General features: G+C 41.1%; 2 protein-coding genes and 1 long non-coding RNA gene across 4 annotated transcripts; 1 reads left to right on the top strand and 2 right to left on the bottom strand.

Moving 5' to 3' along the window:
• Positions 1 to 17,591: 17,591 nt before the first annotated feature.
• On the bottom strand, positions 17,592 to 38,635 carry LOC105015663 (adhesion G-protein coupled receptor G2). 2 transcript variants are annotated; one of them, XM_010878965.3, is made up of 17 exons: positions 38,590 to 38,635; positions 38,336 to 38,428; positions 29,090 to 29,176; positions 28,932 to 29,003; positions 28,688 to 28,843; positions 26,275 to 26,340; positions 25,998 to 26,142; positions 25,458 to 25,614; positions 25,210 to 25,341; positions 21,011 to 21,121; positions 20,882 to 20,921; positions 20,687 to 20,787; positions 20,456 to 20,577; positions 20,060 to 20,325; positions 19,836 to 19,926; positions 19,454 to 19,737; positions 17,592 to 17,780 (listed from the first exon to the last, which is right to left on the bottom strand). In XM_010878965.3, exons 2-17 carry the CDS (start codon positions 38,409 to 38,411, stop codon positions 17,623 to 17,625), a joined length of 2,064 nt encoding a protein of 687 aa, XP_010877267.2. In that variant the 5' UTR covers positions 38,412 to 38,428; positions 38,590 to 38,635; the 3' UTR covers positions 17,592 to 17,622. The 2 variants fall into 2 exon arrangements, with proteins under 2 accessions (XP_010877267.2, XP_034153152.1); XM_034297261.1 differs by lacking the exons at positions 38,336 to 38,428; positions 38,590 to 38,635 and adding an exon at positions 32,539 to 32,600 and having other exon boundaries at positions 17,593 to 17,780.
• An 18,541-nt stretch (positions 38,636 to 57,176) lies between these two features.
• On the bottom strand, positions 57,177 to 114,557 carry LOC117595614. Its single transcript, XR_004576867.1, has 3 exons — positions 114,474 to 114,557; positions 73,118 to 73,386; positions 57,177 to 57,519 (listed from the first exon to the last, which is right to left on the bottom strand). It is a non-coding gene; the product is annotated as an uncharacterized LOC117595614 (long non-coding RNA).
• Positions 69,979 to 80,639, top strand: bmf1 (BCL2 modifying factor 1). Its single transcript, XM_010878967.3, has 4 exons — positions 69,979 to 70,146; positions 72,523 to 72,715; positions 73,155 to 73,348; positions 78,158 to 80,639. The coding sequence occupies exons 2-4, from the start codon at positions 72,544 to 72,546 to the stop codon at positions 78,272 to 78,274; spliced, it is 483 nt and encodes a 160-aa protein (XP_010877269.1). The 5' UTR covers positions 69,979 to 70,146; positions 72,523 to 72,543; the 3' UTR covers positions 78,275 to 80,639.
• Positions 114,558 to 121,896: the final 7,339 nt, after the last annotated feature.

The following is a 121,896-nucleotide window of genomic DNA, read 5'->3' on the forward strand; positions in this document are numbered from 1 at the left end:
TGATACTTAGGTTATTTTATGGCACCAGTGGAGCATCACATCGCTGTGTCAGTCAGAGCGTTTAGCGACTGCAGGTTTCTCTGGTCGCAGTGGCTCCAGGTGACGGACTGGAATCATTGCTGATGAGAGCCTCACTGAGCAGCTCTCAGGATCAGAAATGACTTGAAAGACAAAGGTTAACAACTGCTAATGAGTAATCCGCTTAAGGAGTATGAATAGTAAACACTGTCATTTCTAGACACGCCTCCTTCACGCTGTGGGCAAATCACAAACAACATTAAATACTGCCAAGGGATTTGTCTCCTCAAAAGGCACGGACGAAATTCTTCTAGGGCTGAGGTCATTGGTAAAGTAATGTAAACACACATAACGGATTATCCTTTTGGTGGTTCTGTTTTCATTGTTTGTGTGGAACCACGTTTAAGACAGAAATAGAGGATTTTGGCTTGTTACAGTAATTTTGAGGAATCTTTGATGTAATGTGGAACACTTGTAGACTTAAAGTATAAGAAAATGCATGTTAAAGCAATGCGTGCAGATAACACAAGATCCAGCTTCACAGAATGAGATTTCACACAGCATGTTTTGGAACAACAGATCGTCTTAACTGTTCACTTTTCACTTCATGTCCTCCTAAATCTTCTCTGCACATCATATTCTTTCCTTCATTTTTACGGTGTGTCTGCTTGTGTGTGTGTGTGTGTTTGTGCCCGTCCCCCACTCACCCGTCCCCCATTGAGATAGGGGGTGTCACGGGGTGCTCTAAGGAGTCCTGTTAATTTAACAAAACCAAATAAATCCGTGTTAGTTGAGAACAATGGAGCCTGGTTCCTCCTGGCTGTTTGAAGGTGCTTAATAAAAGTAATTTGACAAAGTCATTCGTAAGCCACACCTAACTTGTAGCAGAACCATGTATGCAAGGAACTTACTTTCTACTCCAGATGAAAGCTGAGATTCTGATGAAAAGAATCACATAGGACGCATCTTCATATGTTAATGACAACACCTGACCCCCCCCCCCCCCCCCCACCTGCCCCTACTGTACCTCCCACTGCTCCACATCCTCAACAGAGGAAATCTGATGAAAGTCACAGAGGCAACATTTCGGTCACGGAAACTGGTAACGGCTTCAACATCTCAGGAATGAGGTAGGATCTGTCACTGGAAGGAAACAGGTCACTTTTGGACGGTTATGCTTCGTGTTTTTGAAAGAACACGTGGTAAATAATAACTAATATCTATGACCCCCTAACACAGTTCCACTGGTTATCATGACCTGGGGGAATTCCCATGTGATGTTCACACTAGAATTGTATATTTCATATTTTTATGAATTAATAGATTAAAAAAATTATTTAATTAAAGCAAAAAAATTTAACATGTTTTTTTATTTGTCATTATGTCACATTGTATCTGAAATAGGTAGTTTGTACTTCATTGTGCTTATAGCTGAGAGTCTGCATAATCCACAGGTATGAAGCATTTCATTCTATTATAAAGGACTACCATTTCATAAGCCAAAATGTCCCAAATGCCATAAAAGAATAAAAATCTTCTATGTTTAAGGGCTTAACAGGCATGTCAAATAAATTCAGATGTTGGCCATCTATTTCATAGAGGTTCATATGCCTTTAATCTGTTTTTGATATGCTTAGGGTATTTATGTGAGTCCAACTTTTGGATATCCATTGGAGCTCCGTTTATGGATGTGGAAGGTTGGTCACTCTGTAAACACTGACACTAATTACAGCTAAATTATAAAACAGTTGGTTCAAATCCTGAATGCTTACTGGCACACTGCTTTTAGCCGTGGTATACTGACCATACACAGAGTATATGCTAGTCTATGGCCATCAGCCAATCATCATTCAGGATTCAAACCACACATTCTTTATGACCTTATACCATGGGTATGACATCACATACATTTTACTGCTCTATTGTCATGTATAACTGTTTTTTAATAGCAATAACCCATATTGGGGGTTTGTGGCATATTGCCAAAATACCAAGACTAAGCTGTGCCCAGACAATTTGTAATGCATCGTGTCTAAATACAGCTCTTGTGGTATACAGTATTAGCCATATTTTGTGCCGCACCCCTTGGTGCTTTATTGCTTAATTATCCCCCTGAAGATATGTACAGGCAACAGTAGAAAATTGAAGTTAAAGATAAATAAACAGAGAGCTTGTCACTCTAAACCCTGGGCCAGGTCAGTCATGGAACAGGGCCCACTGTGGGTCAAAAGGCACAGCCTCCCTATGGAGAGAGAACCAGACAGGAAGCCAGCCTTTAAATAGAATCCTCCCTCCTTCACCAAAAGTGATACATTTCTCAATCCTATGGCTTCCAGGGAGAAGAGGGTTGCTCAGGCTCAGAGGAGACCCTCAGCACACCATGTATTCCATATGGCACTGTGGAGGAAGAGAGACACATCTGGCTCAGACCACCTAGACAACACGCTGCTCAGTTCTTTCTCGTCAAGGATGTTCGTCTTCTCTCAGCTCCCTTTAGTGTGTTCAGCTTTGTTGTCCAATACAAATTGGATGACAAATCATGTAACAAAGAAATTGCATATTTCGATTGCCTAACGTTTTCAATTTAAAGGGACATTTCACCGTTATTACATGTTCGCCTAGGTTTATGCCACTTTACCCAGTGAGTAGAGATCCTTTTTTAAGTCCGATATTGCACGGTAGTTACCCAGGCAGAAGCCCTGCCTGGCACGATGATGAGGTCACAGGGCCGTTGGCTGAGATCTCTTTGCCCTCAGCCAAGGCTCAGGAACGGGTGAATTCTCACTTTTATTCTCTGAAGTGAATAAACGAAAGAGTGAGCCTGATCACTCGTCCCTCCCCTCCTTCCTCTCCTTCCTCGCTTTATTACCTCCGTCAGCCCTAATTTGGGTTGATGGGGTGGCTGTTGCATGACAAGACACACGTCTCGGCCCCTGCGTGAGAAGGCTGCCTGCCTCTGGCTGAGCTTGTTTTCTTTGCGTGACCACGTCCCTCCCTCTGTCACACCCGGCACCTCCCAGCCAACCCCCTCTGACCCCTTTCACGCCCTCGTTAGCTGGCGCGCCGCTGGTTTATTTGCTTTGGCCAGCCGCCCATGTGAAAGGCACATTCTGACCAGGCATTGAGAGGAGTCAGGGGAGTATGGGGTAGTAATGAGGAGACAAGGACTGAGGTGGCGTTCATGTTTACTCAGTGGGGGTGGGGGGTGGTGGGGGGGTGGGGGAAACGAAACGGAACGGGCTGGATGAGCGTGTTGTACTCCTGTCCCGCTGCCTGCCCGGGCTCTGTGTCCTGATGTGTGGGAGCACCATGTGCGTGCTAATATGTGACTGTGCGTGCTCTCGCGTGTGTGTGGCTACGTTATCTGAGTGTGTGACCTGCCTGCCTGGTCAAAGGGAAACGCGCCCCCACTGTAGCTGCTTTTGAGGAATGACATGCACATGCAGGTCACCCAGAGTTTAGGGATCCAGCCCACATCCACAGAAGCCGCAGGGGAAAAGGAATACACTTTGTGGATTTGTATCTATGGACATTTGGCTGGATCCCACTGACAAGATAAAACAGATGCTCATGCTAACACACACTACTTGGCCTTATACACACTGACAGTTGTGTTGCCATTTGGAATTTAAAGAAAAGAGGTTGCACTGGAAATTTATTAATTGCACTTGAGGTTGAAATGACCCAGAGAAATCAGTTTGAATTAGATCTCGTAAAGGAATCTGTCACACAGTTACACAATTGTCAAATTTGCCTATAATAACAGCCTTCTGTGTCTGGAATATTTCCTCCAAAAGTGTGATTGTTGAAAAATGGTTCCAGAGTCAACAATCCTAAAAGAATCAGAAGTGAGCTGGGTCAGCTATACCACAAGAACCCCTTCCTAATGGACACATTATGTATTACAACAAGACCACTCTCAGCCTGTTAAGTTCTCTACATTTAATAACTCAATCCAGGGCCGGCGCCAGGACCACATGACTGAGGGTGCATTTTGTATAAATGAGGGGGCGTGTCTAATCACTGCGCACCACTGCGGACCATTCATATACGATTGGCTATGTACAGTGGGGAGAACAAGTATTTGATACACTGCCCATTTTTGCAGGTTTTCCAACTTACAAAGCATATAGAGGTCTGTAATTTTTATCTTAGGTGCACTTCAACTGTGAGAGACGGAATCACATTTTATGATTTTTAAATAATGAATTTGCATTTTAATACATGACATAAGTATTTGATCACCTACCAACCAGTAAGAATTACGGCTCTCACAGACCTGTTGGTTTTTCTTTAAGAAGCCCTGTTCTCCACTCATTACCTGTATTAACTGCACCTGTTTGAACTAGTTACCTGTTTAAAAGACACCTGTCCACACACTCAATCAAACAGACTCCCACCTCTCCACAATGGCCAAGACCAGAGAGCTGTGTAAGGACATCAGGGATAAAATTGTAGACCTGCACAAGGCTGGGATGGGCTACAGGACAATAGGCAAGCAGCTTGGTGAGAAGGCAACAACTGTTGGCGCAATTATTAGAAAATGGAAGAAGTTCAAGATGATGCTCAGTCTCCCTCGGTCTGGGGCTCCATGCAAGATCTCACCTCGTGGGGCATCAATGATCATGAGGAAGGTGAGAGATCAGCCCAGAACTACATGGCAGGACCTGGTCAATGACCTGAAGAGAGCTGGGACCACAGTCTCAAAGAAAACCATTAGTAACACACTGCGCCGTCATGGATTAAAATCCTGCAGCGCACGCAAGATCCCCCTGCTCAAGCCAGCGCATGTCCTTAAAAATCATACAATGTGATTTTCTGGATTTTTGTTTTAGATTCCGTCACTCACAGTTGAAGAGTACCTATGATAGAAATTACTGACTTCTACATGCTTTGTACGTGGGAAACCCTGCAAAATCGGCAGTGTATCAAATACTTGTTCTCCCCACTGTATGTGGGGACAGAAAACTGAGGGGGCACCACTTTCCATCTGAGGGAGCAATGCACCCCTGGAACCAGGCCTGACTCAATCCCCCATGAATTTCCCGCCCACTGGCTACTTGCTCTGTAGGCCCTGAAATCATAGTTCCATTGTCCAATTCATGAAACACTGCTATATAAGATACAAGTACATCACATATGAAATCTACAGTGTACTATTCTTTCCAATGATCTGCTACAGCAATGAGAATATAGGAAGAATACAGCTCCGGAGAAAAAATTCTAATTTGCAGTGGTCTCTTAATTTTCAGCCTTCTGTTCCTCACTCAAAACCTTCCTTTTAGACTTTTTTGGAAAGGAAAGAAAAATGTTCAGTGGTCTCTTAATATTTTGCCGGAGCTGTAAATAAAAAACTAAAATGTTCTATAATATAAGACATTGCTGTGTACTTTTCATGGTTCTCACATGAAGACAGGAATCATATGGCCATTCACTTAAAATCAACCTGCTAGAGGCCAAGCTAGCTGGCTAACATTTGTTTTTTGTTTTTACTTTTGACACAAATGTAATGACCGTAATAGATCATGTCCACCAACTATTGTACAAGGGTGCCAAGCATCTAAACATTCCTGGCATTCCTGGTGATGGCCAGCGAGCAGGGAGACTGTCTGGACCCTAGAAAAAACATAAATACTGGCAAATGTGATGTAATACCCACCAACCACAAAAAGAAACATCCGAAACACAGAAAATCTGTACAAATGACCGTCTGAAATTGCTACAATATTACGTCAGATCTTTGTTTTCCTTTTCAGAAAATTGTCAGTGAGTCAGGAAAAGCAGCAAGCAAAATGTGGTTGTAATTCTCTTGATTCATACTGGCAGTGTCAAGTCCATTCTCTGCAGTGATTAGTGGACTATCATCAGCTCAGTACGACAGCAGAAAGAGATTGGACCATCGGTGAACAGACAGCATAGTGGAGACGTGAACATACCCACGCATATATGCATGCACATGAACACACACACACAGGGAATCCCAGGTGATGTACTGTAAGGTCCAGCAATCTAAGAGAAACTGCAAGAGAGACTATATGACAGACAGCAACAGTGAGGATAACAATTCAGCCAGGAGTGGCCGCACCAGGATAATAGGCCGATATAGTCCCCAGAATGTTCAAGATGAACCTCTACCACTGCCTCACCTCTACCTCTGCTGGCTGTCGTACCTGGAAGTCAAGCTGTTACTCAGACTGTAAACACGTTCTCAGTACCTGTCTTGGCTGTAGTACTTCTGAAGACCCCAGAGCTGAAAACACACTCTCACTGCCTGTCCTAGCTGTAGTACTACCGAAGACCCCAGAGCTGAAAACACACTCACTGCCTGTCCTGGCTGTAGTACTACTGAAAACCCCAGAGCTGAAAACACACTCTCACTGCCTGTCCTGGCTGTAGTACTACTAAACACCATAGAACAGTAAACACAATCTCACTGCCTGCCCTGGCAGTAAAACTGAACACCACAGAACAGTAAACACTCTCACTGCCTGTCCAGGCAGTAAAACTGAACACCATAGTACAGTAAACACATTCAGATATGATGAAACATTTCATGAGAATGTATATATGTAGCCAGGTGGTAAACTGGGATATAGTGGTATCACTATCCTTTAATGAAATTATATTAATTGCTGTATAAATATTCTAAAACTACAGTTTGAATGTTGAATTTCTCAGGTAGTGGAAATGTAAGGGTTAACAGTTTGTTAATACCGAAATGACGTCGCCGTACTTCCGTTCAACAAACCGAACAGTTAGGAGACGTCTACTGCCTTCCATTCGTTTTTGCACTTGACGAAGGAAGCATGCTATATACACTCACCTAAAGGATTATTAGGAACACCATACTAATACTGTGTTTGATCCCCTTTCGCCTTCAGAACTGCCTTAATTCTACGTGGCATTGATTCAACAAGGTGCTGAAAGCATTCTTTAGAAATGTTGGCCCATCTTGCAGTTGATGGAGATTTGTGGGATGCACATCCAGGGCACGAAGCTCCCGTTCCACCACGTCCCAAAGATGCTCTATTGGGTTGAGATCTGGTGACTGTGGGGGCCATTTCAGTACAGTGAACTCATTGTCATGTTCAAGAAACCAATTTGAAATGATTCGAGCTTTGTGACATGGTGCATTATCCTGCTGGAAGTAGCCATCAAAGGATGGGTACATGGTGGTCATAAAGGGATGGACATGGTCAGAAACAATGCTCAGGTAGGCCGTGGCATTTAAACGATGCCCAATTGGCATTAAGGGGCCTAAAGTGTGCCAAGAAAACATCCCCCACACCATTACACCACCACCACCAGCCTGCACAGTGGTAACAAGGCATGATGGATCCATGTTCTCATTCTGTTTACGCCAAATTCTGACTCTACCATCTGAATGTCTCAACAGAAATCGATACTCATCAGACCAGGCAACATTCTTTCAGTCTTCAACTGTCCAATTTTGGTGAGCTCGTGCAAATTGTAGCCTCTTTTTCCTATTTGTAGTGGAGATGAGTGGTACCTTTGTAAACCCTAGAAATGGTTGTGCGTGAAAATCCCAGTAACTGAGCAGATTGTGAAATACTCAGACCGGCCCGTCTGGCACCAACAACCATGCCACGCTCAAAATTGCTTAAATCACCTTTCTTTCCCATTCTCACATTCAGTTTGGAGTTCAGGAGATTGTCTTGACCAGGACCACACCCCTAAATGCATTGAAGCAACTGCCATGTGATTGGTTGATTTGATAATTGCATTAATGAGAAATTGAACAGGTGTTCCTAATAATCTTTTAGGTGAGTGTATACAGCTATGTTTCATTTTTATGCAAGTCTATATTAACCAGAATATAGCATAACAACTAAAATAGACAACAATAATATTGGCTGCTATATATCTGATGAGTGATTTCATATTTTTGAAATAACATGCTAATAGGGCTATGTTAAGAATAAATATATTGCTTATATATTTGGGTTGATATTAGGGAGGACATTGCAGCTTGCATTAGCTGCTCACATGGACATGGACAACAGGGCAGATTTAACACAAGGCAGATTTAATAGTTGTCTTTTTCAAGTGTGTAGCCACATATAAAGTATTTCGGTAGAGTGCAAGGGTTTGGGTACCAACTTTGCAAAATTTTGAGCCAGGAAAGCCCTTGTGTGTGGGTGGGTGTGTGTGTGTATATAAATATATATACACAATTTTTTTTTGTGTATATATTGCAATGAGAGTGACATTACAATCTAACACTAACGAGTCACATGACACCGGGGAGGGAAAATGGCTAATTGGGCCCAATTTGGACATTTTCAATTAGAGGTGTACTCACTTTTGTTGCCAGCGGTTTAGACATGAATGGCTGTGTGTTGAGTTATTTTGAGAGGACAGCAAATGTACACTATTATACAAGCTGTATACTTACTATTTTACATTGTAGCTAAGTGTCATTTCTTCAGTGTTGTCACATGAAAAGATATAATCCAATATTTGCAAAAATGTGAGGGGTGTACTCACTTTTGTGAGATACTGTACATCCATTACATCCAAAGACATTATGGATGATATCATAAAGATACGTTAAAATGTATTGTGACCTTAACAGAGTTTCCGTGATTAAAGAGTACAGTGCTGCCTTGGAACAGCCTACATGAAACACTTGTCTTCGTTGACCGCGAGGACAGAACATCCGGCGGCGTGCTGCCCTTTTGTCCGATCACCCTCAGCAGTCTGGGTGATTCATGGGTGCGAGGATGAGTTACGGGGCTACAGTGCAGTGGGGTCAGAGGGTGAGGGGCTAACGCTTTCCCGTGGCCTCAGGAACACAGTCACCCCGAGTACATGACATGAAGAGAAACTGCACCCCGCCACACCCCCACATGACGAGCGAAGGGGAGGCATGAAATCAGAGGTCAAGCGTCCCCCCCTAGTCTGAACGCTTTTACAGGTTCAACCCCCCACCGCCGTCCTCCCCTCGCCAGCCTCTTCTGCGCTCCCCTGTCGAGGAGAGCGGTGAGACGGATGACGCTGTAAGCCGTAACCACTGGGGACCTGGGCTAGGCGCGCATGACACTTTGTCTCGGCCAGGTATACACTCCAGTCTGCACACACTCTCTCCCAGAACCGCCGTTCTGCCAAGCTGATTGGTTGTTCGGCACTGTTTTCCAGCCGCAGTCTGTAACCTGAAGCACCTTTGTTGGTTTTTTTTTTCCTTGAGGAAGGGGCCTAATTCCGTGCTCATTGCAGCAGTAACTCTGCCTCTCTGACATCCCGTGACCGGCCACCATAAATCTGCACACCATAAAGCAAGACCCTCTAATCTATCAGCTTGAATGCTTCTTTTGTGTTGTTGTGGTGACATATGAAGGCGTTCAGCCCTCACAGGTTCCCCCGCTCTGCAGTCACGCAAGCCCTGCCTCACCATTGCACCTCGGTCTGCTTTTACTGCAACCGTGGGGGAAACCCGACGCTACCAAGGGCCTGGGTCCTCATCAATTTCACAAGCAAATTTACTGGACAATAAATCAATTCAAGGACTCGAGAAAGACGCAAAAGAGGGAATGGGGGGCATGTCAGTGAAGTTAGTGCTTCCTGGTGCTGAGAACTGTTGTGTGTAAAACAAAATCAGCTGGTTTGGCACGACCGCATTTCTGTCAATGAGATTGGGATGTGTAATGCTTTGTATGATAACAAGATTGTTTCCTTCTCAGTTTGATTCCAGGTAGAGATATAATGATGAATGAAGATGAATTGTCATTGTAAATGAATGTATCCACTCTGAAAATAACAGTTAGTATACAGCTCTACTGCTCAAATGAGTCTATTAGACTGATCATATTTTCTCCAGATGTCCAGCTTCCAGCGTCCGGTTTAAATTTAAAGGTCATTTGAGATAGGCAATTTGTTTTTTTACAAGGCAGGTTTTGCACAGGTTTCATTACCTAACTGTGAAGCTGAGACCTTTTCCCCTCACCTGAAATATGGGCATCATAAAACCAACCTTGTTCAAACATTTCAGCTGCTATTGATAACTTCTCAACAGAGGACTGTGTTGAAAAAAAAGTTATCTTTGAGTCTCCATAAAGTCAGGTAGTTTGTATATTTGCAGAAGGCCTCCACTGAGTTCCGTACGGGGTAAGGTCACAGAGGCAGACATATGCAGGGCCAGGCTCACCTGAATGTCAGTCAGTGCTGTAGTCGTGTACACAGTAAAAAGGCCTTTCAGGGTAATGCAAATCTAATGCTTTTGACCGTAATTACCTTTTTTGGCCGGCACACTGACTTATTTGCAAAATGAATCTGTAATGGATAAATAAACAAGGTTGCTAAATGTCAGTCAACAAACTCCTGTTTGTTCCCTTCAGCTCATGAACCACATCCACTGAGGATACCACCAACATTTTTGTAACTACACCAAGATAGCCCCAAAGCTATCCTTTCCAATGAGAGGCTTGTGTAGCCAAGAGGGCAGAACCTAAGAAAGAAGGTGGGCAGAGCCATGCAAATCTATGGAGTTGCTGTTGGATAATATAGGCACGTTCTACCATGTTTCTGTAAGGAGAGCATAACAAGTAAAGTGTGCATGAGCGAAAGCCAAATCACAATATTTAAAAATATTGTAACGGGTAAAGTTTATAAAAAGTGTTTTACTCTCTTTGTAATATATTCAGCTTTTGGGAACAGAACATTTACTGAGATCCAATGTTTCATTAATGACAACGTTAGCCCAGAACGTCAGCCCAATTCCATCCTGCAGCATAGGCTTCCACTGGCTAGCCACCAGTTACAATCTGATGCTTCAGATTTATACATCCTGTGGGCTATGAGTCTCCTTGTTTGTAATACGACCATGACTAAAGAGTAACTCTACAAGTGGTTGCACAACAGGAACGTCCACAGACTGCTCTTTCCCAACTACTTCCGAAAGTGATTCATTGCAAGCCGCATCAAATGTTTCGTGGCAACAGTTCACGTCCGTACGATAGACCACGTTATTTGTCCTGGTCCACATATTCCAGGAAAAAATGCCTATAAATGCTGGTTTCACAGAACCCGGCCACACATAAAACACACATTGTCATCAGGCAGATGAAAGTCAAGTGGTCCTCTATGTTTAAAGACTACCTCTCAGGAGCCTAATGTCTCCCAGTCTGAAAACGTTGAAATTCGGAAAATAGATTGAGATCTAATTGTCTTGTACAATTACAGCAGTCCCTTACATTTTAGTTTGTAGTACTTCAGCAGGTTTTTTCTATTTTTACTCGTAGACAAGATATAACATATTTGTAAATATGGGACCCTCAACCAGAGGTTGGTCCATTTTTCTGAACACTTTAATCTTACAGTAATGCAGAAACACTGAAGAGGGAAAAAACGACAATATAGTAGTCTGCCTACAGGCTGATAATCACTATAGGAAGCCATGAGATCATTACTGGTAAGCCTGTTATGACCCCGTCCACTGGATACAGGTCTCTAGGTACTGGGTAATCATCTGCAGGCACGCAAATTGCAAGTGCTGCCCCTAGGCTAGAGGTACACAATCTCTGCTCCATGAGTTAAAGAAAGATTTCCGCCTCTAGGAGACTGAATGTTCGGCCTCTCGCTGCAGAATTCCTGCATACTATGGGTCAACCACATCATTCATAAAAGGGTCTGGTTTTTTGTGATGACCATATGGTTGTTTAATTAAATAGGTGATTGAAACATGCCTTGATATTTGATGTCAGTATGACCCGTGGACTTCATGGAATAACTGAAATACTATTCCCCCACTGAGATTAAAAACCACTGTATATCAGAATGCTAATTCAGAATTCAAGAATAGTTAGCACTTTTAGATTCAGAGAAAATGAGAGATAAGAGAGAGGAAGTAAGAAAGGGAGAGGCTTACCACAACTGATTATCTTTCACATACCCTGGGTTGGTTTCACAGACAGAGATTAAGCCTTGTCTATGACAAAAAAAAAACAAGCTCAATTAACTTTTCTATTGAACTTGATTGTTTTGTCCTAGACTAGGTTTAATTTGTGTCTGTGAAACTGGCCCAATATGATCTAAATAAAAAAATGAAGAAACATTGCCCCCTTGTGTCAAACTGATTAAGTAAATAGTCATGTACAAGCTGGGATTCATGTTTTACTCAGTGTCATTATTCACAAAATAAATCCTTTAGTCCAATGATTGTGATTCTGAAAAGTTTAAGCATACAGGTGAGGGGGTCACCCTAGTAGTGGCTGTCATTTCTATACAGTACCTTTCACCAGTCTGTGCACTGAAGATTCTCTCTAGAGGTATTGGTACCTTTAGTAAAGATGAGGAATACAAGCATTTGAAAAAAACTGAGAAGTTAAACTTTTCATTGATGTAAAATAATTTGAAGAACATACTAAGATTGATCAAGAAATACATATTTGATTATTGGCAGCCCTACAAGATATCTTTAACATAGCCAGTTCAGACAGGAAACCTGAGCTGTCATTGGTCAGCGATGTATCAGCTGATGCGAGGAATCACTCCTATCACCACATCAGATTTCAGACTGACTATGTCAGGTTACTCACTCAGTACGATGTCTCATTTGCATGTGGGCGCAAACCCACCCACCATCCCGGCCTCCACCTGTTTGGTTCTGTGTGGGGGGGATTGGTACTCCGTACCTTGCCTGTCGGGGTTGCTATTAATGATATTATGTTGTTGATATCATTATTAGTAGTATCGTATACACAATCATGTGATGGCAGTGAGTTACCAAATAGGAGCAGAGCCTGACGCCAACACTTGTAAATTATTGTTATGCATTTCTCCAATAAATGGTAAATATGTGACGTTTTCTGTCCGAACTTGTTTCACTGGGGTATAATTATGAGGTGACACGTTTCACGGTTGAGAAGGCAGGACACAGGCGCATAGAGGTAGCAGGACACAGGCGCATAGAGGTAGCAGGACACAGGAGCATAGAGGTAGCAGGACACAGGAGCATAGAGGTAGCAGGACACAGGCGCATAGAGGTAGCAGGACACAGGAGCATAGAGGTAGCAGGACACAGGCGCATAGAGGTAGCAGGACACAGGCGCATAGAGGTAGCAGGACACAGGCGCATAGAGGTAGCAGGACACAGGCGCATAGAGGTAGCAGGACACAGGAGCATAGAGGTAGCAGGACACAGGAGCATAGAGGTAGCAGGACACGCTTGGTGGCTTGGAAACAACAACTTAAACTGCACAAATGGCAAAAAAAAAGAGATCCACACAGTAAAATGTGGACAACTCAACAAAAAATGTATAGCTGCCTCTAACTGTGGAAAAAAACGAAAAACAACTGCACAGAGATGCCTAGAGGCCTCTCCTCTGCCAGGTCCTCACTATGGCCCCCAGACCAGCGCAGAGATGGCTAGGGGCATCCTCATAGCCAGGACCTGACAACACACATGCCAAACTCTTAGTCAGCTATTAACATCAGGAAGGTCAGAGAATATACAAATCACGTGAGGCAAAGGTTTGTTGATCAAAAATGTTTGGACCATAAATGCCAGAGGTGGGGTTTGTGTAAAAAAGGGATGGTCATGCAGAAAAACACTAACTTCCAGCGGTTAAGAGTAGAAATGGAAAAGTGATGCTGTGGGGCTGCGTTACATCCCTGGGAGCCTTGTTAAAATACATGGCATTAGGGACTCTTTAAAGTACCAGGGGCCTCATTTATTAATATCATGTAGAAACTACCCAAACATTTTACTAAAAATGAACATGATGTGCACTGCGGTATGTAGCCGGACAAGCACTGGCAAATACCAAAGCCAGAATGACTCATAAAAGCCTTGATGAAGGCCATGTTCAATATACCTACAACATATAGCCCAAACAAACAGAATGACAAAGGCTATGATGCACAATGTATGAAAAAATATATATAAAATCCCCAGATACAGTCCAAACAGCCTCCAATCATCCCATACATCAGATCCTCAATAGATCTACAATTATTCAATAAAAATAATACTATGTGCAATAATATCACATGTATGTACATGTATATGACAGACTGGTGACATTCAAGATGGCGCCAGTGTGTGAGGCGGGCCGTCAGCTACTCCGACTGTTGTGTGCGTTTCTGCTGCTTGTGACACTTTGTTGCACATACTGCCAACACTCTGCTGGTGTATGATCGCCAAACGCTGCTAGATCTGAGAACCGCCAAAAACCTTGTCAACTTTTACAATTATGGATATAAAACTCTGCCTGCTTTCCTATCGGACATCCCGACATACCTCTGCCGCGCTGCAGCGCCACTCCCGCGGCTCCGCCTCCGGGGTAAGCGTGGTGGTTGTCTCGTGAGGCTGAGGGCCGGGTTGGTACGCCCTGATCGGGGTGGATGTGGAGCGGCACCTCGCCTTTGTATCTCTCGACGTTCGCTGGACCCTGTCGCTGCCTGGTTGGTGTCGACGGCGGGCCCGGGTGTGGTGTTCCGGCCCCGCCGACTCTGCTCTCCTCGTCTTCACTGGCGCGGAGTCAATCTGGGGAACCGTCGGCCTCTGTGTCGGGCCTCCTTGTCGGCTGTTCGCCCTGTCCCGCCAGCTCTTGCCAGGTTTGGCCTGGTAAACGCCAGATCGCTTGTGAATAAATCATTTATCCTTAAGGATTTCTTTGTATGCCGGGAACTGGATTTCCTTTTTATGTCCGAGACCTGGCTGAGTGTTGGTGAGTCCAGTGTTATTGCCAACCTTTTACCAGATGAGTGCTGCTTTTTTAATTCTCCTCGGACGTCTGGCCGTGGAGGAGGAATTGCGACTGTTTTTAAGAGTGACTTTAAATGTAAACAGTTATCACCTTCATCCTTCACCAACTCTGAACTCAGTTTGTTTGAGCTGGGGCATTCTAACTCGGTTCTGTGTGCTGTGGTCTACCGGCCACCCAAATACAACAGAGACTTTTTACCAGAATTGTCTGTGTTTTTGGCTGATACTATGCCTAAATATGACCGGGTCCTTATTGTTGGAGATTGTAATATTCATGTGTGTTGCCCTGAAAACCCTTTGGCGTGAGACTTTTTAAACCTCATTGATTCTTTTAATCTTGTGCAGTTTGTACTTGGGCCTACACATGAACGTGGTCACACACTTGATCTTGTTTTATCTTATGGTTTGCCTGTTCTTAACCTAGTGGTCTGTTTTTTTCTCTGATCATATGCCTGTACTTTTTGAAGCTGCTGTCTGCTGTCAGACAGTTAAACCTTGCGCTGCTGCTCGCAGATGTCAAGTTATTAACCCCTCCACTACTGCTCAGTTCTCAGTTTTCAGCCAAATCTGCGTCATTGCGGCTCCATTAAAAACTAGGTAGCAGAAAGCCAAATCAGAGCCTTGGCTGAATGAAGCTACCCGCATTGCCACACAGGATTGTCAAAGAGCTGAACAAAAGTGGAAAAAGGACAAATTGCAAATGTCTTTTCAAATATTGAGGGATTGCTGGCGTTATTACCAATCCACAGTTAAAGAGGCTAAAAGAAAATAATTCTCTGACATTGTTCTTCTAAACTGTTGTAAACCTCCTGTGTTGTTTAAAGTTATTAACTCTGCTTTAAATGCACCACAGAATGTCATTGAGGCCTCTCGTTGAGGCCTCTGCTGCTGTGTGTAATTCAATTCAAGAACCAACCACAGTTTATCCACAAAAATAAATAAAATCAAAAATAAATAAAATAATGGGACTTTGCAGGATTGGCTATGGATAACAATGCATAACTGGATTATATATTAATTATACATTCATTTCAGACAATTTTATTTCAGACTGTTTCAGTGATAATTCAATAATTTACAATGTTTGGAAAATTATGATACCCAAAGCACCACCCAACTATATTAACTTAAATTAATGCCAACTGCTGAAAATGCGTAGGATTAGTTAATCTCAGAATTCACAAAAGTGCGGAATAACTGTCCCTCCTCTCAACAAAAATAACATCCCCCCCAAAAAAATTTGTCTGGCCTGATAGTTATAAGGAACCAAATAAAGATGATAAAACATAGCGCAGTGGGAAGAGATTGTTTCTCATTTATGGATACATACAGCCAGATAGTATAAGCTTTTCTCATCCTTTCTCCTATATCGGAGGAGCAGGCAAGGCCCACAAGATCTGTCTGAAAAGAGAGGAGGGCGCAATCATTCTATTCTACGCATGGTCGTGCAGCTCTCAATGTCGTGTTTGTATCACACATATGCCTCATCACTGTGTCCTGACTCCACCGCCGACCTTGCTCAACCACAACAATTTTATCTTATCTCTTAACATATCTTCTTCCTGGAAATTGGACCCAAATAACTATAGGCCTATATAATAGAATACATATCTGAAAGATTAATACATTTCCAAATATATCAGTACCTATACATTTAATTAAAATTCACCATTGAAATGGTGAATCAGGTGTCAGCAAATCATTATTTTGTAAGTCCAAGTAAGTCCCAAGTCTGTGTTAAGCAAGTCTCAAGTCATTTAATTCAAGTCAAATCAAGTCTGAAGTCTTATAAACTAGTATTAGCGCCACTTTCATCTGTGGTCTGCTGTGCACAAGAATTTTACAACATTACAAAGAGAATAATCCTGCCAAGTCAAACACCCCGCACCTCAGGTCAAGTGTCAAGCCAGTGATTGCCAAGTCTAAGTCAAGTCTAAGTCACTTCTGATTTTTGAAGTCATGAAAATTGAGTAAACTCAAGTCCAAGTCACGTGACTCACCTCTGTTGATGATATTGTCTACAATTCAGGTTTAAATATTTTGGAGGTACATTTAAATCTCAAAGAGGATTTCAACAGATTACATAAATGGTTTCTTGCTAATGATTAGCTTTTAAATCAAACAAAGTCCTATATCAGTTTGTTTGATGTCAGAGATGTCAGAGAATACGCTCCATAGTGAATAATTTAAGTGATGGGACAATGTCGGAAAGTGTTAATTGTTTGAAATATCTTCGTTTGAGAATAAATTCTTTATTATATTTTTGCAAAGCATATGGATTACATCAGGATAGCAATTAACTATAAGCTTTACTTAAACAATAGATATCTAAGAATTATTTTACTATATCCATCTAAAAGACCTTGGTGATATAACTGTTTGTTCCTATCCTAGACTATGGTGACATCATCTATCAAAACACAAGCAAGACATTACTTTGCAAATTAGATGTAATTTATAACAATCTTTGCAGACTCATTCTTGCATGACAAGAATACTGTAAGAGTATTAGCATAAGTACAATGTATGAATCACTAAATGGGCTGACACACCCGAACAGAAGAGAACTACATTGGAACAAATCTATTTTAAATGCACCAACTAACATTTCCCAGTATACAAGACTCACACTACACCTTTAAACAATAGCAATATTTACAAATTCTAAGAGTACTTCTTGAGGTTGGAGTCAAATCATTTAAATTTAAGGCCCCAACTGACTGGAATAGTTTGCCATTACAAGGCAGGGCATTAAAGTACATTTAAAAAAGGCTGTTTTATTTTGTTTGTATAACATATAATTTCAAAAATTAACAAATAGAAATACATTATATGCTATATAGATTTTTATATATGAAATAAAAAAATTGTGTTTATTGCTATTTTTTCAAGTGTAGGTTCTGATCTACATACGTAAAATTAACAGGTCTGTTATCGTAGATGTTTGATGAAGTAGAGGTAGTCTCATTGGTGAAAGATGTCCTGTCATCACCAATTATCTTGTTTGAGTTGTAGTAGTAGAGGAAAAGAAAAAATCCTGGAGGACGATGTATTATCAGTAGTGGAATAACTTTAGACAAACTAGGGGTTTCGGTCAGTCATTTAGCACAACACACACTGAGCATGTACTCTCATACAGTCCACACCTGAACAAATTCTATAATCCTGCCTTTTAGGTGATTGCTCTTCGCTTACCTTTCCGCTTGGTTAAAGCGACAGCGCCTCCAAGAGGCTCGGCTAAGCGGATGTCCCACAGTTCAGAATTCTGTTTCCATTCAAGGTCCCACAGTCATGAATGTCCCTTCCCAAAGCCACGAATACACATGAAAAAGGAACAGCACACAAGAGGGTGGACAGTTGGCCAGTATTTCTGCACGCGGCTTGTTTTTGTTTTCCATTGCTGCATGTAGTCCCAATAACTTCAACCACGTTATTAACCACAGGGCTTCCCACTGAATTATGGACCATAACATACTTGATTCTGGACGAACCAGGACTGAGAAGGCTCTCCACATCCACCTGTCACTTCCGGCTCGGAATTAACGGTCACGACACAACTGGCAGACCGAGCCAGCTAACAGAGATCCTGAAGTGCAGCAGCAATATCGGCCCTAAGGCAAATTACAGCACACACTAGACCAGTGGGCTGAAGCTTATGACCTGGGCCAAAATAACCAGGTTCCATTTTCAAAAAAGCATTGGTCTGTGGGGCACGATGTGCAACCTACTGGACAGTGGACGATCTAGGAGTACAAATCACATTTTGGTGCTATTTTGCATATACAGCTACGGAAAACATTATGAGACCACTGTACATTTTCCTTTCGAAAAGGAAGGTTTTGAGTGACGAACAGAAGGGTTAAAATTAACGCTTCTGTTCCTCACTGAAAACTTTACTTTTCAACATTTTTGGAAAGGAAAGAAACAGGTGCAGTGGCCTCTTCATTTTTTCCGGAGCTGTATATATTTTTTTTTAACCATGAGAATTATAACTACACTAGCCTCTGCCTCATCCTGACATGATGACACTGCTCTCCCTCTCAACCAAACCACCTTTTGTCCAATTGTAATATTATCCGGGATAGCACAGGGATAGTTAGGCCAAATTATTCTCTCAGCAAAAGAAACAGCTGGTAGTTCCAGGACCACAAAAGGAGCAGGGGCGTTACATCCTCTTTCATCCATGCCCCCAATCAGTATCAGCGTGTCAGCATGAAAACTGTGAGATGTAGACTTTGAGTTTCCAGTCATCCCCTTCGGTCTCTCCCTATCAAACCTTTTCAAAGGTGGTTGAAAAAACCTGGCACCAATAAGTTGCCTTTCTGGATGTTTGACTGATGGTGGCAGAGTCAAGAGGACAGGTGGCACTTCACACTCCGTACTCCTTCCTCAAGTTTAGTCACTGGGTTCCAGTGCAAACCGACTTAGTCTCAGCCAGTTCCGTGCCTGGCTCTTGAGCTAGACTCATTAGGCAAACACATTAGGCAGACTCATTAGGCAACCAAGCACAGGGTGGATTGTAGAGTGTGTTCAGGTGTGGAACTGATAACAATACATTCTGCACCTACGGTTTTCCTTGACCATGTGACTGATGAGGAACGATCTCCCGGGTTTATCCTCATCAGGTGACATGGTTACGGGAAAAGTTCTGACCCGCTGATACAGGACCAACCACACACTAAAGCACCGTCGTTACTGAGCAATGCCTACCTTGGAATGAGTTGAGGATACTGAAGATGTAATAGGATGGTATGGTCAGGGGTCCAAAGCTGAAGAAGGCAAAGCCCCAGGTTATGCCCAGCAGGAAGAGGAGTCCCACGATGGTCAGGGTGTTGTTAGACGCTGAGTCCTGCCGGCCTACAGAGGCCTTGGTCTTCGTCATCATGAAGATGTGTCTCATCACAATGATGAATATGGTCATAGTACAGACAAACACACAAGCGTAGTAGCCAATGTTGACTCCGTAAACAATGTTAACATCATTGATCCAGCACCTGAAAAGTAGCGGGACAATGTACTGGGTTTTACCGGTCGATGATGGGATATCTGATTATCATATAAAGACAATTTCAAAAGTCATATTTCCACTCACATGTTCACTGGGTTCCCATCGTTGGTGTTTATGGATATTAGTTTGTATTTACTCAGTCCCAGAAGGACGATGACCACTACAGCTGGAAGGACTAGGGAGAAGCACAATTTACACAGGGTTGAAGACAAATGCCGGACCCTATTTGTAGTATTTGTACAATCAGAGTTAATCAATTGTGTACAATTAGGAGAATCCAGTACGCCAAAACATTATGGTGTTCTCACCCCATCCCTCAATGTAGATTTTTATCATACAATGTTTGGTATCAGCGTTGGGTTTTTTCAGTTGCAGGAACAAGTGGATTGCTTCAATGAGGAACCAGGTGAACGTGGACAACATGGAATAGTGCATTACCGCCGCTACGATCACACATGGAACATAGCTCCCTAGGTTTGCAATGGTCTGGTTGATCAGAAAGGTCAGATTCAGGATGAACAAAGCCACAAAGAGGTTGATAAGGATTTTCGTGGCTTGGCTAGATTTGGTATGGCTGTGAAGTCAGAGAAGAACATTATCAGCTATTTCAGTGTCAGTTAGCTTGTCATGGCCAGACTGCTATATAGCTCAACTGATCAACAACATCATATTGTAAATGTTCCACTGAAATACAAAACAAATACCTCATTGCACAGTGCATGAAGAGAGCCACTCCCAGGAAGAACATGGACAATCCACAGCCAATGTAGGAAATGTAGGTAAGAGACGTTACATCTGAGGAGCTGATGTTTTTCGGTGCAGGTGACTGTGTGACCACAATAAGAGCAAGGAAACACGTAAAGGCTTATAAATAACACAAAAAGGGACACAGAAAAGTGAACTTAAAATAGGAGATGATGTAGAGGACATCTCACCAATAGAATTGCAAAAAATGATAAATGAGTACACTGGCAGGTTATGCTGTTCTCGCCCTCCACTGTTTGACAGCCATCTATGGTCCAATTGGGTAGATTCCCTGAAAGAAAACAATATTCCAAAGGCTTTCTGTTGGAAGTTGATGAAAGTTTGTTTTGTAAATTAAAATGAAAAAATACAAAAAAGTGAAATACCTTTTCCATTCCAAGAATTACAATATGCATTAAATCCCTCCTGTGTAAAAAAAACATTTGTGCATAACTCTTCTTAAAAGCATACTGTTCCATAGATGACCCAGTAATGTAATGCAATGTCTCATTCACCTTGTTGACATTCTCATACTGAATTAGAATGGGGTCTGTGAGATTAGCTATGGGAACTCCCATCTCGATTCCAAATACCTCACCATTTAGAACATTGCTCTTCTTTTCATCCTAGGAAGAGTGTTGAAAGGATTAAAAAAAGTCCCCAACAATTAATCAATTGTAAGATGATTACCTATTATTACCTATAACTGTATAATACAATATTATGCTAAAATTATACTATTACTATTCTGTTCAAAGCATAGATCTGAGATATTGACCATCAGTGATCACATCAAGATAGAATACAACTACACTATACCCTTAAAATACACTATAAATGTACACAAACACACTACAAATACACTATATCCAACTTAACATAAGACTTTAAATAATATGCCGTGTATATTATACAACATAACATAAGACTTTAAATAATATGCCGTGTATATTATACAACATAACATAAGACTTTGGGTAATATGCTGTGTATATTATACATGACATAAAACCTTAGGTAATACGCCATGTATATTATATAACGTAACATTAGACTTTGGGAAATACGCTGTGTATATTATACAACATAACATAAGACTCTGGGTAATACGCCGTGTATATTATACATCATGATATAAAACTTTGGGTAATATGCTGTGTATATTATACATCATGATATAAAACTTTGGGTAATATGCTGTGTATATTATACAACATGACATGAAACCTTAGATAATACACCATACATATTATACAACATAAGAGTCTTCATGGCTGGGATACCCCCGCAGCCACAGCAAAGCAGGGGGTCCCAGACCCCAAGAGCACCGCACAACATAGAAAAAAAAGGCCTATCTAAACAAATGCAAAAAGCAAAACACTTTGAGGGTGAGAAAACTCTGCTCGTTGAAAGCCCCTGAGTTTCGACTGCCACGTAAAGGAATCCCGTGAATCAGAACCTTTTCCACTTTTAATGAGACCTATAATGTGAACAATTCAATTGAAAAACAAACTGAAATGTTCGAGTTCAGATGATCACCGCGGCTGCTAAGGTCTAAAGATTATGTCTTGCTTGATGTATATTGGAGTGGAATGAACAGTGATGTATGAAGTCTGGTTCTGTTAGTTCCTCTGGCTTCATAAATATAATCCGAGGAAATAAGCATTGTTGGAACACCTTCTAGCAATCTCTACACACTATTTGTTGTGAGTCCCGTCCCGTCCCCCCGTCCCCCAGCTCAGCGGTGCAGGAATGTACACTCCCTTACAGTTGACCTCCTTTACGGAGCCCTTCCTGTACTGCCTCTTCACCCACGACTGCGTTCCTGTACATAGTTCCAACACCATCGTTGAGTTCGCAGATGACAACACATTGGAAGGCCTGATCAGTGACAATGATGAGTAAGTTGCTCCGTAGCTGACCAGAAGGCTCTGCAACAGGTGATGAAAACATCCCCAGCACATCACTGGTGCCCAGCTTCCTTCCAGCCATCGTAGACCTCCAGTGCAAGTGGTGTCTGCGCAGGGAGTGTGGGATCATCAGGGACACTTCACATCCATCCCACAAACTATTTGCCCCCCAACCATCAGGCAGGTAGTTCTGGACTCTTCATTCCTGCACCAGCAGGGTTAGGAACAATCTCTTTCTATCTCCTGTAATTCTGTGACCCATCACTAATCATACCCCCCTAACTCTTAGGGACCTTGTTGCACGACTCCCTTTGTACTACTCTGACACTACTGCCTTGCAAAGTCTGATATTGGAAGTTTTCAGTTGTTACAGGTACGTGTCTAACTCGGGAACCTCATTGCTGCTATACTGGCATTTCAGTTGCGCATGGATCTTGCACATTAAATTTGCCTCTTTGAACATTTAGAATTGCCATCGTACTTGCATTTTTACAGTTGTTACATGTACAATGACAATAAAGTTGAATGTAATCTAATAGGCCTCCCTGACTTGTGCCTTTCTCGCCCAGATACCTGTTCTACACAGTTGTACCATATTCTCTCAATTTCTTAACATTGGACTTCACTGTGTTTTTATAACCTAAACCCTGGTTGGTGATTTTGAAGAACCTTATTCTGGATTTGCTTAGAATTTTCCTTCATGTTGTGACTTTTGTTAGGATGTACAGTTAAGTCTGGAATTAATTGGACACTGACACAAGTCTTTGTAATTTTGTCTGTTTACCAAAATATATTCAAGTTACAGTTAATTAATGAATATGGGCTTAAAGTGTTGTCTCTCAGCTTTAATTTAAGGGTATACAATTTGGAAGAATTACAGCTCTTTAATATGTAGCGCCCTCTTTTTCAAGGGACCAAAAGTAATTGGACAACTGACTCAAAGGTGTGGGCTATTCCTTCATTATTTCTTCATCAATTAAGCAGGTAAAACGTCTGGAGTTGATTCCAGGTGTGGCATTCACATTTGGAAGTTGTTGTTGTGAACCCCCAACATTTGCTCAAAGAAGCTCTTAATGCAAGTGAAACAGGCCATCCTTAGGCTGCAAAACAAAATCCATCAGAGAGATAGCAGGAACATTAGGAGTGACCAAATCAACAGTTTGGTACATTCTGAGAAAGAAATTATGCACTGGTAAGCTCTGCAACACAAAATGGCCTGGACATCCATGGAAGAGAAAAGTGGTTGATGATCGTAGGATCTTTTCAATGGTAAAGGACAACCCCTTGACAACATCCAGCCAAGTGAAGAACACTCTCCAGGAGGTAGGCTTATCATTGTCCAACCCAACCATAAAGAGTAGACTTCACGAGGGCAAATACAAAGGTGCAAACAATTCATAAGCCTCAAGAATCGAAAAGGCCAGATTACAATTTGCCAAAAAACATCTAAAAATGCCAAACGAGTTCTGGAACAGCATTCTTTGTACAGATGAAATTAAGATCAACTGGAGAAGGCTCATCATCTGAAGCATACCACATCATCTGTAAAACACGGTGGAGGCAGTGTGATAGAATGGCCATGCATGGCTTCCAATGGCACTGAGTCACTTGTGTTTATGATGATGTGACAGAAGACAGAAGCAGCCGGATGAATTCTGAAGTGTATAGGGATATATTGTCTGCTCAGATTCAGCTAAATTAAGCAAAGTTTAGTGGATGGCGCATCACTTTACAGATGGACACTTGACCCAAAACATACAGCAAAAGCAATTCAGGAGTTTTTAAAAGGCAAACAAGTGGAATATTCTGCAATGGCTGAGTCAATCATCTGATCTCAACTCGATCGAGCATGCATTTCACTTGCTGAAGACAGAACCTAAGGCAGAAAGATCCATGAACAAACAACAACTGAAGACAGCTGCAGTAAAGGCCTGGGAAAGCATCACAAAGACAGAAACACAGTGTTTGGTGATGTCCATGTGTTCCAGACTTCAAGCCGTCATTGCCTGCAAAGGATTCTCAACAAAGTAGTAGAAATGAACATTTTATTTATGATTGTGTTAATTTGCCCAATTACATTTGAGTCCCTGAAGTAAGGGGACTGTGTATGAAAATGGTTGCAATTCCTAAATGTTTCATACAATATTTTTGTTCAACCCCTTGCTCAAGTCTTCATTTGCATCTCGGTTGCTTATTTTCAAATCCATTGCGGTGTGGCGTACATAGTCAAAATTATGAAAATTGTGTCAGTGTCCAAATATTTCCGGACAACTGTATACAAACCAACTGTGGGACCTCCAAGAAACAGGTGTATTCAACCTCAAATCATGTAAAACACCTTTACTGAACACTGGTGGACCCATTCAACTAATTCTGGGACGTCTAAAGACACTTGGTTACACCACAGGTGTAACATTCAGGTGTAGTAGCAAAGGGGTTAATAATCATGCCATCAATTATTTTCTGTTTTATCTTTTGTAAATAATTTAGAATAATTTACAGATTTTATTTCCATTTTCACATTATGGACTTTTTTTGTTGTTGAAAACTCTAAATTGTTATAGCAGCATAAAATGTTGAAAGCTCCAAGTGTACTATATTATACTTTATTGATATCCCAGCACTGAGTGATAGAACTATACAAAGAAATATCTAACAGAAAATTGACGCATTGCACAGGTAAAGGGCAACCACCAAAAGAGCAACTTGAATAAAGTTTTATCAAAATGACAGATAGAGACATTTAGCCCCAAGACCTTCACTTGTTAAAAGTACATTTTAGCCAAAGTAATGTTCCTGTTTACCTGGGACATTGAAGGGAAGACAAGAACTCCAACAAAAGTGCCATTCTTCTGAACTGCCTGGTCAGAGGACTCTTTCGGCATAGTCACAGATCGATTGAAATTTGTAGTCAGAGCACCCTGGTTTGCAACAATCTAAAATGAGAACAATCTTTATCAGAGTACATATCTTCACATTTCATTCAACAAAAAAAACATCATAATAAGCTAACTAAACAATATGCCTGTAATATGCAAGTCATTGTACTTACACTCAACCCATTAGTTGAAGAAAGGCCAAAGCTGAGGTTCTTGGTGTTTCCTTTATCCAGTTTACTAATGATTCCTTTAACATCACCCAAAGAAACGGCTGCACTACTGGCGTTTCCCATCAGATTAAGCAGGGAGGATAAATTTTTCATAGCAACACTGAGAACATTGAAAGGGAATTTAAGTTTGCCATGGTGTAGACCTAGCTTTGATCAACCTATATCGTATCCTCTAAATCAGTGGTTCCCAACCACGGGTACTAGGACATCTTGGTATACTTGGCTTATCAACAAGTGGTACTTGAGTACATTCATTAAACCACAGGCTTACTTGTAAAATTAATATGAGGCGGAACTTCAGGGGTACTTAAGGGAAAGCCAAATTCTGTTGGTGGTGCAGTAACAGAAAAAGGTTGGGAACCATGGTTATTACTACCACTATTAAACAACATCTGTTCCTCTAGAAGATCATGTATGTTGTCAGTGGCAATACTATTGTATTGCGGTATTATTAGTTATGCTACTTAAAGTGTAAATACTTACGATGCCGATGCAGCATTTATCATCCCATTTGAAATTTGCAGATGGGAACTCGGTAAAGATATGTTTACATCTGGCATCCTCACAGGGTTGACACATGTCCAACATAATGCTTGGTTTGGATCGATAACAAATCTATCTGTGGTATCTTACAATCAATCAAAAGAGAAAACCGTGAATACCACTCAGACCACATTTGAATGCTCAGTAAGGAACCACAAAACAGTATAGGATTCTACTTTTTTATTGACAATATATCAATATTTGGCATGCACTGTACCTTTGCAATTTACTTGATTATAGGGTGAACCTACTCCACATGTGGTTTCATTCATATTGGAACAGCCTTTAAGATAATTAAAAAAGCACAGTTAAATGTTACTCAAATGACAATAGTAGCCACAATATATAATGGTATGCAGTTAGTTCTCTCCTGATTACAACTATAGTTCCTAGAAATGTCAGTACATTCTAAAAACATTTGTAAACTTAGAAAATGTAGTAAAATTTGTATTGGCCTAGGAACAATTCAAATATGACTTACTCTTTCAGCAAAATCTCTATCTTACACCACTTTCCTGTCCAATAAATTATAAAATGGCTGAAATAATAATATTATTCTAAATTATTGTAACTCTAGTTTTTTATTCAGTAGGATAAGACCTTGAAATGCACAATTCATACTGAAGCACATAGCACTATGCTGTAATGTTTTACTCAGTAAGGTTATTCATGTAAATGTAGATGTATTACTTTTTATATTTGTAAGTTTATTGTTTTGTTTGGTATAGACTAAAATAGTCATAATCCCCATTAAACCTTAAGGCACAACTGGAAATGTGTCTCTTTCAGTTCTTAAACAATTCATTTCTTTTATGGGGAATTTTTAGATCCACTTCAAAAGAGGTCTGTGTTTGCCATTTCCATAATCAAGTAAATATCTGTAGGACAAGTAGATTTTTATCAATACTGGCTAAATATAAGCAAATCAATTTTGATTAGAGCTAACTGAAGCAAACACATTGACAAATGTCACCGTATCCTGATGTGATTTACATAAGTTATCAAATGACTTTGAGCCACTTCTATAGATAATGCTATGAAATGCCATACTTAAACACTGTATTTACAAATGGCTTTTTAAATAAAATTATGTATTTAATAATACAATGGCTTAATTAGCTAATTAGACAACTTTCTTGCTCTGATACATAATTATATTATGCAGTCTAATTGGTGGTAACTATCTGGATGAGTGTCTGTATGTTAGTGCAGAAAATATCAAGACAAAGCAATGTACAGCTGGCTGCAGCATCTACCCTGTTGCTTTAGCACCCCTGATGTGATTCTGGAAGTCATTTTTTAATTTGTATTCTCCAAAAAGCCCTGGGTTTGAAGCCCCAGAAACCCTGGCCTAACGATGCCAATTGCAGTGACTATCTGCATTTATGTTTGTTTTAGCATTTCTATTGCCATTAACTAGATTGTGGACTAAATAATTGCCTGAACTTTGTTACATACTTGCTAAATTGTTATCCTCAACCACAACCGTAAAATCTAAATCCTGTTTGCCTATACCCAAAAGCAAGAAATATTAGGTGAAACTAGTGTCTGGATTAGCCAATCAGCGGCAAAACACCCCCAACACACACACACACACAAACACACTAGCATTGGTCGACAGATCCCTTGTGATCATGGAAAGCAAAATGATACTATGAAATGGACCATGAAACTATGTAAAGGCCTATGATTTTTGGAAAGACAATTTATTATGAAATACCATACCATTATTTAAAAAAGGCACTTTGTAACGATTTCATAATGATATGACACTTAAATTAATATATTCACTAATTTATTATTTAAGTATTTCTATTTTTATTTCACTTTGGTTCTACATTGACCACTGTATTGCAATCAAGCACAGCTTTGTTTGATATAGATTATACAGAGTTAAACCAGTAGAGGCCACTATACAACAGCTATCGAAAGCCAACCATGAAACAGCAACCAAAAGAACAGTTGTCCAAACTTTCTCAAACCCAGGTGCCAATCTGTGGATGAATGGAAATTCCCATTGCAATGCATGTTATCTTTTCTACACTCAGTTATGTTTGATGTGTTATTACTGATTTGTTAAGGTAGTTGAAATCATAGAAGCATTTTTGCTACACTGTATTTGAATTAGAGTCCTAATTCACATCTGAAGATGTTCTATAGAGAGTAATACTATCAACAAATATTGAAAACTATAAATTGATAAGCAACTCCTTGCTAAGTTTAAGGTTAGGTTTAGAAATATATATAGGGTAAGGGTTAAGTTTAGGGTAAAGGTTAAAGTTAGGGTAAGATTTATGGTCCGTAGATAGTAGGTTACAATTTTGATGAAAGTAAGTTGAGCATCTACAGACACACATTTACTTTCAAAGTAGAGTGTTATCAAAATTGTTAAAGAAAATGTATTACAAATTGATGGTCAGTATTTATTTATGCAAGCAGTCTTCTCCCCATAGGAAGAAGGTCATACTTTGCCATTCCCTGGCACAAATGGGCACGAAAGCTTTGAGAAACTGCAGTAGCACATTCTTCAATAGTAGCAGTCGCATGGTTACTTAAACATTTCTAACTAACTAATTAACTCATACTATTTATGCCAACAACATGCAAAAAAATTATAACATCAACTATACCTGTGGAACAACCTGTTGGTGGATAATATGTTGCCTTTTGCCTTGGAAAACACAATTTGACATCTTGCTTGTGATTTATATCAGTTTTGTTCAGAGTAATCAGGCTTGAATTGGTCTTTTTCCTCAACGTGATGTTGAATTGTAGATTACATTTTTCTGAAAATACGTACAGCATTAAAACAAAGTATTCTGAAAATGGATTTGAATGAAGATCTACATCAAGTTTTATATAAAGTGAGACAACCTGAAGTTGTTCTGTTCTCTCCAACAGATAAAATGCATACGTTTTCCATGTCATACTGTGATGCACAGCTCCCTATAGAAATAAAAAAAAGGTTTATCACCTGAGTAAAACTTAGGAATATTTCAACTCTCTACTAAAAGTTATTTATCATACTGTACCTGTACAGTTAGTCTGAGATTGACAAACTTTTCCATTTCGAATGACTCCTGAATAGGTGTCATTGTCCACTATCAGTACTGCATCACCTGGACAGAAAATGGCGGTAAATACACCAAAAAGATCTGACTGAAATTGGTTACAAAGAAATATACATTATATATAGTTCACATTCATTGTTAAAATGCACAAACATTTTTTTTGCTATCCCAGTCAGTTGAGCTAGTTGATAATACATTTAGAAAGAGAAACACTTTTTCACTGAGCACAGAATATTTACACAATGTACTAATGTATACTTCAGAGGGATTTCAAGTGTTAGACAACACATAGAGACATAACACACAAAATCTACTGTCTCTAGTATTTGACTCTGAATCTAATTTGTAAGAGGTTGTGATCAATTTCATACGAATGAACCCCCACATTGAGCCTACAGCACTGGCATTACAAATACTGTACCATAGTCATACCATCTGAGCTACAGTGGAGTGTTGTTCTGGGAAGGTCAAACTGCATTTATTATATTGTAACTGTGATTTAAACATTTTGTTAATCATAGTAAAACACAGACAAACAGCAAGGATGACATCTCAATATCCAGAAATTTCCAAAAAGCTCAAATGAAGATTAAATTCTTCCAACAGAAACAACATGCATTTATTCCGCTCTATGGGAAATGTATCCTGTTAACAGCACACTGTTATTATTTAATTTCATTGTATGTAGCTTATGGTCTTAGGGAAAATGAACAGAACATAGATACAGAGCATGTGGCCATGTCTAACTGATTATTGGTTCTATTGACTGGCTGAGGAACAGAACATTAGATTTGATTATGATTGGCAAGCATTTTCTACCGATGGCCCGGAAAAACTGAAAATTATATCAGCGATTCTATTACCCACAGCATTTTAGACTAGAGAATCAGCCGGCGATCGCACACTGTTTACCAGGGGGCAGAGCCTCCGTCGTAGCCGCAAATCTGGGGTTGTTGCTGGCGAAGACTACAACTGGCAAAGATATTGTTATTCACGTTGCCATCAACGACTTTAGGATGTAAGGAAGTTACGAATTCAGAACATAGCATAAGCGTGTCAAGTAGCTAGAAAGATGTTTTGGCATCGAGTAATTATTTCTGGCCTCCTTTCAGCTAGGGGTAGTGACGAGCTCTACAGCAGACATGTGCAACTCGATCGCTAGCTGACAACGGAGTTCTGCCCGTCACAGCAGGTAGTTTGTAATTGTCCCAGAAATAGGGCAGAGCCTGGTATGCTGAAGAGCGACGGATTCCATTCTAGCTGGAGTGGTTCTCTCCTTTTATCTAGGAACAGTTATCCAGCCTGCTAGTATAGTGGAGTCCGTCGATAGCATAGCCAGAGCAGTTAGCATAGTTCTGCCTATTGAGATTGTGATCGTTCCAGTCCGTTATTGTACTGGTTACGTAACTATCTGACGTTGCAGCAACCGGAAAAGTGAAGTTCCTATTTTGGTTGTCATTTGGTCACCTGTACGTCATGACAATGGTCATTTCTGACCTTTGGCAGGTTTGCAGTATTTGGTTATGCAATGCTTATTTTTGCACTAGCAAAATCAATTTGGTCTAGGTACAGCTACTGTAGCTAGCCAACCTGCTACCTACTACTCCTGGTCCTCTGCAGCATCAACCATGTCCCATTAACATGGTGGTTTCATTTAAAAAAAAATAAGACTGAGTTAACTCAGTTTGTTTTTTGCCTAATATTCCTACATTCCACAATGTTCCTATTAATTTTTCAAGTACATGCCAATATAATCTGCTCTTTTTAAAGCACAAACCACATAGTCAACCCTACTAGATATTTTGTTCATGTAGTCATTTCCCAGCAAACAATACGGCATACTGACAAGGTAACTTACATTTGGAACCAGTTAGATAATGATCTTACATAAATACAACCTGAAATGCAATTTATTTTAAGTAACCCATTTGTAATTTGTGAAACAATATTTTGTACCAGGTATTTTAACATGCCATAACAATTCTTTGTACTTAAGAAATATTATATTCATACCTACAGCTAGAATAGGTACAGTTAATTTCTGTCCAGTCAACATATCTCCCATGACACTCCTCTCAAACTTGTGTTTATCCACTCCAACTGTCCCATGCCCTCTGAAAGGTGCACAACACAATTCAACAGGGCTCTAAATAGACTTCAGTTTTACAGTGAGCATGTGAGGTATTATGTATACATTTATTCGATCAACCCCTTTCCAGATATAATTATGTCAATGCTGTCCAGGTATTTTATCCTAACAAAGTACATGTCATAATATAGAAGAGCCCCAAAAACAATATAACATTTACAAACAATCAAGAAAATGTATGTAATTAAAAACTCATTTTATTGATCCCCCACCTCACACTCTCCCAAGTTGGTCAACGGTACAGAAATCAGAACTGTGTGGGACTTCAAAACAAACAGGAAGGATAAAGTAGGAAATCCCATCTAGTTCACTACAATTAAATTGCAGGTCTTCAATGGCAATAACCAGGCTAAACAATTACTCTTTCCACTAATAGAGTTATTTCCTTCTCGAATCACTGAAATTGAAATCCAACTATCAACTGATCACATAAGAGATATTATCAAACTGGCCATTTTTACAAATAATTAAAATACAAGAACATAAGCCAATATTAATGCCTTACTCTTCATTGGGTTCTTCTAATGGTGAGAAATTGTGAAAAATCATGAGTTATTTTTTTAACTATAAACTGATCAAACAAGAAGAAATATTATCCAACCGTCAAAATACAATAACACAAGCAAAAATAGAAGCTTTACTCTTCCTCATTGTCAGAAATGAGTACGAGTGGTCATTAATTCTATCTTCACTTTGTTGTTGGGACCAAGAACTGCACCGGATCATGGACAATGAAAACAAGTTCAAAAAGAGAATAAAAGTGTCCACAATCTGATTCAGTCATTTAATAATAATTTTATTATATCACTTTTACATTTTTGTCAAATGTCTTGTTGAATCATGCTTTGTGTGAACTAAGTAAATATATTTACATTTGAGTACTTATGAGGTGACTCAATGGTTAAACAGCTCTGGAAAAGAGATCACTCCTAATTTTCCTTAAATCAACATCTCTACATGTATGGCAGCCATTCCATTCCAGTGTCTGTTAAATTCCAACACAGGCACACCCTATTTTACCTAATGAGTTACTGATTAGGTGATTGCTTGAACAAATTTTTTATGAATCACATATTGGTAACCTAATGACTAGAGAAAGTGGAATATTACTTGATATTAAAGAACACACAAGCCAATTATATCAATAAGCTATAAATACATTTTGCTTACCCTAAAGCTGCATAAATAAAACATTAACAAGCGCATTGCACAAGACTCTAGTTACAGCTTTGTTCTATTGATCATCTGTGTTTACAATCACTTCACAGTTGCTTGCTCTGTGGTTATTCTTACAGTCAGGGAAAGCTGCAATGATAAATAAGAATGCATATTAAGGATGTCAACGTTTGTTAAATTATGACTACAAAATTATGTACTTCCTCGAATCTGCTTAGCAGATTTTCCGTGTCAAAATGATCTTGCGCAGGAAATTAATATTTTAATGTTCCACTTGGTAGCCTAGTGCACATACAGCAATAAAGTAAACAACGGAGATACTTATTAACACGATGATTACCGCGTGCTTAGTCACGCCTTGAAATCTCAACTTAGACTTCAGTATTAATTTCTGTACCAGCAAGTGAAACACTTCTTGCACTGAGCTCAGCCTGGCTGGATAAAAAAACAACCAATCAATCAAGCTAGCTAGAGTAGTAGTTGACTTACAGTACTGTAGCTTGCTAACGCTAGTTGGCTTGCTCTACAGCACAGGTGTCAAACCGGTTCCACAAAGGGCCGAGTGTCTGCAGGTTTTTGGTTTTTCCTATAAATTGGTTCCTAGTTCATACCTACACAACCAGGTGAGGGTAGAAACTAACCAATCAGTGACCTAATTAACCAATCAAGTACAAGGAGAGAGCAAAAACCTGCAGACACTCGGCCCTCCGTGGAACCGGTTTGACACCTCTGCTCTACAGAGTTAATGTTATTCGATGATTACTACCAAATTGATTTAAGCTAATTTGTCAGATAGATAAGATAGCGATCTGCTTTGTAAAGAAGTTAAATAAGCTTACCTGAGATTCATTGTCCAGAAATGATGACACGGTGATCCAGAATTAATGTCGGCTTAACGAGCTAAGCAGATATTTGATAAGTAGTCGTACAGTAGTGTTACTATAGCTGCAGTAGCTAGTTAGCCCGGTACGTTACTGTAACAGAAAACTTGCTCTACCTGCAGTTGCTAGCAAGGTATAATGTGTAGGCTATACAACCAAATAAGAACATTTCTAAATTTGCTAGATTAGAAAGACCGAAAGTACCTTGCTGTAGTTTGAAAGGTTAACATAAACGGATGTGCGAACACAGTTAATTGGTTTATGCCTTCCATCTGGTATTGAGAGAGATTAAGTTACACGGCATTTGAATTGAGCAATTGCGTGTATTGGAGTATTATTGTTTCTTCAGCTGAACTCAGAAATATTTGGAATATGGTTTCCGATGTAGTGGCAATGACATCGTAAGCAAAGTACGTTGTAGCAACGAAAATAGGAGTTTATCTTTTCCAGTTGTAGTTACATAAGATCGTTACCAAACGGGTACATATACGTTTTTACATTGTCAGTACGTCATTTAATTACGTTTCTGCGTTGTCCTGAGCAGGTGAGGAAGATGTGGTCATGCAATTGCCTTCGGACAACGTTGCCACGAGTTAGATCCCTTGCTTCAAAATCAATTGCAGTAAATTAATTAATTACTGATCATAAACTGGATGTTATTGGCCTGTGTGAAACATGTCTAAAGCCTGATTAATTTACTTCCCTAAATGAGGCCTCTCCTGGCTACACTAGTGATCATATCCCCAGTGCATCCTGAAAAGGGGGGAGGAGTGTTGCTAGTATGTTGCTAATATTTATGACACTAAATATACATTTACTCTTAAACAGATCACTGGTTTTCAATCATTTGAAGATTTACTAATGAAAGCAAACCAGGCTGATAAATTGCTTTTCATAGCTACTATTTACAGGCCCGCAGGCCATACACAATGTTCCTCAATGAGTTTCCAGAATTATTGTCTAACCTTGTAATCATGCCAGATACGATTCTTATTTTTGGCGAAGTGTTACCCTTTATTCATCTCAATTTGATTAATTAACAGTGACATAGGATGGGTAATGGGAAGCTTGTATAGACGTTTAATCAAGAGAGATTGTGATAATATTTACCAGGTGAGCTGACTGTACTGTAGGCTACATTCTGACAAAATCACCTCAGTTTAAAGCTTTAATGCTCGTTTTATATAAGAACATTCATTGACTAGCACACTACAGTTCATGTAACATCCACCTAGTTACAATGTAACTACTAGCTGTTACACAGCATTTACCTAATTAAAATGATGTGCACCTTGAGGGATACTTGGTTGTAACTAATGTGTACTTGCACATTAAATTACTCAGTCTGACAACTTGACACTCTTTTAAAAGCTTTTTGAGCGAAATCAAGGTGGGGGAATTAACACAATAGTACACTCAACATAGCAGAGATTTGGACTCAAGTCACATTACTTGGACCCGGGTATGACTCAAGTCACGTGTTTTGCGACTTGACTTTGTAAAAAGAGAAAACACTTGCAACTAGACTTTGACTTAAAGCATCCTCTGTTTGAGACTTTGTTTGTACTTCAGCTGTATGACTCGAGAGACCTGTTTAGATTTCCCAAATTCTTCCCAGCATCCTCTCTCACCTCATTCTGTTTGTGCTGCCTGCAGTCACAGACCCAGTGTTCAGTGTTCTCAACACACATCCAGTGGGTGGGGAGGGGGGATAACACCACAACACTCTACTCTAACATGGCATCTGACAGACCACCGTTCTTAAATAGCCTAGTGGTTAGAAACACAGTCTGACACACAATAGACCGGGTATTGACTCTGGCCACGGACAAATCAAATTAGGATTAGTTGAGGATAAGCTAAAACTTCACTGGCTACAAACTTCAGCAGCTACATACACTCACCTAAAGGATTTTTAGGAACACCTGTTCAATTTCTCATTAATGCAATTATCTAATCAACCAATCACATGGCAGTTGCTTCAATGCATTTAGGGGTGTGGTCCTGGTCATGACAATCTCCTGAACTCCAAACTGAATGTCAGAATGGGAAAGAAAGGTTATTTAAGCAATTTTGAGCGTAGCATGGTTGTTGGTGCCAGACGGGCCGGTCTGAGTATTTCACAATCTGCTCAGTTACTGGGATTTTCACGCACTAACATTTCTAGGGTTTACAAAGAATGGTGTGAAAAGGGAAAAACATCCAGTATGCGGCAGTCCTGTGGGCGAAAATGCCTTGTTGATACTAGAGGTCAGAGGAGAATGGGCCGACTGATTCAAGCTGATAGAAGAGCAACTTTGACTGAAATAACCACTCGTTACAACCGAGGTATGCAGCAAAGCATTTGTGAAGCCACAACACGCACAACCTTGAGGCGGATGGGCTACAACAGCAGAAGAACCCACCGGGTACCACTCATCTCCACTACAAATAGGGAAAAAACGCTACAATATGCACGAGCTCCCCAAAATTGGACAGTTGAAGACTGGAAGAATGTTGCCTGGTCTGATGAGTCTCGATTTCTGTTGAGACATTCAGATGGTAGAGTCAGGATTTGGCGTAAACAGAATGAGAACATGGATCCATCATGCCTTGTTACCACTGTGCAGGCTGGTGGTGGTGGTGTAATGGTGTGGGGGATGTTTTCTTGGCACACTTTAGGCCCCTTAATGCCAATTGGGCATCGTTTAAATGCCACGGCCTACCTGATCATTGTTTCTGACCATGTCCATTCCTTTATGACCGCCATGTACCCATCTTCTGATGGCTACTTCCAGCAGGATTATGCACCATGTCACAAAGCTCGAATCATTTCAAATTGGTTTCTTGAACATGACAATGAATTCACTGTACTGAAATGGCCCCCACAGTCACCAGATCTCAACCCAATAGAGCATCTTTGGGTTGTGGTGGAATGGGAGCTTCGTGCCCTGGATGTGCATCCCACAAATCTCCATCAACTGCAAGATGCTATCCTATCAATATGGGCCAACATTTCTGAAGAATGCTTTCAGCACCTTGTTGAATCAATGCCATGTATAATTAAGGCAGTTCTGAAGGCGAAAAGGGGTCAAACACAATATTAGTATGGTGTTCCTAATAATCCTTTAGGTGAGTGTATAGGGAGCCAAAAGTAATTGTGAATTTGTATTATACTGTCATAATGGCTACTACGCATTTTCTCTTAAAATGCCCATCCGTTGCAGTCGTGTTAGATGAGGTACATTTATCACATTTGTGTTTGTTTGTATATATGCACTATCCAGGCATCATGTAGGAGTGTAGGTGTGTAAAGAGATTGCGAGGGAGGATTGATAAATGTTGTCTTAGTGCAGACCTTCATGTCTCTGTATGTGCGTTCTGTTGCCACTTGTAGGACAGACAGGCTAACACGGCTGTGAAGGTCCTTGAGCAGCTCAACATGTATCTGCTTATTCAGAAAGAAGGACCTCAACTTCCACCAGAGGACATTGGTGTAGTCATCAAAGATGTGGAGATAGTGAATGAACTGATTGCAGTGCTTTGTGCAATACTTCTAAAATATGCATTTGACTTCAGATACCTAAAGACGATCCGTTGAACTTTTAAAAGTGTTACAGAGAATACAAATTCTTGATCTTGACCAACACTTGGTTTTGTAGTATAAAGGGTTGGGAAGGGGTTATTCTTCACTTTGGTTTTGTAGCATAAAGGGTTGGGAAGGGGTTATTCTTAGCTTTGGTTCTCACATAAATAATTTGGTAGTTTTAAAATCTAATCTTTATTTTCCTCTTCCTGACGGTGTTAGCAAAATCTGTCAAGGTACAGAAATAATGTGAAACTGACAGTATAACTGACTATAGGAAAAAAATAGTTTAAAGTAACCCTCAAGATACAGTTCATTTTAACTTGGTAAATCCTGTGTAACAACTAGAAATTGCATTGTACCTAGGTGGGTGTTATGCACTATGTGGTGTAATATTGTTTTAATACTCTTAATCTAAAATGAGTTTCAAAAACCATTAAAATGAAGGCAGGGATTTCAGAATGAGTAATTTACTGTGTAAGTACGCATACCTAGGTTGTTACTGTAAATAAGAATGCATTCTCAATAAACTCACCAGGTAAAATAAAATATAAAACATTTTCACTCCTGATTATCTTATGTACTAGCTTCCTTCATCCGGAGTAACAGCTAGTACTTGAGTTGTACTGACCTACCATTCACCAATTTAATTAAACCAAACCAATTCAAACCAGATGGTACACTTTATTTTGGGGGGAAGTACTGGCAGCAATGTTGACCTGGGCTATTTTCAACTATTTATAATCAGGCTATTAAGACTGGCCTATCGTCTCTCACACACCTGGTGCATCCATACGGGATCATATTATTCACTGATGTTAAGAAATCAATTAAAAAAAACTTAATTTAGTGGATATCGGTCTGTTTGGAAAAAGCATGGTAACAAGCGTTTATTGTTACAAGTGTAATTAAATAGTGCAATTACTACCAGTTACATGATGTAATTACACTTCTAACAAGGGGCTGTTTCACTTAGTTGGTCCTTGGTATAGTGTTATTACACTGTAACAAGGACCCTTTAAAATGGACCTTTACCGTGCTGCAGTAAACTGGTGAAATTCCACATTAATTAGCTTAAACTGTTAGTCCTACAACCATCTGAAAGTGAGAAACTGCCAAAAACTAGTTTATATCAAAGGTGTGCCATTGATTTAACGGAAAATGAGCTGTTATTGGCAGAGGATAAAACAAATTCTGCCTATTTATCTCCCCTCACTGCACTTACACAAGAACTCTTACATAAAAGACCACTATCACAATTTAAGAGTGTTTTTTCCCCCAATTATTTCCTCTGTGGAATTGTTTTTCAGAAAACAGGAAAACCAAACTACAATGGGATGTTAAGGTCTTGGAGTGAATCTTTACAACTGAACACAGAGCTATTTAAATTGTATTCACAAATTCAGCTTAATCTGTAAAAGTAGATAAAGACTCACATGTAATGCATTTACAGCTACTGCGAGAAAACAGAATGGCTGTGGTCAGACAAAATCCCAAAAGTTTCCCTTCCATTGATACTGTAGCTTAATCTGTGAAGCCAAGAAAACATATTGTTAGTCAGTCGAATATAGAAATATTTTCCTCTCAAAATATGTTTTGATTGAGTTGTCCTCTCTGGTAAAAAGTGTTATTACAATTATCAGCAAAGTGGTATTACAAAAATAATGAAACAAAGAGTAAGGATTTTTACCCATCAGATGAGCATGGCAGACTGCTGATAGCTTCCTCACCTCCTGTTACAGTTAGCTTTAAGTCACAAATAGCATACTGTTGCAATTATGACCCTGTAGATTTACATTGCAAATGAGACATATAAAGATACTCTGCACAGTCATTCGATGTTAATTCCTAGGTTCTGACCTATTTTTCCCAGCCACTGTTTTTCAACATCTTTCCACTTGTTTTTTTGGGGTTAAGCCTGTATATCTGTAAAAACATTAAATGTTATATTTGATGCATTCACTGAACATTATTCAGTAGGAGATGTGTTGCCCTGCGTGAGGCAAATGGTGGTCACACCAGATACTGACTGGTTTTCGGAACCAGGTATTAAGTGAAAAATATTTAGTGTTCCAAAATAATGCACTGTTAGTATACAGCTTTTTTGGTTTGGGATATTACTTACTTGAAAGGATTGATGTGATTGCACAATTTGAGAGGAAGTGTCTGGAAACAAGATTGCTTTATTATTACTTTATTATTCTACCTCTGCTGTAAATCACGTCTGCAGCCCACTTGACATGATGCAACCTACACAGTTTTGTATGCTAGATATTTAGTGCATGTTTGTGCATATTTATTCAAGACTGTTTCCATGTTTATTCAGCAAATAAATTAATACATGATATGCAAACTCTAGTATATCTTTTAAAAGAAAGTGAGAAAAGCTGCTATATGAATACATGTTTTGATATGGTATTTCCTGAAGATGGGAGAGATACAACTTGAGAAAGGAGATGTGGAAGTGGGAGAGATTGTGGGGGGGGGGGGATGTTCATATAGGATTTTAGAATTGCCTCAAGGTAGGAAAGAGCAGTTTTTCTTGTTGCTTTGCAGGCAAGCACCATGGTTTTGTAGGGCCTGCAAACTAAGCAGAGGAGCAAAGTGCATGGAAGTACTTAGGATGGGTCTGGATAAGTAGCAGGTATTTGATGGCACATTCACAGAGCTCTAAGAACTGCAAGTCACAGTATTTTACACTTAAGATGACCAGTGCTTGGATCAGTACTTGTGCCACGTCCAGGTTGTACTCTAACTACTTTGGATCATGAAATTACTGCTTTGATGTTTGTGAAAGAAAGATAGAACATTGTCCAGGGCCATGCATTCTGGGAGGTGGACAACTTGAAGTCATAATGGAAAGGTGATGGAGCGGACATGGCCTTGCACTGGAGGAAGAGCAGCTCTTTCTTATTGAGGAGGAGCTTATGGTGGTTGGCGTCACCTAAGAGATGCGTCTCCACCTGTCAGAAGGCAGGACGGAGGACATAGCAATGATAGGAGAGACCATGTGAAGATATTACAGAGCCAAATTACTTATAGAGGTGAATAGAGAGAAGAGGAAGGAGTGCAGACCATGCACTAGGGGGCACCAGTAGTATGAGCCCATTGGGACAGATACATCCTCTCCATGTCACCTGGAAGGAGAGGCCTGTAAGACAAGATGTAGTCCACGAGTGTGCTGAGCTTGAGATCCTCAGTCCTGAGAAGTGGCAGACGAGGATCTGATGGTTCACAGTGTTAAAGGCAGCAGATCTATGAGAATAAGAACAGTGGAGAGAGGCAGCTTGGGCAGTGTGAAGAGTCTCTGTAAACAAATGGGAATAGTCTTGGTTAAGTGATCCAATTGCTTAGGATTGAAGAGAGTGTCCCGAGAAACATAACAGGAGAGTTGGTCAGAGACAGCACAGTCAAGTGTGTTGGAAAGTACAGACCGACGGGAAACAGGTTTGCAGGATTAGACGTCAGAGGTATCAAATGTCCGTTACTTGTGTATGGGAGCAATTCTGGCCTTCTTGAAGTCAGAGGGGTTGCGGTTAGTGGTCAGAGATGTGTTGGTGAGGGAGGTAAGGAATTTGAGGTCTTTAGAGATGTTCTAGAGGAGGGTATGGGATTAAGGAGGAGGTTGTTGGTCAACCCAGCATCCCTAGTGGCAAGATTTAACATGCAAGGGTCAGGGGGAATTGAGTTTAATGTATTTACAAGTTTTGTGTGTAAGGAACGAGTGTACCCATTTTTCTACATCTACTGTCTAGTACTCTCCTGCTATAAATGGTATTTAAACGGTGGCCAGTTGAATTAGCGTGACTTCCATGACTGTTGACAGATTAAACTGGTTTAAAGGCCACAATAATTGAATGTGAGTGGTTTCACTTCTGCAAGGCTGTCATAATCATTTTAGTTAGTGTTTTTTAACAGCACTGAAATTTCCTTTGAGGTGCAATGTTTAGGAATGCAAAATAAAATAAATCTGTCGTTGACCCTGACATAGTTGCTGATCAGAGAGATCTGAATGTTGTTAATCAAGAGATAGTGAGTAAAAAGCCCACCTTACATTCTGAAAGTTTTCAATAAACATGCATTATTAAACATAATGTATTCATGTGAAAGTGTGTCAAACGTGTGAATTGAATACACTATGTTGAAAGCACTGTTTATTCAGTTCCAGTGCCTTAACATCGCCAGAAGCTTGCATAGGTTCTACTCTCAAGCCAAGAGACTGACAAACTTTTATGACCACCTAGCTACCACCATCTAATGACCACCCAGCTACCACCATCTAATGACCACCCAGCTACCACCATCTAATGACCACCCAGCTACCACCATCTAATGACCACACAGCTACCACCATCTAATGACCACCCAGCTACCACCATCTAATAACCACCCAGTAACCACCATCTAATAACCACCCAGCTACCACCATCTAATAACCACCCAGCTACCACCATCTAATGACCACCCAGCTACCACCATCTAATGACCACCCAGCTACCACCATCTAATGACCACCCAGCTACCACCATCTAATGACCACCCAGCTACCACCATCTAATGACCACACAGCTACCACCATCTAATGACCACCCAGCTACCACCATCTAATAACCACCCAGTAACCACCATCTAATAACCACCCAGCTACCACCATCTAATGACCACCCAGCTACCACCATCTGACAAATGTTTTGCTCCATCATATTCTCAACTACATGCACATTCACTAGTCTCTAACCACACACATTCACTCATACCCACACACACTTAATACTTATTCATTGCTACCCCAGCCTATATGTATATAAACCTAAATGACTCCAAAGCCCAGACTTCACTCCGTATTTGTGTTCAATGTTAACAGCCAATAACTTTGCATTCATTTAGTTCAAATAGCATCTTTAGAAAAGGGCCCATCTGTGATTTACTAATTAGGGAATTGATGTGTACGGAAACATTACCCAGAGGTGATGTGAGATGAAAAAGGGGTTTGCTTGTCCTGGGCAGAACGTTTGTTTTGAGGGGACCACACATAAACAACCAGGATACCAAGGCACAACATCTCAAAACATCCTCAAAATGACTTTGTGTGCCACCATGGGACAAAGCAGAACTAGAAATAAAATCCTTTGAATTTCCTAAAAATGTGCTATTCACACTCGAGTAATGTCTCTCCACCCTGTCCAACTGAACGTGAAAATGTTTTCTTGTTTCTCAATATTCAAAATATTATGGTTAGTTTGGTTGTTATGGAAATGTAGTTTTGCTTGAGTATGCTGAGAACATTAGGTCCAATGAGAAAGATGCCCTTGTGCACAGAAGCTTGCAAACCATTATTTCAATACCTAGTGTGCATGCAAATAGTTCCTTTTGTTGAGCCACAGGAGATACTTGGATGGACCTTTTACTGAAATGCAAATATGCCATGCAAACGATGTATATGCTGCAGATGGAAGTATTTGCTTCCTTACAGTTCTTGACATGCCACTGACAGTAGTTGGTGATATTTGGGAGCGTGTCACAACCAAAGGAAACCAGTCAGCTATGCCAGCGTTCTGGGGGGGGGGCAGGACAAAAAAAAAAAAACGCACTCACTACTGTCAACCTGGTGTCCTACGTTCATACATGCGTAAATCACTCAAATGTTGAAGTATTGCGCATTGACATTGAAGCGCAAAAATTATTTCCAGAGCAAGTGCTTTCGCTGTTTTTTCTTTCTTTCACCGTAACATAATTTCAAAATTGTAGTAACCCAACTATGTTCAGTTTGGACCATGTGTGTGCGTGCAAATGTAGGCCAACGTGTGACAGAGAGGTTCATCTGCACGTTGTGGGGATACAGGGGGTGCTCCCCTGTAGCTGGGGCCTCTCGAGGTTTTCCGGAGGGCCAGCGGCTCAGGTTTCTGTCGGGCGTGTGTGTGAGGCGTGTGTGTGTTGTGTGAGGCGTGTGTGTGAGGCGTGTGTGTGTTGTGCCTACTCTCCACGGCTACAATAGCTCCCTTGTCCCTAAATCAAACTGTAAAATACCTCAGCTAAAGTTGGAAGAGTACGCATTCATGTGAGGAAATGTGTTTAGATTTGGGTTGCTAAGCTACTGGCAATTTACTAAAGTTACCGGAATGTTCTGTAATTATGGTAATTAACAGATAATTCATGTTAATGTATGGTATCTTTTATAATTGATACTTGAGTAACTTCCATATTGTCCATGAGTTTGTAGTGGATAGTCAGTATGGTAAAAATAAATGCTACTGGAAATCCTTTGAAGGAATTCCCCCCAAAACACTCCTGAAGTTTTACTAGAAAACTTCAGGAGTGTCCAATAAGGTAAGACTGTCTTTGCAACCCTAGTTTAGTGTGCGTGTAGAGTGCCGAAATCGTTTTTCCCAATCACCGTATTATTTTGGTGGATGTGCTGCTGTTTGTGTGTATTTGTGCGTGCAGAGGAATGATGATTCAATTCTATCTGTAACAGCTGTTATCAGGCAGTAAACTGATGATATAATCTGTCCATATAAATGTGTGTTGCCATAAGAGCTGACTCTCCTCGCAAAGATAACAATAGTCTGTACCACGAAAACAGCCTCTGTCACACCAGAGTGAACTGAACAATATGTACTGGAGATGTAGAGAATGTAAAGCGTAAGACTGCCCTCCAGTGTCAATGACATTTTCACTGCACCCCCCCCCCCCTCCCGTGGTTCATGCTACAGCCACATAAACATGCAGCATTAACAAATACAAGCTGTCCTGTGGCTTTACATTCCTGTATGTGATGCTACTGTATTATTCTCATCCAATCAGAATGTCAAGAAAAACTGCCCCTGTAGTGACAACTAATGACCCCACTAGAGAACTGTGACTGTGGGTTTTAAATATGTTGGTTTTATTGCAAATAATTTAAGGCATAAACCCCAAACGGAGCACACAGTATATTATTTACCCTAAACTTACCAATGCATGGGTTTGTGGCCCCAGGGAGCAGGAGAAGAGCCAACAGTGGTGGTTAACATGTTACTAATGTCGTTAGAGCCAGCCGGCCAAGGAGCTAAGATGATTAGTGGCCTGGCAACAACACTAAACACATTTAATAGCTTCTTATGGGATGGATATGGATGGGCCTGTCTGAAGGGACTTATTGATTGTGCCGTTATTGACAGTCACTGGCACGCTCCAAGTTAACTCAGCAGATCAATCCACGTGGCCGCACACCAGGTGATGTCACTGGCTTCTTTGTCAACGGACACCATGTCCATTAGTTCCTTAGTACTGAAGAACATGTAGCCAGGTCAGATGTTAAACACACCCTCCATTAAAAATATTCATTTAAAGGCATTAAGCTTCTTAGAGTTCTTAGAGAATAGTTTCTAACTTAACTATCATTAAACTAATGCTACATGCAATACAGTTGTTAGCCTGTGTTATTAACAGCCTTTTATACCACACAGAAGAACCTAGTGTTGCTGATAGATGTAACTCTAGATACGGTTGTCATATTTGCCAGCATTGACCAGTAGAACAAATCTTAACAAAAATCAGACGGCATCGCAGGGCAATGATGGCTATTATCATGACGTTGTCGTTGTGACCAGTGAGCTCCGCTCCGTCTTCTGTGTGGTTCGCTTCTGTGTGGTTAGCTTCTGTGTGGTTAGCTTCTGTGTGGTTAGCTTCTGTGTGGTTAGCATCTGTGTGGTTAGCTTCTGTGTGGTTAGCTTCTGTGTGGTTAGCTTCTGTGTGGTTAGCTGGAGGGACAGGGCCTATCGGCTCCCTGCCGTATGGGAGATGAATATTTGATGGCAAATAATGGAGCCTCTGACCGCCCACTGAGGCGTTCAGTTTCCCAGCCTAGGCAACAAGAGGCGGCCGGGCCGTGAAACTGGGATGCACAGCACCAATGGTAAATCTGGCAATCATTTTAGCCTTGCCAACAAAAACAACAGCTGCTGTGATTTCATCATGCCATTTGTGGCTGGCCCCCAAACTACCAGGCAACTGGTGGGGGTTTCTTGGTTCTATTGGAGGACTGGGCGTCCCATGAGCAGTCCTTCTACAACAGCCCCAGATATCCCCCTATCCCTGTCCCAGTCACCTGTCCATGAACCCTTCGGAGGATGGAGGAACTAGTGGCCACGTTGCTACATACATACATACATACCATTGTGGGAAGCAGAGCAGGAGCGATTGAGTTCATCAGCAGCCATCTGTGTTCTGAGGATAGGCTGGGGTCGTGTGTCTGTATCGCACGTAATCGTGTGTCTGTTCTGTCACAGTAAATGTACACAGCCGAACAACATGGTCGTGTCGAATTTGGTTGAGGAGATAGAGATCTTGACCAAACTCAGATATTATTCTCTCTGCCATTCCAATTAAGAAAGTGACATTGAACAGCATACCTTAGCCGGGATGACCTCACCACCAGCAGTGGACAGCACCGAATCTATACATCTCCAGCACATTCCCAATAGGGGCTGTTATAATACAGGACATCAAATGCATGTGACTTGTCTGAGGGACTAGAGAGCCATTGATATGATTCAGGCGCTATTGTGAAGGAGGCTTTCATCCTACCTGTTAGACTGCTCCTACCAGATGATGTAGAGAGGATTTGTATGCTTCTCAGTCTCTCATCCCAGGGCTTAGTTATAGGCCCCCTCTTATTCACTCTATACACCAAGTCTACTGGCTTGTCATGTCCTCTTTATACCCTCAAGCTTCACCTCTCAATCACAGTTGACAAATCCACTGTGTACCACTCCCAGAGTGCAATTATCCTTCTCTAGATCTTCCGTGCCACCTCACTCCTCTACATACTCCACTGGCTTCCGGTTGAAGCGTGTGTTCATTATAAAACCATGGTGCTTTGCTTGCAGGCCATAATCTGCTGTCACACAGCAAGGGAACTGTCCCTCCCTACCTTCAGGCAATCATCAAACCCTGTCTCCCTACAAAGGCTCTATGTTCTGTCCCCTCTGGTCTGTTGGGTTGTCCCTAGGGCGGGGCGATATGGACCAGAACATACATCACGATGTATCTAAGATTTTACGTTGTTACCATATTAATGACAGTTTATTGATTTTACTATGTCATCATTATACTCTTCAAATATGCTTTTAAATGTACTTTGTAAGCTTAAAGTTAAATCCAAGAGATCAATTAGTAATAAGGGCATTCTCTAAAACAAACAAAAAACAGGAATAGTGAAAAAACAAAATAACACTGGTGTGCAGCATAATAACTACATCCCAAATTAAATTGTATTTATTCAGAAATTTTATTCTGAATAAATAATTAGCAAAATCGATTAAGATATTTACATGAACTTGATATCACCCAAACTTAGTTGTCCCTACCTTTTTAAAGTGTGCCTTTTGAGGCTACTTTATTGAGTAAATTGTACTCTATTACTAGCTTGTTTTGTTGTCCCACAAAGTCTCTAATAATGAACGCAAGAACTGGAAGTCGCTTTAGGGAAGAGTGACTGTTTAGTGAAAAGGTAAAATGTGAATAAAATGTGACCAGGCATGTGGGACATTAGAGGGAGAAGATGGTGATCTGAAGGGAGAGAGTGCATTGCTGACCCCTCGGTCCCCCACAGCTTCTGGCTGACTTTGTGGGTTAGAAATAGCTGTGCGATGTGAGGGGCAGCTGAGTCTAATAGGCTACAGGCTCTAACATGCCTCACCAGGACAAGAGAACTCTAGAATAAAACAGGTGTCCTAAAGACACACCACACATACACACACACACTCGCATAAAAAAAGACATATCAAACCTTACTGTTTAAAAGAATCAATGTTTACGCTTACGCCAACATACATGCGTAAAAATGCCTGTCAGACCATATTGTTAACGCTATCAATTGCTATTGCTTAATAGGATTGTGTAATGAAGTTGCTTGATGTAGACTCTGAGATAAATGAATTATTGGCCTATTATAAGGAATGTCATTAAGTGGATAGTGAAGGTCATTATGTGACGAACCTTCAGGAGCTAACGATTTCTCCCCTGGCTGGTTCTTGCGTTACTACGATGTGTTTCCCATCTAAGGTTGCAAGGGGAGGGTATATTACTAGAAATGTTCACAATTCACCAACAAACCAGCAGAATGTTTATTGCTTACCTTTTTATTTTATTTTGCCTGATGACATCTAGTGTCCTTTTTGGGTACTTCAGATTGTCACAGGTGTTTGTGACAATCTGTCTGGTCTGATTAAAATATCCACGATAATAAAGTATGATATTACTTAGTGAATACCCTCGGTGATTGAAGTATTTTATACAATGTAAATTGTCTTAATTGTAAAACTGTTGGCAGTTGTAATGCAATTGTTGATTTTGCTTTTTTCTATAAATTAGTAGATTTGTTTTATCACGTGATCTTTTTACTACAAACCCACAGACAATATAGTCTATAACATATTGTAATGGCATAACTGCAAAACATATGCATATTTTGTTTGAATAAAATTTGAAAATGTTATTAGCAAAATTACTAATGATTCTGGTAACTTTGGTGAATTATCATTAGCTTTGCAACCCAATCGTCTCCCCACCTTGTGTGTGTGTGTGTCTCAGTAATGATTGATGTGGCAGTGTGGTGAGCTCACTGATTGCTTTACTGCCCACTGTAAAACCTGATAGGCATCTCATTGAAATATTCTGCATGGCAAATATAAATCAAATTGCTGTAAACTGGAGCTCCCTCTCTTTTTACATTGCACTAAATGACCAGAGAGCCTATCCCCTTGTCCGTGTATGATCTCTTCACGTCAGGGAGAAAGCAAAAAAAATAACAGAGGAATGGAGAAAAAAACAAGTAAACATAATTTATGACCCCTGGAGCATTTAAATGGCGGTCGTATTTCTCGCATTCATATTTCATGAGTTCTCATTTACAAGGTCACTGGATGGCACCCTACATTGGTCAGTGCTGCATCTCCATGACCTCCACAAAACATAAAAATATATACAGTGTTCATACTAATCCTAAAATCCACCATGATATGCCAAAGGTATCTCCAATTGTAACATTAAAGGTTAACATTAAAGTTTAGCTTTTTTGGGAACCAGCATAACTCAATGTTCCTCATGATTGCATAGCTACATGCTGTAAAGTTTAGCGAAGTTAGTAGCAAAGTACAACTAAGCCAATGCAACATGGCTGTAGTCACTATTATCTGATAGTCTGTGCTCTGGCACAAATCAATGACAATAACACTGGCTAGCCATTACGTTTTTACAATAATAACAACTATTAATATATATTTTTTTAACTTGTTATTAATAAAATATAGTCAACCCCTTTTAAATATGAAAAATGTATTCCTGTTTACCGCAATGGCTATATATAAGTTAATGCCAACATAAATGGGATGAGCATGCGTATGTATGAAATGGAACAATAAAAACATTGACAACATGCAGAAAACATTCTCAGAATGGCTTCATAAATCTGTAACCATGTTTTGTAGACCAGGGCAATTGGTGAGATTGCAGTCATTGATTTTGCTGTACAATGATTTTACAGCAGTAATCTTTTGAGAATTCGAGAGATTGGATAAGAAATAAAAGATGTATAAATATCAGATTCTAGTGTTTATTGATACTGATATTTGATCCGGCGGAATGCAGGTTGTTTATTCCTATGCATGATATGGGAGACGAGGAATGCGAGAGCATGCCAGCATAAGAAACTAGACCTACGGTGGCCAGTGCCGAATACATGACGAAGTTTAACATTGGATCATTGCTTGCCATTCTTTCACTAAAAACATACTACAATGGTATAAGAACATGTGTTAAAGTATTTTGATACTTTAAACTGAACTGAGCTCTTACTCAAAACAGCACAATAATAGTAAACAACAACAGGAATTTGACATAATACATTTTGTTTTGGTTAATAATTTAAGTGCACTTAAACGTAGGCCGATTTCATTACCTTTTACGCATTTATTGGTGCATTTGTAAAATAAATGTTAGCTAAACTTTCTATCTCTTAAAGTTGAATCTAGGTTTGTACATAATCAGATTGTCTGCTAAATGACTACTGTAAAGCTCTAACACTGTTTTGTTATTAAAACCCCAAATCCCACATCGACAACTTTGATGCTGAGCAAAAATATGCTGCCATAATGTAAGGTTGTCATATGTAAGTTACATACAGCTTCGGAAAGCTTTCCTTTCCAAAAAAGTCGAAAGGGAAGGTTTTTACTGAAAAGTAGGTTTAAATTTGTGTACATAGAGTGGATATAAAAAGTATACACACCCCTGTTAAAACGCCAGGTTCTTGTGATGTAAAAGAATGAGACAAAGATAAATCATGTCAGAACTTTTTTCATTTTTAATGTGACCTATAACGTGAACAATTCAATTGAAAAACAAACTGAAATCTTTGAGAGGGAAACATCTAAAATTAAAAACTCACAATAACCTGGTTGCATAAGTGTGCACAACCTTAAACTAATACTTTGTTGAAGTACCTTTTGATTTCATTGCAGTACTGAGTCTTTTTGGGTAGGAGTCTGTTAGCATGGGACATCTTGACGTTGTAATATTTGTCCACTCTTCTTTGCAAAATCGCTCCAAATCTGTCAGATTGAGAGGACATCTCCTGTGCACAGCTCTCTTCAGATCACCCCACAAATGTTCAATTGGATTCAGGTCTGGGCTCTGGCTGGGCCATTCGAAAACGTTAATCTTCTTCAGGTGAAGCCATGCTTTTGTGGATTTGGATGTGTGCTTTGGGTCTTTGTCGTGCTAAAAGGTAAACCTCCCCTTCATCTTTAGCTTTCTATCAGACACCTGAAGGTTTTGTGCCCAAATTGCCTGGTATTTCGAACTGTTCATAATTCCCTCCACCCTGACTAAGGCTCCGGTTCCAGTTGAAGAAAAACAGCCCCAAAGCATGATGCTGCCACCACCATGATTCACTGTGGGTATGGTGTTCTTTGGGTGATGTGCAGTGTTGTTTTTGCACCAAACATACCTTTTGGAATTATGGCCAAAAAGTTCAACCTTAGTTTCATCAGACCATAACACATTTTCCCACATTCTTCTGGGAGACTTGAGGCTTGGATGTTTTTCTTTGTAAGAAAAAGCTTCCGTCTTGCCACCCTACCCCATAGCCCATTCATATGAAGAATATGATTGTTGTCACATGTAGCACACAGCCAGTACTTGCCAGAAATTCCTGCAGTTCCTTTAATGTTGCTGTAGGGCTCTTAGAAGCCTCCAGTTTTCTTCTCGTCTTTTCATAAAATTTGGAGGGAAGTCTGGTTCTTGGTAATGTCCCTGTTGTGCCATATTTTCTCCACTTGATGATGACTGTCTTCACTGTGTTCCATGGTATATCTAATGCTTTGGAAATTCTTTTGTACCCTTCTCCTGACGGATATCTTACAACAATGAGATCCCTCTGATGATTCGGAAGCTTTCTGCGGACCATATGGCTTTTGCTCTGAGATGCAACTAAGAAAATGTCAGGAAAATCCTACTAAAACACCTGAACTTTATTTGTTATTAATCAAAGTCACTTCTTTCTGACTTCTTTTTAACATGATTTTGAATGAGATTATTTTTAATTTTTCCCTTTGAAGATTTCATTTTTTTTTTTCAATTGAATTGTTCAAATTATAGGTCCCATTAAAAGTGGAAAAAGTTCTGACATTATTTATCTTTGTCTCATTCTTTTACAACACAAAAACCTGGCATTTTCACAGGGGTGTGTAGACTTTTTATATCCACTGTACATTTCCATGAACACAGTCCAATGTCCAGGGCTGTCCATTATCTTTTTTGCACACATGGAACTCTTGAATGGCGAAAATATTGACCAATGGTTGAAGATTTTGTGGAACAATGGTAATGCTGACACTTCATGGGTGACATTCATCTTTAAGTTGGTGCTGTGTCACTACTATCAAAGCAGTGTTGTCAGGTTAAGCAAACATTTTCAGCACAACAACTACTCAAAACCAGGCCAAAATGCCTGAAAACTAGCCCAACTTTTGTTGGTGCGCAATATTGACTGTTTGAGTAACCCCTGAGTTGGGCTAGTTTTCAGCCCCTGACACATGACAGCCATGGAGTGCCTCCGACCATACACTGGGAAGTCTCTGAGTTTTTATAGAAATATAAAGTATGGCAGTGTGAACCGCCTCCAGCGTAAAGTTACCCAACAATTCAGATGAAAAGAGATACTTTCTTGCCTGGGCATGCAATAATTTTTTTGAGTGCATGGTGATGCAGGGACAGTTACAGAGTGGATCAAATAGATTTATGATAGGCTTTTTTACAACCAGATTTTTTATAGGCTACTGAAAATAATTTGCACAGGCCTTGGGTTCACTCAGAGTTGATCAAATGAAAATGTATTAACCCGAGAATCTTGAACACGAATATTTCAGTTGATCCAAAGATCCTGCAAAGGTTGCTCCATGTGGCGCTGCGCACCCCTCACACACACACACACACACACACACACACACACACACACACACACACACACACACACACGTTTTAAATTAGTCATTTTAGTTCCTGGTTTTCACCCGCACCTCACTGGTTTATTGCTGATTAGCTAGTTAATACCACACTGAATTAAAATAAGCCAAGGAATGATAGGCCACATCACCAGCCTGTCACGAAAGCTGAGTCGTCCAAGCACGGTCACAACTCTGGGACAATAATGTAATATCATTGTTTTCAAAAAGCATAATTACCAACAAATGTTTGCATAAAAACCCTGCAATAATTCATGTTTCAGTCCTGTTGCTAGTTCTTAAGCCAGTGCTTCAGACACTTGCTTAGGCCTACAAGTGGAGCCTGCTGTTCTTTGGCAGGAACGAGTCTCCAAATGTAAGTAAACATATTATGCACTCGCAAAGCATAGACTAGCTAGTTAAGACCAAAAAGAAAAACGGTGTACATACTTTTAGCAAGCTAATACATGTTAGCCGACACTAGCTGCTAACGCTGGACTAAGTCCTTGAATGGACAGTAGTAAATGTACCTCTCAGATTTGTTGTCTATTACAAGGTCTGTATAAAACTCTCATGGCACAAACATTTGTGTAACCCTTTCCTTGTATAAACAGTGACCATGTAAATATTACAGAATTGTTTTTGGAAACCTACAGAAACAATCCAGCAATTCCTATCTAAAAGGATTGACTTTTTCCACACACCAGAATGTTCATGCCATGATATGACATCACCAGACTGTAGCCATCCCTTGGGTTTGTGTCTTAACATGACATCACCCAGTCTATAACAACACTGGGGGGTCTTGCTCCCGTCCCCTCCATAGCTTCTGGTAAACCAAACCAGAGAACCATGGTTGACGGACAAAAAGACAGACTGCCCTAAGTGGGTCAGTGGAAAAGGGGAGTGGCGCATTGGAGATGAGTGGTGACACTGGAATGGTGAAGACAGAGCGGAGGGCCGTGGGAGGCCATAGGGGCCACTGGTCAGTTAATCCCCTCTCAGGGGCAGACCAGAGGGGCCATACAGAGGTGTGAAAAGCCCTGGACAGGACCAGGATTAAAAAGTGTTGACCAGTATTACACTAGAGGTGTGAAGTGTAGGATATACTCACAGATATGTGAGAAAAAACTGTGAAACAATGCTAAGGAATGTGGACTTAATGGTGATGAAAAGTCACTATGGGAAAAAAAACTGCCGAGAGGTGATTTATGGAAGGGTCTATAACTTTCAAAATCTTCTGCCATATGTTTTCCATCATTATTCTAAATATATATTAAAATAGAGAGACTTTTATGTCTCTGTTGAACCATACCTTTTTTAAGCTTAACTATCTCATCTCTGGTGATGTATTCATTCTCTAATTTACATATTGCATTGTCAACATGGTTATAAAATAATTCCATTCTAATAATAGTCCATATTGATCAGCACACCCCTATGTTTGATTTTTTAAGAAATGGCTGACCCCTGTATGTAAAGCAATTTGATCTATTCAGCTACCTTTGTTACTCAACTGAGGCAATAAAAACATTTAGACTGATTGGTAATGTGTTTGTTTGTGTTTTGAATTTCAGTGATTTTGCAGACTCTTATCCAGGGCAACTTACATTAAGTGCAAACATTTTAAAAGAGCTATGTCACAAAATCATTCAGATTAGTAGTATGTGCATTCTAATCAATTAATTAGTTATTGCCAAAGGTCAGTGCTGTAAAGAAGAAAAACACTAAAATTTTAAACTAATGGAATTAGGAAGTAATATTCTAAATGCATTAAGGGAGAATAAGCAAGAATTGTGAACAATTTGTCAAGAAAATAAAATTATCATTGATGAGGTTCAAACCCAGTGTGATTTACTGCCTTGTTCTTTTCACTCTGTGATAAAAGGTTCTGAAGGAAACAGAAAAAAAACACAAACGTTCCTGAGAGTGTTATATTTCTTGAATTGGGTTATACTATGTTGTACCTAAAACTAGAAAGAATTGAGCCACAAATATATAAAAATACAATACAACCACATACAAACATATTTCACAATTGGAGGTAAATTGTGTAACCCCAGTTCTGTGTGCCAAATGAGATAGACCCAGCTTGGGAAATGCTGGATTCATGGATCAGTTCTTAAGTGTTTTACACTACAATGCATTTATTTAGATTAACAAGAATATTTGCCAGATTTGAGTGAGCGATAAAAAATGTTATAGTGTAAAGTAAAAGTGTCAATAGTCAGACGTCACCTCCAAAAGTAACGTGGGGTCGCTTTCCCGACAGATAACATCTACGGATGTTGTCGCGCTCAATATGGGTTGGAGTAGAAGGAGAGGTTCTGGAGGAAGTCTGATTATCTATGTCCTTCCAGCACCATAAACAGAATCAGAAAAAAAAAAATTTGGTTGTTAAGAAGCAACTAAAAACCTCTCACACTGGCACCAAAACAATTCTACTATAACCAGCAAACACATTTGTTCGACAGGGAGCATGATGTTAGTAACCAGGTTAAAACATTTTCAGTGTGTCTTCTGCCTTTCAGGTAACTGGTCTGGCCAAAGTGCTGCGTGTGCATGTGTTGCAACTACTGTTGCAGCAAGAGTTTCTCGTTGTTAGTGTGAATAGACAATTGTGTTTACATATAATGTGATCGCAATAAAAAAAAAAATCATGACAATTGTTGTTTGAATAATCTCTAAGAGGTTTTTAATGGGGTTCTTTATTAAAAATGTTATGACATTCCTTCCTGGCATATGACACTGTATAGTGTTCAGCCGACCCTTGTGTTTATTTACCATGACCAAAGCCTCACCGCTTGAGTTCAGAAGGGTCCTTTTGTCAATTGTGATGTCCTCATCCCTGGCCCTGGCCCAGCTGCAGGTGGCCAGAGGCTCCTGTTGAATCCCACTGTCAGCACATTAGCCTGTGAAAGGACCCGCTTACTCATAAGCCTGCAGCAGGGAGATCCCCTACATAGCCTCGTGCTTTTACATCCTGCTTTACATACCCGAGTAGCTGCGGATCTAACTTTTTCTTACATGGGGAACACACTACTTACAGATGTTAGAGGGTTTCCTTTTGTTTTACTGAGCACTATTAGCATACCCTGTTGGCACACTGATTAGTCAAGTAATATGTAAGATAGAACAATATTTACATATTTGACTGTGATTTCTGAATACAGGATGGGTAAGTTGTGGGTTTTACAGCCCAGTTGGTATCTTTATATAGTATATTAATGCTGACACGTCTGGGTAAATGGTTCAGCCCCACGGAGGGATGTGAATTAATCTACCAGGAGAAAGGTTACAGCTATCCTGTTAAGGATCAACACAGAATGAGATAAAACAAAGTTCATTTGTCCCATAAAACTAATTGATTTGACATGTGAAATAAAAATAAATTAATAAATGTTGCTACGTTTGAATTTGGGACAGCTCTGATTAGCTTGATTCTTGCCTGAAAATAATGACCAGAAACAAGTCGTTTTTAATATTCTTAGCATTGATCTAGTTATCCATGTGACTATAATTGCTTGTTATTCTATTTAAATAACATTTCAGATCATAAAAATAACAAAATGGATGGCAAACTAAACAAGCAAGCTAGCCAACTATCTAGCTCTGTTACCCAACAACAACATTTTGAGCAAGGCAAATGGAACTCCTTTGTGAACTGTAAGACAATCTGATTCAATTCCATCAATTACAATTGACTGAATTCTATCGCTGAGGTAATTTTGAAACCTGAGGCAAGTATCCTTGGTCAGGCCCAATGAAGACAACTTTTTCAGTAAGATTGAGTGATCTATATTACTGTTTCAAATGCCATCGACTGGTCACCCTTTAACAATATCATTGTCAGCAACAACCAATTTAGTTGTTTTTACCATGCTGTGGCTAGATGGGTATTCCAAAAAACTGTATTTGTCACTAATTGAGCTTGGTCAAACCAACTCAATGTTTTCGGCTACAGCAAGAGAAACCATCAGAAACCATAGCAACCAATGCTCTGAACCAAACCTGTTATCTACTATGTTAAGTGGATCTTATCTAGTGAAAGTCAATAAACAAGGAGCTCATCCACCAATCAGATTCTATTCCATCACAATGGCCTGTCCCTTTTCAGAGAATCCAGTTGACTTCGAAGCATGCATCATAGAGAGAACAAATTATTGGACCACAAATTGATCTTTTAGATCATTCCGAATAATTTATGTTATAATTTTTCAATAATTTATCTGACCAAAATACTCAACCCGTACTGGGTTTCTCTTTGACAAAACAAACTTCATTGCTTTCTGATTACTCCAAAGTAATAATTCAGTAACATCACTGCTTCCGCAAAAACACTGAACACTGGCAAAAATAACTGGCTAAATTCGGTTCCATGATTTATTTATCAAACATGCCTACACATATATGGGTGATTATTAATATTCATGTTTTCATTTATGGTGCACTTTTTTGAAACACTAATATATTTGTTAAGCCTATAACATAAATTGTAGTAGCCTATAGTATGACACAATTACAATGGTACAGTAGGCCCATTGCATAGCCAATATAGGAAATATGTTTAATTCAGTCCACACAATCCATGATATTCTGTAGTTGTAACCTTATGGTACTGTCACAAAAAGATCCTGGCCGCAGATGAAAAATAAATATAAGAACATAATTCAAATTCTCTCTGTAGAAAACCTCTACATCATTGTAGCATGCAGTCAATATTTTTTTCCAAAACACCAAAATATTGTCCTCTATATTTTTTACTCCACAATGACCATCTGGGATGTTCAGGGAAGCCTGAATTATTTCAGCCATATTCTCGAAACACCCCTCAGGTCTAAAACTAGACTGAAATCCTTTCAAAATGCAATTTCCTGATAAAAAGGAACACAACTGTTTAATTTTTAACGACTCCCCAATTTTAACAAGCATTGACATTTATCAAGGATGCTAGAGTCCCTACTGTCACGCAGTGGGAGCACGAGGGACTTTCCAAACTTTAGACATCGACCCTAAAATGAATGTTAGATTAAATATGTGTTAGAGCTCCAGAGTTGAGTGGTGCAGCACCAGCCAACATGCCCGAATCAAGTTTATCAGTAAACGTTATTTAAATCAAAATGTTGTCAGTGTGAATAGGCCTTTCGATTCAAATGTATCTGCCTGGTTGGATGAATATAAAAACAAAGCTGTCCACCGCCAAGCATGCAGCTGAAAACCAGTCAAGGAAGGGGGTGGGGGTGAGGAAAGTGGAGACACAGGAAACCCGTCAGAGAATACTTACTTGGTTTGAGAAATCAATAAAACTGCTTCAGTGTGGACTTCTCATGGATTTGTGACAGTAGGAAACGGTCTAGCTCATTAGCAGCAGTTCTGCTACGGCTGTTTTCACGTGTCTCTGCTGCAGCGGAGTGCCAGGGTGATGGGGTGAGTGGACTGGAAGGGTTTTATTGTTGTAAAGGTAACCGGCAGAGTAAAGATCTGTTCAGGTTGCTATATGGCCTCCCATCATCAAATATGTATGTTAATGCATATGTTAGATAGGTTTAACGCATTAATATTTAACATTCCAGCAGCAGAGAGGCATGTGATGTGTATTCTGTACGTTCCCTTTCGACGCCTATGCCCTTCCGAGGTTCGAAGCACACTCCCAACCTCTCTACTCCGCTTGACTGTCACATACATTGATAATAATGTAATACTCTATTAAATCAGTGCCAGTGGTGAAGGGGTTCCATTAATAAATTACATGTTTTGATAAATCAAAAGACATACATTTCAAAACTGAGCAAGTCCTACATGAATCAAAACAGACCAGTTGGCCACGCATCACAATGGAATCCAGAGATCAAAAGCAAAGCAGGTTTTCTTTGAGGGAGCTTTTGATTCATAGGCCTGGGGAGAGGTGTTCACAGTTCAGGTACACAGTGGGGGATCCATAGTTCCACAGCTGTATGTGACAGATGTGGAGAGCATCCATGGGTGAGGGTCACAGTGTCAACCCCAAGATTCCCTTTCCATAGAAACAAACCAAATATTCAAGGCACTTGTGGACGGGTTGGTTCCTCAGGGGATGTTACAAGTCCTGTGGTTCTTATCACTGCTGCATCGTGGGGCTTTTATTGGGCCAGGTCTGTCTGCAAAGAGAATACCAATTAGCAACTGTTTCTGTGGGATATCATTTCAGTTGGTCACATTTTCTCAACTAAGTGTTTACAAACTTCTTAGAAAAGATAACGGACATGAATTGCTGATCTGGATATTTTTTGGGCTGGCTCAGGAAAATCAATCAACCAGCGATTGTGTTGCAGATAGAACTGTTATCAAAGGGATTTCTCTCAGGGCAGTCGACACCCGGCCGCCCCACACCCCAGGAGTGTGAAAAAGCACTGGTCAAATATTCCCTTTCTTTCCTCTTTAGACATCGATCTCTTCACTCCCTCCTGTTTTCCAGTGCCGCTGGCGGGCACAAAAAGATCACAAGAATAAACAAAGAATCCACAAGCATGAAAATGATATCCAGTCATAGGAAACAGCAAGGCAAGCTTCTAAAGGGGATTCAGCAGAAATAAGCAATTACATACTGTATACAGTATTAGAGTTGCTTGGAACTATGAAGGATTTATCATTATAGGATTACGCGCTTTACAGTAAACATCATGATATCACAACTCTTTGTGACAGCCAAAGGTTAACCCAAGCCAAAAGAAGTGTAATTCAGGGTATAATTTTCGAACCTCTTATATTTTTGAAGTATATGTTTTAAGTGTCCTAACAATGTATTTCCAACCATGTATTGTACATATACTAAAGTTGGAAATAAGTGGGTCCATTTTAACTCACTTAAGTGTACTTATTACCATGTAAATATTGCTTAATACTATAATAATATTGTTTATTGTACAAATTAAGAAGCTCCAAAATAATACACTTAAGTGTGCTTCTTTTTTTGGCTTAGAAATATTTATGTTGGCTACAATAAACATGAGGAGTAGGATAAATATAAGACAAAAAAAAAAATATATATATCTTTAATCTATAAGTGACATATTAAATTAAATTCATGTAGTTGCTGATTTGATGACAGGATTTTTATTTTGTTATTATTCAAAAACAGGCAATTAATGAAGCAGAGTGTGTTCGAAGGAATTCTGTTGTGCTTATCCAGTTGAATCTGTAGACATAATTGTACTTAAGTACCAGTGTAAAAACACACTTGGCAATTTACAGACCATCTTCATATGTCAACACTTAATGCCATTAACAATACAGAAAAAGCCATGAATTTTTCTATTATTAATATGACATAAGTGCTGACTTGGAGCCATGCAGAGAGCGTTCCTGGCCATGTGGAATTATCCTATGTGTTGCTGTTGTTGATTTCTAGTCCAGACTGACTGACAGCACTTCTGTTTTCCGTCTATTAGTAAATCTGACTTCATCTCTGCCCATGAGGGAGTTCACGTAACCCAGGCTAGAGGTCACTTCATCCATGTTATGCCTCTCTCCGAGACCAGGCCTCTGGACCTAGTGCAGACCGTGGACAGATTGAACCCACCCAGGCAAACACAAACATGCACACGCAAGCACACAGCAGAGTATGGGGTCAGTGTACCCAGAGAACTGATCTTGGGACAGCCTACGAAATAGGGGGTGTTGGGGGGCAGCTCTTCTTGGCCTTGATGTAAATTTTTAATGGAATATACATTAGGAGGCATTCATGGGCTGATATATGATGTTGTCCCGCAGCTAATATTTCAGTTGGCTGTGTATCAGGATTGAATGATTGATTTTCTATCGCGGGGGCTACTTATGAATTAATAATTCAGTGTTATACCTTGTGACACCTAAAACATATTCCATTACAGTACCTCACCATGTTTTCATCACCAGCTCATTTGGATTTTGGCCACGATAATATGACCATTATTTGAAACTGATAGAGATTAATAATGAAGAGGCTAAGATCACATTGAAGATCACACAGTATTTTATATCGTGTGTTTGTGGTAGTCAGTGTGTGAGGTCACTGATTACCTGCCCCTATCAAGTGTCAAATTAGTCTTTGTTTTGTTCACACTTCTAGTGTTATCTTTGGGCTGAGAACTACTACTCTGAAAGGTTACTTTAGGCAGCGTACAATGACTATGTAGATTATTTATTTATTCAACTGGAAACACCATGACTAGAAAAAACTGTAAAATTGTTAAAAAAAAAATGTAATGCTATACTTATTGCATTACCTTAAAATTACATAAAATATTGTTATTGTTTTTCTATAAAATTATTTCCATTACAGAAAAAAAAACATACAGAAATGCCTTGCATTACAATGGGTGAAACATTTTTTTTTTTATTGAAATAACTTTCTGAAAGCATGTTTAGATAATTTAGTGTTCATTAAAATGTTTTCTCTTAAGTGGACAGATTCATTCATTTACAGATAAACAAGCCTTGTGAGATTCACAGCTTAAAGAAAGGAGATATTACAGAGTTTTTTTTTTTGGTTGCTTTGTTTATTAGCTCCTGCATTTTTCAGGAGTATCTAAAGTTACTGCTGGCTGGAGTCCTAGAGCTGGACTGACAAGCCGAGGATAATTATCCAGACTGGTGTAAGTACAAATTGCTGGGACCAGGCTTTGAAAGGGCCTGCTGAAGCATGTCACTGAGGTTCTGGCAGAGTACTGGAGCTCTCCAGCTGGCCCTCAGCTAACTCTCACTGATCCCTCTGTATGTGAGCAAACGCACACACATATACACACATATACACCCATACTGTACACACAAACATGCGCTGAAATCCATTGCATTGACTTTACCATATGGCCAAAACAAGCAGAATGTTGCCTGGCCAAAGTCATTTTTGATATCCAATATTAGGCTACTTATTGACATTGAATGACATCATGCAGACTCAGCTGATAATCCACCGCCAACAAAACCGGTCACTCTCTGTTGTTGTGTGGATAAAGGATTACCCTCCAATTGCTTATAATCTTTTGCTCTTTGAACCAGAAACAGTGAGGATAAAAGAGATATCTTGATGAGAAAGCAAAAACTTTGTGGATTTGTACACCATAAATGCTTGAGTCTCTTTTGGCTGGCCCTTTGAGAGTTCTGTCTGGAATAGTTGAAAGACGTGCGAGTGTGCATGTTTGTGTTAGTTTTATTTCTGTTGGCAGGTGATGGTGTGCGTGATTTTCTTTTTTTATGTGTATGCGTTGATCGTGTTTGGTGTCACATAATGGTCTGTCTGCTTCCTACATTGTGTGAGATAATGAAGTGGGATTAAATATGAATGTTAAGCGTTTAGTAGCAGAAACTAGATCCACATGGCCCAGGCAGTATAATTAGTAGCTGATGAGAGAACCCCTCAATGGTGCTTTTCCACCCAGACATTAGGCTCTTTACCTGGACCCTCACCTGGGCCCACTTAGATATGGGTAATCAGTTACGGGTCGTTGTGAACTACAGTACATGTAGTTCAATTAGTCATTTAATAAAACATTTCCATCGCTTTTTCAATTAAACAAAACCAAAAGTAATTGTGCCATAGCAGTAAATACCAATTTATACCAATTATTAAAATACCAGCAAATACCAATTATTAGGCATTTTTGCAAAGCAAAGCACACCTCTTAACCAACATTAATATGTTTACACTGGCCCAACTTAGATTACTTGTGAAAAAAGAATGTATACTATATGTAGGCCTAACTTTTGATTTATAAGCATTATTCAGTTGCATAACTGAACATATATTGACAATGAGACCAGCAGTAATCCAGCAGTAATCCTGCTATTCAAAATGGTCATCATTGGCCAGTTAATCTACAAGCTAAACTTTTAAATGACCAGGATATCCTAACATAAAATTCTCTGAAACCTTTATAAAACAATTTGAATACACACACACACTATAGCTCTCCATAATTATTGACCATACAACCTGGTTCCAGATGATCAGCACACTTCAGGCACTGATATTTTGTTATGTTGAGAATAGAAGCATTCCACTGGCATAACATTCAGGTAGTTTGTTGCCATGGAGGTTTATGGAGATTTGGTGACCCAATCATTTTGGGAAGCCACTTTTGAGAATCAGTGGATAGTGAGGGTCGCTATTGGCCTCCACAAATTCAATATCCAACCTGTACATCTACCTATCTCAATATAATAATAATTATACTTTTTTTTTTAAAACATCTGCACATTTCAAGAGTTAAGTTCCAAAACAACTTTATTTTCTGTAATATTTAGTTTTCAGCATCTCATATTTTAATACTAAACCTGGTCCAGTTATCAAAGTCCAACTTTTGGTATGGTGACAACACTACTCTGTAAACCAATGGCAGTCAGGGCCTCATTATTGTCAGGTACACAGGGCCCCCAACCCAGTTATTGTTCTTTCAGGCAGCAGGTCAGCAGGCCCCCAACCAAAATGTACTTAGGGGCCATGAAAGGCTATGGCCGGCCCTGCTCGGATATCATATTAACATGGCGTAAGCCATTACAGATCATGTAGAAAAGTAAGACATTTTATCTAAAAGCTTTTCTTTAAGCTTAATGACAAAATGAATAAGATAGGAGAATTAGTCACTACAGAGCAAGTATGGTTTTGTTTTGTTTGTTTGTTTTGTTTAGGGGCTCACAACATGTGAGTGTCCTTGATATAAATAATCTTAAAAACCACTTGTCTATGAAATTTTATATCACAACATAGTTTGGATGTAGTGAACTATTTTTTCTAAGTAACTTTTGTCAAGTAATTTATTTAAAAATGAAGTAATGTCTTTTTTATTTTCATGGTTGCTTCTCTACTTACAAGATCATTGTAATCTATCTCTACTTAAACTATCATGGTAATCGATCTCTACTTAAACTATCAGGGTAATCTATCTCTACTTAAATTATTATGGTCTCTATCTCTGCTGTGAGATGGCCTAATAATTGTCTGTCAAATGATGTTGGATACATAGTGCATATTTCAACAAATGCATCAGACACCTGATGTTACTGTATGAATGAGATAATAAATCTTGAAAAAAACATCCAAATATCAAAGGTTTTTAGAGCAGTGTGACGCCTTATTATTGGTGGGGATTTGTGAGAGAAAAGCCCTCTGAGTACGGAAGAAGTGCTTGGTTGATTGGAAGGCCCTTTGTATTGTCATAACCCCAGTGTGAGATTGACTCATTCGCTGGGGGAGGTCTCCGTGCTGCTCAACCTCTGTTCTTTTTCTTTCCACCATGGCCACCGTTGCGCCGTCTTCCCTGTTCTCCCTCACTTTCGGGAGACAGTCATTTTCTCAGCTGTTTGGACATGCCTGCCTTGTGGCGGCATCACTTTAATGTGTGTCTCACATCAGACAAGTTGTCTTTGTTAAGAGAAGGTGACAGTTCAACTCTCCCAAAATCATTCTGTGTGTGTGTGTGTGTGTATGTACGTGTATGTATGTGTGATTGTGTGTGTGTGTGTGTGTGTGAGAGAGAGAGACAGAGAGAGAGAATGCAGAACTAGATAAGCATGTGTGTATATGTCTCAGACCTTCACTGGAATGAGCAGATCACAACAGCTTCACATACCATCCAGGATCTCATTAAGCCATGTCTTTTCTTCAATCTCTCTCCTCCCCCTGGGTAGTCAGTGGCCCCAATATCTGAGAAAACTCTTTGAACTTAGGGAGACAGAAAAGGCATTTCAATTCCAATGGTGTCTTATATCACCTGATGTAGAGGTATCTTTCTGAAAATACCATGTAGCTGCAGTCACATTGTTGGGTAGGGTTACCATCCGTTCAATAGTCGAAGTCAGTACTTAAAATGTTATTAATCTTGTATTCCCCCAGTCAAAGCTATGGACATACACTCACCTAAAGGATTATTAGGAACACCATACTAATACTGTGTTTGACCCCCTTTCGCCTTCAGAACTGCCTTAATTCTACTTGGCATTGATTCAACAAGGTGCTGAAAGCATTCTTTAGAAATGTTGGCCCATATTGATAGGATAGCATCTTGCAGTTGATGGAGATTTGTGGGATGCACATCCAGGGCACGAAGCTCCCGTTCCACCACATCCCAAAGATGCTCTATTGGGTTGAGATCTGGTGACTGTGGGGGCCATTTCAGTACAGTGAACTCATTGTCACGTTCAAGAAACCAATTTGAAATGAATCGAGCTTTGTGACATGGTGCATTATCCTGCTGGAAGTAGCCATCAGAGGATGGGTACATGGTGGTCATAAAGAGATGGACATGGTCAGAAACAATGCTCAGGTAGCCCGTGGCATTTAAACGATGCCCAATTGGCACTAAGGGGCCTAAAGTGGGCCAAGAAAACCTCCCTCGCACCATTACACCACCACCACCAGCCTGCACAGTGGTAACAAGGCATGATGGATCCATGTTCTCATTCTGTTTATGCCAAATTCTGACTCTACCATCTGAATGTCTCAACAGAAATTGAGACTCATCAGACCAGGCAACATTCTTTCAGTCTTCAACGGTCCAATTTTGGTGAGCTTGTGCAAATTGTAGCCTCTTTTTCCTATTTGTAGTGGAGATGAGTGGTACCCGGTGGGGTCTTCTGCTGTTGTAGCCCATCCGCCTCAAGGTTGTGCGTTTTGTGGCTTCACAAATGCTTTGCTGCATACCTCGGTTGTAACGAGTGGTTATTTCAGTCAAAGTTGCTCTTCTATCAGCTTGAATCAGTCGGCCCATTCTCCTCCGACCTCTAGCATCAACAAGGCATTTTCGCCCACAGGACTGCCGCATACTGGATGTTTTTCCCTTTTCACACCATTCTTTGTAAACCCTAGAAATGGTTGTGCGTGAAAATCCCAGTAACTGAGCAGATTGTGAAATACTCAGACCGGCCCGTCTGGCACAAATAACCATGCCACGCTCAAAATTGCTTAAATCACTTTTCTTTACCATTCTGACATTCAGTTTGAAGTTCAGGAGATTGTCTTGACCAGGACCACACCCCTAAATGCATTGAAGCAACTGCCATGTGATTGGTTGATTAGATAATTGCATTAATGAGAAATTGAACAGGTGTTCCTGATAATCCTTTAGGTGAGTGTATGTAATAGCTGAGAAAGACTAAATGCAAATTGTGTCTTTGTATCAAACTAACATAGATACAATGAGATACAACATTGTCCTCTGATCTCTAACAAGTTCTTTTTGGCCACAAAACTGCCACACACTCTATGTTTTTTGTTTATCACACCTACAGTCTCTTGAGATAAGAGAAAATGTGTGAAGCACCCCGCCTGGCTCAAAGTTTCAACTTTTATTTGTCAAATGCACCAAACAACACAGCGTCATCCTGCACAATGAAATACTTACGACATGTTACCCAACCACTATGTAGTGAGAGTTATGAAGAAAAACATATAAGCAAATAAATAGTCAAACAAAAAAACTAAGGCATAATATACGTAACGCTGTACACTAGCAGCAGATTAAACTAGCAGCAATCTGGGTAGAATTATTGAACATTATAGATATGGCAAGTATGGCAATAATTTACATAACAATGTAAACTAGCAGCAATCTGGTAAAATGTATGAATATTATAGCTACATATGAGTGTAATAGGCTTATTAATGGTGGCATAGCACATTATAATTATGTAGTGAGAACTAAGAAGAAAAATATATATACAGCAAAAAACGCAAAATAAATAAAGCAATAATATACATAACACTGTACATAGCCAGCAGCCGTTTAAAAAGAGTTCTGTAAACTAGCAGCAATATTGGTAGTAGTATTGAATATTATAGATGGCAGTAATATACATAAGAATGTCAACTAGCTGCAATTTGACGGTCAAAGAGACAAGGCTCAAAATTGGAAAACAATGACCTCTAAAGTAGAACATTGTCCTTACTCTGACACAACTTGTATACTAAGTATAACAGGCCACACATTTCCTCTTTAACCTAGAATAAATGCTTCTCCAACTGATACTCCCATATTTGAGTGGAATGAGCGGTGACGTAGCACAAAACCGTCCTTCCGGGTCTTTCCAAGTCCTTCCAGGTCCTACCAAGTCCATCAACTGAATCAGAAAAAACAAAGTGGTTGTTGGGAAGCTGCTGCAAACATCTCACAGTGGCCCTGAACCAATTCTACTATCACCAGCCCTAGCACTCATTTGACAGAGAGCGCCATGTTCGTTACCAGGTTAACAACATTGACAATATTCAGAATTTCACCTTACGGTGTAGCGAGAGTAACTAGTGTGAATAGTTTTATTTATGTTAACTAGCTATTCAAATGAAATTGTGTTCATGACAATGGATGTTGTCTATATAGGCCCTAGGTTATGACATTGGACAGAAGGGCTATGGGGTCATACCAGACTTGGCTAGACGGTGCGACGGGCCAGGGATGGACGTATGTTTACCAGACAGAGTGAAAAGCTGGCCGTTTGCGTCTGGCCTCTCGGTTACCATGCTGGATCAGGTGTCATTACTTCATAAACAGGTCACCCGTCCTCCTTACCTTCACCATGTCTGTGTCTCTGTTGAATAGGCTGTGGTCAGACACACATTGGCCCATATACCACCAGCTGCCTGTTGCATTATTCACACTGTCTTCACCTGAGAACGCCTGCAAGGGGCTGCACTGCAGACAGACAAGCACCTTGTCATTTCTCTCCGTCTGTCCCGTTTCACTCTAGCTGGCGATACGCTAAAGCAAACCAATCTGCAGATAACATGGGGTTATCACACATTTTGCTGGGTTGTAACATTTCATATCCAATTTTGTGATATGTCTGATATACGATGGGATGTGCCGAAATGCATCATTTTGAAAATGCTCAATAACTTTTGAAAATACTTACTGCAGGTTTTCTTCAAACCCGTGGCATAAGAAATCCCAGTAACTGTTATAAACATTTAGATGTTGCGTCTAAATGTTGCCAGACCATTGTGCAGTTAACAACAACAACCTAACACTTTGACGGTTTGACAACAGACTTAAAGCTAATCAAGCAGAGTCCCAGCTAGACCTCGATCACAGGGCGCATTGAAACATTTGTGTGCTTTTGTACTTCTTATTTTTGGCTTCGAAATTAAAAAGGGGAAAGAGGGGGGAAGAGTTCTAATATTACCCTTCTGACCAATCACAACATGCAAACTACTAGAAAAATGAAGGAAAGCTAGAAAATAAATAATGTCCGCCGACTGTCGAAATCCCCCCGTTGAAGCCCAAAACCTCCCACAACATACCATATTTATGCAATCCATGCACAAGTGGAGACCACATTCAAGTGGAACTATAAATTAAGTTCGTAAATTGTTGACATTCAGTTTCTGATCTTGCAAATAGAAAAAATTATTTCTTTTGATTAATTGTTAGTAGTTAAATGTTAAAGCAAAAGGTGTTGGCTGAACAAATGACTAAAAGTGTTAAAAGAAAAACAAATGTGTGGAGTGCCACCTCCCCACAAACACACTCAAAACTGGCAACCATGCCAGTTGCTATGGACCACGTCCAATTGGAGCACGTGGAATCCTCTTTCCAGTTTCTAGGCAGGATGCACTTGGGAGAAAGAACGAGAGAGTGAGTGAGTGAGTGAGTGAGTGACAGATTCAAAGAGAAAGGGGAGTGAGATCTCAGTTGCTGAGGAAGTGGAGCATGTGAATTTGTGTGTGTCTGCAAGCCCACTCAGCCTTTTACAGACAGCTGTCTGATGCAACAGAAAGTGAAGCTGACTGTGGTATCACCAGACCCGGGCTTTCTAAATGTTTTTTTTAGTATTTTTCTTTAGCTCGGAATGTTTCATGGGCTTGACGTTAGTGAAGGTGGGACGGTGTCAATGAAATGTGTGTGAACCGCCAGGGCTCAGTTTTATTGACGTGCACTTTATTTCAATTGCGCTGGTTAGCATGAAACAGCAGTTGTGCACCCCCAAGTAGATGATTTACAGGATGGGAAAAACAAAAAGGAGTTGCAATTGAAGACTTGGACGTCTGTAGGGCAGTGACTCCACCAGAACCTTTAAAACACTCAGGGATCAGTCCAATCAACTTGGGGGACAAGTTTTCCATTCTTCCAAGTAAAAACTGTAGACCAATGATAGCCTTGAAAGGCATCAATCTGTCACCATTTAATGCCACACTCATTCACAGTTTCCTTGGAGATCTGTTAAAAAGCTACAGTAAGCGAATGTCAGTTTTCTCCATTATCATTTGTAGAAAGTCTAAAAAGAGTGCAATAGATTGTGAAGGAAATATGCCTGAAAACAGGCACTTCAAGTGAATTTCTTACGAAATGCAACATTTACAGTCACCTCAAGAAGTATTGGCACCCTTCATGAAACAATGCAAAGGTTTAATGAAGGGTGACAATACTTTTTAAGTTGGCTATATTTTCTTAGAAGTCCGAGCCAGAGAGGTGCATTTTATTAAAATAAATTTTGTCCAATAAATCACTCTAGATGGCATACACCCATTTGTTGCTTGTTTGATCATCCAAAATGTTATTTTACTTTTTGTGAAAGCTGATACTTCAGACGCTGTATTTTTCCATTACCTCATTGAGGAGATAAATATTGGTGGCCGTCTGGTGAACCTGGAGTTAGCCTGATGAATTGGCTGAAGGCCAGCAAACTCAGCTTGAACTCTGTATGAAGTTGTGCCCTACCTCTGGGGTTCAAGATAAAGATTCAGGTTCAGCTCAGGCCTTCTGTGAACCAATAGGATCATAGGAATAATATAACATTTTTAGCTTGAAAAAAAATTATTCAAGTTCAAAATATGAAAACTTGACCTGGCAATAGAAGTCTACAGAAGTGTTTTTCGGGCTGGAAAATGTAAAGGAACTAGTCACTACTTTGGAAAATAACATGGTGTTTCAGACAAAAACTACATTTAAGAAACTGACTTAATACAGTACTGCTATGAAAACCATTATAGGTGTGATGCTTGTACAGATCCACAGGATAATGAGGCTTTCAAAAATGCAAATACAGACCATCTTTTTTTAACATGTTTAGGATATCCAAACTTAAAACAATTCACAAACTCAAATGTATCATTAATAACATAATCTTAATTTGCATGTGTTGCATAATTAGAGTTAATTACTTTCTAACAGTATATTTTGAACTGTTTAAGCTAGAAATGCCTAACTACCTCCCAAAAATAGTTAAATGTTAACTTGTAAAGTTAAAATGTTCCTCTTCCTTCCAGCACTGATCATGCTGATAGCTACATACCTCATAGTGTACTTACTACCACTGATTTGTGTAGTTGTTTCAACAAGATATCTTAAAATGTATCCACTAACTGGATAAGAGCATCTGCTAAATTATTAAACTGGAAATGTAACTAATTGAAAGTTCTATTTTGGTCAGTGCACAACGCATGTTGACATATCAAAGGTTCCTCTCCACTCAACTTTGTTTTTGGGGTTTTCTCCAGTGGTCAAATTATCAAATGTCCAATATCACACTGGGAGACAAACCAATCCTATTTTTCATGGAACATCTCCACCTCTTTGGATACACTTTTTTTGGGACAAAGACCGGGCAGAATGTCCTACCCATTCAAAGTGCACAGAGAAATCAGGGAACCGCGACTTCTCACACAGCTCACTCCTGGGACATCATGGTTGATAGGGGTGGGAGCTTGAGGAGTTGGGGGCAGGGTAATTGTCTTCTCTGAGAGAATGCAGGGTAACCATCCATCCCAGCTGTCCAAGTGTTTATTGATCAGCAATACCCCTGAGGGAAGGCAGATCATAACAACCAGCACCTGCCCTGGTCAGCCCTGCTCTGCAAACTGAGCTGAGCCAAGGACTCAATGCTCACTGCATTCAAATTGGCCATAATATTGGTTGTCAAACAAAGGTAACATGATAAGCTGGGCTGATATATTTTGTCAGGTTCCCAGTTCCAGTTAGCTGGGTTGGACAGACTGGAACTTTCAACACATTACCAAATTAAATAGCAGGCCTCTATGGGTAATGTGATAATAGCCAATGCATTAGAAGGTTAAGTGTTGGGGGTGTATGATCTTCTCAAATATTCTTGTCTCATTCTGGTAGCGCCAGAACAAACCCAACAATGTCATCCTAAACCTAAATATAATTTTTCCACAGACTGTTGGTAATGCATCTGATTGAAAAATTCTCTGGTAACAGGAAAAAACATTAGATGGGCATAATGTAAAACACCTTTGTTACATTTTCTGGTTTTGCCATGCGTAAAATTACTGACATTATTATTAATATTATTATTACTATCCCTACGTACTGTATAGGCAATAACCCCCATTGTGCTAATTTCCATTGGTATAGCAGGCTGCTCAGCCTGCCAGCAAGAGTAGCCTAGCCTACAAACGGAAGATGTCCGGTGCAGGGAATTTCCCATCCACGTGTCTGAATACACGATTTGGAAGGCGGGTTCAAAACAAACCATTTGATTGGTTATGAGAAGTAGACGCTACAGAAGTCTTAAAGGGACATATACTTCTCCAATTTAACACATGTTTATATCGCCTTACCTTCCGCTGTTTCTTTAAGACCGTTTTACTTATTTTTGTGTTCACGCCCAGCGTTTTGAGGGCGGGGTGATTTTGTGGCCTGACGTCTGTAAAATGAAATCAGCTTGTTGCCATTTGTTTCACAGAATGAAAGTTGCCGTGGAGTGATACGGACTAAATCCTCTTGTGTTTACAGTGAACAGATTAAGTTGTAATTGGTTTTATACATCGGTAATATCTTCGAAGGACATATCTTGTGGTGAGTTCCGAGTCATAATGTATTAATAAGATCGAACACTTGAAGTCACTTGCTGTTTACGGTGCTGCTTTGTTTAGCTAGTCGGCATAATTTTTAAGTTCTGGACATCAAGACTGAGTTTCGTCTCCCAGCGTATCCCCGCCGGTATAGATAAAGCATAGTTTGGATACCCTGAAAATACCGACCCATTTTGTCACCGATATTGTACATTATGTATTTTTGACAAACGTTTGGTTTCTGAAAGTAGTCTATTTGTGGGGTGTTGTATTTCGGCAAGGCAGACTATTTTCTTTTGTGTTTGAGTTAAATTGGCATTCCGTCACAGCTACTCTTCGTCGGCGCGGGTGTCGGCTTTTCCAGCCGATTCCAATGGTTTACTCAAACAAGCGAGTTGCCCAGATAACCTACTCAAATTGGAAAATAAAACATATGTGTTGTATCATATGTAATTCGTTTTAGTGTTCATTTTAACTTATAAACATACGAATAAGCAGGTGTAATAAGACAGTTATTGGTTGTTCCGCGTGTCACGATGAAAAAACCCAATAAAGAATAGGCTACGGCTGCACCAACTAAACGATGTAATAGCCTATGCTTGGCAACTGTGAAAAAGACAGTTGTCGTTTTCATAACTCACCACTTAGTGTCTCTGTTATTTATTATAACCATGTACTGTGGATGACCTGTGTAGCGTATTTTTATCACAAGCCCTGATGACTACTGGCTTCGATGTCATACTTCCAGATAGTGTATTGGTTTTGGTGAATATTACGGGGTGCATGTTTCTCTCCGGTTTTATACTGTGTGTATGTTTTTGTTATGTGTGCGTGATGACTACAATTGAGTATTTATTATGACTTGCGTATTTTTTGTTTCCCATGTTTTTTGGTCACCTGCTTATGAAATCAGTGCTGTTCTCTAGAGATGTTTGGGTTTGAGGGATTAATAGGTTTGTTGGTTAAGCTCTTCTGCTAGGAGTGTGTTGTCACTAACTGTGGCTCTGATGTTAAAAGTTGTGTAAATGATAAGCAGTTAGTGAATCCGTGAGCCAGTACAGCAGGGGGAGCCACTGGCTGACACGCAAAATGAGGTGACAGTGGTCTGTGGGTAAAGACAGAATGGTAGTTGCAAGAAAATACCACCAGAATATATATTTTTTTAGCAGTTTCCATGTTGTCTTGTGTTTGTCAAAACAGATCTTCAAGTGGTTTTCTACATAGAAGGTACTATAGCAAACTCCATTACATAAATGTAAAGACATTAAAGGGACTGAGGCAAATATGTTTGGGTGAAGACATTTTAAGCTCCCTCAGAAACTGGCGTCTTGACAAATCCAGGGAGAGAAGAGGAGAGTGGCTCCGTCTCGTTCCCTCCAAGGCTGTCATTACCCATTTGCTGTGGACTGTGTAAGTGTATAGTGGCGTGGTAGCAGTCTAACCCTGTATTATAGGATTGATGGAGAGTGCTGAAAGGGTTCACAGGGCCACTTACATTTCAGCAGATTTTTCGAAACTCTTTGACCCTGTAGCACGGACGACTGTGATGCTGTGAATCGACCGATCAGAGAGATTCCGTTTCACTCTGCTACCCAAGGGAGAAGCCTGGCATAAAACAATGCCCAGATACTGAAGCGTAACTTTTTTTTTTATTTTTTTTTTTTTTACTCCTACAAAGAAGTTGTGACTCATTGAAAGTGAGCAAGGTTTGGTATTGCCATATAGCCTATTAGTCAGATTTGCATGTAATGTCTTGCCTAGACTACTCTACATGGTATAGTCATAAAGCTTTGTACCTTATGAGGGACCAAGCTAGCCAAAGGGCTGCTGGGTTGAGGTCGGAGAAAGATGCAGAGTCTGCCTCTCAATCAGCCCTGTCTGACAAACCCCCCATTTAGGTAAATTTAGCCAACGAGTTTCCTAACCACAGCCAATTGTGTGGTTTGATCACTGTGACGAGCAGAGCGATTTGTCTAAATCAGCACTGTGCTTCACAACCACAGACTGAGCAGATCTCTGCTGGTTTTCTCTTTCACATAGATCTCCTCCCAATACCGGGCTGTGCTCTGGCAGCATGCACCGTCGCAGGCTTTGTTTATGAAAGGGTAGTTATTATGGATTAGAAAGGTTGTCTTTAATGGTAATTATTGTTCTGACCAAATGACCAAGTACATTTACAGGAGGTCAGATGTTCTGTATGGTCCTGCCTGAGGACATCTCATTAGGACTGAGACCGACATGTTCACAATACACATTGATTAGTTGATAAAGATCCCAATTTGTCAATGTCACTGTAGTTAATGGAAGTCCTAGCAGAGCACCAGGCATAACTCCCTCTCTCTCTCTTTCCATTTCTCTGTCTTCTTCCTCTCCTCCGCAGGTCTTGGCAGAGTGCCAACGTATGGAGGATGAGGAGGATGATGTGTTTGAGCCAGACTCCTACTGCTGGCACACAGCCTCCAGGGAGATAAAGTACGAGGACAGGGGCACCCAGACTCCCACAACTGCTCTGGCACTGCTCAATGACATGCTACCCTGCAGATTGGACCAGGATCCCAGACCACTGTTCTACGGTACTGCCAAACACACACACACACACGCACGCGCACACACATACCCACACAGTGAAAAATAGGTAAGAGTGGAACTCTGCTGTACTCAGCTACTGGCGCCTGTTAGTCCCAGCCACAAGCAGCTTTTATGACCTGCGTGTAGTGTACCCAGCTGCTTTCCCATTCAGGTGGCGCCACTTTGGATGATTTAGCTTGGGCCCTGTGCAGACGTGACCACAGGCCATACCTGTGTAACTGAGCCTTCATAGGACACCAGGGAGAGCTGCTTGTCAGCGATGCCCTCCCTTGCCCTGTCACTCTAGAGATAACACTTGGACGGAAAAAGATGACTGTATGTGAACTTTGGAGTTGTTAGGAGCTTTACAGCCGATGGCGTAATCACTGAGCATTTAGAAAATTCACCTGAAACCTGACCAGCTCTATGGCCTTTTTCTTACAGGTAACGCAGGCTTTCGATTGCACTTTCCGGCCCAGTTTGAGTGCGTTGGAGACCCGGGGCCTCAGCAGCGTCCCCAGGCGGTGAGAGGGGGGATGGAGCACCCCCAACAGCTGCCCCAGCAGCCAGTAGCCCGTTGCATTGGACAGAAGCTCCAACTCATTGGTGACCAGTTTCATGAAGAACATCTGCAACTGGTGAGGATACCCACATCACAGATCACGGTACAACACAGCTGAAGAAAAAAAGAGAGAGAGGGGGGGGGGGGTCAGAGAGGGAGAGCAGCAGTGGCTTCTGTAGGTAATGCATTGTGGTCATGTCCACAGTAAGTATCCCGTGTTTGTTTTGGCCAGTGAGTGAGCATGCCTGGACCTTTGGCTTAACCAGGGCAGCTCCTCCCCTTCCCCCACTAATCCCTCCCCCGCCTTTGCTTCCTGTTTATTTCTCTCTGTCTCACTCCCCCCATTTCCTCCCTACACTGCCGTGGCGCCACAGGGGGCCACACCAAGCACCGTTCACTGTGGTCAGGGTGATACTGTGAGTTACTGTGCAGTGGAGGGGCCATGTCGAAGTTCCGTTGACGTTAGCTTGTGTTCCAGGGTTCTGCAGCGCCGCGGACCTCTGATTGTCTGTTTGCGCGGAGCAGCCCAGTGGTATGTTAAGAGAAGGACAACAACTGAGATATAGGCAGAAGAACGGAAAAACACACAGGCTCACTCGACACACTTTCACACAGAACAAAAGCAGAAGTGGCAGGGCTAGGTAAACATGTTGTAACCCAAAGCTTGGCGCGTGAGCCCAGAGGAACAGCTGTGGTTAGGGAGTCTCCAGCCAGTCCTGCCCATCCGTCGCCCCCACCGCCCACAAGAGACACCCAAATAAGAGGGCTGTGTGTCTGGAGGAGGGGCCGAGAGGATGGGGGGGTTGATAATGATGGCATGGAGGTCACTTAATGCACACCCAATCTAAATAGCCCAGGGGTTGGTGAGGGGCCTCATTTGACTAACCCTAAAACAATGCCCTGAATTGCATTGACTGCTTCGGTCTCACATTCAACATTTCATGTATGCCCTTTTTGTGTTTTTTTTGCACTCAGATTTGTTGCAGTTTAGCTGAATTTCCCTGATTGGTTTTAGATTTTCTTCCACACTCTGAGGTTATTATTACCACAGTGCACTGTAGCCGTAGTGCGCTGTGACTCATCTGATTTAGATCAGGAGGCTGTGGGCCCAACTGGCTTTATGTTATCAGGGCTGTGATACACAGCAGAGACAGGCCAGAGGATGGGGAAGTGGCTCTCTTTCACTACTCACTGGGTAAACAAAAGACATGAAAGTAGTCAGAGTGAGAACACTGTGATGTCATATCCTGGATCTGCAGAGCAGTAGGGCAAACACACAACTGCTAACCTGAGCTGACACCACTGAAACCCGGGAATATAGACTTTGGTGACCGATACTAACCAACAGTTAGGTGTTTTGATGATGTTATTAATTACTCCAGTTGTTTAAGTGCAGAGAATGACGGTAGTTGTCTTTGGGGCCCAGGGCGTTCTACAGGCCTAAATCTAGGAGAGATTCACTTTTCCTGTCTGCCCTGCTGTTAACTGATGCACGGAGAGCCTAACCCAAACAGATCCATGTGTTTTTTTTTTAATGCGTGATCTCGAGTTTAGCCCATGGCTGCTATTCCTGGCGCTGTGGTTTCTTTGTGTAATTAAGTCTTCAGCAGTGAGGTAGGTAGCCCACCTCAGGCTACTGGTAACTGGCAGCACGAGTGTGTGAGTATCTTTGTGTGTGTGAGTATCTTTGTGTGTGTGAGTGTCTTTGGCATGGACGCAGAACGTATGTATCATGTGTGTCATGCATGCACGCTGAGTGAGTGAGTGAGTGAGTAAAGGAGTGAGTAAACAAGGGAGTGAGTGAGTAAGTAGGGGTGGGTGTGTGTGTGTGTGTGTGTGTGTGTCTGTGAATGTGCGCTTGTGTGTGTATGTGCGCTTGTGTGTGTATGTGCGCTTGTGTGTGTATGTGCGCTTGTGTGTGTATGTGCGCTTGTGTGTGCGTGAGCATAAGCATGAGTGGGATTCAATTGTTCAGTCTCACTTGGACTGCCGATTGACTCATAAATGATGAAGCCGGGTTCTGTGTGTATTATGGCCGGGCTCTTCCATTGCCCCATCATCCTACCATCATGCCCGTGGCAGGGGGAGGGCTTTAGCTGCTTAAGAGTACAAGAGGAGCGCTGGCGCTGACAGATAAATTGCTCCTCAGTCTGACAGGGCTGGAGGGGACAGAGCAGAGCACGGCTGACATGTCGTGGGGGGGGGGGGGGGGGGGGGGGGCAGCCATTTGAGACATGGCAGTAATGACACTGACAATGACAGGAAGACAGGCACAGTCTGCGCAGGCCGGAGAGCAGAGTTGGGTTACACTGGTGCTTTCGCTGAGCGTTGAAAGCCAAAGCATTAACTGTCCCTAGGGTGCTTGTGTGTCTCAGACCTCCATTCCTTATCTTGGTCCTGCTTTACGAGGGCACGCCACCGTGTCCACTGCACTTTAAATGCAGAGGTTCAGGGCTATGGTTGTCGTTGACCATGTCTGTGTTCCTGTCCAGGGCCGTGTGGCTCGGGGCCACTGGTAGCTGCCTGTCTGTGTAGCCGATAAGCCAGAACATCTGGGAGCTGTTGGGCCGACCCGACCCGACGGGCAGACAGCCTGCATCGTGAGGCTCTGATAAAACACATCAGGGTCGTGCTAAAGTGACGACATTCTGCGTCTGGCTAATGTCAGGCTCTCTTTTACTGGCTAAATGTAGACCCTGACTTACTCATGTTAGACAGTTGGTGACTCGTGACCCCATGGGGGAGCGGCAGGGCTGTCCCACACCTCGCCCTATCTGAGCTGAGCTGGAGGAACCAGACGACGAGAGAAAAGGTCACAGCTTGTTAGGGACTTTCTGCGGCTGTTTTTAGAGGACATTGCGGTTATGGGGCAGATATCATGTACACCGGTACTGCTGAATGTTAGTAGTGAGCAAGCAGTGTTCGCTGATAAAAGATTAGCCTATTGTGTAAACAGATGGGAACGCTTGCCCTGGTGCTTCCTTCTGGCAACAGTACTGATGGTTACAGTGACCTGGAACTGGCTTGGCTGTCAGCGGGGGTTTCACTGTTCAGGTGTAATCACAGAAGAGATCAGGAGGAACTCACATGGGCTAGGTTATGTGCTTTCTGCTTGTAACGAGATCTAAAGGGAGCGTGTCTCAAGACACCACTGTTTTTGTTTGCTAAGTTACTCTATGCTAGGTGTTGTTAGCATTCAGGGTGTCTCAGAGTCAAGACTCCAGTCAAGTCTGTGAGCCAGAAGGGCACAGCCAGAAGGGCACAGCCAGAAGGGCACAGCCAGAAGGGCACAGCCAGAAGGGCACTACCCCCGTAACCTATTTGTGAAAGAAAACATCACACCCACACTACGTGCTGTTTGGATGTCTCTGACATTCTGTGACACAAAAATGTCACAGAACCAGAGATTATTGACATGCTGCCATGTATTTTAACAAACCGTGTGAGAGTGGAGCAACTAAGCACATAAACCTTGATTTGTATGAGCAATTCTACAATAATCACTTACAATGATTTGCATGACAAATTTCAACTGGGTGAAGTGAGTAAATAGTCTATGCTCATGTAACACAAAAACTGCTGACAACTCAAGCCTCTAGTATCCTTTATCCAGTTAACAAAAGTGATAGTTTCCAGGGATCCAAGGTTGGCTCCGATGGATTTAGCATTCTCCATTTAGTAACATTTGCTTGTTCTGAGCTAGGAAATAACTTCGCAGGGGACTCCTAATAGCTCTATACAGCATCTGGGGTTTAGACTTGCACTTTCAGGACATGAACATATTTCGGTGTCTGCAGTGACGAAATGGTTGGGAACTTCTGCTCTAGGGGGAATTCTGGCTGATATACTGTATGTTTAAGATGCAGATTTCAATGTTGTTATCAGAATATCCCCCAGTTGGCAAGAGAGAAATGCTTTAACCCAAAACTAGCACTATATAGATTCCTAGTAGTCCCTACAATAGCTATTTACTTCCATTTCCAAAAGAACTGGTTTTTTGGAGCGTGCAGGTGCTGGTTTGAACTTGGCACCAGCTGATGCAACGCTACATAATGTTCACCACACTACTGAGGGAGTAAAAACCTGGGCATTATGACAACGCAGAGTGCAGTCTAGTTGTAAACCGGTTGTTTTCTGAGATTGGATGGTGCTCTGCAGTAACGCCTGGATTGAAGAATGTTGCCTAAAACAGGCAGCGTGACTACAGTTTCAAAGCTCATTATTTATCCTGCTGATGCTGCTAGTTGATAGCGTGTGTCTGAAAATAGCTTGTGGTGTTATCAGGTCCAGTTGTGTCTGTGTTTTGTCTGTAGTATGAGTTACTCTGTGGAGCTGAGCTTAGCTCTCGTATGGAGACGTTCCTGGGAGTCTCCGCCCCTCCTCAAGTGCTACCTAATCCTATTCAGGGGCAATTATCTTATCTTCTCTCAAAGAGATATCCTCCTAACCACACACTGCCCGGTTAGCTCTAGCATGAGCAGGAGAGGGGGGTCTGTCTCCATAGACTGTAGCTGTGCAATGAATGTAGCCTACTGTATCTGTGACATGGGGTGGTAGTTCATGATCCACAGCCAGTGTAGGCTTCTCTGTCCTACACCCAAGAGGCCGTGCCAAGAAGTGCAGCTTTTTGGCAAATATATCAGTGCCCTTCCTGTGTCTGGTTCTGACTTTCCCCTTCTCTCTTAGCCCTGTTGTTGAAACTGTCAATCACCACACACACACACACACACACACCCACCCACCAACATGCATGCAAAACTCCAACTGAATACCCTGGTAAATTATTTATGCCATCTTTTTTTTTTCTTCTTCTTGTCTTTAAGTATGACAGTTTCCTGTCCACATCCTGTTCTGACGGTTGTTTTTCTGTCTTGTTTTGTTGCAGTATCACAGAAACCAAAGGAACCTGAGGCCCCTGTGGTGGCGCCTGGCCTCGGCTCTGCTCACTCTGCTGTGGGAGCAGGAGGCCGTGGCTGGAGGCGGGAGAGCCGGGTGGAGGTGATCCAGGAGAGCCTCTGCCTCTCACACGGACTGGCCTCCTAATGGCACTCTCACATTTTTACACGGGTCTTTTGGGAAAACTAGTAAGAGAGCAAAGGTCACCGCGGGACGGAGACAAGCATTTTATTACGAGATTGATTTTTTTTTTTTTCGAGAAGATGCCATGTTGTTTCACAAGATTCCTCCACTGGACGATGTCCGTATTTTGGTAATTGTGTGATATAGACTTTTGTACAGTATGTTGTTCCTGTTGAATTTGTTTGCACTTCTGTATGTGTACATCTTGAAATGCCTCCATGGTCCTGGTAATGCCTTATTATTAATGTCTTCTGCCTCAACCCAATGACTGTTCACAGAAAAAAAAACAAGCAGAACAAAGCAACAGTTGGAGAATCTGGGTTAGGCAAAGGAGAAGTTCATGGACTTTCCTTTCTGAAGTTTCCAGGAAATATATGGTCAAACTTGGTAAATGAGGCAGTTTCACAGAAAAAAGCATTTTGCACCTCAACTTTCTCCTCAGTTGTTTTGTGTATACTGTTATTTTTACATGTTGATAAGTCTTTGCTATTCCAGTCACTTTCATGTTGTGGATTTCAATAGGTTTTCCCCACTCTCACCAAAAATAATTAGAACAAAACGCGGAAACCCTGGTTTCCGGACACCTGGTTATCAATCAGAGTCTATTTCAAATGTATCTTTAATATGTATTGAGTGCCCAAACTGGAACCCAGCCACTGAAAGATGAATTGTGCTTTTAATTTAAGTGTCAAGACATTTAGGCCCTTCATGTGGAGCTACGGATCCACACTGTTTGCACTATATTACATCAGTCAGCAGTATATTATGTTACAAAGCCAACCCGTGTCATGGAATGATTTTTTTATTTTTTATGCTATGATATTTGATGGTATCATTACCATGTTTTCATTCACATGTCCAAGGATGTATGCGAGGAACTGACTGAATATTGACAGTTATTATTAGAACCAAAAATCTACTAAGGACGCTGACAAAAAAATCTACTAAGGACATTTAACTAAATGTCTCTTTGAAATTCCAGTGTTTATATATTCACTTGTTCTTTGGACACCAAAGCAATACTGTGCAAACAAACCTGTGAAACAACAGCATCTCCTCTCTCAGGATTCTTAGATGGGCTTTTGTACCTGTGGGTGGGCTTACCTAGGGGGGATTCTTTGTCCTCAGATCCTGTGGTGTAACGTGTTGATAGAAATGACCACTGCTAAACCATTTGACAAAAAATGAGTAAGCGATCAGAAAGTATATGGTAGTGTGGAAGACTGTAATTACTGTTGAATATAAATATGTGTGAAAACACTGATGTATTCTTGAAGATGCTGTGTGTTGTACATTTTATTGCCTTTTTACCTTACTTTTTGTCCATTTTGAAGGAGCAGTATACATCATGAGACTGTAATTTTAGACAGAACTTGTGTTGTGTTCTGATTATGTTTGGTGCTACAGTATTTGTGTCATCTGTCCATAATCAGTGCTTTCTTTTAACCCGTCATTTAGAATACTGGAGATTTCTCTCAGGGCCAAGGAAAATACAATTCTCTTAAGTTTCCCATACAGATTCTCATTCCGTCTGCATCAATTTAAAATAAAAGTAGATACATAACCTTAAATAATGATATACTTTAGCCAGACTGGTCAGATGAGGATAGCTCTGAGAGCTCTGCTGAGACTAGGGACTATGTTAGAAGACTATGGCAGTGAGAGATGAGGAGCTGAACGTTGTTGTTTGTTGTTGTTTCCTGCAGATCCTGAAAGCTGAGCCAGCTGACCGTAGCTTTCTGTCTCACTGTAGCCCATTGACCCTTCTCTAAACTTCACTTTCCTCAGTCTACTGTAGATTTCATCTCCGTGTACTGCTCCTCCATTTTCTTTAGGACGTTTAGTGTTGTTTTCAGTTTTTTATTTATTTTATTTTGTATTTATTTTTTGTATATTTGCCCATTTCTACTGTATAAATTGTGTGTGCAATTCCTCTTCCTTTTTTAGGTTTTAGATGTGTATATGATACATTCTTTTGACTGTGTAGAGCAGTGGTTGTCTGCATTGGGTCTGGTTTTTTTGTTTAGGTAGGCCCTATCACTTAGAGACGTTTCTGAATTTAAAAAAAATATTGTCAGTATTGTTTTATTCCCCCCATTTTGGGTTGGATGTGTCAACATTTGGTTCATACATGCATACATACTAAAAAGTAAGAAGATCCTCAGAAAAGTCTCTTTAAGACATTTATCTGAATTAGTCACGTTATCCATTCAGTATACAACTGTGGAGTCTGTTATAAAACAATGTTAATACCATTTTCTTGTTAATGGGATGGAGCTGGATCAGTACCCTGCAGAGTATTTTTCTTTTCACTGGGCATTGGTTATGGGTTCAATCCTATTTTTCTTCTTTAGTTGTTCTTTTTGTAATCAACATGCACTGGAAAGTACTTTGTATCTGTAGATCTGGTGGCTACGTGAGGTATCCCTGTCCTTCTGTATGGTGTCCTCTGGAACGCTCCTTTGAAGAACTATCACGTGCTGGACTAGCTGAGTGTGTCTGTAGGATAGCAGATCATTGACGATGCTATAACCACCACATGGCAGTCTTAGATTTTCTTTTTTGAAAGAGAAACAAGCCACCATAATTTGTCAGAGAGGGTTCTGGGAGCTGTGTGCTGCAAATAGATGCTGCAGAATATGACACATCTGTGTCTATCTCTGAACAGTGCGAGGCGAGAGGAACTCGGGTGAGTTTTGTATATTATGGCAAATACCGTCAGTGTCTTGACTTTTTTTGTTGTCCACTTACTATAATTTTGAAGTTTTTTGAGGAAGGTTTCAATTTCAATATTTTGTGTTTTTTAGGAGACCATTTCTTGCTAAATGTTTTTTGTAACTTTTTTAATGTCCTTTCATATAAAAGGTTCAGTTTTTATACAGACAGTTTTTAGGCTTTTAAATAATTTTAACATCTGTTGGATATTTTTAGTGAGTCCAGTGAGATCAAGGAGTTGTAAAAATTTAAACTAAACATTCCTTTTTTGACTGGCAGTGTTGTTAACATGTTTTCAACAATACCAACAAAACTGAAGAAAAAATATTCAGTGTTGTGCTCTATATGATCTCTGAAGTTATATTATCACAATGAAATTGTCCTTTCTTAGGAACCGATAAACTGAAAGTATTACTGACACCCTGGAAAATGCCTTTACCTGCTCAGTTTCAACCAAGTCTTGATTATCACACACTCTTTGTAATCCCAAGAAAAGAGACCCAGCGAAAATGTAGCATTTTTGTAAACATTGACTGTGTGTTTTTCGAGACTGTACTGTGCACTCATCTTTCTTTTTTTATGTTACATTGTGTAAGGACAATTTGTTATGTAGTGCAATATGCTGTACATAAGAGCTTTGCTCTACAAATCTTTTTCTGAATTTCTTGTTGTTTTATTGGTACCTTTTTCAATAAAATTGTATTGAAAGTGTAAAAGGTTTGAGTTTTTTTTTTCTTTTTCCAAAAGGTTCCCATGTAATAATAAATATTATAGTTACTTGATGAATAATTTTCTTTAAGGTCAAACATATTTTTCACTATCCTGCTAGAATGTCCAACATTAAGATGTCAATAATTTTTATATACATCATTGTGAAATGAAGCCACTAAAACTAGCCAAGCATCTAAGAATAGCCTGTCTGACATTAGAAGTTAGTCAAGCGTTTGGCAGTGGCCGTCACATCCCTCCTGCTGTGAGCTCATTAATTTAGTGAGAGCGATGGGGCCTTAAGCCTGCACTAATGATGACTACCTAGCAGTTCTGTACACACACACACACACAAACCTGTCTAGCAGGTCAACAGCAACACTGAACGCGAGAAGCTACTACAGACAGCCTCTGTGTCCTAGTTTGCAGCATAGCGTTGCTTAAGACTGTGTCAATGTATTGTCTGCTTTACTGTCACTTCTACAAAGGTCAGAGCCATTGCTGCTGTGCCTGTAGATTACATACAACTAAGGGTTTCAGACAAGTGGGCTTGATCCTGTATTGCTTCTGACAGATATAAACATAATTGTCCTTTAGTCTGTATTACATCACTATGTCATTCCTAACCAGGCGTTAATAATTACTGACACACTATGTGAACTAAAAGTGCTTTCACAGACACCAGAAAAACACAGAAAACCCAATATACATAAACCTTATATTCAATATTTATCTCTTTTAAACCATAACATACAATAGGTAATTGTTACAATAAAGTACAGATAAACCCATATGTGGTTATATGTTATATATGGCTAGGTGAAACATTGATTGTTCTGCCCCTTGAGCAATAGAGTTAACCCAAATTGCTCCTGTAAGATGCACTATAAAAGAATGGCTGCAAAATTAAATTAAAATTGTACAGTTCTCTCTTCAGCCCAGAGTTAAACAGACTATTGAAAGTTATGTGCTGTGTGAAAAGAAACCTCCCTCAGGGATGAAGCGTGGCAGTTCCATTGTCATGGCTGCCAGGTACATTTTCACACATCACTGACACCTGAATCACCTGTTTGACCACTTCCAGCAAGAGAACTCCCTTGCCTGGGGCACTGGCACCGAGTCACATGTGTGTCTGAGGAGTCACAGCACCAGACACAAGAAAGAAACGATTATAGCCATGGTAAAACACATACAGCTCTCACTGATACCACCTCCAAATGTTATGCGTCTGTCCTTGAAGTAGCTCTTGAAATCTTCAAAGCAACAACATACTAAGAATCTACCAAGAGACAAAAGGGTAAACACTTTCACCAATACAAGTATGGTGGTCTAGCCAGGCGTTATCAGTGCAGTTATTGTGCTTTGTTAGCATGGCTCTGCTCTGAGGGGGAGGCTGTAATCCTATCCTGGGTTAACTCTCCCTCAGGGATAGAACCAGGCTCTGCTTTGCTGAAGGAAGGACCCAGAGTTTCCTGGCTCCCTAGTCTGACTCTTCTTGGCTCAGCACTTTTGTGGGCTTGAGTCTCGGCGGTTCTTGGCCCAAACAATGAGCTCTCTGTTCCCTGCATGCTGAAAGAGACACCCATTAGAGGCAGCGTCTATCTCTGGGGTCAGGCCCAGGGGTCACTCACAAGTGCAGCTCTTGTTTATGTCTGCAGAGCCAATCAAAACAGTGCAGCCCACGTAGTTAACTCTTCTGTGTCTGGATCTTGTGGCAGAGCGGGCGGCTGACAAGAGACAGCCACACAATCCTCCCTGCTGCACTGCTCTCATCCTAAGCCAACTCACACCATCTCACCCAAACAGACAGGTCATTTAAGAAATGATCACCTATGAGAAGAAGACACATTTCATTAACCCTATTATTTCAAACGGGCACATTCTGGTAGAGAGCGGTGAGTGACTACAGCTCATTTTAATGAGGCCCCTATGACATTAATTACTCTGTGACATTAGTCATTTTAGCCCATTAGCGGAGAAAAAGCACACCAAACAGCATTGGAAGAGACTACAGCGAAATGACTAAATTAATTGATCCGTGTGTATTGGTCCAGTACATAAACCGTTCTCTGTACATAAACTGTTTTCTGCAAGGCATGATGGCACCTTGGGTCTTCATTTATTCTGTTTCTTGCTGTTGTTACTTTCTGTCAAGATATGAACCCTCTGAATGAGTGAGGGGAGATGAGAGACAATTTTGTTAAAACTAGCAGAGTCCAGTCTGAAACTTTGATATGCAAGCTTATTATGTTTAACAAATATAATAAACAATTTGCAAAACCAAAGATAGTGTATTTTCAATATTCATGTTTCTTTTAAATTATTTATAAAGCTATAAAATAAAATTGGCTTCGTTGCACATATAACTGAGACACTACGGGACACAACAGGCCAAGGTAAAAGGCCTAAATGTTATAAATAATGTACATGTATGTCAACAATACTTCATCTAAAGGATTATTCTATAGATTAAATATCCAAAAAAATACCCACATCATAGTATTTTTTGTCATGGTTTTGTATCAAATGACACCCTAGTGTAAAATGTATGTTTGTATGATTGCAACTCTGTATGAGTGTCTGCTAAATACCTGGTGCAGTCAAGGAAGACATTAAAACAGGAATAAACCAGTCTCATGAAGACAGACTCATATCAATCAAATGCTGCCTGAGGAAGGCAACTTAACAACTTAACATTATTGCTAGCTAAACATTTGTTACTATCAGCTGACAATGAATGGTAACACTATCTGGTCCTGCTTTTTATCTTCTCTCCGTGATGGTTGTGCAGAGGCAACCATCTACACATCAAATAACAGCCTCAGTAGTGTCATAAAAAACACAAACACAGAAGGCTCTTCAAAGTTTTCTTTATCTTCCCTCTCTTTACTTGTCTCTGCACACATCTGAGACCAGAAATGTCTACAGTTGTCATGGGAACACAAGCCAACACAGCCACATGGTTTGGTGAGAGCATGCTGAGCTGGGTTGGGCATGTCAGAGGCATCAGAGCTCCCCCTCAAACAAAGCCTCCCATTCCTATACCTAGTCTAGGGCTGGACACTGTTATTTTTATATTCCAAATTAAGTTAGCTAGGATTCGAATATTTGTGTCACCATTAATTTCTGCAAAGACATACAACAGTGAAACAAAGAAGCCTTAACATACTTATTCTAACTAAAATGAACATTCCATTCGATATTTTTTACGTACGATACATCTTTCACAACGTTTCTACCAGGTTTTTTAAAAATGAAATGCGCTGCTTCGCGCGTTTGTTAGCGTTCGTCAATCAAAGCAGCCCTAATGACGTGATGCCCTAAGGCACAATATGTAGTCTACTTTTAGCAAGCAGATGGCAGTTCACCTATTCAGTAGAAGGACTACGTTTACGGAATTAAAAGTTATGGGCGAAAGTGGTTTGCCTACAAAAGTAAAGTTAGTCTGTTAGTCTGAAGGCGGCTTGGACGTGCATTGAAAACGTTAAGCAAATAACATAAAACCGACTAGCTTAGCTAACTAGCTAGACTTCTCCAAACTGGAATCTAATTCTGTAGCTGAGTTTGGCATGGCTATCAGTACGCGCTCTCTCCACCTACGTGCTCAGAACAATGGCCATTGAGCCCACGACATGACTGCTTTTCGCATTATGTAGTGCTCAAGTTAAAAACGTAGCGGTTACGTTTCTAAAAACAAGATCATACATTTGAAAATCGAGTTTCATGTAGAACTATTCTCTACCTGGAAACCAAAAAAAGATCATACGTGGAACCTAAAGGACTGATTTTGGTAAAGCCGAAGATTCCGTAGGGAAGCATTTTCTTTTGTATTTAGGATGCTAAGAACGCATTTCAAGGTTTTATATATAACTTTATTTATAAAAAATGTTTATGGTTACAATGGTTACAACCAATTTCTTTGCTGTATAGGACATTTTAAGAGTAGCTTAATTTCTATAATTATTTGGAGAATATTCTACAAAGTTTTTGTCTACCTAGCCGTAATATTGTTAAAAATCCATAGGTTTGGTAATGTTTTTTTTTGTTGACAATGTGAATCAGGTGTGATACTCTAGGTCTGGAACTGCTGGGTGTTCTTAATAAGAAGGTAAATGAGAACAACTGATTTATGAAACAGTTCTCAACTGACTCATGCACATCTGTGACTTCAAGTTGACATACATTGGTATTAAACGGCAGATAGGACTAGACTGGAAATATATTCTCACTCATGGCTGCACACAATGAGCAATGAGCAAATCACCCTTCAAAGTATTCAAATCACTCCTCACCACTACAATTTAATTCTCACTAAAAGGTTAAAGATCCCCTTTCTGAACTGTAAAGAATCACTGAAGGCCTAAAAAGGATGATAAGTGTTAGTATTGCTCCCCTTGAAATACAGTATTTCCCAAAGATCTCTTGAGGAACAACTTTAGTGTGTAAAGTTGTTCCTCCTCTCCTGTGCCACCAAAACACAGCTGGAATGAAAATCACAGCAACCCATCTAGATCTGCTGACTCTTGATCAGTACTGCAAGGATGGCAAATATTGTTTTCTTTTCTGCAATTGAATGCAAGTCAATACATTCACTCACTTAAAATGTGTCATTTATACAATCCTATCCAGAGCAACTAACAGGAAGAATTAGGTATAAGTGCCTAGCTCAAGGGTAGTATTTTGTTTTTGCTCAGCTCAGGGATTTGAATCAGCAACATTTCAGTTACTGGCTTAACATTCTTTTAAAGATGTATATCATGCTTAGTGATTGAGGCTTGAGACAGCCATGAATGGGGTTTTGGAAAGTAAAAAAAAAAACTATTTCTTTCTGGCCATATTGGTATTGTGTTGCCCCTTTAATTCTTCTTTTCTTCGGCACCCATCTCTGTAAATTTTCTCTAAAAGAGAAGTTGTGCAATCAGTGTGAGTTCCCTTCTGTTTACCAAGAGCAACCCAGCAGAGCCCGGTCCTTTGTTGAGCGCCAGTCACTCCCAGACGCACAGCTGTGACACACACGCTAGAAGTACAACAACACACACGCGTGCACACACACGAACACCCTCACAACACAGTCAGAAGCAGGCATACACTCGTACATGCACACGCACGCACACACACACACACACACACATACGCACACAAATCTCTGACTCACAAACACTAGCAGTATCCTGCGGTCAAGGGGAGGGATTTAAAATCCTCCAAGCACAGCATACGAACCTAGTGAACTGGCCTTTTTTGTCTCCTCGCTATTGTTTTCCTGACTGCATTTTATATTTCATAGCTTTCATGGCTTAACACTTATCTGATTTAATGCTAATTTTCAGAACGTGAATAGCTGTTGTTTTATGTGTCTGATAATCCACTCTCTGGCTCTCATTTTAGATCGCTCCAGCACAGGTCTAATTATGCTGGTACGTGTAGATGAGTGTCGTCACTCAGTGTACAGTACAGTATTGAGAACTAATTGGCACAAGGGTAAACTCTCAGATGAAAATCAGACAGTCACTGTGGTTTCCTAAGGACACGCCAGTTTCAACCCTCTGTGTTCCCTGCATGCAGTGTTCAGTAATGAGAGCAGCAGCAGTTGCTCATGCCCAGTTTCCAGACAGCCTCTTGCTGAGAGACAGCGAGTGTCTTTCCAGGCAGGCAGGCAGGAGATAAAGAACTGATAGAGCCTTCTGGCAGAAGCCCATCCAGTTCAGTGGGTGTAGCGTTTTTATGGAGACCACTGGCTAGTTGCCAGGCAAGATACGTCGGTCTGCCTGGTTGTGTGTGTGTGTGTGTGTGTGTGTGTGCCTCTGCTTGATAACAGGAGTGTGCTGAGGGATGGGGCAGCGTTGAGGAAAACAAGCACGCCAGGGGTGGGGTTTGGGGCTCTGCATGTACGTGTATGTGATTCTGTGCCTGCGTGTGCCGGCTCACGCAATGGAGCCCTCCTAACAGAAACAACTGCAAAAAACATTTAGGGCAAGTGTTAAACTCCAATACTTCTTTTCCCTAACTCAGGATTCACAGCAGCAGACCAAGCCCCTGCTCTCGTGCTTTCCCTCCCCCCCTTTTATTCATGCTCCCCCTTTCTTCCCTCCCCCTCATATATACTGTTCTCTCTGGGCTGGCTGTTGTTGACTGACTGACTGACTGACAGTACTGATTTACTCCAGGCTTGGACGGCTGCCAGCTCATCTCAAACAATTGCACGAGTTCCTGGGTCGACAGAGCCAAGTTCTAGAGGCTACAAACTAAATAGTAGACTGGTTCTATCTATGCACAGGCGAGTCCTGAAAGCCAGGGCCCCATGCAGCACAATATGCAGCTGTGGAGAGACCCCACCTCACAGCCTGGACACCACCACCCGCTTCATATTTCTCGTCTGTACAATGTATATATTTTGACATCATGTTCAGTCCCATAAGCACCACACTTTTTTTTGGTTTCTGGTTTAAAGATAGACCAACTGGCAGGTTTCTGTTAGATTAACTAAAAACAGGCACAGAGAAAGAAAGCGATATGATTGCACTCACAGGGCTTGTATTGTGCCCCATGCAACTGTAGGTCTAATTAAAATAATAACGTTTGTTAAATGGTTGGAGTTAATACTTTTGGATTGAAAATGTCGACCCAAGTTTGAGCAGAAACCAGATTTGATCCCATTCACGTTTTCTCATATTGGCTTATTACCACTTTCTGTACACCAAGCAAATAGTAGCCTCCAAGTACATCTGTATCATTGCATTCTTCTTACCATCCCTCTAGTTTGGCTATTTCTGAGAAACCTTTCCTGTCACAGAAGGCAAAACTACAATCCACAATGCCTTACCAATTGAAGCAGGCTTAATTTTTTTCTCTGAAAAAAGTAAACCAGAGGGCTTACTCTTTGTGGTCTGGACCAAAGCTGTTGTCAGGGATGCAGGGTTGGAACGTTTAAACTCCTCTTCCGCCACAGTCAATCATTTTGCTTACTAGCTTACTTGAGTCACACACTGTGTAGCTCAGCTGGCATTGTGCTTGCAATGCCACTGTGGTGGGTTTGATTCCAATGGAGGAAAAGACAAAAAAGTATGAAAACTGATGCACTTACAACTGTCATTTTCTCTGAATAAGATATCTGTTTAATGGTGTAAACGTTAGTTAAATGGCTGATGTGAAATTCACTATCAAAACAGAGCTAGCTAGTTAAATACAAGGGCCATCACCAGCCTTGCCTTGCTTGATCTTCATGGGTTGGGCGGGGTACTCCGCGGATGTTGAAACAGAGCATGCACCCTGGATATGAAGAGTTGGACTTCTCTCGATGAACATGTGCCATTGGGCTTATTTACATTATGAAAGAGGGAATAAAATGCTAGATAGACTTAAATCTAGTGGCCAGAGAATGATTACAAATCTGTTGCAATTTATTGAAAACTCAAAACTGATACATCGCATGTACATTCAGGTTCTTTGTCGTGACACTCCAAATGGAGCTCAGATGCATCCTGTGATCATCCTTCAGATGATTTGGATGGATTCTTCCTATAACAAACTCAATTGAGCTTCAGAGTTTCTCTGCAGAGGTGTGAGAGCCTGTCAGAAGGACAACCTTTTCTGCAGCACTCCATCAATTGGGCCTGTATGATAGAGTAGCTAGACAAAAGCCTATCCTGGGTAAATGGCATATGAGAAGGTTACTAAAGAACTCTCAGGGCATGAAGAAAAATATTTTCTGTTTTGACAAGACCAAAATCAAGCAATTAAGCATTAATGCCAATGCCAAAAAAAGGTTACCGCTCATCACCTGGCTAAAGGTGAAGCATGGTGGTGGGAGCATTATGTTATGGGGATGCTTCTCAGTGCTTCTCAAAGAGGACCTTAGACTGGGGGTGAATATTCATCTTTCAGCATGACAACGACTCAAAGCACACAGCCAAGACAGTACAGGAGTGAATGTGACATGTGAATGTCCTTGAGTGGCCCAGCCAAAGCCCTGACTTGAACTCCAATGAACATCTGTAGGGAGACCTGAGGTTTACAGTCCACCGACACTCCCCATCCAGGATATTCAAGGAAGAAAAGGAGGAACTGCCCAAATCCAGATGTGCAAAGCTGGTAGAGATATACCCAAGACTCAATGCTGCTGTTTTGGCTGCCAAAGACGCTTCTACAATGTGCTAAATGAAGTGTTGGAATATTTACAATTTTAAATTAAGTCTATGATTGCCATAAATACAAATGATGTACTATACTGTCCCATGTACATTAAGATAACTCTATTTCCAAATTTTCTCTTTCTTCTTTTCCATGAATAACTTAATTTAACTGACTTGTTGATAAGGAGGCGATACACAAAAACTTTGTTGCACCAACAAAAACCTATAATATACTGTATATGCAACCAATTAAACTATGAACTTGAAAGGCTAACAGAAATTCAGACCGGTCTGTTTCTGCCATAATGCTATAACAAGATGTTGATTTAAGGAAAGACAGCTCCATTAAGAAGAGTCACTCTGTGAGGTTAGTATTGTAGTTACTGGGTTTGAGCATAAAGCTTCAGAAACCCTCCATCCCATTCCCATTGTCATTCACTCACATGCTGAGGTCACTGTGCTGGCCATTACAGCCAATTAACAGACTCTTCCCTTACATTGAAGCTGGCGTTATTACCCAGTGGACCCATGTAAACTCCTGAACCCAGACTCATCTCAGAGACAACACAGAGACATCTGGAGCTAGAAGTCACCTGGGATGGACTCAGACTCCAGTGATCGTCTCTGAGCTGGCAGCTCATTATTAACCTGATGACACCATGGGAGCATCAACACATTTCACAGGATCAACAAAACAGAAAATGCTATATATTTTATTATTAACTTTGGGGAATAGTAATGTGAAATGAAATGTAACATTACATGTAGTACTTCAGTAGTACTCCAATTACGTTATTTCCTAACTCATTTATTTTTTACTTCTTGCTCTTTGGATATTTACTTTCTTAGAAGAACTGAAAATAACCTGGCAAGGAACACCAACTGAATCCACTTGGGAAAGACAGCAAAACAAAACAAAAACAGATGCTCAAATGAACAGATTTCCTCATGAATTATTCCCTTCAAACTGCATTTCAAGTAGAAGCAGAGATGAGTGTGGGTAGGAAAATAAATACATTTAATGAACAGTGACTTGTAACATTTGTATTTGACACTCGATTTTGGTGACTCCCTTGCCCATAATTTACTACATAGTGGTGAATCCAATTCTGTGTATATCACATTTAGACGAAAGGTTTTCAATGTGACCATGATACATCGTTTTCATGACACATTCTTTAGTATACATGATACTACATCCAGTAGAGGCCTGATTTTTCAGTTTATTCCTATCAGAGATATGGTCCTGTTGGCTTGTCTAAGTAGATTGTTAATAAAGGTTTGATAAGGTTCGTCTCTCAGTTTGCTTTAAACATCAAACGCAACGGGGGATAATTCAAAATGTGATCACTCTAAATAATTCTAGATGTGCTAAACCTCCACCTACCCCAGTTTGCTAAAAGTAATTTCAGTAGTTTCAGTATCCCAGGCCTCGCTGTGCAGATACACTGAGCAGCAGTGGTGCAGTGCTGAGGTGTAGTGTGGTGTGGTGTTCTGAGGGCGGGCCCTGCCCTCCAAACGGCTGTGATGCCGGAGACAGACAGTGGTGAGTCTGTGGTTAGTACAGACAGAGGATTGTGGCCTTAGACTCTTGACATGAGCCAGAAAAAAAAAAACAGATCAGGCAGAGGGTTGGGTGCCCTCAAAACCACTCATGGGGGCCTTTTCTCCTGTTGCATCACATGATACATCCCCTCAGACAAATAGACTTCGTAGGACCTTTAGATCCCGTAGAGGGATACCACTGTATTGAATGTCTCTGAGTATTTTCATATCATGAAATCTTTTCATAGATAGCGATGTTGTGTTCCTCTTAAAAGCACAAGCTGGTGCTGTTTTCAATGTTTTTTGGAAATGCTGATCCCGAGAAAATATAGAAACATAAAATGTTATGTCCCATAAATTATGCTTTTCTACTGATTTAGCTATAAACAACAGTCATAGCAACATGTTTTGGCCCAGAGTCATCTGTGATAATTCTCTTTTTTAACAAGATCACTGTCTGTCTGATAAGCTCTCCAACACATACAGTATGATCAAGCTGTGGTCTTGTGGTAGTAAAGGTTTGTGTTTTCCTTGGAGCTGTCTGTCCTTCCACACTAACGTGCCTGAGCAATATCCCGTAATGGGCTTATCTCACAATGAAGGAGATTACAAGCATTACACTTAATAAATCCAGTCATGGACATGATAAAGAGAGAGCATAACATCTAATCTGTACAGAGTCACGCCCAGATTGTAACATTGGAGCACTGTTCTAATCTGGCGATTGACAGAATTGGGAAAAATGAAATCAGTGCTAGCAGTTAGAGGGGATCAGCAGACCAAACAACGATGTTGAAGGACCCCACAGAGATCATTGCAAAGATGCCAGAAGGAGAGCTAGATGTCCGCCAGCCTACAAGACAGAGGCCTCATATGGGCCCACAATAAGGGAATTGACTTAATTGAAAACAAATGTCTGTGTCATACCAATGTGCTGTCCAGAAAACATTAGTCAACAGACATAGCTGGATAATCCAAGTCCTTTTAGTCACATGGACTAAGGAGGAGCCCCTTCTACAGCTGAGTTGGGCCCTGTGTCCATAGTGTGACAGATTCATACTACTTTAATGCCACATTTCTCTTCATTAGGAATGGCTGGCGAGGCTCATTCTCTTTGTTTCAGCTTTCATGGCTCTCGCAGACAACTCATGCAAACCTGTTGTTTTAGCAGAAACCCATTAAGAGAGTTCCACTTCCGTAAAGGCAGGGCACCCATACTGGGATGAATAAACTGTTCTCTGTAGGTTTCTACAATATGACTCATACAGTGAATTTACTGATACAGGGGGTTTGGCTATAAGACTGTGACTGTTGCTGGCAGGAGGCCAGGGTCACAGCCAGAGGTTACGGGTGAAGGGTGTCCAACTTTGCTTCTCCTGCCATGTTTGCTCCAAAGCTGCTTCACCACCCCCCACTATCCCACAACCCCCTGAACTGCTCCTTTCTCTGCTGTTAGGGGTTTTATGGGTCTGAGTCAGTCAGGGTCCAGGCGAGGGCTGGGTGGGGGATTGTTTACTAGTTTGGTTTTAGTGGGTGGGGGGGTTGTAATTACAATGCTGGGGTAAACAAACAGAGGATGGAGGGAGAGATGCGGGACTGATGGTCACGTGGGTCTGATTATTTATTTCTTATTGGCCCAGTGGGAGCTTATGTTTCCGTTGCTGTAGGATGTTTGTATGAAAAGGTGCAGACAGCAAACACATGGTCCAACGCTTTGTCATGTTGCTTAGTCATTAGCAGGAAAGAGAACATTTATGGGAATATTATGAATGAAAAACTGTAATGTCATAAAGGACATATCATATATAAAGAATAAACTATGTGTTAAAGGGAGGCGCATTACTGTGGCCCACTGTTGTCACACTGGCATGCATGCTGTTAGGTCTCACTCTCGCAGGCTCTTACCTATAGAACTTAAGGCCCTTGTGAACTCAAGGTGAACCAGCTCAGCCTGCTAGGGTTTTATGGTCTACACATCATGGTCACTCACCCAAAACCAGCATTGGTTGGCAGAGTGGCGTCAAGTGGTTAGAAACAGAAGACAAACTACCCCAGATACAATCTTGAACTCCTGAACCCTTCACAAATATACAGTCACTGAGAGTGTATTATAGCTCAAAGTCTCACTTCTCACTCTATATACTGTCTCCCTCTCTCTGTCTGTGTCTCTCTCTCTTACTCTCTCTCTCACACTCCCTGTTTCTCTCTCTCAGCAACAAAACTTGGCCCAAAGGCTAGGCACAATGAGGTTGTGATTAGATAAGTTGTAACTATAAAGTGGCGTTTGCTTACCAGCACAACACTTACCAAGAAAATGATATTCTTTTCAGACAGATATATGCAGGGTCTGGATATTGTTCCCTTCAGTTTAGGCTAGTATATGTCAGTTCTCCCCTGGGAGAGGTGAGGATGTACGAGGGTTGGGAGGGCCTCCTCCTGCTCTCACACAGCCCACAATTGAAAGACAATAATGACATTTCCTCAGCCCCAATGCCGCCTCCACTCTGGCAAACTTCAAAAGTCTTCAGCTAGGCAGTGACCTCTGCTGACCCAACTTTTGACTTGTATTTCATGTTTCTTCTCTCTAGCCTTTAAATAGCTTGTTTGTATACAGAGTGAAAGGGTTTTTGATTATATATGCTTAGTCACATACCCCTAAGGAAAATAATCTGCCCTGATTATTCTGTTGCTTTATGAGTGCACCCTGACGGTCTGTGGAGTAAATACAAAGAGCTGCCTAAAAGGATGGGTTGTTGCATAGACTGTTATCACGCCTTATCATTTGATACTGTTTCATCCACCCCTCCTCCCCCTCTGACACCAAATCACTTGGTTATAAAGTCTGTGGAAATCGCTACACCATATCTAATTGAAATCACTCTGGTGATGGTAAACCAGTATTAGAATGGCAGCTCCATGTTTTTGTAGAGAAGGCAGACAGCACGGTCAGTCAGTCATTTAGATCTCTCTCAGTTTGAGTCTCCAGGCTTGTGGGAGTATTAATTAGATGGCAGGCTGAAGCATTTGAATAATGAAAGCTGCATGTAGCAGCTGGACCTCTGAGAACGAGAAACAAGAGACTCTCTCTCTTTCTTTCTTTCTTTCTTTCTTTCCGTCTGTCTGTTTGTGTCCTCCAATAACTTGGCTCACGTGGTTCTCACACCCTAAAACCTCACGCTCTCAATCAAGCGCGTGAGGTTTCAGGGCGCTAAAATTGCCTGGCCAATGCAACACACTCTCAAGAGGAGCTTCGTTAATGTTGTTGCTAAGATAATGATGTTTGTATTAAACCCAAAGTGGATCACCACTGTAAATTCTCATCAGCATGACCCCTGATGCAGCTCCAGGAGTGACCAACCTTAGACATTAATGTATGGATGGATTAAGTTACAAAACTGAAAAAATAGTCTAAACAATTATGTGTTGACACTCAGCACACTCGGCTCGAGCCTTATTGTTAAGTTACAGAGTGGCTGTTTGGTACTCTGTTGATGCCTTGGGGTTAAACCTCTGAGGTCTATCAATAAAGGGTTAATGACATGACCTAGAGTAGAGCAAGCTTGCAAATCCCCTACACAGAGTAGTAATCCAGTAGCCTAGTTTTAAATACACAACTCCCAGCCCTGTTTCTGGAAGCTTCCACAGGACCCACAGGGCCTCAGAAGAGGGGACATATTACTTAGTAGATAACACTCTTCAAACCCTCCACACAGTTATGGTCTCTGATGCATTTAAGTATCATTCTCAACTTGGAAACAGTCTTCAGTTTGACATGGGCTGGATCCTATGTTATGTTGTTCATTTGGATTAATGCTTGGAGCAAAAAAAAAAAAAAAGGTTTGATAAAGCTTGTGCATATCACAACTACTGTTCACTATCTTTAAGGACGTGGACAGACTTGGTTATTTTACAAAAAATAATTACTGTGCTGTATTTCTCAGGCTCATCTGAAGAGTTAAACTAAACAAGCTGATGTCTCCTCCCTCTCCACTGACTCAGACCCTCATTACTTGTGGAGGGAGGGAGTTTAGAGGGCGGGCCGTCGGGCGAGAGGTGGGGAGGGCAGGCGGGAGGTGGGGAGGATGAGGGTGGGAGGGAGCGGAGCCCCAGTGAGTCTGAGGTAATCACGCGATTGGGATAATGACCCCATATAAAACACAAACTAGATGTTTATGCCACTGGCCAGAGGGAAGCCATTAATGTCTTGCAAATTAAAGGTAATAAAGCCCTGCTGCATGCTGCCACTGGGACCGGCCAACCCCGGCTTGATCTCTGACATGATATAAGCTTCAATTAGACAGTCAAACATGCTTTCACAGCTTCATGCAGCATTACAGTAGGTGTTAGCCAGGATGCTCCTTGACCACTGACTTTGGGGGAGATAATCTGACAGGTTTGACAGTTGAATAAAGAACCATGTTGTGAGTGCTGTTGATAGGCTGGCTGGTTAATCTTTGCAGCAGCACACACCTCCACCCACACACTACTCTCACTTTCAGATGCTTGCTATGTGTTAGCTGAAAGGGCATTTCTGATAGAGGCTGTAAAGGATTCATAAAAACAAACACAGTACTGGTTTCACTCAAAGCTGAACTCAGGAAATAAACGTTTATCCAAGAGAAGGATAATAGTGGAAGATGATATTGACTTAAGAAAGAGTCTTCAGAGTTCCTGACTAATGTATGGTGAAAATGGCCACGACCCAGTTAATCATACACACTGAATTAGGACTCAGTGGCTCAGAAACAATAACACTGAGCCAAAGGAGGAGTGAGAGAGCTCACATGCTGATACGAGTAATGGCAAACAGCTGTTTTTGCTGTTCGCTAAAAATAAACACACATGTGGGACAGGTGCGTGTATGTACATGTGTGTGTGTGTATGAGTAAGTGTGCGAGCAAAGAGTTGTGTTGGTTTGGGAGGAGGCTAGTTACAATGTCTTTGTGTCTGCTATGGTTTTCCAATTCTGTATTTACAGATCTGTGATCATTAATAGTGTACATAATAAATCGAATGTGTTACAGCTAATCTGAGGAGGCTAGCAGCTGTACTTCTCTCAGCAGGGACTTGAACTGGAATACGAGCAGTAACATGATCCACAGAGGTAAGACTTAAACCCAGAGCAGCCAAAAAAAATCAGCTAGGGTGTACTGGGAGTTAAGAGTGGGCCCCGGGCCAAGAATAATAACAACTCTGTCATTGTCCCAGAGAGAGGAGAGAGAGGAGGAAGAAGGGGGAGAGATGGGGAGACGAATGGAGAAATGGAAGGATGGGAGAGGGGAGAGATGAAGAGCAAGAGGAGATGTACAGAGAGAGGAAAGGCGGATCAAGAAACATGAGAGAAATGTGAAGAGAGGAGAGATGAAGAGAAGGGAGTTGACGAGGTAGGTCTGGAACAAAGTGGAAGTGTTTATCAGTGTATGTTAATATGAGCTTGAGATGTGCAGTGTGACTGAAACTAGAAGGGTCATGTGTGACCACAAACTCAACCTCATAACCTTCAAGATTGTTGTGATGACACCCCCTCCACACGAACACCCATGTGAAAATGTTGCATATTAATTGCTTTGCACGTAGCTACTTTTTCATGGTACCCAAAGGTCAACAATAGGCTTGTATTCACCACAAATATTCACATATCTCTCTCTCAAGACAACCATACATGCAGACACACACACACTCATGCATGCACGCACACACAAACAACTTTGTGATATCCTGTTTTCCAATGTAGCTATCGCTCTAAAAATAGTGCTTGTGACTTGTTATTTCAGTTTCACTAAAGGGATTATGGAGGCCTCTTACATTGTATTCTCATTGGGTTCTCTTCAGTCTGTCAACTTGCCTGACTGCCATCAGGCCCTTCTTACACTCATTGTAAATGTAAAAGAATTACACTCTTAAGGCATGTATTGCATCTAGCCTGGTAGATGCTGTTTCTCCCAGTCTTCTCAAAACATTATTCTGGAACTTTTGTTAAATGTATTAGCAGAAGATCAATGGAAACACTAAGCTGTTGCTACTAATCACACATCTCACTCGATCAGGAGGTTCATGCTATCACGCATGCTGGAGGTGAGTGCATTCCCTAGCCAAAAACCACGACTAAGTTTACAGGCAATGTGATCTACTGCAGGGAGTCGCTTGGGCATGACAAGACAATGCAGCCCTGTCCTACATCTAATCAGCTTGGTCTTACATCCCATTTTTTGCCAGAATGCTGAGACAGGTATTCTAAATCCTGGTTGCATGACACAGTTGTACTGCAAGGCACTGGCTTACACCATTGCGCCACTTGGAGGCCTGAAATGTCTATCATTTATGATAATAATTATTGATTTACTATGTGGAGGATTATGCATAAGATGTATTAATCGGTATCAACAAAATCAAATTCCTGCTCATAGGTATCTAGACTTTTCATCAGCAAGCAGAAACAAAAGGAAAGGTGAATTAAAACACAACTGATAGACACTACCGTTCAGACGTTTGGGGTCACTTAGGAATGTCCTTGTTTTTGAACGGAAAAGCACATTTTATGTCCATTAAAATGACACCAGATTGATCAGAAATACAGTGTAGACATTGTTAATATGGTAAATGACTATTGTAGCTGGAAAGGGATGATTTTTTATAGAATATCTACATAGGCCTACAGAGGCGCATTATCAGCAACCATCAGTCCTGTGTAACAATGGCACGTTGTGTTTGCTTATCCAAGTTAATCATTTTAAAAGGCTAATGGATCATTAGAAAACCCTTCTTCAATTATGTAAGCACAGCTGAAAACTCTTGTGCTGATTAAATAAGCAATATAACTGGCCTTCTTTAGACTTGTTGAGTACTTGGAGCATCAGCAATTGTGAGTTTGATGATAGGCTCAAAATGACGGATCACAATGAAGAACATTTGTGAGACGCAAACCAAATTAAAAGATGTTGGAGGAGTGCTTGAGACCATCTGGCAAGCATGGTGGAGGCAATGTGATGTTCTGGGGGTGCTTTGGTGGAGGTGAAGTGGGATATTTGTACATGTAAAAATGGATCTTAAAGTGGGAAGGCTATCACTAGATTTTGCAATGCCATGCCATACCCTGTGGATGGCATTTGATTGGAGCCAATGGCACAATACCCAAAGGGGTCAATGACCAAAAGCACAGCTCCAAACTATGCAACAACAATTTAGGGAAAAATAAGTCAGCTGGTATTCTGTCTATAATGGTGTGGCCAGCACAGTCATATCAACCCTACTGAGCTTTTGTGGAAGCAGCTTGACCCTATGGTAAATAAAAAGTGCCCATCAAGCCAATTCAACTTGTGGGAGGTGCTTCAGGAAGCTTGGTGTGAAATCTCTTCAGATTACCTCAACAAATTGACAACTAGAATGCCAAAGGTCTGCAATGCTTTAGTTGCTGCACGTGGAGGATTATTTGACAAAAGCAAAGTTTGAAAGACACAATTGGTATTTCAATTAAAAGAATTAAAATCGAACCTTGTCGATTACTATATTTCCTATTAATTTTGCTATATTCTAAATTCAAACTCCTTTAATTTATGTTTGCATAAAAAAACAAGGACATTTCTAAGTGGCCCCAAACCTTTGAATGGTAGAGTAAATGTACACTATATGGCCAAAACTATGTGGATACCCGAAGTAATTATTGAGTTCAGGTGTTTCAGCCACACCCAATGTTCACAGGTGCATAAAATCCAGAACATAGCCATGAAATCTCCTTACACAAACACTGACAGTACAATGGGTCGTACTCAAGGATTCAGTTACTTTAAATGCAGTATGGTCATAGGATGCCACCTTTGCCACAAATCAGTTCGTGAAATTCACGCTACTAGATCTGCCCCGGTCGACTGTAAGTGCTATATTGTGAAGTGGATTCATCTAGGAGCAACAACAGCCCAGCCACGAAGTGGTAGGCTACGCAAACTCACAGAGCAGAGTGCTGAAGCACATAGCACGTAAAAATTGCCTATCATCTGTTGCATCACTCACCACAGAGTTCCAAATTGCAAGAGCTTCATGAAATGGGTTGCCATAGCCGAGCAGCTGTTCACAAGCTTCACATTAAAAGGCCCAATGACAAGCATCGACTGGAGAGGTGCCACTGGACTCTGAAGCAATGGAAATGTGTTCTCTGGGGTGATAAATCTTGCTTCACTGTCTGGCAGTCTGATGAATGAATCTGGGTGTGGCAGACGCCAGAAGAACGCTACCTACTGGAATGCATAGTGCCTACTGTAAAGTTGGTGGAGGAGGGATATTGGTCTGGGGCTGTGTTTCAGGGTTTGGGCTAGGCCCCTTAGTCCCAGCGAGGGGTCAAAGACATTCTAGACAATTGGGTGCTTCCAACTTTGTGGCAACAGTTTAGGGAAGGCCCTTTCCTGTTCCTGTGACAGTCAGCCTCTTGTGTGAATGCCAAGACAGAAAGTTCAAAGGGCAGAATGCAGGTCATACTGGTAAAATTACAACAGGGTGTGTCCCTAGTCTGCTTTCAAGTGTCCTGCTGTGTGACTTCTGTCTTGACTGATTATTGAGCCACATGGGAGTTTTTAATGATGCTGTGAGCCTCCAGAACAAATCAACATGGTCTATGAGGATGAATTTGGTGTGTTATTCTTCAGTTTTAACTTCAGCTTTAACTTGGTCTGAACTTGACATCCATACAACCAACAGTCTCAACCATCGCAGACTTACTTTATGATGTCCTGTAAACCATGATAATGTGCAGTACTTTGTGGACCTAACTTCTCATAAAGTTGAAGAATATACAGCAGTCAGTTTGAATTAGAGAAATGTTTGCTCCTAAAATGGGGCACAAATGACTGTTGGATTGTAGGACTGTTGGATCACCTGGGTGAAGGGATGAGTTCTGGTTATAGATACCTAACTGTATTAGAATGTTACAGATATGCGTCAGTAAGGTTGTTGAGTGGAACTGTCACCAAGGCAGTAAAAAAATACATCCTGCCTGGCATTAGCTTAATGGCCTGACCAACCAAGCGAAAGAAAACATTACTTTCAGCACAAGAAATCTACAAATCCATGTTGAATGTATGTGTTTTAATGGTAGGCTGCTTGTTATAAGCTAAAGCATATTGGATTTGGTTGAAAGATGCTCCTGCTGTTACATCAGCCATGACAACTAGTTGCACCAACTTTTCAACTGACTTGTGTATGCACTTATTGAATTAAAGTATAAACCGAGTCAACATTGACAAAACTGCCATCTGCTGAAGGTCTTTTGTTCTTTTTCTTCTCCCCCTCCTTCCATGCATGCACATGCTCAACCCAGGCTTCTTTCGTTTCACAGTGGTTGAGTGGCAGCCTCGACCCCATGTGATCCTCAGCCCCGCGATTGCAGAGGTCAGCATTTTGGTACAGATTTTAAAATGGTGAAGTTAATAGCCCTAGCTCTCTGCAGACCTGAACACAGGTCCAGCTAGCCCCACGCCCCGAGGGGAGTGATTCAGCACAGTTATTAAAAGGCCATTGCACAAACTGCAGCGAGTGAGCACAACTACCTTCATTTAAATCACTCTTGTTTACCCACTCCTTTTTAGTGAGAGTATGTTCCATTAACAATGGCTTTACTCTTTAGCTTGAAGCTATCCATTGTAATTTCATAGATTTGAAGTTGAAGATGCAGAACAGGATATCCTGTGCAGCCCTCTCTCCCTGCCTTTCTGAATTTAACAGAGTGTGTAGGAGGACCAGGCCACACTGTGCCATCACTCGCCATCTTATCACTGATGCCTGCTTTCGGTTCTCTCATTCCATTCAGACAGAATTCTGTACTGGACTCAGTTTTTCTCGATTCTGGACTCCTGTTTCATAAATAGCACCTTAGCAATCGAGAAAGATCTTGCTGTCTCTCAACATCAGGACCAAATAGGTGTCATTGACAGTCAAGAAAACCATCTGAAACATAATCAGAACTATAGGCTTACCGAAAACAATGGGTCGTACTCAAGAGTTCAGTTACTTTAAATGCAGTATGGTCATAGGATGCCACCTTTGGCACAAATCAGTTCGTGAAATTCACGCTACTAGATCTGCCCCGGTCGACTGTAAGTGCTATATTGTGAAGTGGATTCATCTAGGAGCAACAACAGCCCAGCCACGAAGTGGTAGGCTACGCAAACTCACAGAAAAAAAGCACATAGCACGTAAGAATTGCCTATCATCTGTTGCATCACTCACCACAGAGTTCCTGTTTACAGTTTTCCAAAAATTTTCATAGCATTTGCATTTTGTGAAAGCAATGAAAATTGAATTACAGTTTGGAAAAACATATTGTTGTAGTCGTTAGATTTGATTATCTTGGTGATCACCTGGACTCCTGTTTCATAAATAGCACCTTAGCAATCGAGAAAGATCTTGCTGTCTCTCAACATCAGGACCAAATGTCATTGACAGTCAAGAAAACCATCTGAAACATAATCAGAACTATAGGCTTACCGAAAACAACAGTATTAAAATCATTCAAATGAAGGAAAGTACTGGTGGGCTAAGCAATCAAAAATGGCCTGGCAGGCCAAGGAAGAAGTCTTGTGGAAGACCAAAGAGTTCTCAACATAATTAAGAAAAAGTGTCAGACCGATCAATCTCCAGGAGTTAGGCGTGGATGTGTCAGACTGCAAGATGCAAAAACTTCTTAAATACTGAACACTCAACAGAGTTCAGGAAAAAGCTATTGTTAACAAATGAAACAAAGATCATGGGTATGATGACTTAGATATTTATGACTGTCACTTGAACTGACACACTTGAATTCATTGATGAGCAGCAGAAAAAAAATATATATGATGGTGGGCATAAAAAGAACAAGAACATGATACTACTGAAGGACTTGGGCAGTTGGATGAGAGCATAAGGCAAGTCATAGAGAAACACATTGAATGTGTGTGTGTGTGTGTGTGTGTGTGTGTGTGTGGGTGGGTCTGTATGTGTGATGGTCTGTGTGTGCATATCATGTCACATTGTGGTTACGCCTGTGGTAGAGAGCAACAGACAGAGTTGAATAAATCTATATCACTGTGAGAATGTTTTAGGCACAGGCTGTATCATGAAATTGGTAATATGTGTTACAAGTTTCAAAAGCCATTAGTTTTTTCAATCAGTCAGCACCACATGTAGGCTATGATTTCTGTGATCTGTTTTTAGATGTTACATTATCTACGCTGTTTCAACAACCGCAATTCATAATCGTAACGCAATTTTTGGCCAACAAATTGTACAGCCCTAGTGATGGAAAAGAGTAATACGTTCTTGCATACCCAAGCCTTCCCCCATATCCTTGCATAAGGATGTGGTACTCATCGTGACATTGTGTAATGTATGGCGTTGAGTCCCAAACATTTTGGGTCTATGAGCCTATTTTATCATCAACACTTTTTTACATCCCCACCATTTATAAAAGTTATGTATTCAACTACAAATGTTTACTTTCTTAATTGGAGCTATTAGAGTCTGGTAAAAATAGGCTTAGATGGATTTTCAATAATATTTAAATATTAGCTCCTCCATGAACTGCCACCTTAATGTGGTGGAGGGGTTTGAGTACCCGAGTGACCCTAGGAGCTATGTTGTCTGGGGCTATATGCCCCTGGTAGGGTCTCCCAAGGCAAACAGGTCCTGGGCGACGAGTCAGACTAAGAGCGGTTCAAAAACCCTTTAATGATGGAAACCATTTTGAGGACCGTGACATCGCCCGGTATGGCGCAGCCGGGGCCCATCCCTGGAGCCAGGCCCAGGGTTGGGGCTTGTATGCGAGCGCCTGGTGGCCGGGCCTTTCCCCACGGGGTCCGGCCGGGCTCAGCCCGAAGGAGCGACCATAAGGGGTCGGTGCGTAGAGGATCGGGCGGCAGTCGAAGGCGGGGGCCTAGACAACCCAATCCCTGGACACGGAAACTAGTTCTAGGGACGTGGAACGTCACCTTGCTGGCGGGGAAGGAGCCTGAGATTGTGCGTGAGGTTGAGAGGTTCCGACTAGAGATAGTCGGGATCACCTCTACACACGGCTTGGGCTCTGGAACCACACTCCTTGAGAGAGGATGGACTCTTCACCACTCTAGAGTTGCCCATGGTGAGAGGCGGCGGGCTGGTGTGAGTTTGCTTATAGCCCGCCAGCTCTGCCGCCATGTCTTGGAGTTTACCCCGGTGAACGAGAGGGTCATTTCCCTGCGCCTACGGGTCGGGATAGGTCTCTCACTGTTGTTTGGGCCTACGGGCCAAACGGCAGTGCAGAGTACCCGACCTTCTTGGAGTCTCTGGGAGGGGTGCTGGAAAGTGCTCCGACTGGGGACTCCATCATTCTACTGGGGGACTTCAACGCCCACGTGGGCAACGACAGTGACACCTGGAGGGCCGTGATTGGGAGGAACGGCCCCCCTGATCTGAACCCGAGCGGTGTTCAGTTATTGGACTTCTGTGCTAGTCACAGTTTGTCCATAACGAACACCATGTTCAAGCATAAGGGTGTCCATTGGGTGTCCAGTGCACGTGGCACCAGGACACCCTAGGCAGTAGGTCGATGATCGACTTTGTTGTCGTTTCATCTGACCTGCGGCCGTATGTCTTAGACACTCGGGTAAAGAGAGGGGCGGAGCTGTCAACTGATCACCACCTGGTGGTGAGTTGGATCCGATGGCAGGGGAGGAAGCTGGACAGACTCGGCAGACCTAAGCGCACAGTAAGGGTCTGCTGGGAACGTCTGGCCGAGTCTCCTGTCAGAGAGATCTTTAACTCCCACCTCTGGCAGAGCTTCGACAGGATCCCGAGGGAGGCTGGAGATATTGAGTCCGAGTGGACCATGTTCTCCACCTCCATTGTCGAAGCGGCCGCCCAGAGCTGTGGCCGTAAGGTCTCCGGTGCCTGTTGAGGCGGCAATCCCCGAACCCGGTGGTGGACACCAGAAGTAAGGGATGCCGTCAAGCCGAAGGAGTCCTATCAGGCCTGGTTGGCTTGTGGGACTCTTGAGGCAACTGAAGGGTACCGGCAGGCCAAGCGGACTGCAGCCCGGGTGGTTGTGGAGGCAAAAACTCGGGCCTAGGAGGAGTTCGGTGAGGCCATGGAGAAGGACTATCGGCTGGCCTCGAAGAGATTCTGGCAAACTGTCCAGCGCCTCAGGAGAGGGAAACAGTGCCCTACCAACATTGTTTACAGTGGAGGTGGGCAGCTGTTGACCTCAACTGGGGATGTCGTCGGGCGGTGGAAGGAGTACTTCAAGGATCTCCTCAATTCCGCCGTCACGTCTTCCATTGAGGAAACAGAGGCTGAGGGCTGGACTCGTCCATCACCCAGGCTGAAGTCACTGAGGTAGTCAAGAAACTCCTTGGGGGCAAGGCACCGGGGGTGGATGAGATTCCCCCTGAGTACCTCAAGTCTCTGGATGTTGTGTGGCTGTCTTGGTTGACAAGCCTCTGCAGCATCGCGTGGCAGTCGGGGAGAGTGCCTCTGGGATGGCAGACCGGGGTGGTGGTCCCTCTTTTTAAGAAGGGGGACCGGAGGGTGTGTTCCAACTACAGGAGGATCACACTTCTCAGCCTCCCCGGGAAAGTCTATGCCAGGGTTCTGGAGAGGAGAATACGGCCGATAGTAGAACCTCGGATTCAGGAGGAACAGTGTGGTTTTCGTCCGGGCCGTGGAACACTGGACAAGCTCTATACCCTCTACAGGGTGATGGAGGGTTCATGGGAGTTTGCCCAACCAATCCACATGTGTTTTGTGGATTTGGAGAAGGCATTCGACTGTGTCCCTCGTTGCATCCTGTGGAGGGTGCTTCGGGAGTATGGGTCCTTTGCTAAGGGCTGTCAGGTCCCTGTACGACCGAAGCAGGAGCTTGGTTCGCATTTCCGGCAGTAAGTCAGACATGTTCCCCGTGCATGTTGGACTCCAGCAGGGCTGCCCTTTGTCGCCGGTTCTGTTTGTAATTTTTATGGACAGAATTTCTAGGCGCAGCCAGGGGCCGGAGGGTGTCAGGTTTGGGGACCACACGATTTTGTCTCTGCTCTTTGCGGATTATGTTGTCGTGTTGGCCCCTTCAAACCAGGACCTTCAGCATGCACTGGGAAGGTTTGAAGCCGAGTGTGAAGCGGTTGGGATGAAAATCAGTACCTCCAAATCCGAGGCCATGGTCCTGAGTCGGAAAAGGGTGGCTTGCCCACTTCAGGTTTGTGGAGAGTTCTTGCCTCAAGTGGAGGAGTTTAAGTATCTAGGGGTCTTGTTCACGAGTAAGGGAAGGATGTAACGGGAGATTGACAGACGGATCGGTGCAGCTTCTGCAGTAATGCTGTCAATGTATCAGTCTGTCGTGGTGAAGAAAGAGCTGAGCTGCAAGGCGAAGCTCTCGATTTACCGGTCAATCTACGTTCCTACTCTCACCTATGGTCATGAGCTTTGGGTCATGACCGAAAGGACAAGCTCCTGGATACAGGCGGCCAAAATGAGCTTTCTCCGCAGGGTGGCTGAGCGATCCCTTAGAGATAGGGTGAGAAGCTCGGTCACCCGGGAGGAGCTCAGAGTATAGCTCCTGCTCCTCCACATCGAGAGGGTTCAGCTGAGGTGGCTTGGGCATCTGTTCCGGATGCCGCCTGGACGCCTTCCCGGGAAGGTGTTCCGGGCCCGTCCCACCGTGAGGAGACCCCGGAGAAGACCTAGGACACGCTGGAGGGACTATGTCTCCCGGCTGGCCTGGGAAGTGTCTAGGGAGAGGGATGTCTGGGCATCTCTGCTTAGACTGTTGCCCCCGTGACCCGGCCCCGGATAAGCGGAAGAAGATGAATGATTTAATGAATTTAAATATTAGGTTTTGATGGGCATCATGGAAGATGCTTTATTGAGCATGTCCTTCCATAGAAAATACAATTTTCATTGATGGTGTTATTTCTGTCCCAGACTGCTTTACCGCATGATTCTGGCCATTGTGTTCTATCATGTAGGAGTTCCCAACATTTTTCCAACTCCACCAAGTCCCCCTATTTTACATTTGATAAAAAATAAATAAAATAAAAACTACTACACATTCTTTTTATGTTTTATATTTTCAACATTATAGTTAGCTTGGTTGTTAGCTAAAAGCCAGAACAAAAACTGCAGCCAGTGAGCACAACTACTTTCTTTTACTAGTCCCCTTTTTTTGGTTAACTGACAGTAACCTTGTGACCACAGCTAAGGCGTCCAAGTGAGATGGTAAAAGCTGCACCCTGCTTCTACACTGATGTCACTAACACGCATGCAGAGTGTATGTCTGAACTGGTATGGTTGTAATTCAGCTAACCTCCACAAGGGGGGAGCAAATTAGGGATATCTCCTTGATGTTTTTTTGAGGCTTTTTTATTAACAGAAGCTATTATATATAAACTTAGAGAAAAAAAGCATTATTAAGTAGTGTGGAGAATCACTGAACCATCTAAATCACTATTTGGAATATCGTTTCTGAAGTTTTTTTTAAGTTGGTCATCCAACTGTCTAGGTGAATATAGCAAGTGGACTATTAAGGGGAGAGTATGTCTGAACTGGTATGGTTGTAATTCAGCTAACCTCCACAAGGGGGGAGCAAATTAGGGATATCTCCTTGATGTTTTTTTGAGGCTTTTTTATTAACAGAAGCTATTATATATAAACTTGCAAGGTTTGTTTCAACAATCATTGTTCACTATGGCTAGTTCTTGCATGGGCCTTGGGCATCATGCATGGTCTACCACCATCAACTGGTCTCTCTCAAATCTACCAAACCTTTAACAAGTGTACCTACCAAATACATTTAGATACAAATATTAAAATATATACAAAAAATATTTCATGTAATTTTTCTGTATTGTGCAAATAGATACAGATTAAGAGTACATAAAATGGAGTAGTCAGCACTGTACACAGATAAGTTTACAGTGAGTTACAGAGGCATCGCAAGGATTACAATACATTCGGGTCGTAGCCCACAGGGTTTTGAAAGTACATGCGGAACATTTCGATGTACACGCTAGCGGCCTACACGTCTACAATGTCATAACGAGCAATCGGAATTATAGATGAATAGATCAGGGGCTATTTTTTATTATTATTATTATTATTTTTGTTCCATTTAAGATCCGGGGCTGTTCATAAATGATCGGGGGCTAACGACGCCACTGGTGAGTTACCCATTGTCATGACTGAAGCCTGAACGACAGATGCAACATTGAGAAAGTAGGGACGCTGTGTAAAATGCAAATAAAAACAGAATGCAATGATGTGCAAATCATTTAATCCTTATATTTAATTGAAAATAGTATTTTGAATTGGATGCCAGCAACACGTTTGGGACAAAAAAGTTGGGACAGGGGCATGTTTCCCATTGTGTTGCATCTACTCTTCAGCACTCTGTAAGCCTTTGGGAACAGAGGAGACCAATTGCTGTAGTTTTGAAAGATAAATTATTTCCCATTCTTGCTTGATATGGGATTTAAGCTGCTCAACATTTTGAGGTCTGCTTTGTCGTCTCACTGAAATAAGCAAGTCCTTCCCTGAAAAAGACATTGTCTGGATGGCAGAATTTGTTGCTCCACAACTTGTGCATATAGTTCAGCATTAATGGTGCCTTCACAGATGCAAGTCTGTGTAAGTCACCCATGCCACGTGCACTAATGCACCCCCATACCATCACAGATGTTGACTTTTGAATTGTGCACTGATAACAAGCTAGATGGTTCCTCTCCTCTTCAGCCCCCGTGTGGATGAATCTGTCTGTGAGGAGGCTGTATCCGTAACTGGCTTTGTTTACACAATTGTAGCTCACGTTAACCTTGATGTGTCCGTGGATGAGGCTGAATCGACTCCAGCGTGTGCAACAGATGACATTGACTTTCAAGTTTTGAAACCTTCCACATCCCCAAAGTAAACTGAGAGGCAGAGGCCGGAGGCACCAAAAGGACCCTCAATTCTGTAAGTTGGCATGAATTTTATGGGGAGGTACTGAAATTATTACTACTACAGAGCATTGGCAATATTTTGATACTGTTGGGAACGGCCATGTCAGTTATTTTCCCTGACTGATAACATTCCGGAATGGCTGCCTGTCTTTTAGACAATTAGCTAGATTTCATTTTATTAACAAAATAGGGGACTGCACATTCATGAAACATTTTGAAAGATCTCCATAAATGATGCTTGTTGCCAGCTGTTAACTCCAATCTTTTCAGGAGAACATACAGAGACCTATATCAATAACGCTACATCGATTGCCACATTCAGTTTCATTTAGCCCAGAGGGAGACTGCAGGAAAAATCATAAAAACGCTAAACTGAAATACTTCACAGGAAAAAAAAATCTCTATGAACAAGGATCATGCTGGATAATCTGTAAATAGACCCCAGGTAAAAAAAATAATGACCTTTTCCTTTAAATGAGCTAAGGCCCGGAGATTGTGTTGGCGTTTCTGGATCTTGATTATATCTGGTTTCTTCTTTGCATGGTACAGTTTTAACTTGAGGATGCAACTGTTCACAGTCCACGATTTTCAGAAGTGTTCCAGAACCAATACCGTTATTTTCACTACAGAATCATGTCTGTTTTTAATGCAGTGCCGCCTGAGGCCCTGAAGATCCCAGGACATCCAATATTGTTTTTGGCCTTGTCCCTTGCATACACTGATTTCTACGGATTCTCTGAGTTTTATCATGATATTATGTACCATAGATGATGAGATCCCCAAACACTTTGCAATTTTACATTGAGAAACGTTATTCTTAAACTTTTGCCCAATTTGCCCACGCAGTCTTTCACAGAGTGGTGAACCCATTTTTACTTCTGAAAGACTCATTCTCTCGGAGATGCTCTTTTTATGCACAATCATGTTGCTGACTTGTTGTCAATTAGGCTGGAACTCATGTCAAGTCCTATTGTCACTTTTTATGAAGAAGCATGACACAATCACAGAGTACCACTAATAAAGGCTTTTAATTCAAAGACTTTATTAGAGAATGGCTTTACAACACTCAAAACATAAGGACAGGAAAATTAAACTAGGGAGACTAAATATGGAGGTTGTCAGGTACTGGCTTGGGTGCCTCTAGGCATCTCTGCACCTGGGGGCCACAGCCTGGGCCTGACTGTAGGGATGCCTCTAGGCATCTCCATGCTTGGGTTTTGGTTGTCCTCAATTAGAGCCAGCTGTGCTGTGTTGCCTCTAATTGGGGACCCTATTTAAGTTCAGTTGTTTCTCCACATTTTGTGGATCATTGTTTGTGCCAGTTGTGTTGTGCCTCAGTTTGTGGTTTGCCGCGCCGTTTGTTATTTTTGTTTGTGGAAGAAATTTATTAAAAGGATGTTAACCTACGCTTGCTCTGTGCCTCGTGTCCTGCCTGCCTTAAATCATAACAGAGGTGATGGGGTGAAAACGAGACAGGTGAAATCAATGAACTCAATGGATGAAAAACTCAAGGGACCTTCATGGTACTGACCGTGCCCGAATGTTACCCGTATGTTTGGGAGCATGAACGGCTTAGATATTTAGAACACTCATAGGCCACACACTTCTAATTCTTGAAAGAGAAAGATATCTGTTAGGGCAGCTGCCCTTGTGGGAGTTATAGGTTGTTATACTGTAGTAGTAGACAAATTGAAAATTAGTCAGTGGGTACAAAGCATTTTGCTGCATAGTATATTCTTGTTGTGGTCTGTGCATGTGAACAATCAACTAGGATTTTACTAAATAAAAAAAGTAACTTTTCGTGATCCACATTTTTAAAGCAAAATACTTCTGTCCTCTTTGTGATATTGACTGGACTTCTCAAGCTGTTGAGCAGTTTTTGTACCAAACAAAATTGTCTGCATAGTGAATGAGCATTTTAACCAATAATGGATCATCTTAGTGAGGACATCCCTTTAGCAAACACACTTTAGCAGTGCCCCGCCCTACCATACAAAACTTTATTACCAGTTACTGTGTGCCCTCTTAACAAGGTATACTGATGGCTTTGGCTCATATGTTGTGAAGAAGGATTTTGTATAAACAGCTGGGTTGGGTCGGGTCCCAATGCCTGCCTAATTTACATTTCAGTCATTTAGCATTTACCTCCCTCTGCTAAAGGAAACATGCTAGGTACAGAAACTCACAAAGTTCCTTTTATTAGAACCCGCCCCACACTGTTGTTCTGGTAGTACACATGAACAGTAGATCAACTGAGAGATTAGTCTGTAACAAGGATTTGGGGAACATAATGTAAATACTTTGCCGAACTCAAAGAACAGAATTACCCCCAAATATGTTTTGATGTATGAGAACAATTAGTTTTTCAGGAAAGTTACAATATCATGAATCAAAATGAATGAGGGTCTACTTGAAGGCAATCATTCACCTCATTCACAAAGTGAACAACCACAGTTTAAACTGGCATATTTTTGAGAGTACAGATACTATATTATTTTCTTCATCTGCTGCCCTAATTGAATAAGCCAAACAGTGGATGATTTACAGGAGTTCTTCACAATATTAATGTTACTCCTTCGTCATGTATCCAGCCATTATCTAGCATCTGGCAGCAAACTATAATACGCCTCCTCCATGGTTTATCATTACGGCTTTTTACCAGAATAGACTGAATTAAACTGCACGCAAAATTATTAGGCAAGTGAGTATTCTGATCATATTATTATTTCTATGCACATTTTCCAACTCCAAACCATATAAACTTGAATCCTCATTGGATTGAATCATTTTCTGGTGATATTTGTGTAATGAGGGAGGGTGTGGCAACAGTGAATAACACCTTATATCAAGGTATGCATAATTATTAGGCAGCTTCATGACCTCAGGTAAAATGGGCCAGAAAATTGATTTAACTAACACTGAAAAGTCATAAAATGTAAAATGCCTTTCAGACTGATGCAACACTGTTGAAATAGCTAAACTATTGAGGTGTGACCACCGGACACTCAAACGTTTTGTTGTGAATATTCAACTGGGGTGAAAAAAATATATGGAGAAATGCACAGCAAAAGACTTGAGAAGAATTAAACATGAGGCTACCAGGAACCCATTGTCCTCCAGTGCCACCATATTCCAGAACTGCAGCCTACCTGGAGTGTCCAGAAGTAAAAGGTGTCAAGTGTTCAGAGACATGGCCAAGGTCAACAAGGCTGAAGGAAGACCACCACTGAACAAGATTGACATGTTGAAGCGTATAGATTTTTCAATGGTTTTATGGACAGATTAAATGAGCGTGACTCTTGATGGACCAGATGAATGGGCCTGTGGCTGGATCACTAATGGACACAGGGCATCACTTCGAGTCAGGCACCAGCAATGTGGAGGGGGGGTACTGCTATGGGCTGCTATCATTAAGGATGAGGTAGTTTGAGCTTTTCAGGTTGAAGATGGACTGAAACTCAACTCCCATACCTGCTGCGACTTTCTAGAAGATACTTTCTTCAAGCAGTGGTACAGGAAAAAGTCCTCAGCATTCAAGAAGTTCATGTTCTTTACGCAGGACAATGCTCCATAACATTCATCCAAGTAATCCACTAGCAAGCAAGGGCCTCAAAGATGCTAGAATAATGACCTGGCCCCCTTCCTTACCTGACTTAAATCCTATTGAGAACTTGTGGGCCATTCTCAAACGTGAGATTTAAAGTCAGGGAAGACAATACACCTCTCTGAACAGCATTTGAGAGGCTGTGGTTGCTGCTTCAGCGAAAGTTGATCATGAACTGATCAAAAAACTAACTGGATGGAAAGCTCATGTCAGTTATTGAAAAGAAGGGTGGCTATATCGGTCACTGAATATAAGGCCAGAAATGTTATTCAATTTTCATTTTGTGTTACTTGTTGCACTGACTCTAAAAATTGAGAATAAACAAGCGAGTTGGAGAAATTATTTTTGTAATTTAGTTGCCTAATAATTCTGCACACTAATTGTTGCCCAATAATTGTGTATTCCCGTGAGAAAGATCAAAACCATCTTTTCCTTTTTTAAACATTCAGGTTTGAGGTTTGATGATATTTTGGACTGACTGAGAGCATTGTGTTTTAAATCTGGAGGAATACGTTTTGCCTCATACTTGTGCACGCAGTGTAGAGAGACTGTGTAAACTGTGTGAACTGTGTGTGTGTGTGTGTGTTTCTTGCAGAAAATCTTGGTCATCATTCCTCCTTAATGGGTGGGTAGCCAAGTTAACTCAACCAGAGTTAACTCAACCTGAATTTCCAACATCACAAAAAATTTTTTTGAAATCAGCACTGACAGAATAGTGCACACAGGGATGAACAAACACCTGAACAGTGGTTCTTAGCTTTAAATAATATACAGTATCTCACAAAAGTGAGTACACCCTTCACATTTTTGCAAATATTTGATTATATCTTTTCATGTGACAACACTGAAGAAATGACACTTTGCTACGATGTAAAGTAGTAAGTGTACAGCTTGTATAACAGTGTACATTTGCTGTCCCTTCAAAATAACACAGCCATTAATGTCTAAACCGCTGGCAACAAAAGTGAGTACACCCCGAAGTGAAAATGTCCAAATTTGGCCCAATTAGACATTTTCCCTCCCCGGTGTCATGTGACTTGTTAGTGTTACAAGGCCTCAGGTTTGTTAAATTTGGTGTTATTGCTCTCACACTCCCTCATACTGGTCACTGGAAGTTCAACATCGCACCTCATGGCCAAGAACTCTCTGAGGATCTGAAAAAATAATTGTTGCTCTACATAAAGATGGCCAAGACTATAAGACTTTTGCCAAAAGCCTGAAACTGAGCTACAGAAACTGAGCACAGTGACCAAGACCATACAGCGGTTTAACAGGACAGGTTCCACTCAGAACAGGCCTCGCCATGGTCGACCAAAAAAGTTGAGAGCACGTGCTCAGCGTCATATCCAGAGGTTGTCTTTGGGAAATAGACGTATGAGTGCTGCCAGCATTGCTGCAGAGGTTGAAGGGGTGGGTGGTCAGTCTGTCAGTGCTCAGACCATACACTGCACACTGCATCAAATTGGTCTGCATGGGTGTCATCCCAGAAGGAAGCCTCTTCTAAAGATGATGCACAAGGAAACCCACAAACAGTTTGCGGAAGACAAGCAGACTAAGGACATGGATTACTGGAACCATGTCCTGTGGTCTGATGAGACCAAGATAAACATATTTGGTTCAGATGGTGTCAAGCATGAGTGGCGGCAACCAGGTGAGGAGTACAAACACAAGTGCGTCTTGCCTACACTCAAGCATGGTGGTGGGAGTGTCATGGTCTGGGGCTGCACAAGTGCTGCCGGCACTGGGGAGCTACAGTTCATTGAGGGAACCATGAATGCCAACATGTACTGTGACATTCTGAAGCAGAGCATGATCCCCTCCCTTCTGAGACTGTGCCGCAGGGCAGTATTCCAACATGATAATGACCCCAAACACACCTCCAAGACGACCACTGCCTTGCTAAAGAAGCTGAGGGTAAAGGTGATGGACTGGCCAAGCATGTCTCCAGACCTAAACCCTACTGAGCATCTGTGGGGCATCCTCAAACGGAGGAGCGCAGGGTCTCTTACATCCACCAGCTCTGTGATGTCGTCATGGAGGAGAGGAAGAGGACTCCAGTGGCAACCTGTGAAGCTCTGGTGAACTCCATGCACAAAAGGGTGAAGGCAGTGCTGGAAAATAATGGTGGCCGCACAAAATATTACACTTTGGGCCCTATTTGGACATTTAGGGGCATGGAGTTTAGGGGTGTACTCACTTTTGTTGCCAGCGGTTTAGACATGAATGGCTCTGTGTTGTGTTATTTTGAGGGGACAGCAAATTTACAATGTAATACAAGCTGTACACTCACTACTTCACATTGTAGCCAAGTGTCATATCTTCAGTGTTGTCACATGAAAAGATATAATCAAATATTTAAAAAAATGTGAGGGGTGTACTCACTTTTTTGAGATACTGTAACTTAAATAAAAACCTACTGATAACACTTGTTACCCTTGGCACGGTTTAGTAATTTCTTTCTCCCATTCTCTCTTTCTCTTTCTCTACCCATTTTCTCACTTTGTCTCTTTGTTTACTTCCCATTTCAGGCGGAGAGGTTGAATGTCTTGGCGTCTGTCCAGTCTCCGATCAGCCCTCCCGGGCCCAGTCTGAAAACACAGGAGATTACTCTGTCATCCAGGCCAATCTCAATGGAGTCTTCCCTTATTGTTTTAAATCATAATGAACTCCTTATGAAAGCAGAGCCGAACTTGCTCTTTTTCCCATTCTAGCATCTCTCACATGAACCACTACAGAGTTTAATAACATCCCTAACAGAGTATTTCCTCCACACCCTCCTACAAGTAAAAGGACAAGGAACTATCTGTATATATTTATATTGTTAATCTGTTACTCAAAACCACTGTTCAGGGGAGAGATAGAGACCTTTTGATGTAGGTGCAGTGGGTTACTGGCTCATGAGTATGGGGGCAGAGGGTGGTAGCCGGCAGAACTGGGTTGCTAGAGGGGTAAGTGCTGGCACAGGTTGGAGAAATCTGATCCAAGATCACGCACGACAGGCTTCAGCAATAACATGAACCCAACAGGGTCATTTCAGGATACAGGGACAATCTGTATAATGTCTATGCTGGGTCCAACAGCTTGTGCCGGATCACTCCTTTTACTGCACTTTACCTCACAAAAACCTGGAGCACAGCTGGGCTTTGACTGGTAAAAGTACAGTAACCATTTGCCATCATTTTGCCACAATTTTTTCCCCCAGTCCTCGGAGCAGAACATGTGCCGGACATATGTCTGGTAAGACACATCCGACTAATGTCAGAAAACAGGATAGACAATCCACCATATCTTGTAGGCTACATACATTGTTTATTATAAAGGCAAACTGTACCAAATATTTTCACAAGCACTATGAAGAATAGCATGCCTAAGGTTTACAGCGGTCAGTCCCAAGCACTGTGTAGACATACGTTTTGCCATATGGCACAGCAAGAGTGACTTGTTGCGCATTTGAATAGAACATTTTAATTTCTGTAATCTTTTTATAAAATTGTGTTTTAAAAACGAAATTATATTTTATATTTAAATGTCACAACTGCTTTTTAATCTAGGTGTCTACTAGTCCAATTATTCCTTATCGCAAAGTATGAAAGAGAGTTGAAATGTAATTGTACTTTCTAAATTGAATATCATTGTAACTGAACTGACCTGAAACCTAGAGAAAGAGGGCTTCTAGTGAGAACAGTTGGCTACTCTACTCTACTCTAACTTTGCATGGTTAGCTTTCTTGATTCCAGAGCTGATGAAGCATCAACCTGTTGGCTGCCAGACTAATTGGAAGACAAGTCCAGTTGCTATTAGACTCCGAATGCTTCCATATGCGATTGCTTGCAGAGCTGGGTAGATTACTTTCTTAATCTATTCAGTTACAGTGACCAGTTACAGATTAAGTAGAATACTTTCCTATTTAGACACACTAGAGGAAGACAAAAAGGTAAATAACCAGTGGAACAAGATCAATTGTTGTACAGTGCATTCGGAAAGTATTCAGACCCTTTCTAATACTTTGCAAATGCACTTTGTATTCACTTCCTGGAACATGAAAGGATTGGACAAACCATCTTGACATGATCTTTTCAAGAAATTGATCTGAAAAATGTCTTCCATATTAGACTAATGTAGATGTATAACCCCATTTCCAAAAAAATTTGGGACGCTGTGTAAAATGAAAATAAAAACAGAATGCATAGATGTGCAAATCATTTAAACCATATAATTGGGTAGGACTCTCCGGGACAGTGCATTATTAGTTCAGATCTTATTTAGATGGCCAGAGTTACTTTGGCAATCATGAATCTGATAGAGTGGCTATGATATGCGGAGTTCCCCAGGGATCAGTTCTCAGATTGCTTCTGTTCAATCTCTATATGCTACATTCTACAGAACAACAACATTAACTACCATAGCTATGCAGATAATACTCAAATATATCATATATATATATATATATGTCTCTCAAACCGTATGACACCAGCTCACTAGACTCAATGTGTCACTGTATAGAGCACATAACTACATAAATCCTGTCAGTTACAGAATAGATTTTAAAGTGGTGCTTTTAGTCTTTAAATCACAGAAAGTTTAGGCACCAAATACATTTCGGATATGTTTGAAGATTCTAAACCGAGCAGGGCTCTTAGATCCATGAACTCAGGTCAGCTAGCAGAGCCCAGAGTCCAAACTAAATATGGCGAAGATGCATTTAGCATGTATGCTGCACACAACTGGAAAAAATGAACAGAAGATCTTATTTTTAAATCCAGGTTAAAAACACTTCTCTTTTCACATGCTTATGTTTTCTTATTTTTTTTTATTCTATTAACCTATTCTATGTTTTATTATGATGTTTTATTGTTTTTATTCTAGTATTTGTTTTTAGTCTACTGTATTTTTATATTTTTCTTTTTATAGCACATTGAATTGCTTCTGTGTGAATTGTGCTGTATGAATAAATATGCTAGCTTGCTTGCTAATAAATAGAAAATAGTACAAATTAAAAATTGCAAAGAGTTTGGGGATCTCATCATCTATGCCTGCAGTCCAGACCTGTCAACAATTGAAAACATTTCTCGCATTATGAAGCAGACAATAAGACAAGAGGCCCTGAACTGTTGAGCAGCTTAAATCCTATATCAAGCAAGAATGGAAAAACATTTCACTTTCAAAACAACAGCAATTGGTCTCCTCAGTTCCCAAACACTTACAGAGTATTGTTAAAACCAGAGGAGATGTAACACAGTGGCAAAAAAATCCCCTGTCCCAATATTTTTGAAACGTGTTTTTGGCATCAAATTCAAAATGGGCATGTATTTTTCCAAAAACAATAACATTTCTCAATTTCAACATTTGGTATGTTGTCTTTATACTATTTTCTATTGAATATAGGGTTTAAATTATAATTTCTTTATTTGCACTTCACGCAGCGCCCCAACTCTTTTGGAAACAGGGTTGTAGATGGATGAGTCTAGTCAACCTCTGTTCCTTAATCAAATATATGTGGACAAAACATTGACAATCCCACCATTTACAAAGTCCTAGCTCTGATAACAGATATCTAGTCTGATCATTGGAAGGGACATAAACTGTGTCCCAGATCAGTACTTAGATTGATCCAGCAAGTGGCACCCTACTTTCAGTCAGTTCTTAAAACAAATACATAGTACAGTTCACAATGTTTATTCTCCAAATTGACAAGTTCCAGGTCAATTTCAAATCAATCCTGTATGCCAATAATATGAAGTTTCATTTATTTTCATGAGAGTGGATGACATCATGCCATCATGGATGACATCATGGGTGTTTAATACTTCACTGCATGGGGAAAATGTTCATCCTGCTATCGAGAAATGCAAAAACATTTGGTTTGAAATGTGAATTTATAAAAATGTTTGCAGAAATTAATCAAAACAATTCTCTATATAGAACCCAAAGTAATTTGAGTAAGGCAACACACCACAATTAGAAATAAAAAATGAGCATGATTGATACTTAAAATTATAATTTAATTCTTTGTGAAAAAAATAATTAAAAACAGTTAACTGATGATCTAATGTTTCATCCACACATCCTCCCACAACAGCAGTTTTGCCTGGAAGATCAAGTTTTGCCTCCTCTTGAATCATATTATTGAGCTTTTCACGCGGTTCTCCCCCTGTTGTTGTATATTTTTACAGGAACAGTCAAAAGGGCTTAGACCAGCCCAGTCCCACCACTAAAGCACAATTTGGATAATAAGCTTCTAATGCTTACAGTCATTACAGGAGGCTGTTAAATGACAGAGCATGTGACCACAATGTGTGACTCATCTAGCCAGAAAACCTAAATAAATACACACAGAGACACACACACACATGCATTTAAACACATATACATGCACAAACACACACACACACACACACACACAGACAGACACACAAACACACACTCAAATCTTCTATTACCAGCTGCGGCAACATTACTGTAAATGTCACATTGTTTGGTAGTACATTGTAAAACATTATAGTCATTAAGATACAATTGCAACACAATTTAATGACAGCCAGTTGCCATACTTTCTATTAACCTCTATGCTATTATGGTGCGCAAACTCGCAGTCCTATTGTAGTTGTTTGCCTTATATTGGTAAATTGAATCATGCTGGCTTACAAAATGATGGGCACCAGCGTAAGGATATCCAAACATTAAAACTTATAATCATCCCACACAATTTTTAACGGTCAGCTACTTGAATTATAATATCAGCCATCTCAGTCGTAAGTGTAAATCCTCCAACACTAAAAATATTGGATTCATTAAAAACATTTCTGTTATCTATGTTTTTGCAAAGGATACATTAACCAAAGTACATGCAAAACCATTTATTCAAAATAAACAACTATAAAAATCAATCTACAATAAAGCATTCTGGGAAAGGTTATGGAATTGAGAGATTTTGTGCAAACATATGAGTGTCACTAGAAGGTTTTTTAAATGAGCAGTTAGCAGAGTTTGTTGTTGTTGTGTAATTGTAAGACAAGCAGTTGTACTGTACAACCTCTAAACACAGTGAAACAGTGTTGCATTCCAAAGTCAAACATGATTTTCTGTTTTTTAAGTTTTCATATATTCAGCTTACTGTGAACAAAATTTGCTGGGGAAGAAACATTCACACATTATGTCATTATCTTAGCATTTTCAAGTCCACCAACCTCACATAATAATGTTGATTAAGCAATTGTTTAAATTTTCTACTTATAACAATGTGGCTAACATAAGTTTCCTGCACAAACATGTTCCTCTGACCTCAGAGCCTGAGTCGAGCTATATATGCACACTTACTGTACAACAAAGCTCTCATTTATATGATAGCCCTAAACTGCTGCTTAAAACAGTCCATTAAGACATTTCCAACACGTCAACTGCTCCTTTTGGAAATACATTAATCACTGCTGTCATCAGATGTTCTTGGTAGGTTTGATTTAGCCTTTGCTAAGGTGTGATTGGCATCCATTGCTTTTGAAAGAAGTTTGTCTTTTGGCTTAAGTTGCTTTTCTTCCAACTGTAACAGTATCAGTACAATACACTACATGAAAGGTACCACTTCAGAGAGCTATTGAGCTTTCAACTCTAACATGTGCCTTCTGAGAAGAAGGCTCTCTGTTAGAGATGAGAACAAAGCTCTTCATCCGCCTGGTTTCTGCTGCTGGGAAGATTGAGTGTGTGTGTGTCTGTGTGTGTGTGTGTGTGTGTGTGTGTGTGTGTGTGTGTGTGTGTGTGTGTGTGTGGTACACATGTATGTGCGTGCATGTAATTGTGTACAATACATGCATGTTTTTGTGTGTGCCTGTGAAAAAGATCAATTTGGTTGAGATTCTGTGTTGTGTTACTGTGATGCTTTCACTGATAAAAGCAACAGCAACACCTCAACTAAACAGTGAATGTCTCATGTAAGCTTTGCATCAGATGCCAAATGCATCAAAGGACAACAAAACATGTTTCCCTTATCTCTGTACTCCGTGTTCTGTGTATATGTATGAGTGGCATAACACATGGTGGTCTGATAGTGTTCAACTTTTTATCTGCACACAGAAACCACTCACAGAAAATACAGGCAGAATGACACTTCTTTCAATGCAGTTTTCGCTCCATACCCCCCAACCCCGAAGTACATACACATGAATAAACACGTGCATGTGTATGCACTACGCACACGTCAACATACACAAACACTACATTCTGTACACACAGATTTCTCACCAGGCAGTTGAGGTTTGGATGTTTGGTTTTACTTTCAGGTAATTATGTTATGGTTTGTTCTGTATGATTAAAAGAATGATGGCAATTATATTGTTTGTGGTCATTACAAACTATATCATGTAGCACAACCTCTGGCCTGTGATCCAAACAGCACATATATGAAAAGAAAAGCAATGAATTTTAGTTGAAAGCATAAATCCTCAATCTAATTATAAACACACCTTTTTACTGGATTGTAATTTTCACCTGGTCACTCCAATTTTGCTCATCCATTAATGTCGCCCCTCGGCTTAGAGATGAAGAGCTTCAAAGACTTCAGTCCAACCCCAGTTCAAACCACAGACCCCAACCCCTTGCCATCCCTACTGGACTGATAAATTCCCTCTGAGACTGATACACATCAAAGCAGGTGCCTCTGTAACCTCACTACCACAATGACACTGCAGGGGTGAATCCCAAACAAACCCTTTAAACAAAACTTTCCCCAGTGCTGAGGTCACTGACCGGACAGAAAACAGCCAGGAAGAGAGTAAATGGAGAACATGGTAGAGGATATCTGTCCTTTCCTCTGACACATTTGCAGTCCGGTACAGAAATGACCTCCATTCTCTCCACGTCAGAGTTCTTTTTGTTTACTTCAACAGACTCCACTCCTCTCCTCACCTTCCATCGGTTTCCCTGGCCCTCCTCTCCCCAACTCCCTCCCTCTCTCCCTCCCTGCATCTGGGAAGCATTAGCAGGGCTGGTGTCACGCACGTCTCTGATAGCTGAGGAGCAGCATGGAGCGAGTGTGGTGCCAGTGGAAAAACTCTCCCCACACCCAGGGCCCAGACCACAGCACAGCAACAGCCTTGCTTAGCTCTGACTGGGGGTGAGCTGTCACTGCCAATACATGGAAGAATGGTGTGGAGACGAGCGGAGAGAATGGAGAGCGCTGCAAGGGCTTGTTCCAGCTGTTTGTTGATACATGGGTTTCTTCCTAGCTGGGACAGCAGGGTGAGTAGAAGTGGAGAAGAGGAGCTGAAAGAGGGCAGGAATACCTGTCAATCACTTTGATACATTAATCTGCTGACAAGTCCAGCTGCTCCTCTGCTCAAGCGCTCCCAGAGTGCTCCACTACTTGCTGCAAATTAGCCGTCGTTTCCAGTCAGAGCGGACTAAGATCTATCGGCTGAGAGCTGTTACCTGGGGCTAGGCAGGCAGGCCGAGAGGAGGCAAGGACAGAGGCGAGCTCCAAAATTATAGCCCTGCTCAGCTCACTGTGCCCCAGGCCGTATGTGTACAAATACAAACTCTCTCTGTCTCTCCAGCCATCCTCACATATGTGCACACACACACACACACACGCGCGCACACACACACAGACACACACACCAAACCTCTCTGTCTGTAGTCTTCTCTCTCTCACTCTTTCTCACACACAAACACACACACTGTAAGCCCACTTATCTTTGAACACAGTGTCCTAGATTAGCAGCTACAGTATATAGTGGCCTTGGATGGCCTCCCCAGAGGACACGGCTGCATGCTGTAATTATCCCATAATGGCTGCTGGCACTAAACACTCCCTACTCTGCTCTAGTCTACTAGCCAGTTCACTGTTTTCCCAGGGGGATGGCCTCCAGGCATTCCCATGCATGCACCTTACAGGCCTTACACACACACACACACACACACATAATACACA

The sequence above is a fragment of the Esox lucius genome, chromosome 15 (genome assembly GCF_011004845.1).
Source record: "Esox lucius isolate fEsoLuc1 chromosome 15, fEsoLuc1.pri, whole genome shotgun sequence".
In the NCBI taxonomy this organism is placed as follows: domain Eukaryota; kingdom Metazoa; phylum Chordata; class Actinopteri; order Esociformes; family Esocidae; genus Esox; species Esox lucius.

Bases quoted from the DNA above. Each gene is read 5' to 3' on its own strand.
- LOC105015663 (XM_010878965.3), bottom strand. From the start codon at position 38,411: ATGGAAGGGAAACTTTTGGGATTTTGTCTGACCACAGCCATTCTGTTT. The intron at 29,004-29,089 runs GTACAGTATGAT...TTATTTCTATAG, and splicing joins ATCTCAGACTAACTGTACAG to GGAGCTGTGCATCACAGTAT. The intron at 20,326-20,455 runs GTATTTGTTTTG...CTGACTTCACAG, and splicing joins TTCATGCACTGTGCAATGAG to CCATACCAAATCTAGCCAAG.
- bmf1 (XM_010878967.3), top strand. From the start codon at position 72,544: ATGGAGGATGAGGAGGATGATGTGTTTGAGCCAGACTCCTACTGCTGG. The intron at 72,716-73,154 runs GTACTGCCAAAC...TTTTTCTTACAG, and splicing joins TCCCAGACCACTGTTCTACG to GTAACGCAGGCTTTCGATTG. The intron at 73,349-78,157 runs GTGAGGATACCC...GTTTTGTTGCAG, and splicing joins ATGAAGAACATCTGCAACTG to TATCACAGAAACCAAAGGAA.